Source organism: Ascidiella aspersa, chromosome 5 (genome assembly GCF_963924565.1).
Source record: "Ascidiella aspersa chromosome 5, kaAscAspe10.2, whole genome shotgun sequence".
NCBI lineage: Eukaryota > Metazoa > Chordata > Ascidiacea > Phlebobranchia > Ascidiidae > Ascidiella > Ascidiella aspersa.
The window spans coordinates 31,356,913-31,488,537 of NC_139451.1; the positions used below are offsets into that span (position 1 = coordinate 31,356,913).

Consider the following 131,625-nt stretch of genomic DNA (forward strand, 5'->3'; position numbering starts at 1 on the left):
AAGGACACTTCTTGTTAAGTTTAAAATTACACTCGCAACCTCCATATTTGTTGACTGCCCATTAAGTTGGCTTTCCAATATTATTGCAACGTGGAAATTTTGCCGTCAGCATGCCTTGTTTGTCGGAGAGCAAGATTAGTATAAATCTGTCTGGTAATCAGGTGTTCAACAAGATTTCCCGTAATTTTAAACTCAATACTTTGACGTTGGAATCATTTCTCTACCGTAATTTTGTAAATTTTACTTAAATTCCCCGATAAAGGCATCCTGGATAGGCAGCCTAAACTTCGGTAAACAAACAAATACCAGAATAAATTCTTTTTAGTATTTGTAAAGTATGGACTGCGTTTAATGAACTACTATAGTACTGTATACCTGTTTTTCTTTTTTTTCACATCTGAACTTCTAAACTCTCTCAGTATATCCAAAATTGGCTAGCTCTTCTGAAAATCGATCTTTTTTAGAATAAACTCAGTTGTTTCCGATTAAATGGAACAGCAGGCCAATAGCCAACTTGTCTGTTAAGGAAATCAGTCTCCTCGTCAATTAAGCAGAAATAACGTACTCTTTGCATCCAACGAATCGTTTCAACATCATTTTATATGTAGCTAAAAAGTAATACATGTTAGTAGAAAATCATTAATATATACATTACTTATCTGTGACTTTAAATGCGGATCGTTTTTTTTGTTGACTATTTTCTTGTTTGAACATTTTCTTAAAAAATGAATCATTATAATTTTTTAAATGTATTAAATTGTTTTATACTATTTTAAATACCACTTTCAATACAAATTTGTATTTGCGCCTTCAACTGTACACCTATACATAGACATATGAACAAAAAGGCCTTAAAGTGAAAGTTGTTATGTTTATTCTGGTAATCAAGTCGAACTGTTTAATTACGAATTGTAATAAAATCGTGGTAAGCTTTTGCACTTCCTGATCATCGGTTACCTACAAACATCGTTATGCATATGTGGGGTATGGTCTGATAATGAGTCTTCATTTATATAATTGCCAAGATGAATCGACCACACTCCTACAAGATTTGAGATGGCCTGTCTTCGTGAGGCCATTCAGGTCCAATTCTTTCCTTTATTTCAGATACATGAACAGTCAATTTTGCTGTCTTCAGTCAAAGCTGTAAAAGCCTCTCTGCACTAGGCAGTACTGGGTGATACTGGTTGATACTGGTTGATACTGGTTGATACTGGTTGATACTGGTTGATACTGATTTTTATTCGATTGAGCGACAATACTTATAGGCGAAAAGATTTCTAAAATGCACAGGAAATATTGACGTAGATATTCTTACGATTTTCAATAATAAATCACGTGACAACAAGGCGTGGTCTAAACCTTTTTCTCTCGACTCTTATAGACGGAAATAATATTTTTGCCCAAATATGGCTTGAACAAAAGCGCTTCGATCTACATTGCGACGTAACTGGCGACGATTCTAAAAATAATGGATTGTTGACAATAAGGCGAATTTCAAAACAAAGCGCTCACATTAAACGGATATATGTCACCTCACATACAGCTCTGACGCATAAAAATTGGTGTAACAAGGCATTCGTTGCAAATTCTAGCAAGAGATATCGGCAATGGAATTTAAACAAAAACTTTCATGACGCAACATTAAGGCGATAAAACAAAGAATTAATTTGATGTGCTGACGTGTTGCGACAAATACTCCCTTTGCAAAGGTTTTGCAGTCATTTCGAATATATAGGAATGACATTCTTTTCCAATTGTTTTCGTGTGTTGTGTTTCAGCTGTTGTGAAATGCTTATGGAGCATTGGACGCGAAATTGTCCGATCATTCAACGCATTTGCGCAATTGTTTTTGGTTCGATTCCTGATTCCTCGAGAAAATTTTCGTTTGTGCCTGAACTGGCAAGGAGGATTTTGATATCAGCGTTCGCTGGTTGCTTGAAATGTGTTTCATCGACACGCCAGAGCAGTTTGCTGTGGCTTTTTTTGCTTTTCAGGAAATCTGTGCGGCTTGCAGGAGAAAATCCCTGCACGGTGCGTTGCAATTCTGACGTCACCAGGAAGCCGTTGTTTTTGCGCGTTGCATCTCGATCTATCGCTTTGTCCAACGCTTGTTGTGTTTGTTTTCTGAAATTTCAAAATATTTTTCCGGCAGATGTGTGTTCGAAATTATCTGTAGCAACACTCAGTATTCAAGTTATTTATATTTTGGTTATAGATACACATATTTTCTATACTTATATATATATATATAGGCGCGACAGGTTACACTTAAAGTTTGAGACAATTAATTACTGGAATATGTATTTACTCACGTTACACATCTTTTGCAATTCAATACAATTTTAAATTCTATTGATTTTTAACATTGAGCAACATTTCCTTAAAAATTTGCATTTTTTTTAGTTTGCACAATTCGTTCAATGTAAGTTTTAAAATAACGACGCATCACAAGAAAATACGCTTTGAAGTTGCTGCTTATTCACTATTGCTTTCAACAAAAGGCAGGAAATGGGGTGTTCCTAAAGTTGTGATTTGAAAGCTAATGTTTCGCGTGTGGATAAATCATTATGCTTGATACGAGATGTTTAAACTCGTGTGTAAACGCGGCTGCGTGATGAGAGAAAAACAGACAAAAACCCAAAACGTACCAAATGTTTAAAAGAATTCGGAAATTTAACACGAAATTATTTCGTGCACAACAAAATTAAGTCGTGATTCACAAGTTTAACGCGTTGATTTCAAACTATTGAGCTCCAAGCACAAAAATTAAGCTCTTTTAACATTTGTCAAAAGATCGTGCGATCGACGTTTAAGCTTAGACTTCATAGATATAGACTATACATAATTTGCGAAATGCGATACATAATGGTTTGATAAACAGTCGCATAAAAACAATTTACAGACCTTTCAGTCGATATTTTTACTTATTATATATATATATATATATATTAAAAGTATAATAGATTTTCACCTGATAAACTAGGCAGAATCAGTTATTGTGAAATCCATAATTCCGTTTCGTTTTCCATGATTCCAAACGGTGGTGATGTCTTTATCGGCAACGCTTGTTTGTATTTCGTGTTTCGAATTCCAAGCAAATGCTTTGCTGACGCTATGGAGCGTCTCTTCACGTATCTTTCGATGAGATTAATTTCTTTTAAAGCTGGCTTCTTGCAAGTTCCAAACATGACAGTTTTTAGGCGGCCGTTTGTAGGTGGTCCATACAGATTAAGGCACATATTTTTTTTTTTGAGCTTCGTTTCTTCAGTCTTCTTGGGAAAGTAGTTTGCAGGTGGTTCGTTCCTCACTCGCGGGCATCAATTTGTGGGGGGTGGGTCCGATTAATGAGTAAAATTTATCTAATTGCCAAGATGAATCGACCACACTCCTACAAGATTTGAGATGGCCTGTCTTCGTGAGGCCATTCAGGTCCAATACTTTCCTTTAGTTCTGATACATGAACAGTCAATTTTGCTGTCTTCAGTCAAAGCTGTAAAAGCCTCTCTGCACTAGGCAGTACTGGGTGATACTGGTTGATACTGGTTGATACTGGTTGATACTGGTTGATACTGGTTGATACTGATTTTTATTCGATTGAGCGACAATACTTATAGGCGAAAAGATTTCTAAAATGCACAGGAAATATTGACGTAGATATTCTTACGATTTTCAATAATAAATCACGTGACAACAAGGCGTGGTCTAAACCTTTTTCTCTCGACTCTTATAGACGGAAATAATATTTTTGTCCAAATATGGCTTGAACAAAAGCGCTTCGATCTACATTGCGACGTAACTGGCGACGATTCTAAAAATAATGGATTGTTGACAATAAGGCGAATTTCAAAACAAAGCGCTCACATTAAACGGATATATGTCACCTCACATACAGCTCTGACGCATAAAAATTGGTGTAACAAGGCATTCGTTGCAAATTCTAGCAAGAGATATCGGCAATGGAATTTAAACAAAAACTTTCATGACGCAACATTAAGGCGATAAAACAAAGAATTAATTTGATGTGCTGACGTGTTGCGACACATACATTATTTATATATATCTGTAATTGTAACGGGAAACAATATTCCGGCCATTTTGTGTCACTTAATCCCGCTTTTGGATTACGCCAGTGTTTCTCAACCTATAGGTGGCAATATATATAAATAATGCAAAATTGGATCGTTGTAAAAATTAGTCGAGTGGCCATGCTAATACTTTTTCACCCAAAACCAACTGTATTTTTCTAAACACTTTATTAACAATGTTATGAGATGAGAGATTTTCTATAAGAATCATATTTTTCAAGTTTTATTCTGTCTAATCTCAAGTTAAGATTTAAATCTAATCAACACTTGATACTTGCAGAAGTACACCATAAACTACTCTGAAAAATAAAGGAGATCGTAAAGCTCAGCGCCAAGCCCACCCACAGTTAAACTAATTTAAAATCAACAAACCAAAGCTGTCTGGAGCGGAAGGTTAGCGACGTAGACGCCGCATTTATATTCGCGCATAAAGCATGGAGTGGTGTTTGCTGATGCCGCGTTTATAAGAAAACAGCAATGTGAGCTTAATGTTGCGCTGTGTGGGTTGGTCCGACGCCCTGGTTCAGTAGGCAACATAATAAAACCTATACACAGCTATAATATCTAAACTAGAAGTAGTTTTATATGGTTAGATTTATTAAAATTGGTTCTCAGCAAGATTTTTCCAAAATTTACGAAAATTGCGGAAGCAATAGGAAGACACGTCCCATATTTAGTAAAATTAACCTTATTAATGCTGCAGTCATATTTCTCCTTGGTTCACCTTGAGCTTGCAAAAAGTTCAGTGAAGATAATTGGGCCGGTATACTTACGCCTAGTATTTGGGTCACTACGATAAGGTTGCGAAACACTGGATTAAGCAATCCAATTAGTGGACAACGCGGCAAGAAATTCCTCCCTTAATTGGTGAGCGCGTTTCGCAAGTTTGTTTCGAGCTCGCACTTCAGTCGCGTGGTTGTTTCTCAAGTAACTGTTGCTGGGAAGGTTCACAAGGATAACACGAAACATCGTTCCTAAAAAAAAGTTCTAAGGTACGTGGAGACTGTTGTTAAAACATTAGGTAATATAATAAACAACGTAATTACTTATACTGTACTCTTTATGTAATCTAAGCCGACAGGTTTATTGTCTCAGTGTATATATTTAGTCGAAGAGTGAATGTTTGTTTCCAATTGAGGCTTGGTTTGTCGATGTGTTGTTTGGTCTGATGTGAAAGTGGGGCTAAGGGTTTGGTAGGAACCTCCAAGGGTGGTATTTGGGGCTCGAAATATTTCCGGGTGGCATCCTAGACTGGCCCCACTGTATAAATGGGAAGCGGTGTATTTTGTGTAAATGTACAGTGTAGTTATATAATGTCAGATTGTTATGTAGATATATGTAGATATTTACAGGAGTTGGCTTAACCGACATTCTTCTCTCATTAACACTGTTTTATTTATCTTAGGTTCTGGTTGATTCATCACGCAACATTTATTTTGCTTTTTAGTGCAATAGAGTTACGTCAATGAAATTTTTAAACAGTTCTGCAAAAAGTCAGCACCCGAAAGTGGAGGAAGTGAAATAACAAAATATCTTTGCAGAAGCCTTCTCCCAAGCCTTATGATGCTAATACAATTTCAGGTATGTTTGACCATCTACTTGTAGAATTTTCAGCATCGAATGTAGGCTTGGCAGCTAACCTATGACCGGTCCTCTTTTGTGTGTTTTTTTTGGGCGCTTGGCTGCTAACCTTTGTGGTCGGGTTTATAAAGTTTGCAGGCCATGCTGCTTGAATTGTGATAACAGCTTCTATTAAATTATTAAGAAGTTAATTTTATTTTATTATAATAGAAAAAAAGTTTGAAAAGCTGTTTGTTTAAAAATGAATTTTGGCTCGATTTTGTTAACTTTACATTTTATTCTTATTACGTAGTTTCACGTCCTGAATTATTCTTGTATTACCAATCATTGGAACTTTAATATGTCAAAAAATGCTAGATTTTATTTTATATATGATTGACCTCTGATCATTGTCGAGGATAACAGAATCTGCAACGAAAACTGAAAAATATCGGTATAAAAATTGCTACTTATAACGCTCTTTACTAACGCATTTGTAGAGTGGACCCTGCTACACTAAACATTTTTTTCAAGTTTTAGTTTGATTATAGAATAGAATATTGACTTAAGACCGCCGAACCTATTCCTCCCAGTTATTTAAGTTTCAAACTAGCTATTTAATCCTATGTAGCTCCTTTAGACATTAATTTCCAACCCATTTCTTGTAATAATAATTCTTAACGACGAAAGCGTTCAATTATTTTTTTCAATAACTTAATCTATTTTTTTTAGTAAATCTTGAGATCGAAAGATATTTTTCACTAAAAACTAAACAGTTTAAATGGTGCTATATTGCTCGTGGAACTATCGTAATAACAAAAAATTAAGAGGCCATATCCACTATTTGACCGGTATTTTTACCTAATATTTCAAGGTTTATAATTGTGATATAACTCAACTTTAATGCGCTATATATTCTATTTTACATGATTAAATTACGTTGCCAAACTATTTTACTAAGGGATATTTATTTTTGTATGAAAACGATGCTTGTATAATGCAGATATTCTACATTGAAAGTAACAATGTAAACCAATGGGACTTCAAAACACAATCTAATTTATCTGCATCTGTTTAATTTACATTCATTTTCGGATTTAATTATGGTTTTACAGAATATCTTTCTGTAAACGTTTAAACCGACAAAGACAGGGAATCGCCTCATGAACAAAACCAGCGGAACTCGCCAGCAAAGTTGTTAACAACGGAAGAGGATGTTATGTTGCAGAATGAGGTTTTTAATTTTGCCTATGCTAAATTTTTAACGTTTTAATTGTAAAATTTGATAATGAAAAGCCAAAAAGGTCGAGTAGGTTGACATCACATTGATTAAAACGTTTCGATGCGAACTTGTATCATCTTACGTTTGTGTGACCAAAGTGTGACTTGGGAAGTAAATCAAAAGATGGGACGCAATTTTTACATTTTTTGAGTTTCTATTATCGGAGAATTAATTGGCACCTCCAGGAGTTAAACAGGTACAGGGGTGTGATAAGGTGTGAAGACGTCTTAAGATGTTGTCCATCTACTCTGCCTTGTTTGCTTTGAAATTCATTATTATCAAGCTACATTACAGATCCGTGAATAGTGTAACAAAGTTGTAAACCTTGTATTTTAAATTCGTATCAAGTTCATTTGGATTTAATTCGTACTTGCTTAAACACTTTTTCCAGGGGAGGTCAGCTTTGACCTATGGATAATTTTATGTTTCTCTATTCACTAGAACTTCGCTATGACGTCAAACTTGATCGTTGCTCGATCGGCTGGATCCCCGTTATTGTTGCCCGAAGAACACCGCTTCATCAATATCAAGGTGAGTTAGATTAGCATAATATAACTCTTTACCACTTCAAGTATAAAATAATAAACTCCTTGTGTTAAAATCAATGTTTTTATCGATTTGAAGATTTTTTGTAATCTCCGTTCAGAAATATATTTCAAGTAAGACGTAAAAAGAACATTAAGCCCATACAGAAGTAGGTATCATTTTGAACGTTTGGAATAACTCTTTATTCATTTTTAAATGTTTACATCGATTTGACGATTTTATGTAATTTTCGTTCAGAAATATATTTAACGTTTCGAATAACTCTTTATGCATTTTTAAATGTTTATTTTTTTTGACGATTTTATGTAATTTTTCTTCAGAAATATATTTCAAGCATGACGAAATTCGAATAACACAATGAGGCTACTCGATAAAAGAAGGCAGTCAGCAAAAATGGTAAGGTTACCACCTAAAATTTTCGTGACAAAATTACGCCCGAAAAAATTTGTTAAAAAATGACCTTTACTTGTAATATATTGACCATAGAAGAGTGTACAGATTTACTTGACAGTCCGTAAACTTAGTTTTCATCCTTTATCTTAAAGAACTCAAAGCTGAATTTATCTTCGGCGACATTTCGGGGAACTGCCTAAAGAGAAGAAATCCACGGAAACAACCGGACTCTACTCTTCACACACAAAGCCCTTCATCACATGTAAGGTTGGAATATGTCCTTAAACAGTGTAGAGTTTAACTTGGCAGTCCGGAAACTTAGTTTTTACTCAAAGCTGACTTTGTCTTTAGAATTCTTGGGAACCAGCTGACGAGCGAAGACACCAATGGAAACACTGGTCTCCTACTCTCCACAAAGCCCTTCATCAGTTCATCACAAGCAAGGAACTTCAACAACGATCTCGACAATTCAGGCATCATCTTCTCTTCAACAATCCCAAGATCTTCGCAAGCTTCGATTGTCCATTTCCTCGTCGTGCCAAATCTACACAAGTCCTGCTGCTTGCAAAAGCAATCCAAGTGCTGTATACCATAGAGGCTGTCGCGCGAGTCGATCTACGGCCGTGGGGTTTGTTTATAGGCCTAACACCGCTATAACGTGCCTTGCTTTACAGGTAACCGTCTGCGCAAACCAAGGCTTGGCAGGAAGCCTTGCCTGTGCTGTGTACGGTACAACAAGCTGGTGCCGCGAGAAAGGTGTTATTTAGTTGAGAGGTTGACCCTTAGGCGCGGCACCATTTTAAAAAGTAGGATACTGCCTATAGTTTCCATTAAACTGTTAGCGGGATTCCGGGCATCCGCCAAGCACCAAAACGCTTCGTTTAGTATGGAGTGCGGAGCCCGTAAACATTCTACCGTAAGGTTTGCGGTTTAGTTCAGTTCAGGTTTATTTTGTTTGCTTTAGGGAAAGAATTAACTTGGAATGTTATATTGGGTTCGCGCATTGTTAAATTGAAACTGTGCCTACAATGCTAGATAGGGCCTTGCGCATGAAAGGCACATGTTCATACAACCCCGCGTTAGACACTTTCCCTTCCAAATGTTAGATCTAGGGCATTAATTGACTTTTTTGTGAGCCTTTGACCGATCCCCGTTGACACTGGTTTTTAACTGAGTTTAGCATCAGTCGTGATTTTAGAATGTTGTTTACAGCGTGTCAACTTAGCAATGCTACTACCTCAGTGGCTTATTCAGAACCAGTTCTCTTCTTGGCATTTTCACCCACACACACAATCACACAAGCCCCCTCCATTCCCAGCCCGCCATCTAGCAATTGAAAATGCCGGAAGAGAAACAAAAAGCGTTTAAAACCAGTATAATCTGACCTGATAAATTGCAGCATTTGCTGATAACTGAGTAATTTTTCACCAACTAAACTTACCTCGCGTCCTTCCGACGTGTGACGAGTGTTTCACCTGCCAGTGCACTCGTCCGGTCATGGGCTCGCCCCTTTTTTTTCACCTTGACTGTTTGCGTCAGATTTCTGCAGAAGGTATTTATATTGTATGCTCGTTTACCCCACGGTCGTTGTCGGCGTCGTCCTACAACCCTTAAAACCACTTTTTAACATTAAATTGTTAGTTAACTGAACACTTATGTTAAGCCTTGGCAGCTAAATGATTTGACGAAATCGCGCAACAGTCTCGCCTTCTACATTTTCTGCACCTTATTTGTCGTACGTTTAGCAAGAGTCAGGCGCGTCCTGTGCGGTGAGTCGTTCCCACTTAAGTTTATTGCGTCTTTTGTTGACTCTGCCGCTCAGGATTGCAAGCTAATCGGCAGCAGAGAATTTCGTGTAATTTTTTGTACAACATCCAACGGAAAGGCGGAGTGTTCGAGCTACAGTGACGAGTCGATGATTCGAGTACGAGTGATCTTGACAAGTACGCACTGAACCTCCTTTCGAAGATACTCCAACGAACGACTACCAACTTTTTATTTATTATCACTTAGTCAGAATAGACTTTCCAACTTCTAACTTAACCCTGTTGTATATTTTGTCAGGATAGCTGCACTTTGCTGCTGCCGATATTAGGGAATATTTTGTTGCGTTGCGAGGTATGACAGGAAGTTTAGATGCCAGGATATAACGCGCCGCTTCGTACACTGTGTAAAGCGATATTGGACTTCGTAAAACTTGTGCGTTTGTTATATTAAGCAAAACTCCGCGCTTGAAATGAGAGTTGGTTTCTTTCGTCAATATCTTGCGGCTTACTCCGAGCCGGGATGATTGTTTCCAAACTGCTGTGTGGTTAGATGCTCTTGCCTAAAACGCAGCGGTTTTGGCGTTTTCCAATTGTTTTCCAAACTCGGTTTTGGCGTCTTAAGTTGTTTCCAAACTCTTTTTGGCGTCCTGTTCCTAAAAATTCGAGTTGTACGTATTTCGCAAATAAAACAAAATGTAAATGAGTGTTGATTTATTGTTTTTCCAAAAATAAATACGGAATTGGTGAGTCCGTAAAATGCAGTGCTCTCCACTACTCCAGCAACTCATTGTGTTGCTCTTCTATATTTATCATTTGGGTTTGTTTGATCGAAATAACTTTTTGAAAGGCCGACTTTATCCTGGCAATTTCGCCAATGCCCAAAGCCCTTCCCCTTAAAGCCCGAAGCCCGTTAAACTTGGTGCAATTGCCGGATTGGGAAAACCTTTTAAAATAGAGATTCGATCTTTAGGTTGCAATTCGAATGCTTCAGTCGATCTGGTAACTCACCAAGTGGACGCCGCCTTGCATTTCCATGCAAACAGCCCTAAACCATGACTACCCCCAAAAAAGTTTTTTTTCTTGGATTTGTTGGGCGGGGAATGCTTGGTTTTTCTCGATCGACCGGAAGAGGGTTTAAATTTTCTTTAATTATGGGGCGAAATCTTTTAAACTCTACTTAATTGTAATATATTAACTCGTGTGTTGGAGCTTTTGTTTTTCATATGCGTCCCAACTTTATCGAAGAAGGACTAGAACGATTTCTTGGTCGCTTACTTTGAAACCAGCAAACTTCAGTTGGTAAGACATTCTATATTATAAAAGTTTAGTAAGCCAATCATTGTCTATATATTTTAATAGTTTAATCAATCAGCAATCTGTTTTTTCAACTTTCAAGGTTGCATTCATACAACGTGTTGTACGACAACATTCGTGCAGAAGCTTCTCACTATGAATTCAAGAACTGGCGGAAGGATCAACTCACCTACATGTTCTTTTTTCTATCGTACAAGGTAATACATATTCTAAAATTATAGAAATAACGTAATTTTGTTACGAGTGTCTTTTTGCATTTTGCATAAGTTTCCTAATAGTTTACATTTAAGCTCCAGGTAATTCATACTATCCAAAATGCCAACTTGATTGGCAAGATTTTTCACCTTGACGAATTCCATGCTATAGCTGATTTGTAGCTTTTTGTGATAAATAATCCAGTTTTGCATTTGAGCCAGGTCGCCGCTTGAAAAAGCAGAGAAACAGTGGCCTGGAATTTTTAGGCACACTGAGTAGCTTCATCGGAATTCTATGCTAAAGCTGATTGTTATAGGAGGGGTTGGGTAACCGCGATTTTATGTCTTTTAGGCGCTGTTTTGCTACTGATGGATCCTGTTCACCATTTTGATTTATCAACCTGCACACCAAGTCTACCATTTTTTTCCAGATTTTAATTCGGGGTAACTTTAAAATGTTATATTTTTGTTATCTTTTTAGACCAAATGTTGGAGCCTTCTGGGAAACTCAAACGAAATCGTCGCATTGGAAAAAAAACTTGTAAAAAATCCGCTTACCTTTATAAGGTTAGATTAATAGAAGTTGCAGGCCCTTAATTTTATTTCAAATGTGTTTTGTATTACCAGTCAGATTAAACCCAATATTCTTCGTTCATGTTTATGTTCCAGTAAAATTGTTTTAGGAAATTGGGTAAAACTTCTACAAGGTGCTTTTAATTTACCCACCAACCTACTTTTTCTTTTAGGTCAACCCTTAATGATAAAAATCTAATCCCTAATTACCCCAGCGATAAATGGACAACATCATATTGGATTTTCGTTTAGGCAAAAAGGTGATTTGTTGAATTATAAGAAAATTGTGAAGTTAACGCAAATTCACAAACCGTTTATTTTTGGTCCACAGAACAATATTTACCTGCTCTGCTGTAACTCTCGGGGAAAGACCAATATTTGATGGTTGATTACGGATATCAGTTCATATGCACTCCTACATTCCTTCGTATGTTGCACTCTAGTATGTGTAATATCCTCGTATGTTCTTTTTGTACTATAATGTTAAATATCCTTAATGTAACTTGTTTTTATTGACGCAGATATGAGCTACACTCCAAAACAGAGACAACTGTTTTTTTCTTTCCTCTATAGTTATTATCACCGTTGCATTCGATTAAATTTTTAATTAGTAAATTGAAGCAAACTGGGATATATTTATAACGTTCGTAGGTCTTTGTTGTGCATTTGTCTTGGTTGGTCGATTTGTTGTTGTCTGGTCTGTTGTGTTGAAGTGGGGCCAAGGGTTGGGTAGGAACTCCCAAGGGTGGTTTTTGGGCTCGAGAAACTTCCGGGTGGCATCCTAGACTGGCCCCACTGTATAAATGGGAAGCGGTGTACTTTGTGTGTGGGTTGATGCAACGTCTTACTGAGCGAGATCTTGTCATTTGAGAGTAAAAGTATAGTGTGGTGTTTTAATGTTATAACTTTCATTTCACTCAATGACGATCCTTTTGGAGACGAACCATTGGAAACAAAGCAATAAACAAACTAACAAAATGTTCTTGTGCGACAACAATAAGGAGCTACGAAAAGGTTAACATCGCGAAATGGTATGTTGCAATTTGTATGAATTTACTAACCAGCAAATCCAAGAATATATTTTTTTATAAAGTACACTCTGTCTCTAGTTTGTGGCACTTTCAACAAGTCGTCAGCACCCTGCCGCAAAACCTTACAACAGCACAAATGGCAGATGAGGGATGCATATCCCGCTCCGCATCCATTTTATTTAATAAAGGCAAGTTTATAATTGTTTTCGGCCTTCTTGTTTTAGTCAAATAAAACTTATTTTACTGTAGCGTTTTGAGTTCTGTAGTTACAATAAGAAGGCGCTGACTCTTTATACAAGAGCCGACGGCTGCGTAAGTCTCTTGCGTGTCCGTATCAGACTCCCAAAGGAACAGGCCGGTAAAGAACTCTAGACAAAGTCAATCCACTCAGTAGATAATTGCCCGTTGACGATATTAACAAATCTCAAACACAACGATGTAACGAAGCGGTGACAAGCCGCTATTAGTAAGACGTATAAAATAGAATGAATGCGAAACGCTGAAAACACACAGTTCGGCGTTTAGGTCACGCGTAAGGAAGTGAACAACGGTCACGTGTATAGTGACGTCAAAATAGGCAATATTGAGTTAAGTTGCATGTTCAATGCTACAGAATCCCCCTTCCAATGAACAAGTCAGGCGTATAGGCATTAAAGCAAATTTTGCTGGTTAAGTATCACTGTTGCTAGAATCCAAACGGTTTTTATTACTTCTTTTACGCAGATTTTTACAAGCTTTTTCGACCTTAACCACCAATCAACTTCGGTACGTCCGTGTCCGTTTGTCAACAAGAATTTGCTGCTTTATCCAGTAATATTGTACACGTATTTTACTTTTCGAACCCTGATATTGTACTTTAGTGATATGTCTGTTCGTTAACGAGCAAATTTCCTGTTTTTTCCCAGTTCTTTAGTGGTAAGTCTGTTAACGAGCAAATTTCCTGCTATTTTTTCCCAATGATACTGTACGCGTATTTTATTTCGTACCTTATATTGTATACTTTATACCTGTTTGGTAACAAGTAAATTTTCTGCTATTTTTGTATTGTACACGTATTTTACTTCTATTTTTCCCCAGAAGTATTTTACTTCGAATCCTGATATTGTAAACTAAATTTTTTTCCTAGTTTAATTGTACGAAAATAAAAATCGTACGAATTTAAATTTTGTTTTACTATACGATTAAGATACTAGGCAGTGCTCGCAAAATATTGCGTTTATTGCAACAGTTATTACAGTTTAGCACAGCAACCCTAATAAAGTATAAGCTACGCAAAATTTGGACTTAAGTTTGCAAAATATAGAGTTTATTGCAGCGGTTTGAACACTAAACGGGATTTTTTTTCGTTAGACGCAGTATGGGACCTACCGGGATAACGTATTTGCTTGAATTCGCGCAATTTGAACAATTGCTGCTACGACTTGACGCTTGTTAGTGATTTTCGATCGACATTTGTCACGGGTTTTCGTAGTAGCTCCGTTTAAAAAAACACTAAACGTTGCAATTTGGTTTGTCATGGGCTATATATCATGTGGATTCAGAGAGCTTATATTATGCTCGTAACATGTGAAATAGTGATTAAATCCGGGGCGGGCAACTTCTCCGTCTGCGGGGGCCTGAGATGCTAAAATGAAATACTTGGCGGGCCGGATTCCTGAATCCATTAATCGTGAATTTTTCACCTATACAAGGCCTAAATCGTATTTTTGTTGTTTATTATTGTTAAATTCGCGACCATCTTTGTCAACTTTATTTTTGTCGGCAAAATCCATGGAAAAATATTTATTGTAGATTCTAAATTTAATTTGTAAGGCCTAAACAAAGAATCTAAAAACACAAATAAAGCAAAAAACTAAAGTATTGCTAGCAGTCACTATTAACGTAGTAAGCGAGTAGTGGGGATTGCGGTAGACTGTGGCCCTGGGCCACAATTACACGAAAGACCGGAAGCTGTCTACGGGCCGCTCAAAAAAAACGCCGCGGCCGTATGTTGCCCGCCCCTGGAAGGTTATACAACAATGATAACAACACGTGAGTTATGATTAAATTGGCCATTCGCGCCTTACCTTTAGTGTTCTATCTCGGACACAAAACTGTTTTTAGGTTAAACGTTCATATTTTATTTTTACACTGTTTTAACCATATGCAAAATTTACTGGGAATTTACGGAGACTGACAGTTGAATATTTATACCCACGCAGATAAGTCGCATACGTAAACACGCCATTCCATTACTGCCGCCTTCACACAACCTGTGGAGTGTTACTCTAATTGTAGGGAAGCATTTCGGTACAGATTTTAAACAAACAATATGACATGGTTTAAAACACATCACATGATTTGAAATTTCTATTGAGTGGCACGCAGTGCAAACGTTTAGGCACAAATAAATTTATTATGCCATTTCAAATAAAGTTTGCATTGTTTATGTCTCCTACGAAGATCTTACGCTGTTTGCTGATTACCACAATCCGTAACAGTACTTTTTGGGTATATGCTGATTTAGCATTTATCTTTCATTATCGTGGGCTATAACATATGAGTCTAGCAGTTTAACATGTTACAACGTAATGTTCAATAGTGATAAAGAGCCCACAGTATGGTGGATAGCTTTATTTTGTTTAACCAGACGAATTTCAGGTAGACTTTGTACATTATCGTGGTTATTGTTTTTTTACCAATTAAACTGATAAGTACTATATTTAGCGTAACCTAGGCAACGCCGGGTATTTTTTCTAGTATATAATTTATTTTCTATAAGAAGACGGAAAATTCCCTAAAGTTATTAAAACTACCTTCACCAGTTTTCAGAGCAATTTCCTAATAAGAGCAATTTCCTAACAATTTCCTATTTCCTAATAAAATAAAGGAAATAGGCCATTTCCTTATGAGTCGGCGCTTTTCTCGTTAAACGTAAATAAAAATGAGCGAGAATTTCTTGTAAAAGAACGAACAATATAACGATGCGGAATTTTTGTTTAAGTTAGTGATGTGGCGGTAAACAGGGATGGTTAATGATTTGTTTAGAAATGCTTAGCAAAAAGACTGGCTCAGATGTGCCTTCGCAAGGCACTTTATAACTCAAGTAATCTTAAAAAGAACAAAATGCAGCTATATATATGATAGAGGGACTTAAATAAGAAATGTAACAAACTATTACTTAACCATCTCAATTAACATAGATCACTCAGGTCAAACTTTAAACTTTGCTAATCAAATCATATGTAGAGTGACTTCCACCAAACAAAAGCTGCATACCAATACTTAAATAGAGGCAAACTTGCGAACAGGGATGCCTGGTACTTGTAATTTTAATCCAATGTCCGATATTTCGAACCAAAAGTACCGTGATTGGACCCGATACTAAATGACGTCTTGACTATGCTCTCACTGGCAAAAATATAGATGACATTCAAATATATGATGTGAGGCCATGTTAGAAATTCTCTCCAAATCCTACCGTTGGTGTTGTTACTATTTTAACAAACTGTAGCAAAACCGAGTTGATAGGTAAACTTCAAATTATAAAAAAAGAAGGAAAAACACTAAATTTTGTTTAAAGGAATATGTATTTCATGCGACCGGTAAGTTTCATTTGGTTTGTTAAAACTAGTTCAGGTTTTTTGACTTTTATGCCTTCAATATTGGCGATTTCCGTGTCAAACTAATTTAAAGAAATATCATATCATCGACCCCAGTTTAACTGCGCCAAACCAGCTGCCAATCACTATACAGGAAACTGAATATTTATGGGAAAAAACCCGCTGCCTATCTAGCTGAAAAATTTTCCCGAACGTAAATTAAAATCAACGGGGAATTATTGTTAAAAAAACCCATGAAGATGCATATGTTTGTGTTTAGGCCTACGACGCGGAAAAGCCTATAAATTGGAGGGCATCCAACTTGCAAGTCATATTTCTACAGTTATTGCTTGGCTAATTATCAGCTTCAAAGGTAAGTTGTGTAAGCTTTATATTGTAAGCATGTTTGTATCTAGCTTAAGTTACCAACATGCAACTAAATTTATATATTTTGTCTGCCCAAAATATTTGTATAAAGCTTGATGTCGTATAACAGATAATCTCGCATAAATGCGACTGAAAACCATTCTGATCATGGAAAACGCGAAATTTGCGTTTAGTTAATTGACAACATTTTTTCAACGAAAACGCGACATCATGAAAAATCGCATGATGCTGGATTTCTTGTATTCCAACTTTACAGAAAGGATTCCTAAACTTTGTTCCATGGACCCTTGAGGGTTTGTGGACTAGTTTCAGGGGGTCAATGAAATCTCATTAGAAGCTTAGTCTTTCCACTGAGTTTAGGATTATTCCGACAAGTTTGCATCAGATATTACTGCGCATTCTAATTTATTATGCCGTCGGTCTTAATGCTATGAAATTTTTGATACATATGATTTGGATATTGGTGCTTCATAAGTCCTATTGTATGTTCCTTGATAAATTGTTGAGAACTTGCCTTTTATACCAAAAAAACAGCTAGGCTGAAATTATGTTAGCATTTCTATTGCATTCATTCTTGTAAATTCTCTCATAAAATGTTGGTGCAACCAACGTCGCCAAAATTAGTTATTCAAAATAAAGAATTAAAGAGACACTTCGTTATACCCACACCGCACTAAAAAACAAGAACTTGGCTCTAAAGGCTTTTGCTAGATTGCAAAAACTTGTTTTGAACTGTCATGCATTTGGTACTTTCCAGTCTAGATCAGTGTTTCTCAACCTTTTTAGCTTACGGACCGGAAAAATTTTACAAAAAAAATTGCGGACCGATGGACCTTCAAAAATCCAAATCAACCCAAAATGTAGTTACGACAAAAGTATGCAACTCAAAAGCAAAGAAAGGAAATTTCAATGTAATGAGCAATTTCGTGTTTTTAATATCATACGTGTTATACGTGGTTCTATTGAAGTATTTCACGTACAACTGGTCTTAAAGTTTAACGAGTTGTAGCTTACTTTTAAACAGTTGAGCACAACACTTGCAGCATAAAGTAGACGATCAACTCTATGTTACGTCACAATGCTGCATGCGGAACTGGCTAAGTTCAAATTTTGATGGTCAAGCTTTTAACATCTTACATTTTGCAGTTAAGATAATTGTAATATATTTGGCGGACCGGTTGAGAACCACTGGTCTAGATAATTTGCAGTAATGGCATCGCCATGCAAATTTGATTTATGCACCACAGAATGTAACAATCCTTTTTTAGATGAACAAGGCGGCATTGATTCTTGCATGTGTGATGTTGGCGTGCATCGTCGACGTCAATTCTTGGCTTTTTCTTCACAGAAGACGAAGAGTAACGACGACAACGCAAGCTCCAACAACTACAAAAGCTCCTGCACGAAGACGTCGCAAATCATGGGACAATAAAGGAAACAACCTAAAGGGTAAAATATTTTAATCGTTATAACTGTGTTAAGTGTCATATTCATAAGATTCTTTGTTTGTATGCTGGCAAATTTTAACTTACATTTACATGTTTATATAGAACAAGAAATGAAGGACCTTGAATCACTCATAGATGATAGTGATTTCGCAAACATGGAAAACGACTTGAAATCACAGGATTTCGAACAGCTTGATGAGCTGTTCAACGCTGAACAGCAAGAGTAATCTGCTGACTGTTTGCTGTACAGCTGTTGCAAAATAAAATGCTTCTGCAAAGCGGCAGAAAATTTTACTAGATTTATTTCAGCAGAAGTATTTACTTTATGAAGATACCATTTTTTGGTAAATGATAACGGAATGCTTGTAGGCTTTATTTCTCAAAGCATCGCATCGTTCACCATTATTCTATTAATAGAATCAATGCTGGTAAACTATATAGAAAAAACGGTATGAAAAAATCATGTAAATATCCCGATAATGGATCTAAATTCAAAGATTAACTCTCACTCTCGAACAAAATTACCCCCCAAAAGTCAAATGCGATATAGGTCTGTCGTTGTTGAGGGTAGGGGGTACTGCTATCGGCTGCAACCAACATATGAGAACATAAATGCTTTCCATTTTTACTGTTTAGGTTATATTCGCGTATTAGCACACGCACGTTTTATTGCAGTACTTAATTAGTTTATTTCGATGACTTCTATACCATTCCAGAACGAACTAAAAAACATGATACTGCTCTAGCGAGATAGTGCCATTCAGATCTAGCATTTTTAATACATGTGTTTTGACTAAGTGACACACGACCTCAAAATCCGAATGTTTTTGCAAAGTTTGTTTTGATAGATGAGATATTTAAAAAAGAGCGTCTTTCAGTATTTTCTTTCATTAATTTTAAAGAACCTTAAATTAAGCAAAGAAAAGTATTGCCGGTAAATAATGGTGTATAATTACTTGTATATATATAAACATGTATATTGGTAACAATACAACGTTTACTTTCCACCAAACCACGATTTTTGGGTGTTGTTGTAAAATTGCGATAATCAAAGCCAATGTGAAGCAACTTGTATTCTGACAACGTAAAGTCTTACACCTTGCAGGCTTCTCACGAGCTAAAACGCACCAGGCACAAAAACTTGGTTTCCGTTAGCTTATGCTAAGTTGCTCGCTATTTTCTGGCATTTTAAATTTAACTATTTTAACTTGTTAGGGTTAGATGCGCATCTGTTGATATCAGTTTGTTTGCTGTGGTAACTTAGGTACGCTCAACTTGGTTTGTGTTTTCAACATTAAGCTAAGTAATTTCTAAAGACATTATATAAGACAATTAAACATCATTTAGCATGCCATTTCACAGTGCAACAATTTTTGTAAGCAGATTTTTGTTACGCTCCGCCGCGACCTGTGCACTGGGGCGTGGCCCCTGACCCCATACAGTTGCCCGGCGGGACGCAACCGCGCGAGTTCTTGTTGTTTGCAAAGGTTTCTGGTCAGATATGCTACCTGTCATAACCACAACTAAACTTCCAATCAAAAGTATATTGTTACAACGAATTAAAACGTTATCAAATAGCATTAGTGAACGTTATTTTCAAGTTAATGTGAGACAGACAGCCACCGCCTATTGCAGCGACTGTCGGCTAAGACTTCGCAAAAGACTTCTCGAGAGAAAAGCTCAAAGCCGCTAAGAAACGACATGTATATAGCCAATACGTAGGAAGAAAAAGAACACGAAAGTTACGTCATATTTGGCCAATAAGACTGGCCGGCACTCTGAAAACATGGCTAGGCATTACAGCGGCCATTCTAAGGCCAAATTGCAGCGGGAGTCAGACGCCAACAAAACAAGTGGCTTGTTTTGCAGAACGTGAGAACATTGCCCGCAACTCTGACGGTTATAGATTATGAGATTAAAGGTTACATGTCAAGTTTGAAACGAGGCGAGAGAACGCAATACGGAAAACGTTACATCATGAAATATTATATTATTCAACCAATAATACATTTGATTATGCGAAAGCTAGAACGCGCGAATCTAAAGCCCTATTTAAAAATTCGTAAGATAACTTAATATTAATATGAACTCTAAGATTTGGCTTATGACAATTAACTAATTTGGGTGTTTAAGTATTAATAAACACGTAACATTTGTTTTGTAAATGTTAGATCGGTTGTCACCGGTCCAGGACATCTCAATAAATCTGACAATGTTAACTTGTGCAGTCGACTACCAAACCTTATCAAACAGCAACTCAATTTTAAACATCTAAAGAGTTATGGAACAGTACAATAACATTGTAAAGAGTCCGGCGCTAGCCCAGGGGTCGGGAACCTTTTTAGCTAAGGGAGCCATAAAAGCCAAATATTCTTGGTTGTATTTCCATGAGAGCCATATAACACTTTTTAGCATCTAGGCCTAGTTATAGGTTGCAAAAAATAGTAATTTGAAGAGGGACCTTAATTTATTTTGTTTTCATTTAGAAAACAGCACATCAGCACGAAAAAATAAATTACCTAAGTTTTTATTACGGGTCTCCGTCGGAAGAGCAGTAAAGGCCTTTTGGATATAAAGAGATTCCATCAAACGGGATAACAGTCCCGAAAATACAGATGGAATTCGCGCGAAGCGCTAAAAAAATTACTACTACGTGTGTTGAAAAGGAAAAATAAAGTTAGGAAAGCGGTCGTGGCCGTGCGCAGTTTTGTTCAAATAATGCTGAGAAATGATTTCTTACATTTATCTGCAAGCAAGATTCTTTCATCAAAAGAGCCATAATGGCGTCACAAAAAGATCCATATATGGATCGCGAGCCGTAGGTTCCCGACCCCTGCGCCAGCCTATAACAGTCGAAAATAAATCGTGCAAAAAATATATTTCTAGAAATGGCTATATTTTTCGGTTTATTTAAGTTAAACTGGTGAGCATGTAGAATAGTTTTTTTTTCGATCTGATGTCCATATCCCGGGGCCGTTTTTGGTTGGCTTAAAATCCGTTTTTGTTTTGGAATTACTCTTTAGAATTTGTAATTCGCAAAATCGCTCTTTACTTCCATTTGAAATTCCAGTGGATTCCACTGAAGCCCATGCCTAATACTCCAAAAAAACTTTGCAACGCAAAACTTTTCATGCAAAATGTGGTTTTTAAAGACTAGAGCATAATCAATTCGTCTGTTTAGAATAGTTACACCTGTGCGAACGAACACATTTCATGCTGAATTTTAATTAAAAATAGAAATTTAAACAAAATACATTTCCTTGTTGTTCTGGTTGGTCACGGATGGCTGGTTACAACCGTCACGGTTTAATGCATATGTACCGCCAATATAAACAACAAATGCAAAAAATGCAGCGAAGCTTAAAGAATTTATTTATAAACCATAATTGCAATTTTTCCGCTACATTTTGTCAAAACTGGTCAAAGAGATGCGGTTCAGTTAGTTTATTTTATAAACTATCTATGCCTCTATTGTATTCCCCAGAACGAAACTGCAAACAGGAACTAAACTTTCAAAATGGCCGCATATTTGTTTGTGTTTCGTCACTGCAAAGTTGACTGGCAATACTTTTGTTTCGCCGAGCAAGAAATCCAACAGTTTGTGACATATCCAACAGTGACATATAAGCAAGAAAGCCAACATCATATGATATTTGTGTCATATGATGTTTGGGAGTTGGTCTAGAATCCTAACACATTTCGTCCAAGACCAAGGGTTTATATTACTAACAATGTTCGGGTTTAGTATTCTTATTATTTATGCTTACATATTTATGCCTTTCTTGCAATTTCAACTTTGACAACTCGTTTCGTTGAAATTTGATGAATAGAAAATCTTACAACAAGTTATTGTATTGCAGCCAACACTAGCCCATAATTATAGTACTACTAGTTTTCACACTTCAACATGGCGACAGCAGATGTCTTGACAACATTTCAAGAAGATTTCACAGAAAAGCCTGATATATTGGAACTGCTCAATCAGTAAGTCAGTTAGTTGTTCAAAAGATCATTTTATCCGGCTTGCCTGTTTGCCAAACTTTAGTTTTTGAAGTAATGTCCACGGCTTTTGCAATAAATTCTAGTGTAATCTTGAAGATTGGTGCTTACTAGTGCAAGTTTCAAAATGTATTAGCCGAAAGTTCAAGTTCAACTTCCATTATTGGATTTAATTTTCCAAAAAATAATATTCATTTAAATTTTCCTAGTTTAGCATTTTTCTCACAATAAAAAAAAAAGTTTGCATTAACTAAAAAAATCACAAACAATGTTTATTCTGGGGTATTTTGCAAACATTGAAATGTATAACGACAATAAAAACATGATTCACCCCATATCATACTTCGTTGAATCCTTATTTCACACTTTGCCATGGATTATTTTTTTAGCTGTGGAAATGCACATAAAAATGTAAAATCACTATCCCTGGCATTAAACATAGTGGCACATCACATAGCAATTGATTTTGCCCTAAATGCTGTAACACTTTTTTTGTCCTAAATATTGTAATCAAAAGAACCCCCACTGAACAGTAACATATTCAAGCACCGTAACTGTTGAACAAAAAGGCCAAGCAATTGTACCCACTTGCTATTTAAGCATGTTATAGAAAGCACAGTAACCACCTCCTACTTAAACATGCATTACGACAACAACTCTGTCATTCTTGACTGAAATAAAGGCAGTTTTAGGATTCAAATATATGGCATTTGTTTTTATGATCCAGTATTCCACTTTGAGCAACTCTGTTGATCGCAGTATAATATAATTCAGCTGAAAATATTGGATCAAATGCTCAGTATTTTTTTTTATTTGTTTATGTTTTCTATGCTGCATAACTTATCACTGTAACTGTTGTAAAATAAACCACTAATCACTGTATCTCTTAAGTTGCCCCTGGTGTATATATATAAGTCCAATGTATAGCAAAAATTTTAAAAACTTAACTTTTCAATTTAAGTCAAATGTAAAAATAAACAGAATGGCTTATGTTTTATAAAAACCTATTTCGGTTATTCAAAACATTTTTTGTCTAGAATTCAACATTTTTTTGGCTGTCTGGTCTATCATAAGGGGCTCGCTAAAGTGAAAAAAATGTAGAATCACATAACTAGTTTGGTAGGTGCCTTAAATAAGAATTTCTATATATATATAAACTGTTGCTACCAGGCATAATAATAATAATAACTAGACGGGGATGCGGTTGTTGTATATTTTGTCAGGGGGTATATTTTCAGGGCTTAGTGTTTATTTTTAATTTTTTTTTTTGATGTTTTATTTTTATTTTTTTCGTTATACTTTTTATTTTTTAATATTTCATATTTTGTTTTTTATTTTCCTTAACTTGTTTCTGCAAGCAAAAACAGATATGGGCCGAAAATTTACTCACCTAACTTATGCCTTTGATGCAAAAGAGGTTCAAATATGGCGTAGATTTCGGAAAATGATCGAAACATATATTTGATAAATAGAATTTACGTAGATAATGCGTATGGCCATTTTATTACATTTTGACCAGCTTACGTGTTTGAAAAACAAGTATTATAATTCTCTTAAATACTTAAAATGGTTTAACGCTTATGGTTTGCTATACTTTTGCCAACTTTTACTCGGGAAATTTTTACCATGGCTTGGTCCGAGTCACTGTTAAAACAGGCTTTAAATCTGTAGTTTCAAACAATATGTAAAACACTATTATGTGACTAATACGCAAACTATTAAATCGAAAGTTTTGCTAGTTGTTTAGGCCTGATGTTGGTATGTTGGTTGGAGCAACATGCACCAAAGGTGCTAACAGAGAGACGTACACTACTTCAAGATTTCGCATTTAAATTTGCCGCGATAAATACACCCTATTGACACCTGATTGTTAGGCGAAGCTTATCGCAAATAATTTGTCGCCCGAAAAAACGCTGACACCGCATTTAAAGCAAGCATTATAAATGAGTCGCCGATATTCTGACTTGAAGATTCCTACTCGCAATGCGGACAAAAATCGGTCTGAAACATTTTCGGGCAAAAACAAGATATATCCCGAAAATAAATTTTCGGCCCATATAATTAAAAACAGCTCCTATGGTAATTGTAATTGTAAACTAACGTTTCAGCAACCTTTCAAATCAGTTTCTTGAATTTCTATTTTAAGTGATCGCAAGTTTGAAAAGAAATTTTGTGATGCAAAGCTAAAGGCGGAAACCAAATGTTTTCCAGTTCATAGAGTTGTGCTTGGCCTTACGTCAGAGTTCTTTTGCAAACTTTTTACAACTCCGGTAAGTTATAATTAATAAGGAAGTAATCATCACATTTTTTGAAGCATGTAAATTGTCTGTTATGGGTTTATTAATTCCTACCTTAAGAAGTTAGTTGTAAAAGCTATGTTTTCAGTTCTTACACTTTCAAGATGGACCAATTTGATTCTTATTTGTTACTATAATTATAAATACTTCAACCAGCAAAATCCGATTTATTCTTGTGCTGCCTGCTATGTTTTGTATGTAAATAATTGTCTGTTAAGGGTTTATTAATTCCTACCTTATTTAGTTGTAACAGCTATGTTTTCAGTTCTTGCACTTTCAAGATGGACCAATTTGTAGGGATGTTCAAAGTAGAATCCCAAGGTATTCTAGAATAATAGGTTTCGAATCTAGAATAACGAATCCAGAATAGCGAATCCTAGTATATTTTTATTAAATTATCTAACCTTGGTTTTGTTTGGGGAAGGGATTAATCTTAATCTACCCCACAGGGCCTACAATCACAGCAATAAATCGCCCAAACAATTTGCTAACATGTGCACATTATAATAAAAAAATCTCCCATATGTTTAACATTCTTAACAACTGTCATTTGAAGCAGTTCTGTAAACTGTATTATATAAACTGTCCAGGTTGTTGCCAAAACTTATATTTTTGCCAATAGTGAGTACAATGAAACACTGCACACAGAAGTCTTACACCATTCGGTCCTGTGTTTTAAAGCATTGTTGGGTTTTAGTGCTTCTTTTTTGACTAACATGATCTGTTATGCAGTCAAATAATGTACGGCAAAGAATACAAAGTTACTATTGGCATAACAAGTTCTTGACAATTACGTTGTGCATAACTGCATAACCTCGCTGAATATTTGCCTAAAGTTGACTTTAAATAACCCTATAGCGCATTTTGTAGATGGCCAGCACGTTTTACAACGTAATATTACTTTTGCAACTTAACGCATTTAGGGCAATTGCGAACTCCACACCAGACATTACACGTTAGGCGCTCGCCCAATAATGCTTGATTGACACTTAATTATTAGACGAACATTATCGCGAGACACGGTAATTGGTCACCCGAAAAAACGCTGACACTGCACTACCAGGTTACATTTAAAGCAAGCACTATAAATTGGTCGCCGCAGCGACAGGCAAACTTACCACACGCGTTTGTACAATTAGGCGCAACAATCCGCGGTAAAACATTAAATTATATCGGTTCCAATTACCCGAAATGAACGGCAGAATTGGATTCGAATCCCATCTGGATTCGAATCCAAGGATTGGATATTCTACTTTGAACATCCCTACCAATTTGATTCTTATTTGTTACCATAATTATAATTACTTCAACCAGCAAAATCAGATTTATTCTTGTGCTACCTGCTATGTTTTTTCCATATTTTACTTTTCTATTAATACATAAAAAAAATTATCATTGTTATTTGATATACTAAATCAGGGTGGTCCAACATTGAAAGCATCACGGGCATAATATTTTGTAAATATAGTTTGCGGACCACATACAAAGTGTTCTTTAACCTTTTTTGGTTTGGTGAACCCTTAAACTTGTTGTGACGAACTCATGTACCCTGTTTCCTTAAAAGGTAAAAAGCGATATGAAACATCATTTGCATATTAATACAACCATGTTAATTAAACCGAGCGGAGCTGCCGAAGTTTTACCCACTGTCATTGAGGGTTTGATTATGGTGACAGGCTGCTTGTGAGCACTTATGCACATCATAAAACAGCATTCAAACTTTATGCAAATAACACTAAAAGTTTGTGATACACCTTTGTATACCTTTTCGTCCTGGTGCGCCCTATACATATTTTTGTGCATCCTAGGGTGCACCGTGCGCACAAATTAAAGAGCACTGCACTTGACTCCAGGCATGCATTATATGGATTTTTGTTTGATCGCCAATAAATGTTCAAAGATGACTTCACTAATTTTTTTTCAAAAGGCAGCGTCTTAATACACATAAGCTCAGGAATCCTGATGCTATGCTTTTGTGCAAATGAAATCGAGTTTAGATGACACAGGAAAATTATGCACGATTTTTGTTATGCAAGGCACTGGAGAATTACATAAAGCTGGTTAACACCACTGGTCTAAAACATAACAAAAGGTTGCCTGGCTGTCTTGCCAAACCCCTGGATCCGAATTTGATGAGTGATCGAAAACCGGTTTATTCAATAGTCAAACTCGAAAAAATGTAATCGTAAAGAAACAATTAAAACATGCTTGCTTTTTGTTATCACTTTTTTATTTCATTAAACTCCTGAACGCTACGCATTACAATAATAATGCTCCATGGGTCACCAACATTGATGTTGCATGCAATCTGTGTATTAAATGATAACGTTAGCCAGATAATATGAATTCACATTATGTTATCACATGTTACTGTTCAGATGAAAGAACAATTTGCTGCAGAGATCAAAATTAAAATGACAGATGAACAACTGGAGAGACTTTTGAATTGCATTTACACTAATGATGTGCAGATTACAAAGGAGAATGCATTGGAATTGCATGAGGATGCTGACTACACACAGATCGGATGTATTTATATATTTAGTAATCGTTTTTAAATTATTATTTCTTTACTTAAAAAAACAATTAAATTCACAGGATATTTTTAATTCCAGCATGCAATGCCTGTTTAACAATTCCAACTGCATGATTAATAACAATAGTCTCTGTTTTTAAGTTTTATACCAATATGGGGAATTTCAGTTATTTATTTTAAATTTTTAAATACCTTTTTGTTTTTTATAGTTCTTAAATCCAAATGTGCCAAGTACATCTTGCAAATGGTGGGTGTTGATAATTGCTTGGAAATCCTGGCTCATGCCCAGCGATACAATCTCACCGAAATAGAGGAAAGAGCAAAACAAGTGATACATGGCAACTTTGAAGCTATTGTGCAACAAGATGATTTTAAACAACTGGATTTTGACTCTATGTCTGCAATAATAAATCATCAAAGTACCAAGGTAACTTAAATATCACATCTTATTTTTAAAAACTTACCCTAGTTTTAGTTCAAATTTTTGAAATCTTTATGTGTTTGTAAACGAAATTTTTTTTTCGTAGCATCACTGTAACATCTTATATTTGTGTTAGTGACATAATCAATTATAAAGGTGCCCTTGAGTTAAAAATATCAATTGGCAATAATATACAAAATATTATAACTTTATATTTCATTTCCTTAGTTGATTTCTGTTTTCCAAAAAAAAAGAGATTATTGTTGTTATTTTATTTTCTTATAATTGTATTAGTGATTGAAGTTGATTAATTTTTATCAAGCTACTCCAGTTTTCAATGATCTACAAGTGTGATGCTTTAGTTGTTTGTTGATAAACTTGATTGGAATGAAACCATGTCCTTCTGAGCAATGTTTTATTTGTTTAATTTTTTGTGGGGAATTTTGTGTTTGCCGTTTACTCACAGTGCATCGAATCTAACCCATACATAGTTAATCAATCTTATGCCTAAAAATAAGTTTCAATTTTAAATAGAAATGTTTACTTTGTTGTAGGGTGTTTTATTTGCTTGTATATTGTTTTTATATATAAAGCAACACTTTATACATGCGAATCATGCAGGGTTGGTGCAACCTAGAGAGCAGCACATAGTTAGATTGAACAGACTCGAACGAACTGATAAACATTTACCCACTTAATCCCACAAAGCAAACATAAGCCAACGCTATAACCCGACGGAAGCTTGCGAAACAAGTCTGTTTCCAATAAACTAAGGTTAAGTATTTATAAAGTCGCGTGATTATGAAACAAACATCTCTAAGCATCACACAAACAAAAACTTGGCTCGATATTTTTGCTAAAACGTTTTTGTCCCAGCCTTCTTTGCCATCTATTTGATCAAACAAAAGCATTTTGTGTTTGCAGTTTAGCTAGAATAGGGTTGCTGTATTTTATAACGCATAACCCCAGACAAAATGATTTTCAGGATTTCCAGAGAACAAAAATAAAAAAGCCAAACTTACCTAAAAAAGCTGAAAAATCCAAATCTACTACAAACTCCAACAAGCCTTATTTTGAATAAAAAAAATAGGAAAGTCATTTTGGATTTTTTCAAAAAAAAATTAAATATTGCAATAATCTTTCATAAATTATAGTTTGGGGAGAGTTAGTGAAAAAGTTGTGATGGAAACTTCCCAGGTTGAAGTATTTCAATGTCACATTACTTACATATAGTTCCATTCCAGTTTTGGGACTGAAACTGATAACACCTTTGTACTGAGGTAAATACCAATGCTTTGAAATGGTTTGAGTATCTGTTCAGTTTCAATCAGACATCCCTATTACTTGTTGATGATTATAATAACCCTGCACTCAATTCCAATTTTATACCACTTAAAGCACACAAAGCATTGAATATTATTATACTGTTCTTGAATGTCACAGTTGATGTTTTTTCTAATTATTTAGAAACAAGGAGTGTCTGTTTTCACTGGAATCATTCAATGGGTTCACTTCAAACTTTCCAGTCGTAGGCAACATTTTGTGAACCTCTTCTCTCAACTTGACCTTTCAACTCTTTCTGGTGAATTCTTGCAGACCACTGTTATTGACGAGGTTGGTTTAGTTATTTCAATTGCCTTAACTCACTAGGTTTGCATAAAATTACTGCTGCAGTAACTTTAAAATATCAATTTGTTTTCTACATTTTTAAATTTCAATTTTTTTATTAATATACGATACAGTAGTTTTTTGTGTCTTTTATGTTGTGTATTTATTTTACCTTGCTAAACTAATGGTAAAATAAAAACAAATTAAATATGGCATTTTTTACTCTAAACAAATTCCACATTTGATCATGTTTTATTAATCTGGTTCTGACTACTAATTCACCACCACCAGTTTTTGTCTATAATAAAAGTAATTCATTGATTTTGCCATATCAACTAGCATACATCTTTAAAGCTGAATTATTTTGGTTAAGATAGTTGTTAACTTACAACTATGTTGTTATTTGCTTTTAAGATTCTTGTTCGTGAGAATTTTGCTTGTTGTCATTCTGTGATGGACGCGATGAGAAATTTTCTTCTAAAACCCAAACTTCAAGGTCACCAACCCCAAGCTCAAGGTCACTATTAGTTAATCAGCAGTTATTTTAAGTTTATATCAAAATATATTTAAGTGTATATCTGATGTCTAACAATATATGTTTAGCATATACCAGTATTTGCACATATGTAATTTTCATAGCTCTAGGTTTGTTGATCTGATTCATTAATTTTTCGTTTTTAGTCGCTATTAAAGAAGGTAAATGTGAAAGCTACTCGAATAATTAATCAATTGTGAAATAAAATATTGACACAATTTTAGCGGTAATGTATTTGAAATATAGTCATTTAAAGTAATATATCTAAAATTGTCCATATTTGAATATATATAATTAAAAAGCTGTTTTGTTGCTTATATTGGCTTCATAAAGTAAAAATAATTAATTATATTTTTTTCGAATCTAAAGAAATATATTAAAAATTCTATAAATATTGTTTTTGTTTATTCTTTAATTTAGATGTGTGTAACCTACTGCTACGAATCTCTCTCTGTCTGCTAATTTGTGCTTTTTTCAACTTACGATTTATATTGTGTTACTCTCAAACAGAATCAACAAAGATTCTGATGGTTGGAGGTTTTAATTCAGAGAAACAATGTGTTCTAATTGATGTAGTGACTAAGCAAAAAGAAGTATTGCCGGTAAATAATAGTGTATAATTATTGTGTATGTAAAATATGTAAACATGTATATTATTAAAAAATACAAGTTACTTTCCACTAAAACAACAAACAACCAAAGTCAAGTGAGCAGTCTAAAAATATTTTTAAAAACTTCACTTAATAATTGATTTATTAAATTTTGACCGATACAAAACGATTTGCAGATAACAAAACTTAATGGGAATTTGTTAAACTAGTTGCACATATCGTGAACATATGATTATGATTAGCCGTAAAAATCTATACAACTTTTGCCAAATCGCGTTTTTCGCTCCGATTACGCTGACAGCACAAACAAATGTTAAGTATTTTTCAACTGCGCTTCTATTTTGGTGTCATTTATAGCATAAGGGCGCCACCAAACAGCATACCGTGATGTAGCAATACTTGGGTGTTGTTGTATATTGCGTTAATTGTTGTATATTGCATTAAGCCCCTGTAAAGCAACCTGTATTGTGATAACGTAAAGTCGTATACCTTTCAAACTTCTCACAAGGCTTTCTTAATTCATGGTAGCTTCATAATGTTGCAGGTAACAAAAGTTTGTGGAAATTTCAGAAAAAACAACGTGTTGGGTTAAAAAAATACATAGTCACTTGGGGTAAAAAAAAATTTTAAAGTCATCACACCTAAAGTATATATAATTTCTTTTTAATTTCTTTTTCAGGTAAAAGATACATTCTTGGCCTAACCAATAAGCCCTCAACCATTTTAATTTTTTTCTCTGAGTAAAGTTATGCTAGTTTAAACAACAGTTAAATTTGTATCTTAAAAAGATTTGTAAGGCCAGTAGAAACTTTTGTGTAATTCCTATACAACAAACTTTGTGGCAATGGCCTTTATTCTGTGTTGTGACAAAACATTGATCTATTAAACAAAAAAGACCTTACTTTCCTAGCTGTTTTAGTTTTTTAGATATATTTTTTTTACCCCGATCGGTTCTATGGAAACGGGGTGAAGAAAAACAGTGTTTTCCCCATTTTAATTCTTTTTTACCCCATAATTTTATTTTGTAATTTTTAGTTTTAAAAAGTAGACTAAATATGCCTAGCCAATATGTACCAATACCAAAGCTACATAATGAGGCTTATTTGTAGACCATAAGCTAAAAACACTAAGATAGACAACTAACAAGCATTTACTTTGGGTAAAATAACCAAACTTTTATTCAGAACATTTAAAGCTATACACCAAAATGAATGAATACCAGGTAACATTAGTGCCAAAAGAAAGTGAAAAATTTAAAGAAATTAATCGGAAACGAATAGGGACTTGAAATTTTATTCTGATACCGATACCCAATATTTTCAACAAAGTGCATCGCGATCTAAATCAATACCACATGAAGGTATTATTATGCTCAAACAGGCAAAATAGATTAACTAGAAACTTCTAGGGTTATTTTTTTCAGATTAATTGATCAAAATTTGCTTTAACAGTAGGAAAGTAATTACCCTGAGATGTTAAACCTCTATAAGTTTAACTTAGTAGAAAAAATGATTTACCAGGGATAAATTAGTTGCTAAAAATATTTTAAACAGGTGCAAATTCGGGTCATAAAAAATGTTTTTTTATACTTAAATTCTCTTTCCATTAAAGGTATTCATGAAATTTGTGTGTTGTTGTGGTTTTGAAAGAGCATTTTTAGTCTATTTACTTCAAATAAAGTCAAACCTGCTTCTATAAAATATTATAAATGGTCATAATTTTCACTTGTTTTTTTTTACCCCGGCATTGCTTTTTTTTGCCCTTTCATCAGGGTAAAAAAAAAAACAGATTTTGTAAAATATTTTTTTTATTTTATAATAAAATTAAAAATCCTTTATGTTGTTGGAAAGGTAGACCCATAAGCTTAATAAGAATGAATAATTACACTTCTGTTGCGAAAAACAAAAGTTAGGCAGACAAGTTAGCTAAAATTGTTTTTTTTACCCCGCTTGACTATAAACTTTAGTGTAAATGCAGATAACATTATTTAGGCTGTGATTTCTCTGGAAGAGCGAACATGTTTATTGAACTTTATTAATCTCTAGTTTTGGTTTCAATTGAAACATAGTAAAAGAGCATCCAACGATAAATTGTAGAATCGGAAATTTAAAACTAGTCAGCCTGTTTCCCTGTTGTATTTTTCTATGCGACTCAGTGACGTAAAGCCTGTTTTGACAATGTTTGTGTTATTTGGCTTATTATTCAGTGTTTTACATGCGATTTAGTTCTTAAAATTTGATATACATGATATTTCCTGATTGTGTGTTTGTTTTAATGCATGATCTAACTTTTGGCGTTTTACCCAACTTATGTTCGTATATTTCCAGCAACCGATCTTGCCAGTTTATTGCGCGACCGCGGAGAAGTTTATGAACAAGGTTTTCATCTTTGGAGGAGATGGTGAAAACAATAAAAGTTGCCAAATGTTTGACCTCATCGATCGAACTTGGACAGTTTTGGCCGATATGCCAGAAGGTCGATACAATGCCGCTTGTGCTGTTTTAAATGGTAAGAATCAACTATCCCATATTTAAAATGATAAACATGCCTAAAATATTGCAAATTCCCATAAACGTTTGTGGACTTGTTCGTTCGACTCTTTTGCTCGAAACTGGTCTGACGCGTGTCGTCCGTATTAAAAAGCAACTCAAAGTTTTGAAAATATAAATAATATTTGTTATTTTATTAGCACACGTTTGTAGTCCAAACGAGCAAATAAGACAATGATGGTTCAGATTGCGATTTAAATGATTTGTGCTCAGTAAAAAATATTCAGGTAATAAAATAGGAAAACACCTTTCGGTAACCGAGGCGGGCAATCTCGCAAAATTCTAAACTCGAATACTCGGCACAGTGCATTACTCGGCCGGGTCGAGTACTTATCTTAGAAACGCATTTCCGTATCTTACATTCCTACACTGTGAATGTTGTCGCATATTATTTACTTTCTTTGAAATATGTCAGTTTCATAACATGACAATATTTCAAATTTTCGGTTCTCTCTTTTTTTACTTTATTGAATTAGTTATTATAATTCTATATCATACAAATAAAATTTAATAAAGTTCGCCATATTGTGTTTTTGTTCTCATTTTTGCGCATTTTAAATGTAATCTGTTTCAAAATGTCATCCTTTTGATCGTATTTGACGAAGTATGTCGTATTAACAATTAATCGAGTTCAATATTTGGATAATATAAATAACCCGTTTTTTTTCCCTTTTCGTTGTTAGGTTTATATTTTTCTGTTTGAAGCTTCCTATAATATAACTTTTTACTTTGAACCCAGGTTTGATCTACGTCACCGGTGGTTATAACAACAGGCATCTATCAACTTGTATCATCTACGACCCCGACAACAATTCCTGGAGCAAGGGCCTTGACTTGATGCAACCGAGAAGTCACCACGCAATGGTCGAATTTGAAGGTAAGGATGAAAGTTGACTTTACCTCGCATCGCTATCAGCTGTTTGCCAGTGTTGCCAACTTTCAATCGTATAAGCCAGTTCCAAGATTGACAGCATCGCGGGCCACACTTTTTCGCGTTATGTTTGCGGGCCACCAGGCCTACGGACTAGAGATATTGCACCTGGTTTGCGGCCGCCGGATAAATCGAGACTATATTGTCTGGAGTCCAATTTGTTTAAAACTAAAAATGCATCACACTGTAAATGTGGAGTTCCATCCAATGAGTGGAGTTGCTGTATATCCGCCCAAGTTAGTTTCGTAGTTCGGTGAATACAGGACTATGGGGTCGGAGCCAATCACGGGATTTTCAAACACGACGTTACAAAGTTAATTCAAAACGTAACATTGACCTGCTTTTATCGTCAAACTCGTGCTCAAATGTGCAAATTAACAAAACACTGTAAAGTAGACTGCGGCAACGCGAAAACAATTGCGTATATATTTGGCAAAGTGTTGTGAAATGACACGTGACGCGGTCAGTACACGCGGTTTAAGCGACACAAGATGTTACATAAGTCGATACAAAGATATTTATCAAGATGTGTTTGGCAAACAAATGGTGAAGGCAATTGGACCCATACCTGTTAGGTGTCCACAAAAACAAACAGTGCGTTTATCTTGTAAAAGTTTTGAGTTAGCAGGTATTGCTGACGAAACAATGGCTAAAGTATGCAAATGTTATCGATTTGCGCAAACAACGTTATTCAGTGTTTCTCAACCATTTTTTTCGCTGCGACCTAAATACTAAGCGTATGTATAAAAACAAAGCTTTGGCGACCGAATTGTAGTTACTGAAGATTTTGTGAGCTTGAAGTAGACAAAATTGAATAAGATAAAAGCATAAATGAGTTAGAATTAAAATAATATGAGCCATATCTTTGTGTTACTACTGTATTTTGCTCAAAATAAGAAGAAATGAGAAATCTTCCCTGGACTAATCTCAATCAGTCTAACAATGTGAAGTTCTGCAGTCGGCGACCAAACTAAGTCAAACATCGACCTAATTTTGGGTTGCGGCCACTACATTAACATTGTGAAGAGTCAGGCGCTAGCCTATAATAGTCACAAATAAAATCGTGCAAAAACATATTTCCAGAAATGACGATAACTTAATCGTTTATTTCTAAGTTAAAGTGGCGAGCATTTAGAATAGACCCGCTTTCGATGTTATGTCCATATCTAAAATACGGAAAATATTTGCGCGCATCAGGAAATAAGACGATTATGGCTTCGTATAGGATGATTTAGAACATTTGTCAACGTTATTTTTTAACCATCCCAAATTGCACTTTTTTGCCTGTCGTGGCTACTTAAAATCGATGTGAAGCTGTTTGGTACTTTACGACATTAGAGCATTTTGAACCTTTTTTTATTTGTTGGTTTTTCAGGTTCGCTTTTTGTTATTGGTGGATGGAACGGCTCATCATACCTCAACTCATGTGAGAAGTTCTCGGATAATCGGTGGTCAGCAATTCAACATATGAATGAAGCTAGATATAGTTTATCAGTTGCTGCGTTTCAAGGAAACATTTACGCAACTGGTGGTTCCAATGGTAATTGTATTGTTTACATTCTTGATCAAACATTTAATAGGTTCGTAGAAATTTTACTTAGGCAATAAGCAAGCGCAAAAGTAACTATTTTTCATTGATTTGAGTCCAAAACTTCGATAAAATATTGTAAAACAGAAGAAAAGAAAGTTTTTGTTTAAATTACGGTTTACCTGAAATAGAGATGACTACACGAAGTTATTAGAATGTAATGAAAACGAGATATAAAATTTACCAAGTTAAGCGTGGGCCACCACGTAATGGCGGCTGTTTACTCACGGTAATCCTGAACGTTTCCCAACTAACAAAAAGTGGTAAGGAAGAACTTAATATTGCGTAACAAGTGCCCACCTAGCAACACTGTTTAGTGCAGTGTTTCCCAACCTTTTTTACACTAGTGCCCCCTTGAGCTCCATAATATTTCATATCGCCCCCCTAATCTTGCTGTACAGTAAACTATTATTAATGGTAGCATCATATTGTCTGCACTTTCATTTCGATGAGCTGCAGTCATATTTTAGGTTGTTTAAAATACATTAACTATAGGAATTACATCATCAGCATGTGTATAAATTGAACTTAATTAATGACGTAGGTACCTATTAAAAAACTGAGGCATGTAGGTAACAGAATATATAATTTACATACAACAATAAATGCGTTGAGGTTTAAACACAATTGTGCAAACTACTTTGCGATTCTACAATTAAAATATCTGACGAATAAACATATTGTTTCCTAATGAAATCCAGTTTTGTCGTTAGCTCAACATAAAAGATTAAGAAGCGCTAATATAGGTCAAAGGACAGCATTAAACCGTAAACAAACCGGACGTAGGAGATGAATCGCGCGAAGCGCGAAAATTTTTCTCACGTACGTATATTCCAACAACCAACAACTTTACATGAGAAAGCCAATTGTTACGCCAGAAGTTACCACTTTGCGGAAAACTACTACAATTTCGCAGTACGAAAGTTGCCATCCTACCACATTTTGTCCGTCCGTTTATATTGCTAACTATATTTGGGTTGGGATGAGAGTTAGCGTTCAACTATTAAGCTTAAATGTTACCTACAGTTCTGTTTGTTTTTTATGTAAACTTTTTATAAAATTTTGCGAAAAGTACTTTGATGTAACGCCCCCTTATGTGAGTTCAGCGTCCCCAAAATAAGACAAAGACCCACCCCTCCCCCTTGTAACTCACCAACGCCCACAAGGAGGCGGTACCGCCTATGTTGGGAACCTCTGGTTTAGTCTATACTAATAGCGATGACAATATTAGAATGTTTAACGTCATTACTGTGCTCAAGCATTCAAATAGATGAAGTTTTCCAAGTTTTTTTTGCGATTATTTTACAAAATTCGCCTTAAAGTAAAGAAGTTCAGTTACCTCATGGTGTTGACGTGTATATTATGTTTTATTGTTTAAGGTAGAAATGGCTGCGTTAAATCACAAATTGTTGCTGAAACTACAATATTAGTTTGGTATCGGATCGGCACCGATACCGTTCTATTATCGGACGAGTGCCGATACTATTATTCACATTGGGTATCGGCTCCGATCCTAAATTATCAGACATTCCTACTTTGTATACTTACAATACATGCAGTATGGGGAACGGGAATATAAACTAATTTTTAACTGTCACGGTACCAACACATTTTTTTAAATACCCCAATTGACTAGTCCTCCTATTTATACGTTTAAAAAAATAATAAGCCAAACAAAAACAAATAAAAATTACAAGTCCAAGCCGTCAGGTCAAGAGATAAAAATTGTTTTTTTTTAACAAAAAATACATTCCCTAGTTTAACAACCAAAAAGCGGTTTAAGACCAATGTTGTCAACAGTAGTGTTTTTTAATTTGTGCACGAAGTGTCATCTGTTTAGTCGTTAGTTGCAAGTTATCGCCCGCAAGTGGTAAAATTAAACATAATAAAGTTCGTCTAATACTTCACCAATTGTGCTTTTTAACCAGGAAAATACTTAACTACAGTAGAACGATACGACCCCAGAAGCAACTCGTGGACTCGAGTTCGGCCAACCAACGTTAGACGGGGCTATCATGCAACTTGTGTGTTGCAAGGAAAGCTACATGTTATTTGCGGGTGAGCATTCTGAAGGAAAATAACCCAACCACCATGAATAAAAATTACAAATATTAATAAAATCGGTACACTGTAATGGTTTTTATTGTTGCGTTTCCATCATTTTATATATTTTCTTGATAAGATAACAAAACGATGGCTTCATATTTAGCGAGTAAAGTTGCTTTTCGCCTTAGACGCAGACGTAATTGCATTCGGTGTCATGTGTGCTGCATCTACTTTATTTTAAATTTTTAAGCCATTTTTCGTGCAAAACAGCCTAATAAATGTTGTTGAAATGTGACATTTGTACCATGACTACTTTTTTTTAGGGGGAGAATAATTTTTTTTTTTAATTTTAGAAATTAATTTTCTGAATTTTCAAATTGACGTAGCACGGTCAATACTGAACCAAACGTGCTCAGATTTGGTTTGTGGGGTTTTTAGACGCAACCTAACAATTCCAGGGGGTCCCCACTGAAATTTGACAAAAAGTGTTTTTTTGACGTATTTAACCGATTGTTTCTAACATCAATGCTTATACCATGGGGCTTACCATAGGTTACCAATCTCTAAATAACTACTTTTTGTTTTACAAAATGTTTATATCGTTGTTGTACATCTTGTTGTCACAGTAAAGGCGAGGAATCGGTGGAAATTTGCGACCTGCAAGAAAACAAGTGGACCGTTTGTTTCCACACTGATAAGTGTTATAGCTTCGCTTGTATTGTTGCAGTTTAAATGGCGCAGAGCCTTTTATTTTGTTTATCCAATTCCACAAAGTTCTTTAGCGTCCACTGTCAAGTGCTCATTTGCTTCACAAAACCAAGCTGTTGCCAATATTAATATATTGGTATTTTGGCAGTCGTAAAAAGCCTTACCTGATGGAAGTGAATACCAACACCACTCTTATCTTGCTAGTTTTCTATCTTTTCAGCTTATGATTTATTCACCTAATTTTGGGATGTGTTTGTTTCTGACGATGAAATTAAAAGTTAATTCAGACTATGTTATCGCGGCAAGTAAGCTTGATTTTATGCTTGTCAATATATAAACAGTTATCAAACCGAAGTGAGTTGCTCCTCACTTTTTACTTATCCCGAACCACCAAACGTGAAACAAAGCCGGAAGAACGGTGAAGAACGGCGTTCTGGTCGAAAAAATATTACCGAAACAGCGTACAATATATTCTCTTTCAGAGGTCATGCCCAAAAGTTTATATTTTTGTCTAATTTTTTTATGTTATCGCAAAAAAACCTAGCGTTTTTTTCTTTGCGCGGATCTCATTTTTTGTTTTTTCGTATTTTTCGTTTATTTTTTACGTCCTATGGCACTTTCTGAAGTTGACAGTTTTGTAAATGTGATTTTTGTACTGCGCTATTTACGTGTTTTTTGCTTATGCTAAATTATTTTTTCTGACAATTTAAATATACAGATAGATATGATTTTATTCAGGATATCAAAATGAACTAACCAACGAAATCAAAGAAAATTATTCTATTTTTAACCCAAATAAGTGAATTTACCCTTCTTTATGTGTGAACTAATCGAGTGGATTAACCAGGCTAGGTGTGCCTATATTAACCGCTTCTACAATTTTTTTTACAAAACCGCCGAAAACTTGTTGATGTTTTATTGTTGTTTGTGCTTCTTTAAGTGCACTCGTCCTTATACATTGTTGATGTACTTTTTGATGTATTTTATTTAAAATTTCATTTAGTTTTGTAAAAAAAAAAACAATTTAGCAAAAAGTTTGTTGATGCTTGTCATTTTTACAAGTGCTTATTTACTGAAGTGAGTTCAATCCCACTTCGCTTGTTGCTTTTATATTATTTTAACCATGCACAAATAACCAAAACATTAATAAAAATAAAACAATAAAGTTGTAACAATTAATTTAATTCACATGATAGGTTATTTTCTTATCAGCTGGCTGATTCTGCAAACGGTCCAAGAGAGATGTTAACCGAAATAAAATCGCCTTTTGCTCCTTAAAATGACCTGTATTACGGGAAACACTACTTCATACAACAACGCCCTTAGAGTATGATTAGAGTGTGCGTTTCTTGAAAAGCACTTAACACGATTCTTTAAGTAATATAATATAATTACTTTTAAAAATTAAATTTTAGACAACTTAAACGATTTAAAGGCGTAATACCATCTTTGTAATTTATTGCTTTTGTTTTGAAACTACACCTCACCAATATAAAACAAAATAAACGAACTGTGCGGTCACTAGCGTATTTAAGGGGAGGGGCATCGTGCCATGCCCCCCTCAAGAAATTTTGACCGTTTTTTTTAGTATTGAATGTTGCAATTCCAGACAAAACTGTGAATAGCAATGTGCGCTTTTTGGCATCTTAAATGATATAAAGGCGTGATAGCATCTTTGTAATTTACAGCTTTGTTTCAAAACTAACACCTCACAAACCTGAAACAAAATAAAGGAACTGTTTGGTGTTCTTAGGGCCACTTTTTGTGGTGTCACTTTTTGACTTAACTTTCTGACGTCATCTGTGAAAAAATCATAGTTCTCCAAAAACACAAATCCTGGCTCTGTCGAATTACGCAACAACTCAAATATGACTACCAACTTGAAACACGATTAAAATGCTGTATATTCAGAACGGCCCACCTGCATGCCTCCAAAGAGCTATGAAACGCGGGCCTTTCTCAACATATAATGACGACAGTCTACAAATTCTGTAATGAAGGCAAATGTACACAGTAGGCTAAACCAGCAAGCACCTAACACTGCAAAAAAGTACTTTGCGGTAGCACGGTTTCTAAACAGGAAAGTCAACTGCCAGATAACTAACATAAAAGTAAGCACAAAGTTTATTTCACACTCAACAACCACTACCTTGCGAACTTTTAACTTTTGGTCAGTTTATCACAGTAACTAAATTATCTTAGTTTCGTTAAACTCAAATCCCAACAATTAGCTACTAAGCAAAAAGCAGAACAGCTTACTTAACAACTACAATGAATAAATGAGCGACAAGCATCGCAATTATGAAAACAAAGCTGATTCCTGAACCATTGTTGCGTCATGCTATTGTTACGTTTACTTGTCAATCTTCACGCGAAATGTTGTTTAACAAATTAAGCAAAAAAATTTTATTTTCAATGCGCAAAAAAAATTTAAAAGTACTAACTTGCGCAAACGAACGTATTTTATCAATTTCAGTTAAAAATAGAAATCTAGACTATGTTGCCGTTAGTTACAAATGGCTGGTTACAACCGTCACGGTTTAATGCACATTTACCGCCAACAAAAACAACAAATGCAAAAAATGCATAGAAGTTTAAAAAATTTATTTATCAACCATTTTTGCAATTTTTCAGCAACGTTTTGTCAAAACTGGTGAAAGAGATGCGGTTCAGTTAGTTTATTTTATAAACTTTCTATGCCTCTATTGTATTCCCCAGAACGAAACTGCAAAGAGGAACTAAACTTTCAAAATGGTGGCCGCTGATGAGGGTTACTGCTATGCTTTGAGTCCGACTCCATTTGTTAAAGGTTATTCGAAGGTTGCATGTTCCAACAGCTTAACCACAACAAGGTATTAAACGTATCTTAATTAATTGCATCACATCAGAACGGCAATCAACTTAGAGAAATAGCTGAAGGTCCATACACAGTACTAACACTCCAGTATATTATTTCTGTCGGCGCTCTTGCACTATTGTACGTAAAAATTAATAAAAAAATTTTTTTTCTTCAAATGCCGCATACCACAACACATATTGTTTGGGTTAGGGTGCGGGTTAGCGTTTGATTGAGGGTGGGTCAAGTTATTATTAATAATAAATATAACATAACTTGACCCACCCTCACCCAAACGCTAACCCAAACAATATGCGTCGTGGTATACGGTATTATTATTATTATTTTTTTTGAATAACTTTTAAAGAGCGCCCTTCTGTCTGTTACATTATTTTAGTTAAATGAGTTGAGCCATTGTCCAGTCCACTGTGGAAAGTATGGCAAGTGCACCAGCGAGTTTTTTTCAACCTTTCATAAGTGCACCCGAAAAAATATCTGAACCGCACCCCAAATATGTAAAGCGCTTGTGCGGCATCTTTTACAGTGCAATGTATGCAATAAACAGTGCATCGGAAAAACATAAAGTGCACCTGAGGTGCACTTTTTAGACCTTTGTTGCACCTGGTCACCCCTATTTTTTGCCTGTGTACTCGCGAGATGCCGTCAAAATCTGCCATACTTTCCAGCAGTGTGTCCAGTTGCGTTCAGTTCAGTTCTACATTCAGTTGGTTAGGTTAAGAGCAAGTTCACTAAGTCTTGTTTGGCCTTTGTACACATCGCTTTGCCATATAATTGTTTAGCACAGACGTGTTTACTTAACAGCATGGAAATAACATCTTTGTGTTACTGAATGCGGCCAAATTTATGGTGACAGAACTGCGACAAAATAGAACAAATAATAAGATGACCCCCACATGAGCGCTGGTCTAGAATGCTACCACATTTCGTTCAAGCGTCCATATTGCTAACAATGTTTGGGTTAGGGTACGAGTTAGCGTTATTCTTATTATATTTATTCTTACATATTTATGCCTTCCTTGCAATTTTAACTTTGACAACTCGTTTTATTAGTGTCAAAATAAATGTGGAACAATTCTAGACCAGTGCTGATGTTTGTTCATTTTATGTAGCGCCAAGTTGCTTGTAAGCTGTACCATACTTTCAACGCTTTAAAATTTGATGAATAGAAAATATTACAACATTTTTTTTGTATTGCAGCCAACACTAGCCAATAATTAGAGTACTACTGTCCTGTTAAGTTTTTCACACTTGAACATGGCAACAGCAGATGTCTTGACCACATTTCAAGAAGATTTCACAGAAAAACCTGATATATTGGAACTGCTCAATCAGTAAGTCAGTTAGTTGTTCGAAAGATCAGTTTAGCCGGCTTACCTGTTTGCCAAACTTTAGTTTTTTTAAGTACTGTCCACAACTTTTGCAATAAATTCTAGTGTAATCTTGGAGATTTGTGCTTACTAGTGCAAGTTTCAAAATGTATTAGCGGGTTGAAAATTACTTAAAACAAACAACTCGTTTACTGATTTGAATATTTTTACCAAGTGTTCATAAATTTTAATAAATACAGCACAATATTTTAATTAGTACTGTCCACAACTTTTGCAATAAATTCTAGTGTAATCTTGGAGATTTGTGCTTACTAGTGCAAGTTTCAAAATGTATTAGCGGGTTGAAAATTACTTAAAACAAACAACTCGTTTACTGATTTGAATATTTTTACCAAGTGTTCATAAATTTTAATAAATACAGCACAATATTTTAATTAGATTACAGGTTTGCAATAGCCCGTTCAAAGACATTTAAGTTCAACTTCTATTATTGGATTTAATTTTCCAAGAAATATTATTCATTTAAGTTTTCCAGTTTAGCATTTTTCTCACAATTTAAAAAATAAGTTTGCATTAACTAACAAAATAACAAACAATGTTTGTTCTGGGCCATTTTGCAGACATTGAAATGTATAACGACAATAAAAACATGAATCACCCCATATCATACTTCGTCGAATCCTTATTTCACACTTTGCCGTGGATTGTTTTTAGCTGTAAAAATACACATGATAGTGTAAAATCACTAGGCATTAAACATAGTGGCACATCACATAGTAATTGATTTTGCCCTAATACTGGAACACTTATTTTGTCCTAAATATTGTAATCAAAAGAACCCCCACTGAACATATTGAAGCACCGTAACTGTTTAACAAAAAGCACAGGCAATTGTATTCCACTTGGAGAATCTTGCCAGCCTTCTGGTGACAAGCATTTTTGGCGTAAATTCGTCGGTTTTTTGGTTGTGCCCCAAACTTAAATGATGTGTATGTTAAAGGGATGTATCAGCCTTGCCATGTTTAGGCATTTTAATTTGTGGCACTCACGACACATTTGCGCTGTCCACCATTGAACAACCACGCCAGATATTGTGCACTGAGCTGCGATACGAATATTAAGAAGTAAATATATTAGCAAAAGTTAAATTTTTTTTTTTGACATTTGGGGTATGCAGAAGTACAGCCTGGGTGACTGGGGGTGCAAATGTCTGCTTTTCTTACTCTAACACTGTTACATAAATAAGCTGTTGGGGCGAACTCATGCGAAAACAAGTAGCTCAAAGGGGCGGGCAACTTCTCCAGTCGGCGGGCCTGATATGTGAAATGAAGTACTAGGCGGGCCGGATTCCTGATCGATATATTAATTGTACTGCCATAGCCTATATGTTTTGTCGCATAATGGCGGCTAATGTTGTACTCTTTAAACATGGCAACACTTACATAGCACGGCAACACTTACATAGCACGGCAACACTTACATAGCACGGCAAACCTTGCTTTATTGTGGACTTAAGTGAAAAAGTAGCTATCCTTGTTATATTTACAATTTAATTTTCTTAACAAAATCCAAGGAAAAATATTGATTGTAAATTCTCAATCTAAGAAGCAAATGTAATTAAACACGTTTTTAAGTGCAAAATATACCAAGGCCTGCCTGATTTACAGTTGTTCTAACATTTTAATAACACAATTCTTAGTTATCATTGTGTGCGGCCCGCAGAGACATTTTTAATTTGGTTTTGGCCCGCGACTAGAAAAAGGTTGCCGACCCCTGTTCTAAATCTAAAGCAGAAAATCAATAACACTTTAGTAATAATACCAACGACATAATAAACCAAAATATGCAGTAATACATACGACAGAATAATAACTTATCGTCAAAAAGACATACATCTGTCGGAAATAGTCCTAAATTGTTCGGAATCGGGCCTAAATGGCCAAAATAACACATGAACCTGTAAAAAGAGAGTATCGGACGATCGGGGGCCATGGGTCTGGTATCGAACGTTTTGGTGTCTAATTTGGGGCGCCCTAGTTTAAAGGGCGCCGTTATGGTGCCGCTGTGTTGGCCTCTGATTTCCTGGCCCTGTTTGGGGTTATTGTTGGGTAGTAAGTGGGGTTAGAAAATGGGTTAGGGTTTAAATTATTAGGGGAGTTAATGATGTACTTAGGGGTGGGGTTTGGGGTTAGGTAAAATGTTTTATAGGCCTGATTCTGGTCATTTAGGACTTATTCTGACCGGTTTATAACTTATTCCGATTTAGACGGTATTACGACTATTAGGTACTAGTCCTACGTTGGTCTTATTTCGATGTTGATGTCGTTTTTATTTTGATCTTATAGCTGGAGTCCTCTAATTGTAATAAGCAAGTAGTGGGGGATTACGGCAGACTGTTGCCGCGGGCCACATTATCATGTAACACCGGAAACTGTCTGCGGGCCGTATGTTGCTCACCCTGGCCTAGTACATCCTTAATATGCCTATGCAAATGTCACACCTGTCTATTTAACAAAAATGGCGACTATCATGATTGCTTTTTTAACTTAATAAAGAAGTTCTTGCCAAATCAAGTAAAACTGCAAATACACAACAGTTCTATCGAAATTTAGTACTTCCCAAACTAATAAATAATCTATATGCCAAACACTGGCTTTTCTCTAAACAATGTGCTTCGTACTTATTTTAGAATGACACAGAAAATTTATTTTCAGTCAATTTTAGTGCATAATGTTCCTACACATTCAGCATATTTTTACAAATTCAGCATTTAAAAAATATATTGGATTGAATATGTGTAGAATGCACAAGTTTTTTGGATAATCTTTTGAAAAAAACAAAATGTTATTTTTTTTTGACCAATTTCTTCGGTTTTCTTGCTGATTCGTCGGCCAACATAGTCGCCCGCTTCTGCCATACTGATTGTACCCACTTGCTATTTAAGCATATTATAGAAAGCACAGTAACCACTTCCTACTTAAACATGCATTATGACAACAATTCTGTCATTCTTGACTGAAATAAAGAAAGGTTTAGGGTTCAAATATGTCAACATTTGTTTTTATGTTCCAGTATTCCACTTTGAGCAACCCCAATATTTGCAGTCTAATATAACCCAGCTGAACATATTGAATCAAATGTTCAGTATTAGTTCTTTTTATTAGTTTATGGTTCCTAAGCTGCATAACTTATCACTGTCATTGTTGTGAAATAACCACTAATGAATAAATCTATTTTGAACCCGGTGTATATTCTAAATTTAATGTCCAATCTATCCAAAAACTTCGGAAAACTTAACTTTTCAGCGATTTAACTCAATTCAAATCAAATGTAAAAATAAACAGAACAGCTTATGTTCTGTGAAAAGCTATTCCATTGAATAAAAACATTTTCTGTCTAGAAGTCAACAATTGGCTGTCTTGGCTATCATAAGGGGCTCGCTGAAGGGCAAAAATGTAAAATCATTTCACTTGTTTGCTAGGTGCCTTAAATAAGAATTACTATATATAAACTGTTGCTACCAGACATAATGAAAAATAGCTCCTCTGGTAATTGTAAACGATTCAGCAACCTGTTCAAATCGCCTTCTTGAATTTCTATTTTTAGTGATCGCAAGTTTGAAAAGCAGTTTTGTGATGCAACGCTCAAGGCGGAAACCAAATGTTTTGCGGTTCATAGAGTTGTGCTTGGACTTATGTCAGAGTACTTTTGCAAAATGTTTACAACTCAGGTGAGTTATAATTAATAAATAAAGTAATATTTCACAACAAATGAAGTAATATTCAAGTATGTAAATATTTGTCTGTTAAGGGTTAATTAATTCCTATCTTAGGAAATTAGTTGGAAAAGCTATGTTTTCAGTTACTTCATTCAGCAATATCAGTTTAATTATTTTGCTACCTGCTATTTTTATCTATTTTTTACTTTTTTGTTAATACATAAAAAAATTATCTTTGTTATTTTATATACTAAATCAGGGTGGTCCAAGGTTGACAGCTTCCCAGGCCACAATATTTTTTAAATATAATTTGGGGGCCACATACACAAAGCCACTGCTCTTAAGCCTTTTTCGGTTTTGTGAACCCTTAAAGTTGTTGTGAGGAACTCATGCACCTGTTTACTTAAAAGGTAAATTAAGGAAAAAGCTATATGAAAAATCAAATGCATATCAATATAATCACGTCAATTAAACCGAGCGGATCTGCAGAAGTTTTACACACTGTCGGTGAGGGTTTGATATGGCTGCAGATTACTTGCGAGTAGCAGTACTATTGCATGTCATAAAACAGCATTCAAACTTTACACCAAAAAACGGAATGCAAGAGAAAGTTAGTTTACAACGATTAAAGCACCATTGTCTCATAGGAATCGGTAATTACTGGCAAATGTAACAATAATGGCGCACTAAACTTTTGTGATACACCTTTGTATACCTTTTCGTACTGGTGCGCCCTGTATATATTTTAACAATAGGGTGTGTCTTTATAGAATCGAAAACCATCGGCGGCAGGTTTTAGCCAGTCGATCACTGCTCCGCTGACGCGTATATTAACAAGTAAAACTCATAATTAAAAACATGAGTAAAAACAGGATCAGACGTTTTGTTTAAAGGAAAATATATTTTGCCAAAGTGGAAAATTCATTTGCAACAAGGTGAGGCCATAGAGCAGTATGTAAAACTTTCAAGTACAAAGAAAATAACGACAAAGCAGCGCACTTCTGCGCCACTACGCTGACAAACACATGTCCATGCTGAGGCAGAGGCCTACCATTGCAGAGTGTTTCAGCATAACATTTTTAGAAAAAACACCTTTTAAAAAGTTGGACATATGTGAAGCAAAGTGGCTAAAGGTAGTCAACGCAACCATTAACATCCAAAAAATGGTTCTACCGCGAATAAGATAAACCGCTATCTTATCGCTACCCATTCGAGCCGCATTTTACCGTCTAGCATCTCGCACTGCTCATATGTATTTTTTCCCCTTCCTCCACTTATTTGCGTCGCCTACTCATTTATCCCAGTTGTGTTGCCTGCGAGGCTGTAGTGCTTTTCATTGCGTTTTTAGTCTATTATAATGTTTTAATATTTTATTGTTTACTTTTATTGGTTTGTTGATGGCTGCGCTCTGATATTATTTATTTGTACTCTTACAGGAATGATGCCACTTTGGCGAAATATATTTTCCTTTAAACAAAACATCTGATCCTGTTTTTACTCATGTTTTTAACTATGAGTTTTACCTGTATATATTTTGATGCACCCTAGAGTGCACCATGCACAACAGTTGAAGAGCACTGCACTTTGCTACAGGCATGCCAGGGGCATTATATGGATTTTTGTTGAATCGCCAATAAATGTTTAAAGATGAATTTACTAAATTTTGTTAAAAGGCACCGTCGTAATACAAATAAGCTCAGGAAACCTGATGCTATGCTTTTGTGCAAATGAAATCGAGTTTAGATGACACAGGAATGTGTACGCACGATTTTTGTTATGCAAGGCACTGGACAATTTATAAAGAGGACAAAGTTTAACACCACTGGTCTAAAACATAACAAAAAGTAGCATGGCTGTCTTGCCAAACCCCTCAATCTGAATGTGATGAGTGATTGAAAACTGGTTTATTCAATAGTCCAACTCGAAAAATGTAATCGTAACGAAACAATTAAAACATGCTTGTTTTTTGTAATCACTTATATTCAAATAATTAAACCCTTTAACGTTACGCATTACAATAATTTAACAATGCTCCGTTGGCCACGAACATTGATGTCGCATGCAACCCCTGAACTAAATGATAACGTTAGCCAGATAATATAAATTTACAATATGTGATAACATGTCACTGTTTAGATGAAAGAACAATTTGCTGCAGAGATCAAAATCAAAATGACAGATGAACAACTGGAGAGACTTTTGAATTGCATTTACACTAATGATGTGCAGATTACAAATGAGAATGCATTGGAATTGCATGAAGATGCTGACTACACACAGATCGGATGTATTTATATATATATAATAATCGTTTTTAAATTATTATTTCTTTACTTAAAAAAACAATTAAATTCACAGAATATTTTTAAGTCCAGCATGTAATGTTCAACAATTTCAACTATATAATTATTAACAATAGTCTCTGTTTTTAAGTTTCATACCAATATTGCAATTTTGGTTATTTATTTAAAATTTTTGAATACCTTGTCTGTTTTTTATAGTTCTTAAATCCAAATGTGCCAAGTACATCTTGCAAATGGTGGGTGTTGATAATTGCTTGGAAATCCTTGCTCATGCTCAGCGATACAATCTCACCAAAATAGAGGAAAGAGCAAAACAAGTGATACATGCCAACTTTGAAGCTGTTGTGCAACAAGATGACTTTAAACAATTGGATTTTGACTCTATGTCTGCAATAATCAATCATCAAAATACCAAGGTAACTTAAATATCACATTTTTCTTCCAAAACTTACCCTAGTTTTGGTTCAACTTTTTAAAACCTTTATGTGTTTGTAAAAGGAAATTGTTTTTCATAACATCACTATACCATCTTATATTCGTGTCAGTGACATAATCAATTATGAAGGTGCCCTGGAGTTAAAAATATCAATTGGCAATAAAATACCAGATATTATAAGTTTATATTTTATTTCCTTAGTTGATTTCTGTTTTGCAAAAGAAAAGAGATAATGTTGTTACTTTTCATCTTATAATTGTATTAGTGATTCAAGTTTATCAATGATCAAGCTACTCCAGTGTTCAATGATCTACAAGTGTGATGCTTTAGTTGTTTGTTGGTAAACTTGATTTAAATAAAACAATTTCCTTCTGGGCAATGTTTTATTTGTTTAATTTTTTGTGGGGAATTTTGTGTTTGCCTTTTACTCACAGTGCATCGAATCTAACCCATACATAGTTAATCAAAATTATGCCCAAAATAAGTTTCAATTTTAAATAGAAATGTTTACTTTGTTGTAGGGTGTTTTATTTGCTTGTATATTAATTGTATATATGGAGCAATACTTTATAATATATGCGAATCGTGCAGGGTTGGTGCAACCTAGAGAGCAGCAGCACGTAGTTGGATTAAACAGACTCGAACGAACTGATAAACATTTACCCTCTTAATCTCACAAAGCAAACATAAGCCAACGCTATAACCCGATGGAAGCTTGCGAAACAAGTCTGTTTCCAATAAACTGAGGTTTAAGTATTTATAAAGTCGCGCAAACAAACTTCTCAAAGCACCACACAAACAAAAACTTGGCTCGATATTTTTGTAAAAACGTTTTATCAATTTAATCAAACAAAAGCATTTTGTGTTTGCAGTTTAGCTAGAATAGGGTCGCTGTATTTGATAACGCATAATCCCCGGACAAAATGATTTTCAGGGTTGCCAGATGGCAAAAATAAAAAAAAGCCAAACTTACCTAAAAAAGCTGAAAAATCCAAATCTACTACAAACTCCAACAAGCCTTATGTTTTTTTAAATGCAATTAATTGTCATGCTGGTACATTAATTCCCCTTTTTGTAGCATTTTTTCTCTTTTGTTAGTTTTTTCTTGGCTTTTTTTTATTTTTTTTGTGATTTTGTTTTTGGCAATTTTTCTCTCTATTTGTTAGTTTGAACTCTTCTTAAAGTTTGAACTCTTCTTAAAAATTTTGAATAAAAAAATAGGAAAGTCATTTTGGATTTTTTTTGAAAAAATAAAATTGCAATAATCTTACATAAATTATAGTTTGGGGGGAGTTAGTGATGAAGTTGGGGTGGAAACTTCCCAGGTGGAAGTTTTTTATTTCAATGTGACATTACTTACATATAGTTCCATTCCAGTTTTGGGACTGACACAGATAATACCATTGTATAAGATAAATATCGATGCTTAAAATATATTTGGGGTTTTGAGTATTTGTTCAGTTTCAATCAGACAACCCTATTACTTGTCTAGATTATAACCCTGCACTCAATTCCCATTTTTAATCCACTTCAAGCACACAAATAATTTCATATTATACTGTTCTTGACTGTCATAGTTTGTGTTTTTCTTATCGTTTAAAAACAAGGAGAGTCTGTTTTCACTGGAATCATTCAATGGGTTCACTTCAAACTTTCCAGTCGTAGGGAACATTTTGTTAACCTCTTCTCTCAACTTGACCTTTCAACTCTTTCTGGCGAATTCTTGCAGACCACTGTTATTGACGAGGTTGTTGGAAGTTACTAGACTGACCCAGGCTCGCTAGCCTTAAAATTATACAAGTGCTGTAAATATTTAATCATATATTGATGGAACTAAGTGTTTGCTAGAGGACTATGAGCTTGATATTTAATGAAACTTGTCAAACCATACAACATGTAACACAGTTGTTAGCAAAAATAGTCGTCTGTAATATTTTATTTATGTATCTTGTGTAATAACTTAAAACATTTTGCTGATGTTAAGAGATATAATCAACTTTTAACTCTAGAGCAACTATATATATGCTATGATGAAGCCTAATTTTGCAGTGTTTTAAAAACTGTGAAAGAAAAATTTGTATTATATTTTCAGTAGCTGTGGTAATTACCCAGATTCAGTTAGTAGGGGATTTAATGTAGATGTAAGAAGCCTGTTATTTGTTATTCAGATTCTTGTTAGTGAAAATTTTGCTTGCTGTCGCGCTGTGATGAATGCAATGAGGAAATTTCTCCCAAAACCCCAACCTAAACCTCAAGGTTAATTGATATACTGTATATGTATTTATTTGCAGTATCACTATATTCAAGTACATATTTAGTATCACTATATTTAAGTAGATATTTAGTATCACCATATTTAAGTAAATATTTTTTGCAATAACCCTTCAAAGTCTCACATAAACCATGCCAATATGTGTTCTTTACCAACCTTTAAATATGCTTTTTTGATTAATTTTTGTGTCTAACGTAAGTAAAAACTGCCATCGTAAAAGATTAAAATGAAGTGATTAATATGCCAGTCAACCAAAGCAGGGGTTTTTAAACTATAGGGGCCGCAATTTATTAAAACAATTTCAACAATTTATTAAAACCAAAGAACTACTCTAGTACATAAACCTAAAAATATTAGTATTATTTAAAGCAAATCGTCCTATGTTTATTTATATGTGTTTACTTTTTAATCAATGATGATATTTCAAACAGAATCAACAAAGCTTTTGGTGGTTGGTGGTCGCAATTCAGAGAAACAATGTTTGCTGATTGATGTTACAACTAAGCAAAAAGAAGAATTGCCGGTAAATAATGATTTTATATTTATACATAATTCACAGTAATAGTACTAAGTTTAATAGTGAATGTATAATCACTACTTGAAACTATATACACAAGTACATGTCTATCTGTATTCTGCAACGAGCATCATCCAAATTGGAATTCGCACTGGCTAACGATACCGGCTCCGTATCATTAGTTTCTAAGAATTAACATTTAAGCAAAGCATTAGCAGTCTAAAAATCAAGCTTGCAGTGAGATTCGAACTCACGACCTCGACCGTTTCGCGGCTGTTGCTCTACCAACTGAACTATACTCAGACTCAGATGGAACAAGATCTAAGCTTAAACAAGTTTTTCGTTTTTAACAAATTACACATGATGAACTATTTTAAATAAAGCAGAAACCATGAAATGCTGTGGCTATATATATATATAAGTTTTCAATTAGGATTCCAAACTCCGACATTTCTTTGTATACCTTCTAGCAAAAAGTTATTTTGTACAAAAGCAGCTATTTATTACAAAATAACGTTAGCATTTTAAAATGTTCTTATCCAATAAATTGTGTTTCCATTTACGTATTCTAAAACATGTTGGTGTTTTTCACATCCAACATACGGACATCACAACGTATTTTGCTGATAGAAAACAATAAACAGCACATTACTGAAAAACACAACCCTGCTGATAATTCAGGCTGAAAACATTTCTACGCAGTGTTTGTCTACATATTCAGCCTTTTCCAATATTGTATTGTTGCAAGAAAGTAAGTAAAATACGTTAAAATAGTAAACCTGCTCTGTTCTAATGTTGTTTTATTTTCTTGCGTTCCATCAAAAGTGTAGCACTGTAACGTAACTTTTCGTAGTAGCGTATGTTTTAGAACTCTACTAGCAAGCAGACCAACTACAAACTAATGAAGTTTTGTACGATATTAGATTGCTGATTACGCGTTGGTTGGTTCGTTAAGAATATTCGAACATATTTTAATGCGACAAATGTTTTTATTTTTAAATTTCCAGCAACCGATCTTGCCAGTTTATGACGCGACTGCGGTGAAGTTTATGAACAAGGTTTTCATCTTCGGTGGACAAGGTAAAAACATGAAAAGTTGCCAAATGTTTGACCTCATCGATCAAACTTGGACAACTTTGGCCGATATGCCAGAAGGTCGATGGGATGCCGCTTGTGCAGTTTTAAATGGTGAGAAACAAATTATTTATTCAAAAGAGTAAGTGAACCTTTGTTGAACATACGCACGTTCGCTTTGGCATTGAAAATTGACGGAAACGTTACAGACTAGTTTCACTATTTAGTCGACTCTTGGCTGTCTGCGCAATAAGTCTGTATTAAAATGCACACGGCAAGTTTCGAAAATTATAAAAATCGTTTCGCCGCAGACATTTTATTTGTACAACCTGTTGCGTAAACAAGCTTAATATGAACATTGTTTTCCCCAAGATTTAAATAGCAGCTTTGGGAAGTTACCGGAAACCTTTTTGAAATTCTAACTTTACGTCGTCGTGAGGATTCAAGCTTTGCAAGTAAACCGTGGGTTCGAAGTTGAACCCAGAACCCTGGAGCTCGTGCCTATTTAAACATTTGTAAACCCCTTTTAAATGAACCACTTAAACCAGCGGTTGACAATCTCTTTTTTTATGGGCAGCGACCTTTGAAAACTCATTAAAACTCACTGCGCCGTAATGAATGCAGAATGGTGCCCTACGATGTCCTTTTGACCTCGGATAGTTTCCTAACTAGTTTTTTTTAATTAACTTCTTACTGATACTATCCACACAAAAATCAGCGCAACATTATCTACTTTGCACAATGGTCCTAAAGAGCATATCTGATTTTAATTGTTTTGAACGGCTACGAAGAATAATAGATCGGGGGGGGGGGGGGGAACACGATATTCGTTGTTTCATACTTAACCACGAGCTCACGTTTTCCCAGAATAAACACGTCACAGGACACAAATAAAACAGGTGATATACCATTTCCGTAGCCTTTTTGCAGAAAGTACATTGGGTAGATTCGGTTTTACCAAACCAATAAAGGAAATCATTTGTTACAATTGCGCCCAAGTTACACTTTATCTGGAAGCTTCTTAGTTTGCTTTCGATTGTTGAATGTATACAGGTTACGATAAATGCTTTCCTTAACTTAAGTTCCAGCGCCATTCAAGTGCCCAGCTAACAACTGTTCAGTGTATAAAGTAGATATCACGACACATTAGGTCAACTTGTACTTTGAACTGTGGATGTCCGATACTTGACATTATATTCCGATAGCGATAGACGATATTTTTATATATTCGAATGTTAAACGTCAGTACTAGGCTCAAACTTTCAAAATCGACGAAGTTAAAACTTTAAATTTTTTTCCAGGCTAAAAGAAAAATTGGACAACTGTGCTTTAGTCTTAAGAAGTTTAGTTACACATGAATGTTTATAATGTTTTATTGTTTAATTTTTTTATAGTTTTTTGTCCAATGATAACATCCAAAGAAGTAAAATAAAGTTAAATATCATATAAATAGCATATTTTGCAGATGACGTTGCCATTAGCTGAAAAAATAAACGTTAAAAAACTTTGTCATACGGGGAATGTCGTAGGTTAAGTTAAACTTGTAAAAATATATTTTTCAAGTTAATCTATTCCGAAATTTTTTTTTTTTTTTTTTTTCTGCGTTATATCGCCTCTTTCCCCGATCGCTTTTTGAGAATAAACCGACAAAACAAGTGGTGAAATAAAAGAAGAAGTTTGTTCATACTTTACCAATTGTGCTTTTTAACCAGGTGTGAGGCTAAGCACAGTAGAACGATACGACCCCAGAAGCAACTCGTGGACTCAAGTTCGACCCACCAACGTTAGACGGATATATCATGCAACTTGTGTGTTGCAAGGAAAGCTACATGTTATTTTCGGGTGAGGATTCCAAAGTAAAATAATCTAACCACCGTGAATAAAAAACTACAAATATTAATAAAATCGGTACACTGTAGTGGGATTTATTGTTGCTTTTCGTAATTTTTATACATATTTTCTTAAAAAGCGAACAAAATGATGGCTTTGTTGCTATTCGCCCGAGACACAGATATAATTGCAATTCAACAAACAAAAAACTGCTTTAAGAATTCACTTTTACCATTGTTGTTATAAAAAGCACAAGTAAGGTTAGAGTAATAATTAAATGGCTTCTTAATTGTATTTGGGCTCAGATTGGAGCTTACTTCAATTCTATTTTCCCGATGTGAAACTCATTTTTCTTGGCGTTTATGTTTTCTAGATATATTTAACCTATGGTTTTTGGTATTAATACTTGGCTAAATAATATTCGTCGGTTAAGATTGTAACTGATTGTTTCTAATAATAATGCTTGCTAAAGTTTAACAAATTGTTCATATCGTTGTTGTACATCTTGTCACAGATACAACGAGAAATCGGTGGAAGTTTACGACCCGCAAGAAAACAAGTGGACCGTTTGTTTCCACACTGATGATTTTGCCGACCTTGGTTGTATTGTTGCAGTTTAAATGGCGCAGAGCCTAATATTGCGATTGCCTAACTCCACAAAGTTATTTGCGTCCACTGTCAAGTGCTCATTTGCTTCATAGAGCCAAGCTGTTGCCAACATCAGTATAGTCGTATTTTTCCAATCATCCAATGATGTGAAAAACGTGAATAGCAATTAACAATCAATAATATCTTTTGTGGACGTATAAACCTATATTGTCTATTATCTCGTTTTAAACAAAGTTTTATTTCAAATGTTGTACCAAACTGATTTTTTCTTTACTTAACCTGTACAATTTTATAGCCTATAAAGTGTACACCTTTATTCTGTTATTTTTCTTTTTTTGATGAAATTGATAGGTATTTATGCTAAAGTTCAGAAGCAAGCGTATGTTTTGTTTTATTTCAAGTTGTTATTTCTGTGATGCGAGTTGCGAGCCCCACCCAGTGGCGGATTTTTGTCCTTTATATTTTTCGATAATATTTGTTTTACAAAAATACAATCTTCTGTGAAAAGTATATTTTTTTTACTTTTAGTTACAATCTTCTGTTAATTATATTTTTCTTCTTTTAGATACAATCTTTAGATTTTTTGTTGCTCATCGATGACATTGATACAATAAAGTTTTACCAAAAAACACTTTAACTCTTTTTTAACCGTTGAATCCTTGACTTTATTCGACTTGTTACATCGGGGTTTGCGCTTGACATTGCGGTGCAGGACGCTCGACAAACGCCGCCTTTCCATATCGGCTCCTCGGTCCCTGGACTCATGTATAGGCCTACCCACTAAACCAGGGGTTCCCAACCTGTGGTACGCGTACCACTAGAGGTACGCGAAGGTTTTTCAGGTGGTACGCGAGTAGCTTAGGCTTTTCTCCACAAAACCCTGGATTCACAACTTTATATTTTGTTTATCTGTTTTTTGTTTACATAAAAAAAAATTCCCCGAAGCCCATTTTTATTGTTACGTAACTATTCCTGTTGTTTCGAAACAATGCGATCTTCAAAATACAGGCTGTGTCAATTGTCGACAAGGAGCGCAGCTTTGAAAAGCGTACAACGCTATGGGACAGTGGGCGTTAATTATGTCAAATGATTGCTCTTGATAGATATAAACGTTTCATACTGCTCGACCATTTTTGGCTTTGCAATTTATTATCAAGCTACATTACAGATCCGTGCATACACAGGAAAAGTTTTATTTACAAAATTGTAATGTTAATTCTTTGTTTTATTTAAAAAATAACCGAAACGATACCTAAAAAAGTACCCTGGCTGCATTTACCTTGCTTCAATATCAACCAATAAATTAAATAAAGCACTACTGTTTTGCAGCTTAAGTTACAAATAGCGTTGAATGATGCTAGTTGTAAGCTAAAACTATTATTCGATCAAATTAGTTGTTCTGCAAGAAGTGGTGACACTGTCTGTCGTTGTTACTGCTGTCGGCTGCAACCAACATAAGACAAAATAAATGTTTTCCATTTTTACTTTTTAGGCTATGTTCGCGTAATCGCACACGCAAGTTTTATTGCAGTACTTAATTAGTTTATTTCGATGACTTCTATACCAATCCAGAATGAACTAAAAAAAACATGATGCTGCTCTAGCGAGGTACTGCCATACAGATCTAGCATTTTTAATACATGTGTTTTGACTACGTTACTAACGACCTCAAAATCCGAATGTTTTTGCAAAGTTTTTTTGATAGATGAGATATTTAAAAAGAGCGTCTTTTAATATTTCTTTCATTAATTTAAAAGAACCTTAAACTAAGCAAAGAAAAGTATTGCCGGTAAATAATGGTGTATAATTAGTATATATATATAAACATGTATATTGGTAACAATACAACGTTTACTTTCCACCAAACCACGATTTTCGGTTGTTGTTGTAAAATTGCGATAATCAAAACCAATGTAAAACAACTTGTATTCTGCAACGTAAAGTCTTGCACCTTGCCAGGGCCGGATTAAGGGTACTGTGGGCCTAAGGGGAAGGGAGGTCGCTACTCTTCAACATACCACAGCATTTAACTCAAAATGTAAGAAGAGAAAAGTTGAATATTAAGTGCACCTACTGTCTAATTATTTAACAAATCAGTCGTTTTAAATTGAACTAACTTAGTTAGTCATTGCCAGGCTTGTTTTTGGACTCCGACGAGTTGTTTTTGTATTCGACTAATGTTTTGTCACTACATTCGCCGAGATGATTCCTAGATTTTTATTTTAATAATGCGTTACTATTGTTTGGCAAATACGCTGTGCATAAGCTAGCTCAGGGGCAGCAACCTATTTCTATAGTCGCTGGCCAAATCCAAACTCAGAAAGTCCTCCGCGGGCCGCACAAAATGTTAACTAAGAATTATGTTATCAAAATGTTGGAACAACTGTAAATCAGGCGGGTCTCGGATTTTTTTTGCACTAAATATGTGTTTAATTACATTTACGAAGGAAGTAAAGTGTTGGCGCAAAATAAAATTCGAGTCCAAACCTCGTTATTCATACTACTTATAACTACTTTCAGGAAAGGCAACAACCTTAATGGTTAATCTATTCAGCGTTTGTTAACCTTTTTTAAGTGCTGATCTACTTGAAAAGACAGCATTAAAACGTAAACAAACCGGACGTAGAAAGAACATTCGCGCAAAGCGCGAAAAATTTTCGCACTTGCCTATTTGAAATGGACTGTACCTTACGCGTTTCACGATGGAATGTTCTTTTGCAAACTCTTTAAGGAAATTGGGAAATCTCTGCACCAGGCATTACAAGTTAGTTGCTTGCCCAACAGCATTTGACGGAAACTTAAAGATTAGGCGAAGGTTGTCGTGAAGTAATTGGCTGCCCGAAAAAACAGTAATGGACAGACCTTTATCCCACAATCTTGCCACTCGCAAACGTACGATTAGGCGTAGAACTTCGCGAAAAAATGTAATAAAAGGATACAACATTCTACTTTGAACATCCCTACTTGCGAGTAAATCAAAAAAACGTGTCAGAAAAATAAGTAACAATACGTTACAAGAAAGGTCATAACTAAAATCACAAATTTAAGTTAACAGGCAAATTTTATAAATAAAGACACTTGTGTAGCTGGGTTTTGCAAACTACGACCTAGCTAGAGAGTTATGCCCGTGGCCCCCCAAGGGGACCGAGGGCCACGGTTGAGAAAGCCTGTTCTAGATTCTAGAACAAAATACAAATTCTATTAGATTACATAATTTTACTTTTTTGCCTCAAAAATTGTTTAATTGTCCCAAGTCCTCAAAAACTTTTTTAAATAAAAAGAAGAAAACAGCTCTCGAGTCACTGGTCCCACATCTCCCCTATTACAATGTAGCTTATATGGAAAATTACTTTTTCCTTGCCTTACAGCTAGCAGTATAGGTTGGTTCACACTAAATGCGTTTTGCTTCTAGCGTTAGCGTCTGTCGCAAAACGCTAGCGTTGTCCAGATCACACTTAAACGGTTGCTAGCGTTAAAGTTGAACTGTTTCAACTTCCGCTACCGAAATTAAAAAAAAAAACATTTTTCGCCAGACGCGTCTAGTGTTGACACCCACCTTATGAAGATGTCATCGACATTCAAACCTCTAAGAACATCACTATCTATGCTTAAAAGGGACTCAGCCATTAAGACCGAAATAGAAGTCAAAAACCCGTCAGAATAAGGCCTAAACAACACTTTACCTATCCTCGAACCTCACCCCTAAGTACATCACTAACTCCCCTAATATTTTTTTTCTAACCCCACCCATTACCCACCAATAGCCCCAAACAGGGCCAAAAATCCAATGCAAAAACAGCGGCGCCCTAATGGCGCAGGTCAAACTAGGGCGTCCGAACGTCGACACCAAAACGACCCATGCCAGACCTAACACAGCGCCCGATCGACCCATACCCTCTCCCTACAGTTTCAGGTGTTATTTTGCCCATTTAAGGCAATATTACGATGAATTTAGGACATATTTTGACAGATTTAGGTCTTATTCAGACGATTTTAATCTCATTCTGTACTGGGCAGTAATCTGCGTATTTAAGCTTTATGTCATTGATCTTTATTCTATGGGTTTATAATTTTTTTCTGCTTTAGGTATTGTTGCGTTTTAGGTTTTATTGTGTGTTCCTCTTAAAAGTGATAGCACAGAACGTAAATAGTTCTTAACTCGTTAGCAGCATAAATAAGACGATTATTTTACCTTCTCACACACAGGGCACATTGACTCGACTCAGTTATTAGCTTTTAAGCAAAAACTGCATTGTACTGATACTGGTTCTGTATCACTATCAGCTTTACAAAAATTTAACCTTAAAAAATTGAGGGCCGAATTTTTCCAAGGCCTAAGGCTATAGCCTTATTAGCCTATTGGTTAATCCGGCCCTGCACCTTGCAGGCTTCTCACGAGCTAAAACGCACCAGGCACAAAAACTTGGTTTCCGTTAGCTTATGCTAAGTTGCACGCTATTTGCTGGCATTTTAAATTTAACTATTTTAACTTGTTAGGGTTAGATGCGCATCTGTTGATATCAGTTTGTTTGCTGTGGTAACTTAGGTACGCTCAACTTGCTGTGTTTTCAACATTAAGCTAAGTAATTTCTAAAGACATTATTTAAGACAATTAAACATCATTTAGCATGCAATTTCGCAGTGCAACAATTTTTGTATGCAGATTTGTTTTGTAAATGTTAGATCGCTTTGCACCGGTCCAGGACATCTCAATAAATCTAACAATGTCAACTTGTGCAGTCGGCTACCAAACCTTATCAAACAGCAACTTAATTTTAAACTTCTAAAGGGTTAAGGAATACTAAAATGACATTGTGAAGAGTCAGGCGCTAGCCCAGGGGTCGGGAAACTTTTAAGCTAAGGGAGTCATAAAAGCCAAATATTCTTGGTTGTATTTCTGTGGTAGCCATATAACACTTTTTAGCATCTAGGCCTAGTTATGGGTTGCAAAAAATAGTAATTTGAAGAAGGACCTTTATTTTGTTCTCGCTTAGAAAACAGCACATCAGCACGAAAAAATAAATTACCTCAGTTTTCATTACGGATCTCCGTCGGAAGAGCAGAAAAGGCCTTTTGGGTATAAAGAGATTTCATCAAACGGGATAACAGTCCCGAAAATACAGGTAGAATTCGCGCGAAGCGCTAAAATAATTACTACTACGTGTGTTGAAAAGGAAAAATAAAGTTAGGAAAGCGGCAGTGGCTGTGTGCAGTTTTATTTTTCCTGCGCTAGCCTATAACAGTCGAAAATAAATCGTGCAAAAAATATATTTCTAGAAATGGCAAAAACTGGTGAGCATGTAGAATAGGTTTTCTTTCTATGTTGTGTCCACGGAAAACGCGCAGCGGAAAAACACATGTTCGCAAAACACTTATTTTTAAAAGTGCCATTGCAGCACTGTGCCTATTTTAGAAACGTGCTGCATAGTATCACTTGCCACCTCTTCAAACCAGACAAGCGGTAGTAAAGAGTTAATTTAATAGTAAAAAAAAAGTTTTAAACATTATTTTAAAAAGGGCCATTGCAGCACTGCACCTTTTTTCTGGCTTGTTTGTGGCCTGGGGCAGTTTTTGGTTGGCTTGAAGTCCGTTTTTGTTTTGGAATTACTCTTTTAAAATTTTTGATTCGCAAAATCGCTCTTTACTTCCATTTGAATTTCCAGTGGATTCCACTGAAGCCTTAACTAATGCTTAATAAATAAACAACATTCACTTAAAAACGCAGTCTTGTAAATTCTATATTCTTCGCCAAACACTTAACATAAAACTAAAATCTTTCTCAGACGTTAATGAAATAAATCGACACATTAAAATCAGTCTAAACAATCGGTTTTTCTGTTTTTGACTTAGGGGGAATCCCTGATAGAATTTGGTTTAATTGGAGGATAATCAATCAATCTGTTTACAATAGTTACACCTGTGCAAACGAACACATTTTATTTTGAATTTCAATTAAAAATGAAACTTAAACAAAATACATTTCCTTGTTGTTATTGTTGGTCACGCATGGATGGTTACAACCGTCACGGTTAATGCATATTTACCGCCAATATAAACAACAATTTCAAAAAATGCACCGAAGTTTAAATAATTTATTTATAAACCACATTTGCAATTTTTAACATTTTGTCTAAACTGGTAAAACTAGATGCGGTTCAGTTAGTTATATTTATAAACTTTCTATGTCGCAATTGTATTCCCCAGAACGAAACTGCAAAGAGGAACTAAACTTTCAAATGGCCGCACCTTTGTTTGCGTTTCGTCACTGCAAAGTTAATGAGTGACTGACAATACTTTTGTTTCGCCGAGCAAGAAAGCCAACATTTTGTGTCATAACATGTTTGCAGGGTTTTTAAATAGCTTGTAAGTTGTGCTAGTAACGTTTTGGTATGTGATGAATTAAAAATATTACAGGAAGAGGCTATTTGCCCAGCTCACCCTTTTTTCGAAATTGGCACTACTGTAACGGAATCTGCAAAATTACAATACGATTTATTGTTAAAGCGGTTTACAGTAGTGCAGATTTTGAAGTTTGGGAACCGGATACTTTTCAAAGTACGGTAATCGGCTTGGGCAATAAATCATATTGTCATTTTTCAGCGCTGGTCTACAATCCCACCACATTTTTTCACCCAGGGTTTATATTGGTAACAATTTTGGGTTTGGGTGCTGGTTAGCATTTAGGTGGGTTAAGGAATATTATTTAATAATAAATATAATAATACTCGACTCTCCCAAACACTAACCGACACCGTAACCCAAATTGCTAAGCGTAAATAAAAAATAAAGGCCCATTGCACTACAGCTGCACTGAGCTGAGCAATGCGTCAATTTGCATTTAACTTGTATTGCAGCGAGAGTTTCACGCTTTGCTAAACTCAAGGCCTGTGCAGCAATAGAAAAAAACGTTATGTTTTGGAGCTATTTTTACGCCCAGCGCAGCTCATTGCAGTTGTAGTGAAAACAATTTCACACTTTACTCAGCTTAGTGCAGCTGTAGTGTAAACGGGCCTTTATTCCATAGCTTTTACATAAATTTTACACTGCATGGACCAGCTAATTCTTCCATATATGGAAAATGGATTGACTGCCATACTTCGAGTGCAGGAATGGGTTGCCGAGCAAATAGCCTCTTCCAATATTACAATATTTTAATTTGTAGTGCAGCCAACGTTGGTCCCATAGTTAAAGTACTGCTGTCCTGTTAAGTTTTCCACACTGCGACATGGCAACAGCAGATGTTTTGACCACATTTCGAGAAGATTTCACAGAAAAACCTGATATATTGGAACTGCTTAACCGGTAATTGAAATAATCATGATAGCGATTGTGCCTTCTAGAAAGACTATTCTATACGACAAGATGTTTTTTAACTTAAACGTGTGGTGAGCAATAAACATTAAACCAAAAAATCACATTTACTGATAAAACAGCGCTCAGATCATAAAAGTAGAGCAAAACATAGTAACACAAGCTGTGTCACTAAGGACTTTAATGCATTTAGCTGGGTTTCTGGGTATTTAAATGGAACACTACATTAGTTGGTAATAACCAAAAACAGTATTCAATTTTGATATTCTATCAGATTTAAAATCAAATAATCTAAAGTTTTATTTTTTGTTTTATAATATAAACATGTATTTCTCGACAAATTTGTCACCGTTAATTAATATGCATATTTTTTACAAATAAGTTGTCTTACAAAAATATCCTGTAGATCCATTAAATGCTTGTGATGTGATGGTATATTTAACAGTACCATAGCAGTTTAAAGATGTTTAAAGTTAAATACATTGGTATTCTAGAATAGTCGATTTTGCTCTATAATCACAACTTCAAAGTATTAAATACAAGTGTTTATTATTTTTCATTTACTTATTTTTCATAATATTTATTTTTTGTTAGTTGGCTATAAGTATATTATATTAGTTAAAAAATAACTATTGGTTGTGCAAAATTCAAAAAACAATATCTGTTCTGGGCCATTTTGCAGACATTGAAATGTATAACGACAATAAAAACATGAATCACCCCATATCACACTTTGTTGAATCCTTATTTCACACTTTGTCATGGATTGTTTTTTAGCTGTGAAAATGCACATGATAGTGTAAAATCACTATCCCTGGAATTAAACATAGTGGCCAGTTTTCCCGCTAACTTTTTACAACAAAATTTTGCGCACAAGCCGAAAATAAGTGCGCCCAGAGACCTTTTTTTTAGTCAATATTGCCAATTTACCGAACTTGCAAGTCCTTAATAATAATTACTTTGGAACTTCCGTTTATTATAATCGGTAATTATTTTTTGCTTGCTTTGTCCGACGGATGCTTTCGTTGCAATGGAGTGGAGCAATATGCGCGGGAGAGCACAAGAGGCGTCGCAATAACCTTAATTAATAAGCAAGTACTTTCCTATAACACAAAACATACAGTGCAAAACACCGATACCTTGAGCTAGAAGTATCTCAAAATTAGGAATAAAATAAAGTTGTAAAACGAAAGATTCGCGTGTATCGCAAAACAATTCCAGTTACTGTGAACCATGGCCTGGTGTCTAACCTCTATGCAAAACTTAGATTCCAGTCAACTGCACTACCTTGTTTAGAAAAGATTTAAATATGAGTTAATTGAGCCTATTAGAGACACAGAGAACTAATCAAAATTAGTAGTTCAAAAACTTGCCAATCACAAAACAACGAACCAAGTTTTACAGTTACTAAACTACCACCCGATCCGTCAGGAATTACAGGTATACGGCAATTAGTGCATCCAAAGGATGGAAAAGTCTGACTTTTAGACTTTGAAGTCTTGGGAGAATGTACTAATTTGCCTTAACAAATCTGCTTAAGAAGATTAAATTTAACAATACCTGCCAGCCGAGCCTAAACGCTAACGAGCACCCTAACCCAAATAATGTGCATTGATTTAGTAATAATATAAACACTTTCGGTCCGAATACATCAATGTGTGACGTAACAATCCTATATAACCTGGACTAGAAATTATCTTATCCCACTCGAGTTTGGTCTTTTTACCAGCGTTTAAATAATTATTAAATTAACGCACATCATTTGAGTTAGGCAACTGGTTATCGTTTGGGTTCGGGTGGGTCAAATATTTTTAATTCTATCTCATAGTTTTTGTGAGTTTTCAGCCAATATTTTTTATTTACATCTGCCGGAAGTTTACCTAAATATCCAATTAGTGTAAATTGCCGCTAGCTTAAAGTCTAAACGTCAGACTCTCCTGCCTTTGGATGCCCTAATTGTCGTACACCTTTTTGCATCAAACTGCACTAATTTCTGACAGATCAGCTGAAACTACACATGCATGTAATTTCAAAGTAAAACATAAGACACCGAATATAGGCAAAAGTCACACCAAGCGCAACATGTAACCCTAAAAGTTACTTACAGCAGAACTCGCGACGCCCTGAGAATTTGCCGGCGCTCTATTTGGGTGTGAGCGCCTTCCCTAGTTAAAAAACCCTTTTTTCGCACATATATCTGAAAGCAAACTAATTAGGGCACTTTTTTGGTCGTGCGTAACTCAAATAAAACTAATTAGGGCACTTTTTTGGTCGTGCGTAACTCAAATAAAACTAATTTGGTCACTTTTTTGTCGTGTGTAGCTTAATTTGGTCACTTTTTTCGTTGTACGTAGCTCGAGTAAAACTAATTTCTGTACTTTTTGTTGCGTACGTAGCTCAAATAAAACTAATTTGGGCACTTTTTTGTTCCGTACGTAGCTCGAGTAAAATTAATTTAGGCTCTTTTTTGGTTGTACGTCGCTCAAATAAAACTAATTTAGGCACTTTTTTGGTCGTATGTAGCTCCAATAAAACTAATTTGGGCACTTTTTTGTTCGGTACGTAGCTCGAGTAAAATTAATTTAAGCACTTTTTTGGTCGTACGTAGTTCAAATAAAACTAATTTGGGCACTTTTTTGTTCCGTACGTAGCTCGAGTAAAACTAATTTAGGCACTTTTTTGGTCGTACGTAGTTCAAATAAAACTAATTTAAGCACTTGTTTGGTTGTACGTAGTTCAAATAAAACTAATTTAGGCATTTTTTTGGTTGTACGTAGCTCAAATAAAACTAATTTGGGCACTTTTTTGTTCCGTACGTAGCTCGAGTAAAACTAATTTAGGCACTTTTTTGGTCGTACGTAGTTCAAATAAAACTAATTTGAGCACTTTTTTGTTCTGTACGTAGCTCGAGTAAAACTAATTTAGGCACTTTTTTGGTCGTACATAGCTCGAATAAAACTAATTTAGGCACTTTTTTGGTCGTACGTAGCTCAAATAAAACTAATTTAGGCATTTTTTTGGTCGTAAGTAGCTCAAATAAAATAAATTTGGGCACTTTGTTGTCTGTCCGTGCATAGCTCGGATAAAACTAATTTGGGCACTTTTTTGTGCCGTACGTAGCTTAAATAAAACTAATTTGGGCACTTTGTTGTCTGTCCGTGCATAGCTCGGATAAAACTAATTTGGGCACTTTTTTGTCATACGTAGCTCAAATAAAATAAATTTGGGCACTTTTTTGTCCGTACGTAGCTCGGATAAAACTAATTTGGGCACTTTTTCGAAACTTTTGAGAAGCAAACATGGGGTACATAAGGTATTATGATAATGTGGGCTTCAGGAGACGACTGGAGGTCAAATTTAAGTAAAAAAACAACTTTAAATTTTTTTTTGCTTTTGCACTTCCGTGAAAAAAAGTGCACAAGTGCCCAAAATTTTGCGCAAATGTGCAAAAAATGTGCTTATCGGGAACACTGATAGTGGCACATCACGTAGTAATTGATTTTGCCCTAAATACTGTAACACTTTTTTTGTCCTAAATATTGTAATCAAAAGAACCCCGACTGAACATATTTAAGCACCGTAACTGTTTAACAAAAGGCAATCAATTGTACCCACTTGCTATTTAAACATCTAGAAAGCGCAGTAACCACCTCCTACTTAAACATGCATTATGACAATAACTCCATCTTTCTTGACTGATATAAAGGCAGGTTTAGGATTGAAATATATTGGCATTTGTTTTTATGATCCAGTATTCCACTTTGAGCAACCCTAATGATCGCAGTATAATATAATTCAGCTGAAAATATTGGATCAAATGCTCAGAATTTTTTTTTTTTCATGTTTTCTATGCTGCATAACTTATCACTGTATCTCTTAAGTTGCCCCTGGTGTATATATATAAGTCCAATGTATAGCAAAAACTTTAAAAACTTAACTTTTCAATTTAAGTCAAATGTAAAAATAAACAGAACGGCATATGTTTTATAAAAACCTATTTCGGTTATTCAAAACTTTTTCTGTCTAGAATTCAACATGTTTTGGCTGTCTGGGCTTTCATAAGGGGCTCGCTAAATGGACAAACACTTTGAATCACTTCACTTGTTTAGTAGTTGCATTAAATAAAAATTTCTATATATATATAAACTGTTGCTACTAGGCATAATAACAATAATTAAAAACAGCTCCTCTGTTAATTGTAATTGGTAACTATGTTTCCGCAACCTTTCAAATCGCCTTCTTGAATTTTTATTTTTAGTGATCGCAAGTTTGAAAAGCAGTTTTGTGATGTAACACTCAAGGCGGAAACCAAATGTTTTTCGGTTCATAGAGTTGTGCTGGGCCTTATGTCAAAGTTCTTTTGCAAACTTTTCACAACTCAGGTGAGTTATAATAAAGGAAGTAATATACACATTTTTTGAACTATGTGAATAGTTGTCTGAAGGGTTTATTAATTTTTACCTTGAGAAGAAAGTTGGAAAAAAGTAAAATTGTGCACAGGCTAAAAAAATTTGTGATTTGCAAAATTTTTAAATTACAAAGTCATAAACCATGTAAAAAAGTGTTTGAGTTGTTGTTTATCATTAAATTACAATGTTGTTATCGATTCGAACAAAAGTGTATCAACCAATTTAATTTGGCTGAATATTTTGGAAAGAGTCAGGTCACTAACCTATAATCACACAGTAAACAAGAAAAAATGTTTCAAAATGGTAATATTATATTTTATCACTATTTAGTTGAAAGTAGCAATATTATTTTCAATTTTATTGTTCATATTCAAAGACCAAAAACATTTGGACTAGGTTTATTCGATACAATACGGCACAGTTGATCTAAAGTGTGCACAGGGGTCGGCCACCAAGCCATGTCTTCAGTCAAATTATATTTTTACCAACTTTAATAATGTTACAGCAAAATTTTCTTGCGCTTTGCGCCAAATTATTTTTTCTAGTTTTTTTGTTGTTTTGTAGACATTGCAAGCTTGAAGTCTCTGTGTATATGTTCAATATTACAATTTTTTCTAACATAAATAAAAGTTTTATAATCCAGAACCCCAGAAATGCATATATCTCCTACATCTTTCTTATAGCAACAGGCTGGGTCGGGTGACTCAGATTCCTTTATCATTTGCGCGAATCCATAATGTTTTGGCAATATGGCCGTTGCATTTTGTGTAACATATATTTTTTGTGCTTCGTGTGAACTTTCTACTCGATTTTTGTTATGCAAGGCACTGGACAATTACATAAAGTCGACTAAGGTTAAAAAACGCTGTTCTAAAACATAACAAAAAGCAGCATGGCTGTCTTGCCAAACCCCTAAATCCGAATTTGATGAGTGATTGAAAACTGGTTTGTTCAATAGTCTAACTCAAAAATGTAATCGTAAAGAAACAATTAAAACATGCTTGCTTAATCACTTATATTTATTTAATTAAACCCCTGAACGCTACGCATTACAATAACAATGCTCCACAGGCCACGAACATTGATGTCGCTGGCCACCAGTGTACTAAATGATAATGTTAGCCAGATAATATGAATTCACATTATGTGATCATATGTTACTGTTCAGATGAAAGAACAATTTGCTGCTGAGATCAACATTAAAATGACAGATGAACAACTGGAGAGACTTTTAAATTGCATTTACACTAATGATGTGCAGATTACAAATGAGAATGCATTGGAATTGCATGAGGATGCTGACTACACACAGATTGAATGTAGGCCTATTCGTATATATAATAATCTATTTTAATTTCAAATCCACAGAATATTTTTAATTCCAGCATGTAAAGGCCGGTTTAACAATTTCAACTGTATAACTCAGCGCTTTTTCTCGGTGCACCATGGAAGGCTGCCAGGTGCGCCGTGAGCAAAAGGAAAAAAATATTGAACATATTGTATATATGTTTTTTAGTTTTCCGTTAAGCCTGGCTCATTGATTTCACAGTACTTTCTGTAGAAAACATAACACCTACAAAGCAGCAATATTTAAATTAAATAATCCATAATACAATAGTATTAAGACCACCGACCTAATAACGCCAAATTCGCAGTAACATTCACAACAAAATAAGATCTAAAATAGTCTAGATAAGACCTAAACATGTCGAAATAAGTCCAAAAATAATTTACTGAATTAGACTTAAATGGAGAAAATAACGCCTACGACTGTATGGAAAGGGTATGGGATGATTGGGGGCCACATATCTGGCATTGGCCGTTTGCTGTCGACATTTGGGCGCCGCTATTTTGTCCCGGATTTTTCGCCCCTGTTTTGGCTTAGGCGGATAGTTGGAGGTGTTAGCAATTGGGTTAGGGTTGAAAATATTTGGGAGGTTAGTGATAGTTATGGGTGGGGTTTGGGGTTAGATAAAATGTTGTATTGGCCTTATTTAGGCCATTTAGGCGTGATTCCGATTTTGTCATTATTACCACTATTAGCAGGGGCGTAGCGTGCGGGGTATCTAGGAGTCTTGAAACCCCCCTTTGGAATCTCAGTAAACAATTATCACAAAACCAAAACCGTGATTCCTGCAATGTTACATCGCAAACATTGCACCTGGCGTTGAAAACACGTCGGTGCTTATCGCCGCCAACGCCTAATCACCGCTCGTTATCGTTGTTTCATTTAGCATTTCGTCTGTCAATAACTCAAGTACTGTAGTTTAACGAAAATATATTTTATTGTTGGGACAAACATTTTCAACAACGTAGAAAACAAGCTTGTAAGGTACATACAGCAAACGTCCTTCACCGCCATTGAATGTTTTTCATTAGCCTCAATCTCGAAAAAGAGCGATTGGCCGTCGCATTTTGAAACACAGATTAAAACGTCGGCGAACTATAGCTTTAAAACTGATAATAAATGGCCGTCTTACCGTAACTTCAGTAATAAGCCATGTTTTTGTGGTTTTCTTGCTCAGTTTCAGCTGAATAATTTACTAATTATACAGAGTTCTAAAAGGGCGATTTTGAAGCCACGCTTCATACCATCGGCGAAATTAAACTACAAAATATCACTAAACTTGTTTGATAAACATCGTTAAGTTTGCTGACAACGAAGTGCAACAGTTTGTGATTGTTACGTCACAGAGGCTGTTCTGACACCGCAATTCCATAGCGTTTCGCGCGCAATTGAAAACACTTGACAATCGGACGTGAATAAGTCAACGAGGTGTTGCAATTTTTCTAACGTCAAATAGACGACTTTAAACAGCCGTAAGCTCCTAATAATCTCCGTTTTTAGCGTCTAGAAACCACGAAACGTAAATTTTTTTGGCTTCGCCCGTACTCGCTGGAGTTTGTTCACACCATACCCCAGACTCCCTAGTTGGTTAGGGTTACTGATCATGTGACACAGTGGGGTATCCAGGGGGCTGGGGTTTAAAAAAACTACTGCAACCAAAATCTAACGCAAAACTTCGTTTTTGTCTTTTTTGGTCGACCGTAAACGCAATATATATTTTATCTCTTTCGATAATTGTTGAGATTGACTGATTAATTATCAAGTGTGAATTCGACAATTAACAGTTCGCTAAGTCAACCCGTCTTTCTTTTTTTACGCTAAAGAGTCGAAGTTAGGCGCAGCTAGTGCTCCTTGCTGTTCGCTGTCTGCTCTAATATTAGATTAAGGTTAACAACGGATTTTTTTGAACTGAATTAGATTCTTAAAAGGTGGTATAATGATGACTATCGTGCGAGTTTTAAAGTCGCTATTTTTATGTAATGATAGTTAACGCAAAATTGTTCTTTATAAGCATATTCTAAGACAACGTGTTTAGTGTGCAGTGGACACAACATATTTTCCCTCAACCGAAACTTGTATTTTAGCTGACTTGGCACCCAGCTAGCACAGATGTTGCGCTAATCGTCGCATAATAACACCAGGCAAAAACGATCTTCGTTTAGTATTGGCATAAAGCAGGTGGCCAAAAGCGTGCCGGTAATTTAACGCTAGTCCCGTACATGGAACTTAAGAATCTGCGCTGCTAAAAGTAAAAAATTCGACTATCACACGTATTTTACGATCTTGGTTTAGTTTTTCGCCTGGCAGGAGTGTCGACGACGCACTTGTTCGCATTTGCTGGACATTAGCTGTTTCTGATTAGAGTGTTTTATGACGTCACATCTTGCAACTATAAAGCTTATATAACGAAAAATTGCAAGCAATTTTAAGCAAATACCGGTACACCTCAAAAATTTTGCGCTAGCTTCGCTCGCAAGGTGCGCCGTCAAATTTTCATATATCTTTAGGTGCGCCCCCTACTAAAAAAGGTTAAGAAACACTGGTATAACTTGTAACAATAGTCTCTGTTTTTAAGTTTCATACCAATATTCAATTTATGGTTGTTTATTTATTTACAATTTTCCAACACCTTTTCTGTTGCTTATAGTTCTTAAATCCAACTGTGCCAAGTACATCTTGCAAATGGTGGGTGTTGATAATTGCTTGGAAATCCTGGCTCATGCCCAGCGATACAATCTCCCTAAAATCGAGAAAAGGGCAAAACAAGTGATACATAACAACTTTGAAGCTGTTGTGCAACAAGATGACTTTAAGCAACTGGATTTTGACTCTATGTCTGCAATAATAAATCATGAAAATACCAAGGTAACTTTAGTTTGATGTTTTGTTTTAAAAATTTATGCTGGAAATAATAAAGATGGGATTTAAAAAACGGGTATCGCTGACTTAGGATTGTGGTGCATTTTAACATCAGATTGTCTATTTATTCTAAATTCCAGTTTGTGTTTAACAGATATGTATACCTAGACAACCTTGCATAAGCATTTTTAACTTTTTCAACGTTTGCGTTTTTTTTTTTTTTTTTTTTATCATTTCATTTAGAAACAAGGAGAGTCTGTTTTCACTGGAATTATTCAATGGTGTCACTTCAAACTTTCCAGTCGTAGGCAACATTTTGTGAACCTCTTCTCTCAACTTGACCTTTCAACTCTTTCTGGTGATTTCTTGCAGACCTCTGTTTTTGGCGAGGTTGGTCACAGTTACAGGTTTACACAAATATGAATGTATACAAGTCTTTGAAAGAGCTTTTATTTATTTTTGCATGAAAAGGTCATGATCCCTGATTGCCACTTGTTAATTTGTGTTTTAGATTCTTGTACGTGAGAATGTTACTTGTTGTCATGCTGCGATGGATGCCATGATAAAAGTTCTTCCAAAACCTCAACCTAAAATTCAAGGTTAGTTGATTCATTGTTTCTATACACGTAACTATATCTTTTAATACAAATCTTTGACAGTAAATTGCAAGATGCCATGATATTACAGTATCTAGCTTTCTCCAGCCTAAGGATTTTTTATGTATTGAAATATAATGTTTTAAGTCCCTTCATTTTGATTTTTAAGTCCCTTGTTAGGTGTTAACATTATTAGTATTAAATATTGCTTTTTATATTTGCTAAATGCAGATTTGAATTTATTTTTTATTAGTTATTTGAAATCCAGACCCTAAATTATTCTCATAGAGAAACTTAAAACAATCCGTGCTTTTTAATGGTGTTTCTGAAATACATAAATACTTTATAGTCCTTATTATTCTCTTTATCTTTGTGTAAATTTGGCATTTTTTTTTATTAAAATGGGGTTGCTCACAAGCAGAATCAACAAAGCTTTTGGTGGCTGGTGGTCGCAATTCAGAGAAACAATGTTTGCTGATTGATGTCACAACTAAGCAAAAAGAAGAATTGCGGGTAAATAATGATTGGATATTACTTTTTATAATATTTCTACATATTTTGTTATCATAATGCAAAGTTTGTTTTGCATCAAAACAATAAAAGTTGCAAGCAGTTAGGCAAATGTGTTGCGTTAAAAAAATCTCTTAAATGAACTTGCGTAAATACAGATACCAAATTTTAGGAAGTGAATTCTCTGCAAGAGCAAACAAGTTTTGATAAACGTTTTAGGTCGTTTAGTTCTGGTGTCAATTGAAGCATATTAGTAGAGCATCCCACAGAAAATTTTGTACCACAAATTCATTGCTCAGACGTTTAAAGATTCCAGAATTAAACAAAATAACTATTGTAGGCGGACTTACATAAACGTCCTGTGCTAACCAATCTCAAACAATAGCATTAGAGAAACAAAAAGCTAGTCAGCCTGTTTCCCTGTTGTACTTTTGCATGCGACTCAGTGACGTAAATCTCAGGACTTTTGGTTGCCGCTAATAGTTTCGTATCCAAATATTCAAGCCTGTTTTCATAGAGTTTGTGTTATTCGGCTTATTATTCAGTGCTTTCGTTATATCCCTTGAAATTTGATATACATGATAACTCCTTGTAAACTTGCGATTGAGCCCTTGAAATGTGATGTACGTGATTTTCCCTGATTGTGTGTTTGTTTTAATGCACGTCTAACTGTGGCGTTTTAGTCAACTTATGTTCGTATATTTCCAGCAACCGATCTTGCCAGTTTGTAATGCGACCGCGGTGAAGTTTATGAACAAGGTTTTCATCTTTGGAGGAGATGGTAAAAACAATAAAAGTTGCCAAATGTTTGACCTCAACGATCAAACTTGGACAGTTTTGGCCGATATGCCAGAAGGTCGATATCTTGCCGCTTGTGCTGTTTTAAATGGTGAGAAACAAATTATTTATTCAAAAGAATAAGTGAACCTGTGTTGAACATACGCACGTTCGCTTTGGCATTAAAAATTGACGGAAACGTTACGAACTTGTTTCACTATTTTGTCGAATCTTGGCTGTCTGCAATACGTCCGTATTAAAATGCACACGGCAAGTTTCGAAAATTATAAAAATCGTTTCGCCGCAGACATTTTGTTTGTACAACCTGTTGCGTAAACGAGCTTAATATGAACATTGTTTTCCCCAAGATTTAAATAGCAGCTTTGGGAAGTTACCGGAAACCTTTTTGAAATTCTAACTTTACGTCGTCGTGAGGATTCAAACATTGCAAGTAAACCGTGGGTTCGAAGTTGAACTCAGAACCTGGACCTCGTGCCTATTTAAACATTTTTAAACCCCTTATAAATGAACCACTTAAACCAGCGGTTGCCAATCGTTTTTTTTGTTGGCGGCGCCACTTAAAAACTTATCTACACTCACGGCGCCACAATGAATGCAAAATGGTGCCTACCCTGTCCTTTTGACCTTGGATAGTTTGACTAACTAGTTTTTTTATTTAGCTTCTTACTGATACTATCCACAAAAATATCTGCGCAAAATTATCCACTTTTCTGCGAAAACTTATTGGCTTTGCACAATGGGCCTAAATAGAGCATCTGATTTTAAGTAAACCTACCATTGTGACATTGACAATACCATTATATTGAGGTTCTATTACCTAATAGCCAATAAAAAAAGAAAAATATAGATGTTTGTTGTTTCAAACGCATGAATCGTGCGTTAACTTACAAATACACTAGTAGGTGTGTTCGTGTTGGTAGTTTGTCAGTTAATGCCCTAGTACCAAAGTTATGCTCTTCAAAACAAACCCAAATACCACAATAAAATAGGTTAGAAAGCATAAAAACTGTGATTGCTTGTAATTATGAGGCTGTGCCGTAACGTAACTTCAATATCGTTACATTTATTTTTGGTGTTCCACAAGTTTATTTATTTGGAAATGTGTTTAAAAAGTTGAAAATCATTGCAATAGAACAACTTTCACCTGATTTTAAGGCGCCCCTGGCAAAGTCTCGCGGCGCCCAGTTTGGGAACCTCTGACTTAAAATGTAATTTATGTTTTTATAGATTGTGGGAAGTCGCGTAAAGTATAACTTCATATTTTTATTGATAACCAGCAATGTCACCCTCCCACAAATCAAAGTGGCTGGGTTCATTTATTTACTGGACATGCATTAATTGTTGGGATTCATATTTAATTTACTTGCACGAAAAAAATTCCTCAAATAAAATACGAACATAAGCTCTGCGCAGGGGCAAACAAAATATGTCGGTCACCGAGTTAAGTGGTTTCACAAAGTTCCAAACTCGAATACTCGGCACAGTGCATTACTCGGCCGGGTCGAGTACTGATCCTAGAAACGCATTTCCGTATCTAACATTCCTACCCTGTGATTTTGTTGCATATTAATTTTTTTGTAAATATGTCACTTTCATAAATTGACCATGTTTATTATAAACTGAGGAGTCTGCTGATAAAGTGGAAATTTTAGGTTCTCGCGTTTTAATTGAACTAATAATTACAACTCGATATCTTATGAATGAACACTATTCTATCACGTCCGCCATTTTGGCAAATGTGTAGTTTTTGGTGCTCATTTTCGCGTATAAAAAAATGTATTCTGTTCAAAAACGTCAACATTTCGATCGGAATATGACGAAATATGAACAATTGCCCGAGTATAATATATGAGCTTGTTTTTGTTGTTGTTGCGTATATTTTGTGTTTTAGAGCTCCGTTTAATATAAATATTTTGCTTTGAACCCAGGTTTGATCTACGTCACCGGTGGTTATAACAACAGCAGTGAGCTTCTACCAACTTGTATCATCTACGACCCCGACAACAATTCCTGGAGCAAGGGCCTTGACTTGATGGAACCGAGAAGTGACCACTCAATGGTCGAGTTTGAAGGTAAGGATGAAAGTTGACTTTATCTCGCATCGCTATCAGCTGTTTGCGAATGTTGCCAACTTTCTATCGTAGAAGCATTGTAACGTAAACATAAAAGTATGTGTTTGTTGCGGTCACGTATAGGAGCTCAATTATATTTTTGTCGAATCGGGTTTAACAGATTAATACTCTCGATATTATGATTATGAGGTTGAAATATTTGGTGAACTATTCAACTTAACCATTTGACGAATTAAGGGCATTTTTAAGGCAACTGCGCTTGTTATGACGTCACTAATTAACGAAATGTTTCCCTTAAACTGCTAAGCGGACCCTACTTAAGATGGATTGTTATCTGATATAGATTACTAGGGGAGTTTATTTACGTGACATATAACAGTGTAAAATAAGATTACTGTCTTCGTAGGATGATTTAAAACCTTTGTCAATGTCATTTATAACCATCCCTAATTTTATTTTTGTGCTATGCAAACCTACAATATGACTTGTCTGGTATACGGGCTTCACTTTTTGCCCGTCCTGGCTACTCTAATCTATTTGAGGCCGTTACGTATTTTTCGAAACTGGAACATTTTGCTATGTTTTCTCAAGGGCCATTTGATAAAAATGCCAAAATTTGCCCATAACAAATAAAGCTTTATTAATATTAAGCTTTTTGTTGAGTTTTTATTTGTTGTTTTGCCAGGTTCACTTTTTGTTATTGGTGGATGGAACGGCTCATCACGCCTCAACTCATGTGAGAAGTTCTCGGATAATCGGTGGTCAGCAATTCAACACATGAATGAAGCTAGAGCAGGTGTATCAGTTGCTGCGTTTCAAGGAAACATTTACGCAACTTGCGGTTCCGATGGTAATTGTATTGTTTACATTCTTTACATTCAATAGGCTCGTAAATATTTATCTAGGCATAACAAGGGCAAAACTAACTGCTTTTAATCATTTGTGTCTAAAATTTACTAAGAAAATTTGTAAAACAGAAGAAAAGTTTTTGTTTAACTTACAGTTTACTCAAAATAGAGACGACGACACGACGTTATCTTGAACAGAACTTAATTAATATACTTAGAATGTTTTGAAACGAATGTCGCTAAAATCATTTGGTTAGTCTAAACTTACGCAAATTCTTCATAAACCACAATTAAAAGTATCCCAATATAAATATGGAGGGCCCTGGAGTGGAGCTTTTAACATTGCTGGTCCACTTGCAAAATAACTACACACTAAGTATTTGCAAAGTTATGCGTGGGCCACTAGGTAATGGCGGTTGTTTACCCCCTCTCGGTAATCCTGAACGTTTCCCAATTAACAAAACGCACAAGAGGTAAAGATAAACTTAATGTTGCGCTACAAGTGTCCAGATATTTTTATTTTTTTTATTATTAATAAATAAAATGACGAAAAAAGCACAAGGAAAACAAATTATTATTGGAGAGCTTTCATGCATCTTACGACCATTTGCTTTTGTGTATCGCCATATTTCCTCTTTTTTAGAAGGTAACATCGCGAAAAAGCGTAAAAGCGTAACATATAGTCGGGGCACTTTCGGCATATTTACACTGTTAAATGGCGAATGGCGTTGCACATAAAAGGACACAATTCACATTTGAATAATTGATCGGGGGGGGGGGGGGACAGGTGATATATATACCGTTTCCGTAGCCTTTTTGCAGAAACTACATTGGTTAGATATTCGGTTTTACCAAACCAATAAAGGGAATCATTTGTTACAATTGCGCCCTTTATCTGGAAACTTCTTAGTTTGCTTTCGATTGTTGAATGTATACAGGTTACGATAAATGCTTTCCGTAACTTAAGTTCCAGCGCCATTCAAGTACCCAGCTAACAACTGTTCAGTGTATAAAGTAGATATCACGACACATTAGGTCAACTTGTACTTTGAACTGGGGATGTCCGATACTTGACATTATATTCCGATAGCGATAGACGATCAAATTTTTTCCAGGTTAAAAAGAAAAAAAAAATTTCCAGGCTGCAAGAAAAATTGACAAATGTGCTTTAGTCTTAAGAAGTTTAGCTACCCATGTTGTTAACGTTTATAATGTTTTATTGTTTAATTTTTTTATAGTTTCTTTGTCCAATGACATCCAAAGAAGTAAAATAAAGTTAAATATCATATAAATAGCATATTTTGCCGATGACGTTGCCATTAGCTGAAAAAATAAGCGTTAAATAACTTTGTCATAAGGGAACATCATAGGTTAAGTTAAACTTGTAAAAATATGTTTTTCAAGTTGATCAATTCCGAAGGTTTTTTTTAATTTTTGAGCGTTATATCGCCTCTTTCCCCGATTGCTTTTTGAGAATAAACCGACAAAACAAGTGGTGAAATAAAAGAAGAAGTTTGTCCATGCTTTACCAATTGTGCTTTTTTTACCAGGTGGGAAGCTAAGCACAGTAGAACGATACGACCCCAGAAGCAACTCGTGGACTCAAGTTCGACCCACCAACGTTGGACGGTTCTGCCATGCAACTTGTGTGTTGCAAGGAAAGCTTCATGTTATTTGCGGGTGAGGATTCCGAAATTAAAATAATCTAACCACCGTGAATAAAAAATACGACTATCAATAAAATCGCTGCACTGTAGTGGAATTTATTGTCGCGTTTCCATCATTTTATATGTTTTCTTGATAAGATTACTAAACGATGGCTTTATATTTAGAGAGTAAAGTTGCTATTCGCCCGAGACGCAGATATAATTGCAATTAAAAAAACAAAAAGAACTGAAGCTTCACGAATTTACTAGTTGCTAATATTAATATTAAAATACGGGGGTAAAGTTGGTAATGATTAAATGGTTTCTTATTTGTATTTGGTCGCAATCGCGATTGGACATATGTTTCTTCCAATTTTTCGTTTTCTATATATATTTAAACAATTGTTGTGATTTATTGTTGCTTATTTATATATATTTTCTTCAAAAGCGAACAAAATGATGGCTTTGTTGCTATTCGCCCGAGACACAGATATAATTGCAATTAAAACAAACAAAAAACTGCTTTAAGAATTCGCTTTTACCATTGTTGTCATAAAAAGCACAAGTAAGGTTAGAGTAATAATTAAATGGCTTCTTAATTGTATTTGGGCTCAGATTGGAGCTTACTTCAATTCTATTTTCCCGATGTGAAACTCATTTTTCTTGGCGTTTATGTTTTCTATATATATTTAACCTATGGTTTTTGGCATTAATACTTGGCTAAACAATATTCGTCGGTTAAGAATGTAACTGATTGTTTCTAATAATAATGCTTGCTAAAGTTTAACAAATTGTTTATATCGTTGTTGTACATCTTGTCACAGACTCTACGAGAAATCGGTGGAAGTTTACGACCCGCAAGAAAACAAGTGGACCGTTTGTTTCCACACTGATGATTTTGCCAACCTTGGTTGTATTGTTGCAGTTTAACTGACGCAGAGCCTAATATCGCGTTTATCCAATTCCACAAAGTTCTTAGCGTCCATTGTCCAATGCTCATTTGCTTCACAAAACCAAGCTGTTGCTAATATCATTTTGGACGTTTTGAATAACTCTATGGGCTTTGATATTCTTATTACGTCTTACTACAACCTCCAACCATTATGCTCCAAAACTATTTAGACTTCATTTTCACTTTTCACATTTTTAGCCTACCGTGGACCACACAAGGCAAAAAAAAATTTAAGGGTCCGCGGTAAATATGATTTGTTTTTTTTGATGAATGCTGAAGTTCAAAAGCAAGCTTGTTTTTTTTTTCAAGTTGTTATTTTTATGATTCAAGTTGCGAGCCCCACCCAGTGGTGGATTTTTTTTTGTATTTTTTGATATCATTTGTTTTGCAAAAATGCAATCTTCTGTAAATATTTACATTTTCTTCTTTTAGACGTTTAGATTTTTTGTTACTCATCGATGACGTTTATAATAAAGTTTTACCAAAAAACACTTCAACTCTTTTTTAAACCGTTGCATGCTTCCTTCACTTTATTCGACTTGTTACATCGGGGTTTGCGCTTGACATTGCGGTGCAAGACGCTCGACAAACGCCGCCCTTCCATATCGGCTCCTCGGTCCCTGGACTCATGTATAAGCCTACCCACTCAACCAACGCTATACTGGCATCATTTAAAGAATTGTAACTTGCGAGTTATGCTTCAGTTGAAGAAATGGAATATTCGTGATTATCCTATTTATGCGAATTATAATATTCCAACTATTGTTATTTCCCTTGTTTTTTAGAGCGGTCTACGGTTGCATTGTTGCAGTTTAAATAGCGCAGAGCCTAATATTTCGTTTGTCCAATTCCACAAAGTTCTTTAGCGTCCACTGTCCAGTGCTCATTTACTTCACATATTCAAGTCGTATGTTAACATTTAGGCTGTCTTAAAGCTCTCATTAAAGGTGTCTTATTTTTCCAATTTTCTTATGACGTTAATCATGTGAATAACAACCAGTACCGGTACTATCCTTTGTGGACGACATTGCCTATTTATCTCGTTTTTAACAAAGTTTTTTCAAAAGTTGCTACAAAACTGGGTATTTCTACTTAACCTGTACAATTTTCAATGTGAACTGTACACTTTAGTTTGGTATTTTATTTTTATTTTTTGATGAAGTTATTTATTATTTATGCGAAAGTTCAGAAGCAAGCTTGTTTTTTATATTTTTCTCCATGTTGTTATCTGTATGATGCGAGTTGCGAGCCCCACCCAGTGGCGGATTTTTTGTACTTTATATTTTTCGATAATATTTGTTTTACAAAAATACAGTTTTACAAAAAAAATATATAGGCCATTTTGTGTCACAACGCCCCGGGTTTAGGATTAAGCAATCCAATTAGTGGATAACGCGGCAAGAAATTCCTCCCTTGATTGGTGAGCGCGTTTCGCAAGTTTGTTTTGAGCTCGCACTTCAGGCGCGTGGTTGTTTCTCAGGTAACTGTTGCTGGGAAGGTTCACAAGGATGACACACAAAAACGTGAAGCGTTCCTTAAAATAAAGTGAAAACGAATAAAAGTTCTAAGGTACGTGGAGACTGTTGTTAAAACATTGGGTAATATAATAAACAACGTAATTACATATACTGTACTCTTTATGTAAACGAAGCCGACATGTTTATTGTCTCAGTGTATATATTTAGTCGAAGAGGGAATGTTTGTTTCCAATTGAGGCTTGGTTTGTCGATGTGTTGTTTGGTCTGATGTGAAAGTGGGGCTAAGGGTTGGGTAGGAACCTCCAAGGGTGGTATTTGGGGCTCGAGATATTTCCGGGTGGCATCCTAGACTGGCCCCACTGTATAAATGGGAAGCGGTGTATTTTGTGTAAATGTACAGTGTAGTTATATCTTTATATATGTAGATATTTACAGGAGTTGGCTTAACCGACATTCTTTCTCTCATTAACACTGTTTTATTTATCTTAGGTTCTGGTTGATTCATCACGCAACATTTATTTTGCTTTTTAGTGCAATAGAATTACGTCAATGAAATTATTAAACAGTTGCAAAAAGACAGCACCCGAAAGTGGAGGAAGTGAAATAACGAAATATCTTTGCAGAAGCCTTCTCCAAGACTTCTGATGCTAATACTCTTTCAGGTATGTTTGACCATCTACTTGTAAAATTTTCAGCATCGAATGTAGGCTTGGCAGCTAACCCATGACTGGTCCTCTTTTGTGTGTTTTTACGAGGTCTTGGCTGCTAACCTTGGTCGGGTTTATAAAGCTTGCAGGCCATGCTGCTTGAATTGTGATAACAGCTTCTATTAAATTGGTGAGAAGTTGATTTTATTTTATTATAACAGAAAAAAGTTTGAAAAGCTCTTGGCTTAAAAATGTTAAATTTACATTTTGGCACTAATTATTTTTATCGATTATTCTTATTACGTTGTTTTCACGTCTTATATTACCAATCATTGGAACTTTTAATATGTTCAAAAATGCTAGATTTTATTTTATAGATGATTGACCTCTGATCGTTGTCGAGGATAACAGAATTTCCAACAAAAACTAAAAAATATCGGTATAAAATTGCTACTTATAACGCTCTTTACTAACGCATGTCGATGTAGAGTGGACCTATGCTACACTAAACATTTTTTTCAAGTTTTAGTTTGATTATAGAATAGAATATTGACTTAAGACCGCCGAACCTATTCCTCCCAGTTATTTAAGTTTCAAACTAGCATGTAGCTCCTTTAGACATTAATTTCCAACCCATTTCTTGTAGAATAATAATTCTGAACGACGAAAGCGTTCAATTATTTTTTTCAATAACTTAATCTATATTTTTTAGTAAATCTTGAGATCGAAAGATATTTTTCACTAAAAACTAAACAGTTTAAATGGTGCTATATTGCTCGTGGAACTATCGTAATAACAAAAAATTAAGAGGCCATATCCACTATTGGCCGGTATTTTTACCTAATATTTCAAAGTTTATAGTTGTGATATAACTCAACTTTAATGCGCTATATATTCTATTTTACATGATTAAATTACGTTGCCAAACTATTTTACTAAGGGATATTTATTTTTGTATGAAAACGCTGCTTGTATAATGCAGATATTCTACATTGAAAGTAACAGTGTAAACCAATGGGACTTCAAAACACAATCTAATTTACCTGCATCTGTTTAATTTACATTCATTTTCGGATTTAATTATGGTTTTATAGAATATCTTTCTGTAGACGTTTAAACCGACAAAGACAGGGAATCGCCTCATGAACAAAACCAGCGGAACTCGCCAGCAAAGTTGTTAACAATGGAAGAGGATGTTGTGTTGCAGAACGAGGTTTTTAATTTTGCCTATGCTAAATTTTTAACGTTTTAATTGACAAATTTAATAATGAAAAGCCAAAAAGGTCGAGTAGGTTGACATCACATTGATTAAAACGTTTCGATGCGAACTTGTATCATCTTACGTTTGTGTGACTAAAGTGTGACTTGGGAAGTAAATTAAAAGTTGGGACGCAATTTATACAATTTTGAGTTTCTATTATCGGAGAATTAATTGGCACCTCCAGCCGTTAAACAGGTACAGGGTTGTGATAAGGTGGTGAAGACGTCTTAAGATGTTGTCCATCTACTCGGCCTTTTTTGCTTTGAAATTCATTATTATCAAGCTACATTACAGATCCGTGAATAGTGTAACAAAGTTGTAAACCTTGTATTTTAAATTCGTATCAAGTTCATTTGGATTTAATTCGTACTTGCTTAAACATTTTTTCCAGGGGAGGTCAGATTTGACCTGTGGATAATTTTATGTTTCTCTATTCACTAGAACTTCGCTATGACGTCAAACTTGATCGTTTCTCGAATCGGCTGGATCCCCGTTATTGTTGCCCGAAGAACAGCGCTTCATCAATATCAAGGTGAGTTAGATTAGCAGAATATAACTCTTTACCACTTCAAGTATAAAATAATAAACTCCTTTTGTTAAAATCAATGTTTTTGTCGATTTGAAGATTTTTTGTAATCTCCGTTCAGAAATATATTTAACGTTTCGAATAACTTTTTATTCATTTTTAAATGTTTGCATCGATTTGACGATTTTATGTAATTTTCCTTCAGAAATATATTTCAAGCATGACGAAATTCGAACAACACAATGAGGCTACTCGATAAAAGAAGGCAATCAGCACAAATGGTAAGGTTAGCACCTAAAATTTTCGTGACAAAATTACCCCCGAAAAGATTTGTTAAAAAATGACCTTTACTTGTAATATGTTTACCATAGAAGAGTGTACAGATTCACTTGGCATTCCAGAAACTTAGTTTTCATCCTTTATCTTAAAGAACTCCAAGCTGAATTTGTCTTCGGCGACATTTCGGGGAACTGGCCCGACGAGTGAAGAAATCAACGGAAACAACCGGACTCTACTCTTCACACACAAAGCCCTTCATCACATGTAAGGTTGGAATATGTCCTTAACAAGAGGCAGTCCGGAAACTTAGTTTTTACTCAAAGCTGACTCATCTTTGGCGAATTCTTGGGAACCAGCTGACGAGCGAAGACACCAATGGAAACACGGGACTCCTACTCTCCACAAAGCCCTTAATCAATTCATCACAAGCAAGGAACTACAACAACGATCTCGACAATTCAAGCATCATCTTATCTTCAACAATCCCAAGATCTTCGCAAGCTTCGATTGTCCATTTCCTCGTCGAGCCAATTCTACACAAGTCCTGCTGCTTGGCAAAAGCAATCCAAGTGCTGTATACCATAGAGGCTGTCGCGCGAGTCGATCTACGGCCGTGGGGTTCATTTATAGGCCTAACACCGCTATAACGTGCCTTGCTTTACAGGTAACCTTCTGCGCAAACCAAGGCTTGGCAGGGAGCCTTGCCTGTGCTGTGTACGGTACAACAAGCTGGTGCCGCGAGAAAGGTGTTATTTAGTTGAGAGGTTGATCCTTTTAGGCGCGGCACCATTTTAAAAAGTAGGATACTGCCTATTAGTTGATTCCATTAAACTATTAGCGGGATTCCGGGCACCCGCCAAGCACCAAATAGGCTTCGTTTAGTATGGAGTGCGGAGCCCGTAAACATTCTCCCGTAAGGTTTGCGGTTTAGTTCAGTTCAGGTTTATTTTGTTTGCTTTAGTAGGGAAAGAATTAACTTATTGTTAAACTGGGTTCGCGCATTGTAAAATTGCAACTGTGCCTACGATGCTAGATAGGGCCTTGCGCATGAAAGGCACATGTTTGTTCATACAATCCCGTGTTAGACACTTTTCCATCCAAATATTAGATCTAGGGCATTGTTTGATTTTTTTGTGAGCCTTTGACCGACCCCCGTTGACACTGGTTTTTAACTGAGTTTAGCATCAGTCGTGATTTTAGAATGTTGTTTACAGCGTGTCAGCTTAGCAATGCTACTACCTCAGTGGCTTATTCAGAATCCAGTTCTCTTCTTGGCATTTTCACCCACACACACTCACACAAGCCCCCTCCATTCCCAGCCCGCCATCTAGCAATTGAAAATGCCGGAAGAGAAGCAAAGCGCTGAAAACCAGTATAATCTGACATGATAAATTGCAGCATTTGCTGATAACTGAGTAATTTTTCACCAACTAAACTTACCTCGCGTCCTTCCGACGTGTGACGAGTGTTTCACCCCTGCCAGTGCACTCGTCCGGTCATGGGCTCGCCCCTTTTTTTCACCTTGACTGTTTGCGTCAGATTTCTGCAGAAATTATTTATATTATATGCTCGTTCACCCCACGGTCGTTGTCGGCGTCGTCCTATAACGCTTAAAACCATTTTTTTAACGTTTTAAATGTTGGTTATTTAATATCTGTTAAGCCTTGGCAGCTAAATTATTTGACGAAATCGCGCAACAGTCTCGCCTTCTACATTTTTTCTGCACCTTGTTTGTCGTACGTTTAGCAAGAGTCAGGCGCGTCCTGTGCGGTGAGTCGTTCCCACTTAAGTTTATTGCGTCTTTTGTTGACTCTGTCGCTCAGGATTGCGAGCAAATCAGCAGCAGCAAATTTCGTGTAATTTTTTGTACAACATCCAACGGAAAGGCGGAGTGTTCGAGCTACAGTGACGAGTCGATGATTCAAGTACGAGTACACGAGTACACACTGAACCTCCTTTCGAAGATACTCCAACGAACGACTACCAACTTTTTCTTTATTATCACTTAGTCAGAATAGGCTTTCCAACTTTTAACTTAACCCTGTTGTATAGTTTGTCAGGATAGCTGCACTCTGCTGCTGCTGATATTAGGGCATATTTTGTTGCGTTGCGAGATATGACAGGAAGTTTAGATGCCAGGATATAACGCGACGCTTCGTACACTGTGTAAAGCGATATTGGACTTCGTAAAACTTGTGCGTTTGTTATATTAAGCAAAATTCTGCGCTTGAAATGAGAGTTGGTTTCTTTCGTCAATATCTTGCGGCTTATTCCGAGCCGGGATAATTGTTTCCAAACTGCTGCGTGGTTAGAGGTTCTTGCCTAAAACGCAGCGGTTTTGGCGTTTTCCAATTGTATCCAAACTCTGTTTTGGCGTCCTAAAATTGTTTTCCAAACTCAGTTTGGCGTCTTGTTCCTAAAAATAAAAGTTGTACATATTTCGCAAATAAAACAAAATGTAAATGAGTGTTGATTTATTGTTTTTCAACAAAAATAAATACGGAATTGGTGAGTCCGTAAAATGCAGTGCTTTCCACTACTCCAGCAACTCGTTGTGTTGCTGTTCTATATTTATAATTTGTGTTTGTTAGATTGAAATAACTTTTTGAAAGGCCGACTCAATCCTGGCAATTTCACCAATGCCCAAAGCCCTTCCCTTTAAAGCCCGAAGCCCGTTAAACTCGGTGCAATTGCCGGATTGGGAAAACCTTTTAAAATAAAGATTCGATCTTTAGGTTGCAATTCGAATGCTTCAGTCGATCTAGTAACTCACCAAGTGGACGCCGCCTTGCATTTCCATGCAAACAGCCCTAAACCATGACTTGCCCAAAAAAAGTTTTTTTTTCTTGGAATTGTTGGGCGGGGAATGCTTGGTTTTTCTCGCTCGACCGGAAGAGGGTTTACATTTAATTATGGGGCGAAATCTTAGCTTTTGTTTTTCATATGCGTCCCAACTTTATCGAAGAAAAAGACGATTTCTTGGTCGCTTGCTTTGAAACCAGCAAACTTCACAGTTTGACTGAACAGTTTGGTAAGATATACTATTTTATACCAGTTGGGCAAGCCGAATTTTGTCTAGTTTTATTCGTAGTCTAATCAGCAACCGGTTTCAACTTTCAAGGTTGCATTCATACAACGTATTGTACGACAACATTTCCCACAGAAGCTTCTCCCTATGAATTCAAGAACTGGCAGAAGAACGATCAAGTCGTCTTCATTGTTTGTTTTTTTCTATCGTACAAGGTAATATATGTTTGAAGCAGGGGTGTTTGAATTACAAGTCTCATTAAACTAATTTGCCTCGGCAATCAACCTCGCTATTGCTTCAATAAGTATTGCTGTTGTCTGATTACAATTCCACACAGTTTGTGTTGGCTATTATGGGCAAACCGGCTGATGCCGGCAAGCTGATCCTGAGAACTGGACTGGTTCAACAGCAGAACAACTTGTAAATTGATCCTGATAACTGGACTGGTTCAACAGCAGAACAACTTGTAAATTGATCCTGATAACTGGACATTTTATTTTTGTAACCAATCCTTTTTATACACAAAACTTAGAAGAGAAATTTTCTGTGCGAGAAAAAGATTATGACGCAGCAATGACACGGCAAATTGTTACATTATCTAATATTAATTTCGTCACACGGGTGTTGGCTTATCGCCTTTCTCTCTCAACTTATCTCCTACAAGGAAGTTAGAATCTGACCATATTAGTACACGAAAAGCGGCTTCTAACTGTAAACACAATTTCAATCATTGTTTTGAGATGCGGCTTATGTGCCAATTCTCAACGCGGGATTTTTAAGGTCATACTTTTTAGTACAATATAAGGAAGGATATGCGTCACGATATAACATTATTCATGTGTGAAACAGCCGAATGCTTTGTTCTCATAATGACAGCGAGTGTTTGGAAAAAGGCGTAAAAAAAATGACAAATCTTAAAATATTTGATAAATATACAACAGGATGTTTTTGCTAAGGATGCGTTATGACAATTTTGATAATTAGACAAGAAATAATAAAGGGCGCATGTTTTTGTTGTTCGTTAATTACTTAAATCGATTAATTAAACACGTAAAAATGGCCACTGCCACCACAGATACTCGGCCGCTAAATTTTTGGCCAGGGTGCATATAAAGCCCTGGCTGTTTGTTTCCTTGTTTGTGTTGTTATGTTTTTTTGTTTGTGGAATGCTCGTGGAGCGTTGGTCGCGAATTGTCCGATCATTGAACGCGTTTGCGCGATTGTTTTTTATGCTTCAATTCATGCTTCTTCGACATTTGTTTCATTGTTCTTGTGTGCCAGGTGGCACGCTTCTTTTGTGTTGCAACGATGATCTTGACGTCAGCATTTGCTGATTGCTTGAAACATCGTTTGCTTGCTGTTCGAACTCAATGTTCGCATCTTGACTTCAGCATTCGCTGATTGTTTGAAACATCGTTTGCTTGCTGTTCGAACTCAATGTTCGCCATGACAGAGCAGTGCTGTTTCGCTTTTGCCGTCGAAATTTGTGAAGCATCTGGGGAAAACCCCGTTCGGTGTTCTTTTGAAAACCGATCCGCGCCTTGCGTTTGATCTCTGCAGCGCCCAACGCTTGTTTGTGTTTGTTTCTGAAAATTAAAATAATTTTCGGCAGATATGTTGTCCAAATATTGGGGAGTACACTGTGGCAATTTAGGCCATTCAAACACACACTTACACTTTGATTGCGAATATATTCTTTAGTCTTTATATATATCAATTTTTCTTTTTGGTTTTTTCATTATTGAATTTTTTTTTATATATATATAGGCGCTTTAGGTTACATTTCAAATTCACACAAATTGCAATTCATTACAATACATAATTACTCACATTACACATCTCTTTGCGATTCAATACAAAATTAAATTCTATTGATTTTTAACATTGAGCAACATTTCCTTAAAAATTTGCATATTTTAGTTTGCACAATTCGTTCAATGTAAGTTTTAAAATAACGACGCATCACAAGAAAATACGCTTTAAAGTTGCTGCTTATTCACTATTGCTTTCAACAAAAGGCAGGAAATGGGGTGTTCATAAAGTTGTGATTTGAAAGCTAATGTTTCACGTGTGGATAAATCATTATGCTTTTTGATACGAGGTATTTAAACTCGTGTGTAAACGCGGCTGGGTGATGAGAGAAAAACAGACAAAAACCCAAAACGTACCAATTGTTTAAAAGAATTCGGAAATTTAACACAAAATTATTTCGTGCGCAACAAAATTAAGTCGTGATTCACAAGTTTAACGCTTTGATTTCAAACTATTGAGCTCCAAGCACATAAATTAAGCTCTTTTAAAATTTATCAAAAGATCGTGCAATCGACGTTTAAGCTTAGATTTCATAGATATAGACTATACATAATTTGCAAAATGCGATACATAATGGTTTGATAAACAGTCGCATAAAAACAATTTACAGACCTTTCGGTCGGTATTTTAATAATTATACATATATATTAAAAGTATAATAGATTTTTCACCTGATAAACTAGGCAGAATCAGTTATTGTGAAATCCATAATTCGGTTTCGTTTTCCATGATTCCAAACGGTGGTGATGTCTTTCATCGGCAACGCTTGTTTGTATTTAGTGTTCCGTAATCCAAGCAAATGCTTTGCTGACGATATGGAGCGTCTTTTCACGTATCTTTCGATGAGATTAATTTCTTCTAAAGCTGGCTTCTTGCAAGTTCCAAACATGACAGTTTTTAGGCGGCCGTTTGTAGGTGGTCCATACAGATTTAGGCACATATTTTTTTTTTGAGCTTCGTTTCTTCAGTCTTCTTGGGAAAGTAGTTTGCAGGTGGTTCGTTCCTCACTCGCGGGCATCAATTTGAAGCAGGGGTGTTTGAATTGCAAGTCTCATTAAACTAATTTGCCTCGGCAATCAACCTCGCTATTGCTTCAATAAGTATTGCTGTTGTCTGATTACAATTCCACACAGTTTGTGTTGGCTATTATGGGCAAACCGGCTGATGCCGGCAAGCTGATCCTGAGAACTGGACTGGTTCAACAGCAGAACAACTTGTAAATTGATCCTGATAACTGGACTGGTTCAACAGCAGAACAACTTGTAAATTGATCCTGATAACTGGACATTTTATTTTTGTAACCAATCCTTTTTATACACAAAACTTAGAAGAGAAATTTTCTGTGCGAGAAAAAGATTATGACGCAGCAATGACACGGCAAATTGTTACATTATCTAATATTAATTTCGTCACACGGGTGTTGGCTTATCGCCTTTCTCTCTCAACTTATCTCCTACAAGGAAGTTAGAATCTGACCATATTAGTACACGAAAAGCGGCTTCTAACTGTAAACACAATTTCAATCATTGTTTTGAGATGCGGCTTATGTGCCAATTCTCAACGCGGGATTTTTAAGGTCATACTTTTTAGTACAATATAAGGAAGGATATGCGTCACGATATAACATTATTCATGTGTGAAACAGCCGAATGCTTTGTTCTCATAATGACAGCGAGTGTTTGGAAAAAGGCGTAAAAAAAATGACAAATCTTAAAATATTTGATAAATATACAACAGGATGTTTTTGCTAAGGATGCGTTATGACAATTTTGATAATTAGACAAGAAATAATAAAGGGCGCATGTTTTTGTTGTTCGTTAATTACTTAAATCGATTAATTAAACACGTAAAAATGGCCACTGCCACCACATGTTCTAGTATTATAAAAATAACGTAATTTTGTTACGAGTGTCCTTTTTGCATTTTGTAAAAGTTTCCTAATAGTTTACATTTAGACTCCGAGAATTTCACACTATCCAAAATGCCAACTTGATAACATGTATAATACACTAACACGGTAATTGGCAAGATTTTTCACCTTGTCGAATTCTATGCTATAGCTGATTTGTAGCTTTTTGTGATAAATAATCCAGTTTTGCATTTGAGCCAGGTCGCCGCTTGAAAAAGGAGGGAAACAATGGCCTGGAATTTTTAGGCACACTTACTAGCTTCATCAGAATTCTATGCTAAAGCTGATTGTTATATAGGAGGGGTTGGGTAACCGCGATTTTTTGTCTTTTAGGCGCTGTTTTGCTACTGATGGATCCTGTAGCATTTTGATTTTTCAACCTGCACCCCAAGTCTAGCATTTTTTTTTCCAGATTTTAATTCGGGGTAACTTTAAAATGTTATATTTTTGTTATCTTTTTAGACCAAATGTTGGTCCCTTCTGGGAAACTCAAACGGAATCGTCCCATTGGAAAAAAACTTGTAAAAAATGATTGTGAGTGACGTAAACAATATAGCATGCCTGTTTGTTTATACTTTTTCACTTCTGTGCTTTTTTAAGTTTGAACCTCGCACAAGTTTTTCAAGTTGTTTATGGTTTTTATAACATTTAAAAAAAAAAAGTTAAATCACCAAAACTTGTAATTGTGATTCCTGACCTTCAAGCGATAATTCTCCCCTAACTTCCGGGTATTCCCCAGGGGTGAGCTGAATAAGGTTAGGTTATAAAATTGTTAGGAAATTGGGTAAAACTTCTACAAGGTGCTTTTAATATACCCACCAACCTACTTTTTCTTTTAGGTCAACCGTTAATGATAAAAATCCAAGCCCTAATTACCCCAGCGATAAATGGACGACATCCTATTGGATTTTCGTTTAGGCCAAAAGGTGATTTGTTGAGTTATAAGAAAATTGTGAGAGTTAACGCAAATTCAAACCCGTTTATTTTGGTTCAAAGAACACTATTTACCTGTTCTACTGCAACTCTCGAGAAAAGACCAATATTTGATGGTTGATTACGGATAACAGTTCAAATCCTACATTCCTTCGTATGTTGCACTCTAGTATGTGTAATACCCTCGTATGTTCTTGATGCAATATTATATGCCAAGTATCCTTAATGTAACTTGTTTTATTGACGCAGATTTAGAGTTGTTTTATTGACGCAGATTTAGAGTCATACAAAACAGAAGAGCAATTTCAGAGGCTGTTACCAAGACACGGCTGTTACTTTCTTCCCTCTATAGTTATTAGAAGCATTTCATTCGAAAAGTTTTAGATAACATCCGTTGTTGAAGGTTTTTGTTGTGCATTTGTCTTGGTTGGTCGATTTGTTGTTGTGTGGTCTGTTGTGTTGAAGTGGGGCCAAGGGTTGGGTAAGAACTTCCAAGGGTGGTATTTGGGGCTCGAGATATTTCCGGGTGGCATCCTAGACTGGCCCCACTGTATAAATTGGAAGCGGTGTAGTTTGTGTGTGTGTGTGAATTGATGCAACGTCTTACTGAGCGAGATTTTAACATTTAAGAGTAAAAGTAGTATAGTGTGGTGTTTTAATGTTATAACTTATATTCCAATCAATGACGATCCTTTTGCGAGACGAACCATTGGAAACAAGCAATAAACAAACTAACAAAATGTCCTTGTGCGATAACAATAAGGAGCTACGAAAAGGTTAACATCGCGAAATGGTATGTTGCAATTTGTATGAATTTACTAACCAGCAAATCTAAGAATATTTTTTTATAAAGTACACTATGTCTCTAGTTTGTGGCCCGTTCAACAAGTCCTCAACACCCTGCCGCAAAACCTTACAACAGCACAAATGGCAGATGAGGGGTGCATATCCCGCTCCGCATCCCTTTTATTTCATCAAGGCAAGTTTGTATTTGTTTTCGGCCTTTTTGTTTTAGTCAAATAAAACTTATTTTACTGTAGCGCAATAAGAATGCGCTGACCCTTTATTCAAGAGCCGACAGCTGCCGAAGTGTTTTGCGCGTCCTTGTATCAGACTCCAAAGGAGCAGGCCGCTAGAATACCTGTCCTTAAACTTCTTGAAAATCTAGACAAAGTCACTTCACTCAGTAGATAATTGTCCGTTGAGTATATTCACAAATTTTAGAAACACAACGATGTAACGAAGCAGTGATTCGAGCCGCTAATCAGTGAGACGTATTAAAAAGCAAAAAATCGAATAAATGCGAAACGTTGAAAGCGGAAAATTTGGCGTTAGCCACGCGTCAGTGAACAACGGTCACGTGTATAGTGACGTCAAATTAGGCAATATTGAGTAAAACTGCATGTTAAATGCTACAGAATCCCCCTTCCAATGAACAAGTCAAACGTATAGGCATTAAAGCAAATTGTGCTGGTTAATATCACTATTGCTGGAATCCAGACTGATTTTTATTACTTCTTTTACGCAGATTTCTACAAGATTTTCCGACCTTAACCACCATTCAACTTCGGTACTTCCATGTCTGTTGGTTAACAAGCAAATTTCCTGCTTTTTTCCCCAGTAATATTGTACACGTATTTTACTTTTCGAACCCTGATATTGTACTTTAGTGATAAGTCTGTTCGTTAACGAGCAAATTTCCTGTTTTTTTCGCAGTGATATTGTTTGAACCCTGATATTATACTGTAATAATAAAGCTAATTTCCTGTTTTTTTTCACAGTAAAATTGCTGACTTATTTTACTTTTCTAATCCTAATATTGTACTGAAATAAGTGGTAAGTTTGTTAACGAGCAAATTTCCTGTTTTTTCCCAGTGAAACTGTACACGTATTTTAATTTTCGAATACTGATAAAGTAATATTGTACACGTATTTTACTTTCAACTGCATTTTACAACCTTAATGCAAAATTGCAGCGATAGCTTACAGCCCCTGCCTTCGACCCTAGGAATCTTTTATGGAGTTTACTTATGTGAAGAGCACCAGGCCATTTCCCCACAAACTAATTTTTTTGCCTAGTTTAACTATACGAAGATAAAAATAGGACGAATTTAAATTTTGTTTTTACTATGCGATTTAGATGCTAGGCAGTGTTCGTAAAATATTGGGTTTATTGCAGCTGTTTCCTTTACGTCAAGGTTGTGCGTTGAGCAGCTCCATTTAAAAACGCACAACGTTACAATTTGGTTTGTCATGTGCTATATATCATGTGGATTCAGCAAGCTTATATTATGCTGGTAACATGTGAAATAGTGATTAAATTGAGGGCGGGCAACTTCTCCAGTCCGCGGGCCTGAGATGCTAAAATGAAGAACTTGGTGGCCGGATTCCCGAATCCAACCTTAATCGTGTAGTTTTCACCTGTACAAGAAATAAATCGTATTTTTGTTGTTTATTATTGTTAAATTCGCGACCATCTTTGTCAACTTTATTTTTGTCGGCAAAATCCATGGAAAAATATTTTTTTAGATTCTAAATTTAATTTGTAAGGCCTAAACAAAGAATCTAAAAACACAAATAAAGCAAAAAACTACTAGCAGTCACTATTAACGTAGTAAGCAAGTAGTGGGGATTGCGGTAGACTGTGGCCCTGGGCCGCAATTACACGTAAGACCGGAAACTTTCTACGGGCCGCTCAAAAAAAACGCCGCGGCCGTATGTTGCCCGCCCCTGGAAGGTTATACAACAATGCTGACAACTCGTGAGTAGTGATTAAATTGGTCATTCGCGCCTTGCCTTTAGTGATCTATTTCAGACACAAAACTGTTTTTAGGTTAAACGTTCATATTTTATTTTTACACTGTTTTAAACATATGCAAAGTTTACTGGGAATTTACAGAGACAAACAGTTGAATTTTTAGACCCACGCAGATAAGTCGCATACGTAAACACGCCATTCCATTACTGCCGCCTTCACACAACCTGTGGAGTGTTACTCTAATTGTAGGGAAGCATTTCGGTACAGATTTTAGACACACAATATGACATGGTTTAAAACACATCACATGATTTGCAATTTCTATTTAGTGGCGCGCAGTGCAAACGTTTAGGCACAAGTAAATTTGTTATGACATTTCAAATAAAGTTTGCATTGTTTACGTTTCCTACGAAGATCTTACGCTGTATGCTGATTACCACATTTCGTAACAGTACTTTTTGGGTATATGCTGATTTAGCATTTATCTTTCATTATCGTGGGCTATAACATGAGGCTAGCAGTTTAACATGTTACAACGTAATGTTCAATAGTGATAAAGAGCCCACACCATGGTGGATAGCTTTATTTTGTTTAACCTGAAAAAAATTCAGGTAGACTTCGTAGATAATCGTGGTTATTGTTGTTTACCAATTAAACTGATAAGTACTATATTTAGCCTAACCTAGGCAACGCCGGGTATTTTTTCTAGTATATAATTTATTTTCTATACGAAGACGGAAAATTCCCAAAATTTATTAAAACTACCTTCACCAGTTTTCCGAGCAAAACAAAAAATAAAGGAAATAGGAGTCGGCGCTTTTCTCGTTAAACGTAAATAAAAATGAGCGAGAATTTCTTGTAAAAGAACGAACAATATAACGATGCGGAATTTTTGTTTGAGTTAGTGATATAGCGGTAAACAGGGATGGTTAATGATTCGTTTAGAAATGCTGAACAAAAAAGACTGGCTCAGATGTGCCTTCGCAAGGCACTTTATAACTCAAGTAATCTTAAAAAGAACAAAATGCAGCTATATATATGATAGAGGTTTAGGCGATCTCGCCATGCAATAAAAATGTCTTTATTCGTTTAAAACTGGTTAAACCAGGTTGGAACAGACCTAGCAAAGCGGCCCGCAAAGCAATTTAATTCAACCTTCGTGTTTTTTCCAGCTTGTCAAAACTAAAATATTAATAACTACCTTTACAAATGAATCACAATTCAAATTATGTGTATTTTAAATCCGCTTTTTAATCCGGCCCGCCAAAGCTTTTTAGCGTCACCCCTCGTTCACAATAATTACCTATCGCTGCCTTAGAAGTATAATTCCAGAAGCCTTCTCGGAAGCAGCCAGTGAACGAATAAATTAGTAATAAATGTGTTTTTGATACTGAAAATTGGTTATTCTGGTATTGTTCTGGCAATGTTTGGTCTTAGTTCGGCGTATTTCCGCCTAAGAGAAACAACGTCTGATCTATATATACCTTTGCAATCAATTATATGCTGTTGCTACCCTGCTAAATGGTCCCAAGCCACATAAAAAGTTTGCAAGAAGCGCAAAAAGACATACATTGACGTTATCCTGTTCGCAAACTCACATAGGCGTTAATTGTTATATAATTGCCATATTGCAAAGACGTTTAAGATTTGCACAAACGACAAAGAAGTATTAGTAGATACTGTGAAAAGGCGCACCTATATGAAATCCAAAATCATTAGCAGCAGGTTTCTGCTCGTCGATCACTGTTCCGCTGACGCGTATATAAATAATTAAACTCACCCGAGTTAGCATCAGACCTTACCTATTCATCACGATGCCAGTATAAGCGGAATATAAAAAAATGCTTCCTTTAAAAAATGTCTGATCCTGGTTTTACTCAGGTTTTCAAACTTTAAGTTTTATTGCTAGTTAAATACTTTTAAACAAATTTGATGTTGTAAAAGAGTTTATAGTTACATGGTTCTTGGCTATATGGTCACAAAGAAAAAGTTAAAACGCTACACGGCGCCTTGAGGCTGGCACGATTGTACTGTAATGATAACTGTACGTTCCTTAAATTAAAAAGCGCAAGCGTATTTGGCTTTAGGATTAAGACCAGTGGTGTGGTTCGCAATTTTTTTGGCTCGTGGCACACTAAAAACTAAAAACTCGTAAATATTTCGCGGCACACTTGACTGAACAACAATAGAGTAATTTTACAATCGCCCTTAACACACGACAAACTAAATCTAAATGTCTCAATATTATTTATTAGTAATGGATAGTGCTTACGTGTATGCCTATTGGTAATGCAAGTACTCTACAATCCGAAATTACAAAAAGTTTCTCAGCACACTTTGCAATCTCTCGAGGCACTGAATAAAACCATTGCCCCTGCGAAAATCTTGGTAAAAATCTTGCTAGTTCAGATTTTCGTGTATTTGTATCACGGGCTTGCATTTGCAAAGTGCTGCGGTTATAATGCAACGTACTTAGAAGTTGCATTTCATACAGTTGAAATAGCTAGAACGAAATTTGGTAAAAAAAATAATCCCACAAAAGTGAAACAGATTCGGCCAACGAGCACTTATTAGGCCATGTTAGATTCTCAATCAATTTAATTCAATTATAAAGAGGGTTCTTCCGACAATAATTTATTCTGTACCGACGTTTCGATAACCTATCCAGGTAATCTTCATCAGGGCATATAAACTTGTAACCTTGCAGAGGTATATATACAGTGAAGAAAAACGACGAAAAAACAAGGTGGCAAAACGAGGCGAAAGAGAAAAAAGAAAAAGAAAACAAGGCGCGAATAACGTGAAAACGTGAAAACCGGCTGCAGCCTTCTAATGGCCGCTACTGCGCAAAAATTGATAGGAAGGTGCAAGAAATGTATCTTGCTTAACGTTCGTGGTGTTAGAATGAGTGTGTATCGCCCAGGATTCCAAGAAGACACGGCGGTGGTAATCTCCTTCTCTAGTTACAATCGAAGCACCTCCAAAGTCGATGTCATGACGTTGCTTTGTCGCGTGACTGGACAAAGCAGATTTGGACGCATCATGTTGCCGGACATCTCGTTGATGTTCTTTCCTTCTCGTATTAAATGCTCGTCCCGTTTCCCCAATGTACACTGCGGAACATTCTGCACAGGGAATACAATAAACCACCCCCTTTGTGTCAAATATATCCACGGGGTCTTTGGGTCGGGAAATCATCCTGCCCAGGGTCTGATATGGTGTTACCGCCACTGTTAAACCAAAATCGCGTAACATGCGCTGGACGACCTCTGTTACATTTGGAATATACGGTAAAACTACTAATCCATCCGTTTGGCGTCGAGTCTCTGATTTACGACGAGATTATTTTAGTATCCACTTGGGGTACCCATTACGGCGTAGAGCTGCGCGTACGTACGATAACTCGTGGACCAGGTCCGTCGGATCGCTTGTGAGGCGTCTGGCTCGATTATCAAGGTATGCACGACCGCACGAGATGTGAAGTGCAAGACCCTGTCCGTGTTCGTCGGTTTACGGTACACCTGTGTTTTCACCTGCCCATTCGCCAAACGTCCCACCAATACGTCGAGAAACGGTATGCAACCGCTAACTGACAACGGATTACTTGTAGGCTTTATTCCTAAACCATTGCAAGTACATCGTTCACCATTATTCTATCAATAGAATCAATGCTGTTAAACTATAAATAAAAAAGGTATGTAAAAAATCATGTAAATATCCCGATAATGGATCTAAATTCAAAGATTAACTCTCACTCTCGAAAAAAATTGACCCCCAAAAAGTCAACTGCGATATAGGTGTCGTTGTTGAGGGAAAGGGGTACTGCTATCGGCTGCAACCAACATAAGATAAAATAAATGTTTTCCATTTTTACTTTTTAGGCTATGTTCGCGTAATCGCACACGCAAGTTTTATTGCAGTACTTAATTAGTTTATTTCGATGACTTCTATACAAATCCAGAACTACTTTTAAAAAACATGCTGCTGCTCTAGCGAGATACTGCCATACAGATCTAGTATTTTTAATACATGTGTTTTGACTAAGTGACACACGACCTCTAAATCCGAATGCATTTGCAAAATTTTTTTGATAGATGAGATATTTGAAAAAGATCGTCTTTTAATATTTTTTTATTAATTTTTAAAAACCTTAAACTAAGCAAAGAAAAGTATTGGCGGTAAATAATGGTGTATAATTACTTGTATATATATAAACATGTATATTGGTAACAATACAACGTTTACTTTCCACCAAACCACGATTTTCGGTTGTTGTTGTAAAATTGCAATAATAAAAACCAATGTAAAACAACCTGTATTATGACAACGTAAAGTCTAACATAGGGTTCCTATCCGGGAATGTTTCGACGGGAAATTCCCGGGATTTCCTGCAAATTAGCAATCACGACTCCCGGGAATTTTTTCTATAGTTCCGGTTATTCGGCAACATAGCAAAACTTAAAAAAATGGTCGATTTTGACTGATATTTGGAAAAAAATCTATAAACCTATTAAAGTCGTTGCCTGAGTTGCTTTATTCGCGCTTACCAGCGGAAAACTTAATTAAATTATACTACCGATAAAATGCGCTTTTCAACGCACCACGCACAAAAACCTGGTTTCCGTTAGCTGCTGTAAAGTTGTACGCTATTTGCTGGCATTTTAAAGTTAACTTTTATAACTGTTTGGGATTTAGGTGCGCATCTGTTGCTATCAGTTTGTTTGCTGTAAGTTGAGCCTTCTGTGTCTGAATCAGGCTGTACAAAAAAACAACACATTACCTAATCAGATTTAACATGATTCAACAACAGGAAGCAATTAGTGGTCGCAAAGAATCTAAATCACATACTGCACAAGGAAGTATACACTAAAAAATTTAAGGCATATATACTAAGGAGGACAAATAACAAAAAGCAAAAAATTTAATATAAAAAAAATGTTGGTTTCCAAATGAAAAAATGTTGGGGGTTCTGGGCTTCATGCCACTAAGGTTCGCTCAACGTGCTCGGTTTGTGCTTTCAACATATAATATAGGTTAACTAATTTCTAAAGAAATTATTTAAGACATTATTAAAGATTCAGCATGCCATTTCGCAGTGGAACAATTTTTGTATGCAGACTTTTGTTGTAAAAGTTAGAGGCCGTTGTTAGATTTGTTGTCGCCGGTCCAGGACATCTCAATAAACCTAACAATGTCAACTTCTGCAGTCGCCAACAAAACCTTATCAAACAGCGACTCAATTTTGAACTTCTGGGGTTAAGGAATACTACAATAACATTGTGAAAAGTCGGGCGCTAGCCCAGGGGTCGGGAACCTTTGTAGCTAAGGGAGTCATAAAATCCAATTATTCTTGGTTGTATTTCTGTGAGAGACAGATAACACTTTTTAACATCTAGGCCTAGTTATAGGTTGGAAAAATAGTAATTTGAAGAGGGACCTTTATTTAGTTCTCGTTTAGAAAACAGCACATCAGCACGAACAAATAAATTACGGAGCTCCGTCGGAAGAGCAGTAAAGGCCTTTTGGATATAAAGAGATTCCATCAAACGGGATAACAGACCCGAAAATACAGACAGAATTCGCGCAAAAAATTTACTACTGCTTGTGTTGAAAAGGAAAAATAAAGTTAGGAAAGCGGTCGTGGCCGTGTGCAGTTTTATTTAAATCATGCTGAGAAATGATTTCTTACATTTATCTGCAAGCAAGATTCGTTCATCAAAAGAGCCATATGGCGTCACAAAAAGAGCCATATATGGATCGCGAGCCATAGGTTCCCGGCCCTGCGCCAGCCTATAACAGTCGAAAATAAATCGTGCAAAAAATATATTTCTAGAAATGGCAAAAACTGGTGAGCATGTAGAATAGGTTTTCTTTCTATGTTGTGTCCACGGAAAACATTTGCGCGCAGCGGAAAAACGCATGTTCGCAAAACACTTATTTTTATGTGCCAATGCAGCACTCTGCCTTTTTTCTGGCTTGTTTGTGGCCTGGGGCAGTTTTTGGTTGGTTTAAATCCGTTTTTGTTTTTGAATTACTTTTTAAAATTTTTGATTCGCAAAATCTCTTTTTACTTCCATTTGAATTTCCAGCGGATTCCACTGAAGCCCATGCCTAATACAACATTCACTTAAAAATGCAGTCTTGTAAATTCTATATTGTTCACCAAAACACTTACCATAAAACTAAAAGCTTTCTCAGACGTAAATGAAATAAATCGACTCAGCAAAACCAGTTCAAGCATTTGGTTTTTCTGTTCTTAACTCAGGGGAAATCCCATGAAAAACTTTGCGACGCAAAACTTTTCATGCAAAATGTTGTTTTTAAAGACTAGAGCATAATCAATTCATCTGTTTAGAATAGTTACACCTGTGCAAACGAACACATTTTATGCTGAATTCCAAATAAAAATAGAAATCTAAGCAAAAACATTTCCTTGTTGTTATTGTTGGTCACGGATGGCTGGTTACAACCGCCACGGTTAAATGCATATGTACCGCCAATATAAACAACAAATGCAAAAAATGCACCGAAGCTAAAAGAATTTATTTATAAACCATAATTGCAATTTTTCTGCAACATTTTGTCAAAACTGGTAAAAGAGATGCGGTTAAGTTAGTTTTTTTCATAAACTTTCTATGCCTCTATTGTATTCCCCAGAACGAAACTGCAAAGAGGAACTAAACTTTCAAAATGGCCGCATCTTTGTTTGTGTTTCGTCACTGCAAAGTTAATGAGTGACTGACAATACTTTTGTTTCACCGAGCAAGAAAGCCAACAGTTTGTGTGATATGATGTTTGGGCGTTGGCCTAGAATCCTAACACATTTCGTCCAAGGGTTTATATTACTAACAATGTTCGGGTTTAGTATTCTTATTATTTATTCTTACATATTCATGCCTTCTTTGCAATTTCAAATTTGACAACTCGTTTCGTTAGTGTTAAAATAAATGTGGTTTTAGACCAGCCGATGTTTGTTCATTTTACATAGCGTTAAGTTGCTTGTAAGCTGTACCATACTTTTAACGTTAAATAAAATTTGATGAATAGAAAATCTTACAACAATTTATTGTATTGCAGCCAACACTAGCCCATAATTAAAGTACTACTAGTTTTCACACTTCAACATGGCGACAGCAGATGTCTTGACAACATTTCAAGAAGATTTCACAGAAAAGCCTGATATATTGGAACTGCTCAATCAGTAAGTCAGTTAGTTGTTCAAAAGATCAGTTTACCCAGCTTGCCTTTTTGCCAAACGTTAGTTTTTCAACTACAGTTCACAGCTTTTGCAATAAATTCTAGTGTAATCTTAAAGATTTGTGCTTACTAGTGCAAGTTTCAAAATGTATTACCGGGTTGAAAATAACTTAAAACAAACAACTCGTTTACTGATTTGAATATTTTTACCAAGTGTTTATAAATTTTAATAAATACAGAACGATATTTTAATTAGATTGCAGGTTTGCAATACCCGTTCAAAGACATTTAAGTTCAACTTCTATTATTGGATTTAATTTTCCAAGAAATAATATTCATTTAAATTTTCCCAGTTTAGCATTTTTGTTACAATTTAAAAAAAAAAACAAGTTTCAATTAACTAAAAAAATAGCAAACAATATTTGTTCTGTACAATTTTGCAGACATTGAAATGTATAACGACAATAAAAACATGATTCACCCCATATCATACTTCGTTGAATCCTTATTTCACACTTTGCCTTGGATTAGTTTTTTAGCTGTGGAAATGCACATGATAATGTAAAATCACTATCCCTGGCATTAAACATAGTGGCACATCACGTAGTAATTGATTTTGCCCTAAATACTGCAACACCTAAATATAGTAATCAGAAGAACCCCCACTGAACGGTAACATATTCAAGCACCGTAACTAGGATGTTCAAATTTAACTTTTTTTTTAATTTATGTTTCCTGCTTGCCTCACCATGATGTGTCACATAGAAATCAGTTTCATAATTTTTAGAACAATCGGACCACATTTAGGAAATCAGGATTTGCTTGGCCCAGATCCCTGGTTTATTTTTTTCCGCTTCTCAATCAGGAATGTGATTTCCTTAGGCATTCTCCCGATTCATGGTTCTCATATTGTGGCTACAACGAATTCATTTGTACGTAGCCTATAATCATTTGTACGTAGCCTTTAGTTATAGTTGTGAATGATGACGCAGAAAGAGGGGTAAAATTAAACACTGACTATGCTGCAATATTAACCGACAATCCTCAGCACTGTGCAAGCTTGCTGCAGGCTGTTAAAGATCACCGGCGAACATATCCAGAAAAAAAACTTGGCATGTTTCCTTGCTACATTTATTCAACTGTGGCATTGTTATACTTTTGTTATATTGCTTCTTTATCCACAGTTAATTAAAATACTTCGCTTTTCACAATAAGCCATTCGTTAAAATATATTTTATTGTATATATATGAATCTGATAAATTAAATGACAGCTCTAAAGCTGGGGTAGAGTAGGGCTTTAAGAACAGTTACATAAAATTTTTGAGTTACATAAAATAAAAAATAAATTAGTAATGCTTTATTGTCATTGTTTAACATAAAAATGAAAAGGTTTCTGCGTTTTTAAAGAAATACATACAGTATCGTGTTGTGGAAAGTCCCAGATTTTAGCAATTTTAGTAAACTTTGGGGTGTCTGCGGGACCCCTAAATGTGGTCCAATTGTTCTAAAAATGTATGAAACTGATTTTTATGTGACACATAATGGGAAATCAAGCAGGAAACTTAATTTTTCAAAAAAAAGTTAAATCTGAACATCCCTAACCGTAACTGTTGAACAAAAAGGCCAAGCAATTGCACCCACTTGCCATTTAAGCATATTATAGAAAGCACAGTAACCACCTCCTACTTAAACATGCATTACGACAACAACTCTGTCATTCTTGCCTGAAATAAAGAAAGGTTTAGGGTTCAAATATGTCGACCTTTGTTTTTTTGTTCCAGTATTCCACTTTGAGCAACCCCAATATTCACAGTCTAATATAACCCAGCTGAACATATTGGATCAAATGTTCAGTATTAGTTTTTTTTTAGTTTATGGTTTCTAAGCTGCATAACTTATCACTGTGACTGTTATGAAATAACCAGTAATGAATAAATCTATTTTGAACCTGATGTATATTCTAAATTTAATATCCAATCTATCCAAAAACTTCGGAAAACTTAACTTTTCAGCGATTTGACTTAATTTAAGTCAAATGTAAAAATAAACAGAACGGCTTATGTTCTGTGAAAAGCTATTCCATTGAATAAAAACATTTTCTGTCTAGAAGTCAACAACTGGCTTTCTTGGCTATTATAAGGGGCTCGCTAAAGTGCAAAAATGTAGAATCATTTCACTTGTTTGCTAGGTGCCTTAAATAAGAATTCCTATATATAAACTGTTGCTACCAGGCATAATGAAAAATAGCTCCTCTGGTAATTGTAAATGTTTCAGCAACCTATTCAAATCGCCTTCTTGAATTTCTATTTTAAGTGATCGCAAGTTTGAAAAGAAATTTTGTGATGCAACGCTCAAGGCGGAAACCAAATGTTTTCCAGTTCATAGAGTTGTGCTTGGCCTTACGTCAGAGTTCTTTTGTAAACTGTTTTTAACTCCGGTAAGTTATAACTAATAAGGAAGTAATATTCACATATTTTGAAGTATGTAAATAGTTTTCTGTTAAAGGTTTATTAATTCCTACCTTAAGAAGTTTGTTGTAAAAGCTATGTTTTCAGTTCTTGCACTTTCAAGATGGACCAATTTGATTCTTATTTGTTACCATAATTATAATTACTTCAACCAGCAAAATCAGATTTATTCTTGTGCTACCTGCTATGTTTTTTTCATATTTTACTTTTCTATTAATACATAAAAAAAATTATCATTGTTATTTTATATACTAAATCAGGGTGCTTGAAGATTGAAATATATTTTGTAAATATAGTTTGCGGGCCACATACACAAAGCCAGTGCTCTTTAACCTTTTTTGGTTTGGTGAACCCTTAGATTTGCTGTGACGAACTCGTGTACCCTGTTTCCTTAAAAGGTAAAAAGCGATATGAAACATCATTTGCATATTAATACAATCATGGTAATTAAACCGAGTGGAGCTGCCAAAGTTTTACACATTGTCGGTGAGGGTCGATTATGGCGACAGGCTGCTTGCGAGTACTGTTGCACATCATAAAACAGCATTCAAACTTTACACAAAAAAACTAAATACAAGAGAAAGTTAGTTCACAACGATTACAGTACCATTGTCTCATAGAAACCGGTAACTACTGGCAAATGTAACATTAATGGCTCACTAAAAGTTTGTGATACACCTTTGGATAACTTTTCGTACTGGTGCACTCTGTCCATATTTTTGTGCACCCTAGGGTGTACCGTGCACATCGGTTGAAGAGCAATGCACCTACAGGCATGCATTATATAGATTTTTTTTGATCGCCAATAAATATTTAAAGTTGACTTCACTAAATTTTGTCAAAAGGCAACGTTATAATACGCATAAGCCCAGGAAACCTGCTGCTATGCTTTTGCGCTTTTCTGCAAATGAAATCGAGTTAATGACACAGGAATTTGTGCACGAATAGGCTGAAAAAATCACGTTTTTTTGCAAATTTTAATTGTAAGGTCATTATAAAGGGTTTTATCGTCAAAATTACAATGACGTTATCGATTTGGACAAAAATGTATTAACCACATTATATTAGCTGAAATTTTTGGAAAGAGTCAGGTCACTAACTTTTAGTCACACAGTAAACTAGAAAAAAAGCTCCAGAATGGTAATATTATATTTTATCGCTATTTAGTTGAAAGTAGCAATATTATTTTCAATTTTATTGTTCATATTCAAAGACCAAAAACATTTGGACTAGGTTTTTCGGTACAATACGGTACAGTTAATCTAAAGTGTGCACAGGGGTCGACACCAAGCCATGCCTTCTCGCAAATTATATTTTTTACCAACTTAAATAAGGTTACTTCAAATTTTTCTTGCTCTTCACGCCAAATTATTTTTTTTAGTTTTTTGTTTTGCTTGTTTTGTAGACATTTCAAGCTTGAAGTCTCTGTGTATATGTTCAATATTACAATTTTTTCTAACATAAATAAAAGTTTTATAATCCAGAACCCCAGAAATGCATATATCTCCTACATCTTTCTTATAGCAACAGACTGGGTCAGGTGACTCAGATTCCTTTATCAGTTGCGCGAATCCATAATGTTTTGGCAATATGGCCGTTGCATTGTGTGTAACTTATATTTTTTGTGCTTCGTGTGAACTTTCTACTCGATTTTTGTTATGCAAGGCACTGGACAATTACATAAAGTCGACTAAGGTTAAAAACCGCTGTTCTAAAACATAACAAAAAGCAGCATGGCTGTCTTGCCAAACCCCTAAATCCGAATTTGATGAGTGATCGAAAACTGGTTTGTTCAATAGTCTAACTCGAAAAATGTAATCTGAAAGAAACAATTAAAACATGTTTGCTTAATCACTTATATTTATTTAATTAAACCCCTGAACGCTACGCATTACAATAATAATGCTCTGCAGGCCACGAACATTGATATCGCTGGCCACCAGTGTACTAAATGATAACGTTAGCCAGATAATATGAATTCACATTATGTGATCATATGTTACTGTTCAGATGAAAGAACAATTTGCTGCCGAGATCAACATTAAAATGACAGATGAACAACTGGAGAGACTTTTGAATTGCATTTACACTAATGATGTGCAGATTACAAATGAGAATGCATTGGAATTGCATGAGGATGCTGACTACACACAGATTGAATGTAGACCTATTTTGTATATATATGTATACACAACAAAATAAGATCTAAAATAGTCTAGATAAGACCAAGGGTATGGGATGATTGGGGGCCACATATCTGGCATTGGCCGTTTGCTGTCGACATTTGGGCGCCGCTATTTTGTCTTGGATTTTTCGCCCATGTTTTGGCTTAGGCGGGTAGTTGGAGGTGTTAGGAATTGGGTTAGGGTTGAAAATATTTGGGAGGTTAGTGATAGTTATGGGTGGGGTTTGGGGTTAGATAAAATGTGGTATAGGCCTTATTTAGGCCATTTAGGCGTGATTCCGATTTTGTCATTATTACGACTATTTGGTATTAGTCCTATTTACGCCCTATTCCTAACTGTCTTTTATTCCGAAGTTGATGTTGTTCCAATTTTGGTCTCAAAACTGGACAACCTTCAAAGATTTGCAACTATAAAGCTTTTTTTTCAGCAATTTTAAGCAAATACCGTTACAACTCAAAAATTTTGCGCTAGCTTTGCTCGCAAGGTGCGCCGCCAAATTTTCATATATCTTTAGGTGCGCCCCCTAGTAAAAAAGGTTAAGAAACACTGGTACAACTTGTAACAATAGTCTCTGTTTTTAAGTTTCATACCAATATTCAATTTATGGTTATTTATTTATTTACAATTTTCCAATACTATTTCTATTATTTGTTGCTTATAGTTCTTAAATCCAACTGTGCCAAGTACATCTTGCAAATGGTGGGTGTCGATAATTGCTTGGAAATCCTGGCTCATGCTCAGCGATACCACCTCACCGAAATAGAGGAAAGAGCAAAACAAGTGATACATAACAACTTTGAAGCTGTTGTGCAACAAGACGACTTTAAACAACTGAATTTTGACTCTATGTCTGCAATAATCAATCATGAAAATACCAAGGTAACTTTAGTATGACATTTTTTTTTAATTTATGCTGGAAATAGTAAAAATGGGATTTAAAAACGGGTATTGCTGACTTAGGATTGTTGTGCATTTTAACATCAGCTTGTCTATATATTCTAAATGCCAGTTTGTGTTTAACAGATATGTATACTTAAACAACCTTGCACAAGCATTTTTAATTTTTTCACAGTTGTGTTTTTTTCTTATCATTTAGAAACAAGGAGAGTTTGTTTTCACTGGAATTATTCAATGGGTTCACTTCAAACTTTCCAGTCGTAGGGAACATTTTGTGAACCTTTTCTCTAAACTTGACCTTTCAACTCTTTCTGGTGAATTCTTGCAGACCACTGTTATTGACGAGGTTGGTTTAGTTATTCCAATTGCCTTAACTCATTAGGTTTGCATAAAATTACTGCTGCAGTAACTTTAAAAAATCAATTTGTTTTCTACATTTTTAAATTTCAATTTGTTTATAAATATACAACACAGTAGTTTTTTGTGTCTTTTATGTTGTGTATTTCTTTTACCTTGCTAAACTAATGGTAAAATAAAAACAAATTGGCATTTTTTTCTCTAAACAAATTTCACATTCGATCATGTTTTATTAATCGGGTTCTGACTACTAATTCACCAGTACTAAGTTTTTGCCTATAATCAAATTAATTCATTGATTTTGTCATATAAATTAGCGTACATCTTTAAAGCTGAATTATTTTAGTATAAATAATTGTTAACTTGCAACTATGTTGTTATTTGCTTTTAAGTTTCTTGTCCGTGAGAATTTTGCTTGTTGTCGTTCTGTGATGGATGCGATGAGAAATTTTCTTCTAAAACCCAAACTTCAAGGTCGCCAATCCAAAGCTCAAGGTTACTATTAGTTTATCAGCAGTTATTTTAAGTGTATATCAAAATATATTTAAGTGTATATCTGATGCCTAACAATATATGTTTAGCATATACCAGTATTTGCACATATGTTTTTTTTATAGCTCTAGGTTTGTTAATCTGATTCATTAATTTTGTTTTTTTTTAGTCGCTCTTAAAGAAGGTAAATGTGAAAGCTACTCGAATAATTAATTAATTGTGAAACAAAATATTGACACAATTTTAGCGGTAATGCATTTGAAATGTAGTCATTTAAAGAAATATATCTAAAATTGTCCATGTTTGAATATATAGAATTGAAAAGGTAATTTGTTGCTTATATTGACTTCATAAAGTAAACATAATTAATTCTATATTTTTCTAATCTAAAGAAATATATTTAAAATTCTATAAATATTGATTTTGTTTATTCTCTAATTTAGATGTGCACTGCTACCCATCTCTCTCTGTCTCTTAATTTGTGCTTTTTTTTCAATTTATAATTTGAATTGTGTTACTCTCAAGCAGAATCAACAAAAATTCTGATGGTTGGAGGTTTTAATTCAAAGAAACAATGTGTTCTAATTGATGTAGTGACTAAGCAAAAAGAAGTATTGCCGGTAAATAATGGTGTATAATTACTGTGTATATATAAACATGTATATTATTAAAAATACAAAGTTCACTTTCCACTAAAACACCAAACAACCAAAGTGAACTAAGCAGTATAAAACTATTTTTAAAAACTTCACTTAATTGATTTATTAAATTTTGACCGAAACAAAACGATTTGCAGATAACAAAACTTAATGGGAATTTGTTAAACAAGTTGCACATATTGTGTACATATGATTAGCCGTAAAATTCTATGCCACTTTTTCCCTATCGCGTTTTTTGCTCGGCTTACGCTGACAGCACAAACAAATGTTGAGTATTTTTCAACCGCTTCTATTTTAGGTGTCATTTATAGCATAAGGGCGCCAGCAAACAGCATATCGAGATGTAGCAATATTTGGGTGTTGTTGTAAAATTGCGTTAAACAAAGCCCCTGTAAAGCAACCTGTATCATGACAACATAAAGTCGTATACCTTCCAGACTTCTCACGAGGCTTATTTAATTTATAGTAGCTTTATAATGTTGCAGGTAACGAAAGTTTGTGAGAATTAAAAAAAAAATCAAATGTGTTGGGTTAAGCATCTACAACACGAAAAAATCTATAACATCAATCTCAGTACTAAGCTTTTGGTCGCCGCTAGTAGTTTGTTATCCAAAAACATTTAAGCCTGTTTTAACAAAGTTTGTGTTATTCGGCTTATTGAGTGCTTTCGTTATAGCCCTTGAAATTTGATATACATGATATTTCCTGATTGTGTGTTTGTTTTAATGCGCGTCTGTGGCGTTTCACCCAGCTTATGTTCGTATATTTCCAGCAACCGATCTTGCCAGTTTGTGGCGCGACTGCTGTGAAGTTTATGAACAAGGTTTTCATCTTTGGAGGAGATGGTGAAAGCATAAAAAGTTGCCAAATGTTCGACCTCACCGAACAAACTTGGACAGTTTTGGCCGATATGCCAGAAGGTCGATGTGATGCCGCTTGTGCTGTTTTAAATGGTGAGAAACAAATTATTTATTTAAAAGAATAAGTGAACCTGTGTTGAACATACGCACGTTCGCTTCGGCATTGAAAATTGACGGAAACGTTACAGACTGGTTTCACTATTTAGTCGACTCGTGGCTGTCCGCAATACGTCCGTATTAAAATGCACACTCCAAGTTTTGTAAATTATAAAAATCGTTTCGCCGCAGACATTTTACTAGTACAACCTGTTGCGTAAACGAGCTTAATATGAACATTGTTTTCCCCAAGATTTAAATAGCATTTCTAGAAAATTACCGGAAACCTTTTTGAAAGTTTAACTTCACGTCGTCGTGAGGATTCAAACATTGCAAGTAAACCGTGGGTTCGAAGTTAAACCCAGAACCCCAGAGCTAGTGTATATTTAAATATATTTCAACCCCTTTTAAATGAACCACTTAAACCAGCGGTTGCCAATCTTTTTTTTATTGGCGGTGCCCTTTAAAAACTTATCAAAACTTGCGGCGCCGTAATGAATGCAGAATGTGCCCTACTATGTCCCTTTGACCTTGGATAGTTTGCCTAACTAGTTTTTTTTAATTAACTCCATACTGATACTATCCACAAAAATCCGCGCAAAATTATTTGTTGTTTTACAAAAACTTATTGGCTTTGCACAATGGGCCTAAATAGAGCATTTGATTTTAATTGAGTAAGCCTACAATTGTGACATTGACAATACGATTATATTGAGGTTATATTACCTAATAGACAATAAAAAAAATGTATATATATATAATATAGATGTTTGTTGTTTAAAACACACGAATCGTGCGTTAACTTACAAATACAGTAGAAGGTGTTTTCGTGTTGGTCGTTGTCAGTTTATGCCAAATTGACAAATACCAAAATTATGCTCTACAAAACAAACCTAAATATCACAATAAAATAAGTTAAAAAGAGCAAATACTGTGACTGCCTATAATTATTAACCTATGCCGTAACTTTTGGTGTTGCACAACTTTTTAATTACAAAAGTGTTTAAACGTTAAAAAATATTGCAATAGAAAAACTTTCACCTGCTTTCACGGCGCATTTGGCAAAGTCTCGCGTCGCCCAGTTTGGAAACCTCTGACTTAAAATGTAATTTATGTTTTTATATATTGTGAGAAGTCGCACAAAGTATAACTTCACTTATTGATAGAATAACAATACTTCGTAAAGGCTAATCAGCATAGCCACCCTCTCTTAACTCAGTATTTGGGTTTATTAATTTGGTAGATACAAGAAGAACCTCGGCGTTGTCCACGTTAAATGGAGTATTCACCATTTACCAGTTCAATTCTAACTGGTTAAAAAATAATTACACCTGCAATATCCACGATAATGTACGAAGTCTACCTGCATTTTGTCTGCTTAAACCAGTGGTTCCCAAAATTTTTTATTTTGTGACTTTTTTTTAATTCTTTTGTTTTTGTGGAACTAATTGAATTATTAATTATAATTCGATATCCTATTGATAAACACTAATCTATAAGGTTCGCCATTTTGTGACAAACGTTTATTTTTTGTTCTTATCTTCGCCTATTCACAAAATGTATTCAGTTCAAAAACGTCAACCTTTCCATCGGAATATGACGAAATATGAACAATTGCCCAAGTATAATATATGAGCTTGTTTCTGCGAATGTTTTGCGAATGTTTTGCGTATGTTTTGTGTTTTAGAGTTCCGTTTAATATAAACATTTTTGCTTTGAACCCAGGTTTGATCTACGTCACCGGTGGTTTTAACGGCAGGCCTCTATCAACTTGTATCATCTACGACCCCGACAACAATTCCTGGAGCAAGGGGCTTGACTTGATGCAACCGAGAAGTGGCCACGCAATGGTCGAATTTGAAGGTAAGGATGAAAGTTGACTTTACCTCGCATCGCTATCAGCTGTTTGCGAGTGTTGCCAACTTTCTATCGTATAAGCATTGTAACGTAAACATAAAAACATGTGTTTGTTGCGGTCACGTATAGGAGCTGAATTATGTCTTTGTCAACTCGGGTTTAACAGATTAATACTCTCGATTTTATGTTTACGGGGTTGCAATATTTGGTGAGTTACTCAACTTAACCGTTCAACGAATTAAGAGCATTTTTAAGGCAACTGCGCTTGTTTCCCTCAAACTGCTGAGTGGACCCTACTTAAGAAGTATTGTAAATCTAATATAGATTACTAGGGAAGTTCATTTGCTTGACATCTTTAAGTTTAAAAAAATATCTTTGGCTTTCTAGGATGATTTAAAACCTTTGTCAACGTTATATTTTAAACCATCCCAATTTATTTGTGTGTTATGTAAACCTACAACATGTAATAAGACTTGGTTGGTTCACGAGTTGCACTGTTTTGTCAGTCCTGGCTACTCAATCATCTTAAGTTGTCTATTACTTAACTTATAGCATTTTGCCCTGTTTGTTTTCTTAAGTTGCTTTTAATAACTTGTGCAGTAAAATATCTGTCAAAACTTGCCGATAACAGTGAATCTTTATCAATAATAAACTTTTGTGTTGAGTTTTTGTTTGTTGTTTTTCCAGGTTCACTTTATGTTATTGGTGGATGGAACGGCTCAAACCTCAACTCATGTGAGAAGTTCTCGGATAATCGGTGGTCAGCAATTCAACACATGAATGAAGCTAGATATAGTTTATCAGTTGCTGCGTTTCAAGGAAACATTTACGCAACTTGCGGTTCCAATGGTAATTGTATTGTTTACCTTCTTGATCAAACATTTAATAGGCTCATAAATATTTTATCGAGACATCCAACAAGCGCAAAACTAACTACTTTCATTGATTTGTGTCCAAAATTTACGAAAAAAACATGTAAAACAGCAGAAAAGGTTTTTTTTATTAAAGTTTACCCGAAATAGAGACGACGACACGACGTTATCTTGAACAGAGTCTGAAATATAATTATTATAATTTAATAATACGAATGTTGCTAAAAATCAGTTGGTTACATTTGCGCAATTCTGATCATAAACCACAATTAAAAGCATCCCAATATGAATATGGAAAGGCCCTGGAGCTTTTAACATTGTTGTCCCACTTGCAAAATAACGACACACTAAGTATTAACGAAGTTATGCGTGGGCCACTGGGTTATGGCGGATGTTTACCCCCTCTCGGTAATCCTGAACGTTTCCCAATTAACAAAACGCACAAGAGGTAATGGGGAACTTAATATTGCGCACCAGTGCCCAGCTAACAACTGTTAAGTGAATAAAGTAGATATCACGACACATCAGGTCAATTTGTACTTTGAACTGTGGATGTCCGATACTTGACATTTTACTCCGATAGCGATAGACGATGTTTTTATATATTAGAATACTAAACGTCATTACTATGCTCAAACTTTCAAAATCGATGAAGTTAAAACTTTCAAGTCTGTGCTATAGGCTCAAACATTCAAATCGATTAAATCGAAACTTTCGGTAATTTTCTTCAGCGTTTAGAAGTTTAGTTACCTCATGTTGTTAACATATATTATGTTTTATTGTTTAAGGTTAGGTTTTTTTGCCCATCGATTTCAATTAAAGGCGTAAAATGCAATTAAATATCATACAAACAACATATTTTTCCGATGACGTCGCCATTAGCTGAAAGAATAAACAATTTTATTTCCATAAACTTTGTAAAAAAATCTCTTTAGCGCGAAACTTCACTGGGATAATTTTTGCAATACATTTTTAACATTTTTGTCATATGATGAGTTTGAAAAGCGCCATTTTAAATTTCTACCTGTGGTTGACAGGCATCTAAACATTTCGAACTGTGCAGTAGTTGTTTCAAACCGACAAAAAAGTGATATAACTCAAACATAAAATACTCTGACAAACAGGGAACACCCGCAATTGAGGTTTGTAAAAATATGATTTTCAAGTTGAGCGATTCAGAATTTTTTTTCTAATTTTTTAGCGTTATATCGCCTCTTTCCCCGATTGTTTTTTGAAAACAACCGACAAAACAAGTGGTGAAATAAAAAAAAGTTTGTCCATACTTTACCAATTGTGCTTTTTAACCAGGTCGGAATAAGCTAAGAACAGTAGAACGATACGACCCCAGAAGCAACTCGTGGACTCAAGTTCGGCCCACCAACGTTAGGCGGTGCTATCATGCAACTTGTGTGTTGCAAGGAAAGCTACATGTTATTTGCGGGTGAGGATTACGAATGGAAAGTAATCCAACAACCATGAATAAAAATTACAAATATTAATAAAATCGGTACACTGTAATGGTTTTTATTGTTGCGTTTCCATCATTTTATATATTTTCTTAATAAGATAACAAAACTAAAAAAAAAAGTTGCTTTTCGCCTTAGACGCAGACATAATTGCATTCGGTGTCATGTGTGCTGCATCTACTTTATTTTAAATTTTTAAGCCATTTTTCATACAAAACAGCCTAACAAATGTTGTTGAAATGTGACATTTGTACCATGACTAGTTTTTTTTAGGGGGAGAATAATTTTTTTTTTTTAATTTTAGAAATTAATTTTCTGAATTTTCAAATTGACGTAGCACGGTCAATACTGAACCAAACGTGCTCAGATTTGGTTTGTGGGGGTTTTAGACGCAACCTAACAATTCCAGGGGGTCCCCACTGAAATTTGACAAAAAGTGTTTTTTTTTACGTATTTAACCGATTGTTTCTGACATCAATGCTTATACCATGGGGCTTACCATAGGTTACCAATCGCTAAATAACTACTTTTTGTTTTACAAAATGTTTATATCGTTGTTGTACATCTTGTTGTCACAGTAAAGGCGAGGAATCGGTGGAAGTTTACGACCTGCAAGAAAACAAGTGGACCGTTTGTTTCCACACTGATAAGTGTTATAGCTTCGCTTGTATTGTTGCAGTTTAAATGGCGCAGAGCCTTTTATTTTGTTTATCCAATTCCACAAAGTTCAGCGTCCACTGTCCAGTGCTCATTTGCTTCACAAAACCAAGCTGTTGCCAATATTAATATATTGGTATTTAGCCAGTCATAAAAAGCCTTACCTGAAATAAGTAGATGTCAACACCACTGTTATGTTGCCTAATCGCTGATTGTGCCTTATATTGATCTATATTAGGTTTTAAACAAAGTTTTTGTTTTATATCGTTGTAAACTTGCTAGTTTTCTATCTTTTCAGCTTATGATTTATTCACCTAATTTTGAGCTGCGTTTGTTTTGTTTCTGACGATGAAATTTAAAGTTAATTCAGACTATGTTATTGCAGCAAGTAAGCTTGTTTTCATGCTTGTCAATATATAAACAGTTATCAAACCGAAGTAATTTGCTCCTCACTTTTTAATCATCCCGAACCACCAAACGTGAAACAAAGCCGGAACAACGGTGAAGAACGGCGTTCTGGTCGAAAAAATATTACCGAAACAGCGTAAAATATATTCTCTTTTCACAGGTCATGCCCAAAAGTTAATATTTTTTGTCAATTTTTTTCATGTAATTACAAAAAACCTAGCGTTTTTTTTTTGCGCGAATCTCGTTTTAGTATTTTTCGTTTTTTTTGCGTCTAATAGCACTTTGTGAAGTTAACAGGTTTGTAAATGTGATTTTTGTACTGCGCTATTTACGTGTTTTTTGCTTATGCTAAATTATTTTTTCTGACAATTTAAATATACAGATAGATGTGATTTTATTCAGGATATCGAAATGAACTAACCAACGAAATCAAAACGTTTGTACAATACTTTTAAATTTCCTCGAAAATGTCACCTAATCGTAGCGCATAGTCCTTAATCATTTGTTGCAGTGAATTAAACATTTTTGAGGCACACATTCAACACATCAAAGACCCGAATACAGACAGCAGTGTCGGTTAAGTTGGCCTGCAATATACGAATGTTCGCTTTGCGCAAATGCTTCGCCGTCGCCTTTTTCCATGTGTTTAGCTTAAATTTTATATTTGCGCAATCAATGGATCGACCGAGAACAGCAGGTTTTTGAGGCTTCGTTAAGACGTTAGTATGTGACATAATTTTTGAAAATTTTTGTACTTTTGCCTCAGAAAAATATTCTATTTTTAACCCAAATAAGTGAATTTACCCTTCTTTATGTGTGAACTAATCGGGTGGATTCACCAGGTGCGCTTATGTTAACCGCTTTTACAATTTTTTTTACAAAACCGCCGAAAACTTGTTGATGTTTTATTGTTGTTTGTGCATCTTTAAGTGCACTCGTCCGCACACCTTGTTGGTGTACTTTTTGATGTATTTTATTTAAAAATTGATTTAGTTTTGTAAAAAGACACAAAACCAATATATCAAACACGCTGGTTTAGTGCTTGTCATTTTACAAGTGCTTATTTACTGAAGTGAGTTGACTCCCACTTTGCTTGTCGCTTTTATATGATTTTCAACAATGGACCGACCCTGGGATGATTGACGTGAATTGCCGGAAGACAGCACAGCCCCACCCAGTGGCCGATTTCGGGTTCTCGTTCATGGCCTTTAACATTTATCTTCGAATAAGCCGTCACGAAATTGCCTTCTCAGAGTCAATAATAATAATGTTAATTTTTTAGACGGTATTGGTGAAATGGTTATTTTATTCTGCACTATTTTAGAGAACCTAGTTGTTCGGGTTAAGGGTCACCCAGAGCCGCAAACATCCAAAACTGCAGTACATTAAAAACAAAACTTAAAATTACTCAAAACAGAAGTATTTAAAAACAAAACTTAAAATTACTCAAAACAGAAGTATTCAAAAACAAAACAAAAAAGTGTAACAATGTTACCAACTTTGTTAGAATGATTATCCCAACGGTCCACCAGAGATGTTAACGGTTAACATTAACAGTTAACCGAAACTAAAATCGCGTTTAACGCCTTTAAGTGGACTGTATTGCGGACGACACTACCACATATACCAACGCCCTTCGAGAATGATTTGATTTGGTGCAAAATGTTAACACGTACGTTGCTTTAACAATACAAAATCAGTTTTGTATCCAACACCTATAAGCTACGACACTCTGTCCCCAAGTGCTTGCTATTTAAACACTTGTTCGCTTACCGGCGCCAGTACGATATAGCAGTCAATTTCCTGAAACCAGTTGGGTTAAAAATAAGCGAAGGATGGGCTGCACCTGCCATTCCCTTTAAAAATGTATTTTTCGCCTACTTTAGCTACTATACGAAAATAAAAATATATGACGCTCGCGAATTTGTTTCACTTTGCGATGTAGATAAAGTTGTTTTAGCAAAACGCCAGGTGCTTCATATTGAACTTTCGAAAATAAAATTTTGGCAACTTAAACGATATAAAGATGTATGTTGAAATTGTAGCAACCAGCGTCTGTATTTGTTATTTGCAGTACTGTGTTTGTTGTGCGTGTGCTAAAGTCTTTCTGGCGTATTTCCTGTTCCCTGCATCCTGCTCGTTAACTGGCTAGTTTTAATCCCCAACGCTTTCCCTTTTACTGCAACGTTAGTTGTATCCGAATTGTACAAAACAATCAGTCAACGATGCGCTCCTTACTGGCAACACGTGTTTTTCCTGCGCTGTAAGCCATTTTATTAAAAGCGAGCTATACTGAATTATGTGAATGTACAATAAATCTATAAGCGACCTGACAGTATGCTCCTTAAATTACAATGACAGCTTGTTTTAGTGTCGATTTAGTGGAGTTCAGATAGCACGGTGGTCATGTCTCACCTGTTGAAATATACAAAATTTTTGTAATTAACAGCTTTTGTATTAAAACTGACACCTCACAACCTTAAAAATCTCAATAACCAAAAAGTAAATAAACAAACTTTGTGGTGTTCTACGGATTACTTTTTTGTGGCGTCACGTTTTGACTTAATTTTCTGACGTCATCTCTTAAAAAAACACCTTTCTCTACATAACACAAATCCTAGCTCTGTCAAATTGCGCAACAACTTTGATATGACTACCAACTTATCACGTAATACAAATGCTGTATACTCGGAGCGGTCGACCTGCATGCCTTCAAAGGAGCTATGTTGTTAGGCTAAACCAGCAAGCAAATAACACTGCAACAAAGTACTTTTCCCTAGCACGGTTTCTAAACAGAAAAGACCAGAAAGTCAACTGCCAGATAGTTAACATAAAGTAAGCACAAAGTTTATTTCATACTTAACAACCACTACCTTGCGAATTCTAACTTTTGGTCAGTTTATCACAGGAACTAAATTATCTTAGTTTCGTTAAACTCAATTCCCAACAATTAGCTACTAAGCAAAAAGTAATACAGCTTACTTAACAACTACATTGAATAAATGAGCTGCAAGCATCGCAATTATGAAAACAAAGCTGAATCCTTAACCATTGTTGCGTCATGCTATTGTTACGTTTGCTTGACCACATCAACTTCGGGGTGACGTAAAAACTTTGCAACGTAAAACCTTTTACTCAAAATGTTGTTTAAATAAATTTTTATCAAGCGAAAAAATTTTAAGAAGAACTAACTTCCGCAAAAGTACGTATTTTATAGATTTCAACTGAAAATAGAAATCTAAACTATGTTATTCTTAGTTACGAATGGTTGGTTCCAACCGTCACGGTTAATTGCATATTTACCGCCAACATAAACAACAAATGCAAACGATAAGAAATTGTTAAAACGTTAAACTGCAATTTTCGATAAACGTTGTTAAAAAAACACATACGGTTAAAGTATTTTGCTTTCTAAACTTTTCTATCCCAGAACGAAACTGCAAAGAGGAACTTTCAAAATGGCCGCATCTTTGTTTGTGTTTCGTCACTGCAAAGTTAATGAGTGACTGGCAATACTTTTGTTTCGCCGAGCAAGAAAGCCAACAGTTTGTGTCATATGATGTTTGGGCGCTGGTCTAGAATCCTACTACATTTCGTTCAAGGGTTTATATTGCTAACAATGTTTGGGTTAGGGTGCGAGTTATAGTTTGGGTGGGTCAAGTATTCTTGTTATATTTCGTTAGTGTCAAAATAAATGTGGTAGGATTCTAGACCAGTGCCGATAGAAAATCTTACAACATTTATTTCCATTTTACAGCCAATACTAGTCCTATAATTAAATTACTACTGCCCTGTTAAGTTTTCCCACTTGAACATGGCAACAACAGATGTCTTGACCACATTACAATGATGTTTGTAGTGTATGGATAACATTCCTTTGATTTTAAGCTATATAACGTTTTGATATTTAATGAATGGAAAAAAGAAAAAAAACATTTTTTTATATTGCAGACAACGCTAGTCCCAACAAAATACTGTTAAGTTTTCCACACTTCAACATGGCAACAGCAGATGTCTTGACCACGTTTCAAGAAGATTTCACAGAAAAGCCTGATATATTGGAACTGCTCAATCAGTAAGTCAGTTAGTTGTTCAAAAGATTATTTTACCCAGCTTTAGTTTTTGAAGTACTGTCCATGGCTTTCGCAATAAATTCTAGTGTAATCTTGAAGATTTGTGCTTACTAGTGCAATTTTCAAAATGTATTACCGGGTTGAAAATTACTTAAAACAAACAACTCGTTTACTGATTTGAATATTTTTACCGAGTGTTTATAAATTTTAATAAATACAGAACAATATTTTAATTAGATTACAGGTTTGCAATAGCCCGTTCAAAGACATTTAAGTTCAACTTCTATTATTGAATTTAATTTTCCAAGAAACAATATTCATTTAAATTTTCCCAGTTTAGCATTTTTCTCTCAATTTAAAAAAATATGTAAATATTAACCAAAAAAATAACAAAGATTGTTTGTTCTGGGCCATTTTGCACACATTGAAATGTATAACGACAATAAAAACATGAATTACCCCATATCATACTTCGTTGAATCCTTATTTTACACTTTGCCATGGATTATTTTTTTAGCTGTGGAAATGCACATGAAAATGTAAAATCACTATCCCTGGCATTAAACATAGTGGCACATCACATAGTAATTGATTTTGCCCTAAATACTGCAACACCTAAATATAGTAATCAGAAGAACCCCCACTGAACGGTAACATATTCAAGCACCGTAACTAGGATGTTCAGATTTAACTTTTTTTTAAATTTATGTTTCCTGCTTGCTTTGCCATGATGTGTCACATAAAAATCAGTTTCATAATTTTTCAGAACAATCGGACCACATTTAGGAAATCAGGATTTGCTTGGCCCAGATTCCTGGTTTATTTTTTTCCGCTTCTCAATCAGGAATGTGATTGCCTTAGGCATTCTCCCGATTCATGGTTCTCATATTGTGGCTGCAACGAATTTAAGTCGTTTGTACGTAGCCTATAGTTATAGTTGTGAATGATGACGCAGAAAGAGGAGTAAAATTAAACACTGATTATGCTGCAATATTAACCGACAATCCTCAGCACTGTGCAAGCTTGCTGCAGGCTGTTAAAGATCACCAGCGAACATATCCAGAAAAAAAACTTGGCATGTTTCCTTGCTACATTTATTCAACTGTGGCATTGTTATACTTTTGTTATATTGCTTCTTTATCCACAGTTAATTAAAATACTTCGCTTTTCACAATAAGCCATTCGTTAAAATATATTTTATTTTATATATATGATTCTGATAAATTAAATGACAGCTCTAAAGCTGGGGTAGAGTAGGGCTTTAGGAACACATTTTGAGTTACATAAAATTAAAAAATAAATTAGTAATGCTTTATTGTCATTGTTTAACATAAAAATGAAAAGGTTTATGTGTTTTTAAAGAAATACATACAGTATCGTGTTGTGGAAAGTCCCAGATTTTAGCAATTTTAGTAAACTTTGGGGTGTCTGCGGGACCCCTAAATGTGGTCCAATTGTTCTAAAAATGTATGAAACTGATTTTTATGTGACACATAATGGGAAATCAAGCAGGAAACTTAATTTAAAAAAAAAAAGGTAAATCTGAACATCCCTAACCGTAACTGTTGAACAAAAAGGCAAAGCATTTGTACCCACTTGCTATTTAAGCATATTATAGAAAGCACAGTAACCACCTCCTACTTAAACATGCATTACGACAACAACTCTGTCATTCTTGCCTGAAATAAAGAAAGGTTTAGGGTTCAAATATGTCGACCTTTGTTTTTTTGTTCCAGTATTCCACTTTGAGCAACCCCAATATTCACAGTCTAATATAACCCAGCTGAACATATTGGATCAAATGTTCAGTATTAGTTTTTTTTTAGTTTATGGTTTCTAAGCTGCATAACTTATCACTGTGACTGTTATGAAATAACCACTAATGAATAAATCTATTTTGAACCTGATGTATATTCTAAATTTAATATCCAATCTATCCAAAAACTTCGGAAAACTTAACTTTTCAGCGATTTGACTTAATTTAAGTCAAATGTAAAAATAAACAGAACGGCTTATGTTCTGTGAAAAGCTATTCCATTGAATAAAAACATTTTCTGTCTAGAAGTCAACAACTGGCTTTCTTGGCTATTATAAGGGGCTAAAGTGCAAAAATGTAGAATCATTTCACTTGTTTGCTAGGTGCCTTAAATAAGAATTTCTATATATAAACTGTTGCTACCAGGCATAATGAAAAATAGCTCCTCTGGTAATTGTAAATGTTTCAGCAACCTATTCAAATCGCCTTCTTGAATTTGTATTTTAAGTGATCGCAAGTTTGAAAAGAAATTTTGTGATGCAACGCTCAAGGCGGAAACCAAATGTTTTCCAGTTCATAGAGTTGTGCTTGGCCTTACGTCAGAGTTCTTTTGTAAAATGTTTTTAACTCCGGTAAGTTATAACTAATAAGGAAGTAATATTCACATATTTTGAAGTATGTAAATAGTTTTCTGTTAAAGGTTTATTAATTCCTACCTTAAGAAGTTTGTTGTAAAAGCTATGTTTTCAGTTCTTGCACTTTCAAGATGGACCAATTTGATTCTTATTTGTTACCATAATTATAATTACTTCAACCAGCAAAATCAGATTTATTCTTGTGCTACCTGCTATGTTTTTTCCATATTTTACTTTTCTATTAATACATAAAAAAAATTATCATTATTATTTTATATACTAAATCAGGGTGCTTGAAGATTGAAATATATTTTGTAAATATAGTTTGCGGGCCACATACACAAAGCCAGTGCTCTTTAACCTTTTTTGGTTTGGTGAACCCTTAGATTTGCTGTGACGAACTCATGTACCCTGTTTCCTTAAAAGGTAAAAAGCGATATAAAACATCATTTGCATATTACTACAATCATGGTAATTAAACCGAGTGGAGCTGCCAAAGTTTTACACACTGTCGGTGAGGGTTCGATTATGGCGACAGGCTGCTTGCGAGTACTGTTGCACATCATAAAACAGCATTCAAACTTTACACAAAAAAACTAAATACAAGAGAAAGTTAGTTCACAACGATTACAGTACTATTGTCTCATAGAAACCGGTAACTACTGGCAAATGTAACATTAATGGCTCACTAAAAGTTTGTGATACACCTTTGGATACCTTTTCGTACTGGTGCACTCTGTCCATATTTTTGTGCACCCTAGGGTGTACCGTGCACATCGGTTGAAGAGCAATGCACCTACAGGCATGCATTATATAGATTTTTTTTGATCGCCAATAAATATTTAAAGTTGACTTCACTAAATTTTGTCGAAAGGCAACGTTATAATACGCATAAGCCCAGGAAACCTGCTGCTATGCTTTTGCGATTTTCTGCAAATGAAATCGAGTTAATGACACAGGAATTTGTGCACGAATAGGCTGAAAAAATCACGTTTTTTGCAAATTTTAATTGTAAGGTCATTATAAAGGGTTTTATCGTCAAAATTACAATGACGTTATCGATTTGGACAAAAATGTATTAACCACATTATATTAGCTGAAATTTTTGGAAAGAGTCAGGTCACTAACTTTTAGTCACACAGTAAACTAGAAAAAAAGCTTCAGAATGGTGATGTTATATTTTATCGCTATTTAGTTGAAAGTAGCAATATTATTTTCAATTTTATTGTTCATATTCAAAGACCAAAAACATTTGGACTAGGTTTTTTCGGTACAATACGGTACAGTTAATCTAAAGTGTGCACAGGGGTCGACACCAAGCCATGCCTTCTCGCAAATTATATTTTTTACCAACTTAAATAATGTTACTTCAAATTTTTCTTGCTCTTCGCGCCAAATTATTTTTTCTAGTTTTTTGTTTTGGTTGTTTTGTAGACATTTCAAGCTTGAAGTCTCTGTGTATATGTTCAATATTACAATTTTTTCTAACATAAATAAAAGTTTTATAATCCAGAACCCCAGAAATGCATATATCTCCTACATCTTTCTTATAGCAACAGACTGGGTCAGGTGACTCAGATTCCTTTATCATTTGCGCGAATCCATAATGTTTTGGCAATATGGCCGTTGCATTGTGTGTAACTTATATTTTTTGTGCTTCGTGTGAACTTTCTACTCGATTTTTGTTATGCAAGGCACTGGACAATTACATAAAGTCGACTAAGGTTAAAAACCGCTGTTCTAAAACATAACAAAAAGCAGCATGGCTGGCTTGCCAAACCCCTAAATCCGAATTTGATGAGTGATCGAAAACTGGTTTGTTCAATAGTCTAACTCGAAAAATGTAATCTGAAAGAAACAATTAAAACATGCTTGCTTAATCACTTATATTTATTTAATTAAACCCCTGAACGCTACGCATTACAATAATAATGCTCCGCAGGCCACGAACATTGATGTCGCTGGCCACCAGTGTACTAAATGATAACGTTAGCCAGATAATATGAATTCACATTATGTGATCATATGTTACTGTTCAGATGAAAGAACAATTTGCTGCCGAGATCAACATTAAAATGACAGATGAACAACTGGAGAGACTTTTGAATTGCATTTACACTAATGATGTGCAGATTACAAATGAGAATGCATTGGAATTGCATGAGGATGCTGACTACACACAGATTGAATGTAGGCCTATTTGTATATATAATAATCTATTTTAATTTCAAATCCACAGAATATTTTTAATTTCAGCATGTAATGCCCGGTTAAACAATTTCAACCATGGAAGGCTGCCAGGTGCGCCGTGAGCAAAAGGAATAAAATATTGAACATATTATGTATATGTTCTTATTTTTCCTTTAAACTTAGCTCATTGATTTCACAGTACTTCCTGTAGAAAACATAATAACACCTACAAAGCAGCAATATCTAAATTAAATAATTAATCTATAATACCATTGTATTAAGACCACCGACATAATAACTCCAAATTTACAGTAACAATCACAACAAAATAAGATCTAAAATAGTCTAGATAAGACCTAAACATGTCGAAATAAGTCCAAAATTAATTTACTGAATAAGACTTAAATGGAGAAAATAACGCCTACGACTGTATGGAAAGGGTATGGGATGATTGGGGGCCACATATCTGGCATTGGCCGTTTGCTGTCGACATTTGGGCGCCGCTATTTTGTCTTGGATTTTTCGCCCATGTTTTGGCTTAGGCGGGTAGTTGGAGGTGTTAGGAATTGGGTTAGGGTTGAAAATATTTGGGAGGTTAGTGATAGTTATGGGTGGGGTTTGGGGTTAGATAAAATGTGGTATAGGCCTTATTTAGGCCATTTAGGCGTGATTCCGATTTTGTCATTATTACGACTATTTGGTATTAGTCCTATTTACGCCCTATTCCTAACTGTCTTTTATTCCGAAGTTGATGTTGTTCCAATTTTGGTCTCAAAACTGGACAACCTTCAAAGATTTGCAACTATAAAGCTTTTTTTTCAGCAATTTTAAGCAAATACCGTTACACCTCAAAAATTTTGCGCTAGCTTTGCTCGCAAGGTGCGCCGCCAAATTTTCATATATCTTTAGGTGCGCCCCCTAGTAAAAAAGGTTAAGAAACACTGGTACAACTTGTAACAATAGTCTCTGTTTTTAAGTTTCATACCAATATTCAATTTATGGTTATTTATTTATTTACAATTTTCCAATACTATTCCTATTATTTGTTGCTTATAGTTCTTAAATCCAACTGTGCCAAGTACATCTTGCAAATGGTGGGTGTCGATAATTGCTTGGAAATCCTGGCTCATGCCCAGAGATACCACCTCACCGAAATAGAGGAAAGAGCAAAACAAGTGATACATGAAAACTTTGAAGCTGTTGTGCAACAAGACGACTTTAAACAACTGAATTTTGACTCTATGTCTGCAATAATCAATCATGAAAATACCAAGGTAACTTTAGTATGACATTTTTTTTTAATTTATGCTGGAAATAGTAAAAATGGGATTTAAAAACGGGTATTGCTGACTTAGGATTGTTGTGCATTTTAACATCAGCTTGTCTATATATTCTAAATGCCAGTTTGTGTTTTACAGATATGTATACTTAGACAACCTTGCACAAGCATTTTTAATTTTTTCACAGTTGTGTTTTTTTCTTATCATTTAGAAACAAGGAGAGTTTGTTTTCACTGGAATTATTCAATGGGTTCACTTCAAACTTTCCAGTCGTAGGGAACATTTTGTGAACCTTTTCTCTAAACTTGACCTTTCAACTCTTTCTGGTGAATTCTTGCAGACCATTGTTATTGACGAGGTTGGTTTAGTTATTTCAATTGCCTTAACTCACTAGGTTTGCATAAAATTACTGCTGCAGTAACTTTAAAAAATCAATTTGTTTTCTACATTTTTAAATTTCGATTTGTTTATAAATATACAACACAGTAGTTTTTTGTGTCTTTTATGTTGTGTATTTCTTTTACCTTGCTAAACTAATGGTAAAATAAAAACAAATTGGCATTTTTTTCTCTAAACAAATTTCACATTCGATCATGTTTTATTAATCGGGTTCTGACTACTTATTCACCAGTACTAAGTTTTTGCCTCAAATTAATGCATTGATTTTGTCATATAAATTAGCATACATCTTTAAAGCTGAATAAGTTATGGTTTGTATATAAATAATTGTTAACTTGTAACTATGTTGTTATTTGCTTTTAAGATTCTTGTCCGAGAGAATTTTGCTTGTTGTCGTTCTGTGATGGATGCGATGAGAAATTTTCTTCTAAAACCCAAACCCCAAGGTCACCATCCCCAAGTTCAAGGTCACTATTAGTTTATCAGCAGTTATTTTAAGTGTATATCAAAATATATTTAAATGTATATCTGATATCGAACAATATATGTGTAGCATATACCAGTATTTTTGCACATATGCATTTTTTTTGTTAATTTGATCCATTAATTTTTCGTTTTTTAGTCGCTATTAAAGAAGGTAAATGTGAAAGCTACTCGAATAATTAATCAATTGTGAAATAAAATATTGACACAATTTTAGCGGTAATGTATTTGAAATGTAGTCATTTAAAAAAATATATCTAAAATTGTACATATTTGAATATATAGAATTAAAAAGATGTTTTGTTGCTTATAATGACTTCATAAAGTAAAAATAATTAAAAATATATTTTACAAATCTAAAGAAATATATTAAAAATTCTATAAATATTGTTTTTGTTTATTCTCTAATTTAGATGTGTACTGCTACACATCTCTCTCTTTCTCTTAATTTGTGCTTTTTTTAACTTTGTAATTTGTATTGTGTTACTCTCAAGCAGAATCAACAAAGATTTTGATGGTTGGAGGTTTAAATTCAGAGAAACAATGTGTTCTAATTGATGTAGTGACTAAGCAAAAAGAAGTATTGCTGGTAAATAATGGTGTATAATTACTGTGTATATGTAAACATGTATATTATTAAAAATACAAAGTTCACTTTCCACTAAAACAACAAACAACCAAAGTGAAGTGAGCAGTCTAAAACTATTTTTAAAAACTTCACATAATAATAGATTTATTAAATTTTGACCGAAACAAAACGATTTGCAGACAACAAAACTTAATGGGAATTTGTTAAACAAGTTGCGCATATTGTGTACATACGATTAACCGTAAAATTCTATGCCACTTTTGCCCAATCGCGTTTTTTGCTCCGCTTACGCTGACAGCACAAACAAATGTTGAGTAATTTTCAACCGCTTCTATTTTAGGTGTCATTTATACCATAAGGGCGCCACCAAAGAGCATATCGTGGTGTAGCAATATTTGGGTGTTGTTGTAAAATTACGTTAAACAAAGCCCCTGTAAAGCAACCTGTATTGTGGTAAAGTAAAGTCGTATACCTTCCAGACTTCTCACGAGGCTTCTTTAATTTATAGTAGCTTTATAATGTGACAGGCGACGAAAGTTTGTGGGAATTAAAAAAAAAATCAAACGTGTTGGGTTAAACATCTACAACACGAAAAAATCTATAACATAAATCTCAGTACTAAGCTTTTGGTCGCCGCTAGTAGTTTGTTATCCAAAAATATTTAAGTCTGTTTTAACAAAGTTTGTGTTATTCGGCTTATTGAGTGCTTTCGTTATAGCCCTTGAAATTTGATATACATGATATTTCCTGATTGTGTGTTTGTTTTAATGCACGTCTAACTGTGGCGTTTTACCCAACTTATGTTCGTATATTTCCAGCAACCGATCTTTCCAGTTGATTGCGCGACCGCGGTGAAGTTTATGAACAAGGTTTTCATCTTTGGAGGATTTGGTGAAAACATGAAAAGTTGCCAAATGTTTGACCTCATCGATCGAACTTGGACAACTTTGGCCGATATGCCAGAAGGTCGATATTATGCCGCTTGTGGTGTTTTAAATGGTGAGAAACAAATTATTTATTCAAAAGAATAAGTGAACCTATGTTGAACATACGCACGTTCGCTTCGGCATTGAAAATTGACGGAAACGTTACAGACTTGTTTCACTATTTAGTCGACTCTTGGCTGGCCGCAATAAGTCCGTCGTCTGTATTAAAATGCACACTGCAAGTTTTAAAAATTATAAAAATCGTTTCGCCGCAGACATTTTATTTTTACAACCTGTTGCGTAAACGAGCTTAATATGAACATTGTTTTCCCCAAGATTTAAATAGCAGCTTTGGGAAGTTACCGGAAACCTTTTTGAAATTCTAACTTTACGTCGTCGTAAGGATTCAAGCATTGCAAGTAAACCGTGGGTTCGAAGTTGAATCCAGAACCCCGGACTTGCTGCTCGTGCCTATACTTAAATCATGGGTTCCCGAACTTTTTATTGGCAGCGACCTTTGAAAACTTATCTAAACTCGCGACGCCGTTATGAATGCAGAATGGTGCCCTACTATGTCCTTTTGACCTTGGATAGTTTGGCTAACTAGTATTTTAATTAACTTCCTACTGATACTATCCACACAAAAATCCGCTCAAAATATCTGCTGTTCTGCAAAAACTTATTGGCTTTGCACAATGGGCCTAAATAGAGCATCTGATTTTAATTGAGTAAGCCTACAATTGTGACATTGACAGTACCATTATATTGAGGTTATATTACCCAATAGCAAAAAAGAAATTAAAAAAATATATATATAATACACATGTTTGTTATTTGAAACACAAGAATCGTGCGTCAACTTACAAATACAGTAGTAGGAGTGTTCGTGTTGGTCGTTTGTCAGTTTATGCCCAAATACCAAGTTATGCTCCTCAAAACAAACCTGAATACCACACTAAAATAAGTTAGAAAGCAGAAAAACTGTGATTGCTTGTAATTATTAGGCTGTTCCGTAACGTAACTTCAATACCGTTGCATTTCTTTTGGTGTTCCACAAGTTTATTTATTAGAAAAGTGTTTAAAAAGTTAAAAATTATTGCAATAGAACAACTTTCACCTGATTTTAAGGCGCCCCTGGCAAAGTCTCGCGGCGCCCAGTTTGGGAACCTCCGACTTAAAATGTAATTTATGTGTTTTATATTGTTGGAAGTCGCGCAAAGTATAACTTCATTTTTTTTAAGATAACCAGCAATGTCACCCTCCCACAAATCAAAGTGTTTGGGTTCATTTATTTACTGGACATGCATTAATTGTTGGGATTCATATTTAATTTACTTGCACGAAAAAAATTCCTCAAATAAAATACGAACATAAGCTCTGCGCAGGGGCAAACAAAAATATGTCGGTCACCGTGCTAAGTGGTTTCACAAAGTTCCAAACTCGAATACTCGGCACAGTGCATTACTCGGCCGGGTCGAGTACTTTTCTTAGAAACGCATTTCCGTATCTAACATTCCTACCCTGTGATTTTGTTGCATATTAATTTTTTTGTAAATATGTCAGTTTCATAAATTGACCATGTTTTATTATAAACTGAGGAGACTGCTGATAAAGTGGAAATTTTAGGTTTTCCCGTTTTAATTGAACTAACAATTACAACCCGATATCTTATGAATGAACACTATTCTCTAACGTTCGCCATTTTGGCAAATGCGTAGTTTTTGGTGCTCATTTTCGCGTAGTAAAAATGTATTCTGTTCAAAAACGTCAACATTTCGATCGGAATATGACGAAATATGAACAATTGCCCGAGTATAATATATGAGCTTGTTTTTGTTGTTGTTGCGTATGTTTTGTGTTTTAGAGCTTCGTTTAATAAATATTTTTGCTTTCAACCCAGGTTTGATCTACGTCACCGGTGGTTATAACGACGGGCGTCTATCAACTTGTATCATCTACGACCCCGACAACAATTCCTGGAGCAAGGGGCTTGACTTGATGCAACCGAGAAGTGGCCACGCAATGGTCGAATTTGAAGGTAAGGATGAAAGTTGACTTTACCTCGCATCGCTATAAGCTGTTTGCGAGTGTTGCCAACTTTCTATCGTATAAGCATTGTAACGTAAACATTAAAAGTATGTGTTTGTTGCGGTCACGTATAGGAGCTAAATTATGTTTTTGTCAAATCGGGTTTAACAGATTAATACTCTCGATATTATGATTATGAGGTTTGAATATTTGGTGAACTATTCAACTTAACCGTTTGATAACTTTTGAGCAATTTTAAGGCAACTGCGCTTGTTATGACGTCACTAATTAATTAAATGTTTCCCTTAAACTGCTAAGCGGACCCTACTTAAGAAGGATTGTTAATCGGTTATAGATTGCCTTGGTAGTTTATTTACGTGACATCTGTCAGTGTAAAATAAGGTTATTGGCTCCTTAGGATGATTTAAAACCTTTTTCAATGTCATTTATAACCATCCCTAATTTTATTTTTGTGTTATTGCAAACCTACAATAGGACTTGTCTGGTATACGGGCTTCACTTTTTGCCCGTCCTGGCTACTCTAATCTATTTGAGGCCGTTACGTATATTTCGAAACTGGAACATTTTACTATGTTTTCTCAAGGGTCATTTGATAAAAATGCCAAATTTGCCCATAACAAGTAAAGCTTTATTAATATTAAACTTTTGTGTTGAGTTTTTGTTTGTTGTTTTGCCAGGTTCACTTTTTGTTATTGGTGGATATTGCGGCTCATCAAGCCTCAACTTATGTGAGAAGTTCTCGGATAATCGGTGGTCAGCAATTCAACACATGAATGAAGCTAGAGATGGTTTATCAGTTGCTGCGTTTCAAGGAAACATTTACGCAACTTGCGGTAACAATGGTAATTATATTGTTTACATTCTTTACATTCAATAGGCTCGTAAATATTTATTTAGGCAAAACAAGCGCAAAACTAACTGCTTTTAATGATTTGTGTCCAAAATTTACTAAGGAAATTTGTAAAACAGAAGAAAAGTTTTTGTTTAACTTACAGTTTACTCGAAATAGAGACGACGACACGACGTTATCTTGAACAGAACTTAATTAATATACTTAGAATGTTTTGAAACGAATGTCGCTAAAATCATTTGGTTAGTCTAAACTTACGCAAATTCTGCTCATAAACCACAATTAAAAGTATCCCAATATAAATATGGAAGGCCCTGGAGCTTTTAACACTTTTGGTCCACTCGCAAAATAACTACACACTCAGTATTTACGAAGTTATGCGTGGGCCACTAGGTAATGGCTGTTGTTTACCCCTCTCGGTAATCCTTAACGTTTCCCAATTAACAAAACGCACAAGAGGTAAAGATAAACTTAATGTTGCGTAACAAGTGTCCAGATATTTTTATGTTTTTCATTATTAATAAATAAAATGGCGAAAAAAGCACAAGGAAAACAAATTATTATTGGAAAGCTTTCATGCATCTAACGACCATCTACTTTTGTGTATCGCCATATCTCCTCTTTTTTAGAAGGAAACATCGCGAAAAAGCGTAACATATAGTCCGGGCACTTTCGGCATATTTACACTGATAAACGGCGTTGCACAGAAAAGGACACAATTCACAAATGTTTTGCACGGCTACGAAGAATAATTGATCGGGAGAAAAAAACACGATATTCGTTGTTTCATACTTATCCACGAGCTCACGTTTTCCCAGAATAAACACGTCACAGGACACAAATAAAACAGGTGGTATACCGTTTCCGTAGCCTTTTTGCAGAAAGTAAATTGGTTAGATTCGGTTTTACCATACCAATAAAGGGAATCATTTGTTACAATTGCGCCCAAGTTAAACTTTATCTGGAAGCTTCTTAGTTTGCTTTGGATTGTTGAATGTATACAGGTTACGATAAATGCTTTCCGTAACTTAAGTTCCAGCGCCATTCAAGTGCCCACCTAACAACTGTTCAGTGTATAAAGTAGATATCACGACACATCCGGTCAACTTGTACTTTGAACTGGGGATGTCCGATACTTGACATTATATTCCGATAACGATAGACGATATTTTATATATTAGAATATTAAACGTCAGTGCTATGCTCAAACATTCAAATCGATGAAAAGGTAATTTTCAGGTTAAAAACATTTGGTTCAATTTGCTTTACCGTTAGGAAGTTTAGTTAATTCATGTTGATAACATATATTATGTTTTATTATTTAAGGTTATAGTTTGTTTGTCCAACGATCATAATTATAGGAGTAAAATGCAATTAAATATCATATAAACAACATATTTTTTCCGATGACGTTGCCATTAGCTGAAAAAATAAACATTTTCATGACCATAAGCTTTTGTAAAAACTTTGAAATTTCAACAGAATAATTTTTGGCAATACGTTTTAACTTTTTTGTCGTATGAGTATTTTGAAAAGCGTCATTTCAAATTTATTCCCGTTAGCGACACGTATAGTCATCTATACATTTCGAGCCCTGCAATAGTTTCGAACCGACGAAATAAGTAATAAACCAAACATAACAATACTCTGCCAAACAGAGACCATCGTAGGTTGAGCTATACATTGTAAAAATATATTTTTCAAGTTGAGCGATCCAGAAAGTTTTTTATTTCATTTTTTTTGTTTTATATCGTTTCCACGATCGCTTTTTGAGAATAAACCGACAAAACAAGTGTTGAAATAAAAGAAGAAGTTTGTCCATACTTTTCCAATTGTGCTTTTTAACCAGGTGGGAACCTAAGCACAGTAGAACGATACGACCCCAGAAGCGACTCGTGGACTCAAGTTCGACCCACCAACATTAAACGGTGGTGTCATGCAACTTGTGTGTTGCAAGGAAAGCTCCATGTTATTTGCGGGTGAGGATTCCGAAATAAATATAATTTAACCACCGTGAAAAAAATATATATTAATTTCATAAAAATGGTGAACTGTAGTGGGATTTATTGTTGCTTTTCCATCGTTTTATATATTTTCTTAGTAAGATAACAAAACGACGGCTTTATATTTAGCGAGTAAAGTTGCTTTTCACCCGAGACGCAGACATAATTGCAACTAAAAAACAACAAAAAATCTAAAGCTCCGACAATTTGCTAGTTGCTAATATTAATATTAAATACGGGGATAAGGTTTGTAATAATTAAATGGTTTCGTATTTGTATTTGGTCGCAATCGCGAATGGACACATGTTTCTTCCTATTTTATGTTTTCTATATATATTTAAGCAATTGTTCCTGCCATTAATACTTTTTTAATATTTGTACACCGAAAAGCCATTGCAGACTCACCGAATCTGTCGATCAATGATGCAAGCAGAGCAGACTAGAAAAACAACTAGCCTGCAGTGAGGTTCGAACTCACGACCTCCGGTCAAGCCGGGACCGTCGCTCTACCAACTGAGCTATGCAGGCTCAGAAGGGAACGAGTCGAGAAACAACCATACGCCAATGCTTGCTCAATCTGTTAGTACAAGCAACTTCATAATGAAGGGGATCGCCAGTATCATATCATAATACAATGAAACATATGTACACACATATATGTGTGCTTACAACTGAGATCTAGCCCTTCTGAAGCTGCTTTTTGACCAACGATAACGGCTTACGTATTATTAGTACACCGAAAAGCCATTGCAGACTCACCGAATCTGTCGATCAATGATGCAAGCAGAGCAGACTAGAAAAACAACTAGCCTGCAGTGAGGTTCGAACTCACGACCTCCGGTCAAGCCGGGACCGTCGCTCTACCAACTGAGCTATGCAGGCTCAGAAGGGAACGAGTCGAGAAACAACCATACGCCAATGCTTGCTCAATCTGTTAGTACAAGCAACTTCATAATGAAGGGGATCGCCAGTATCATATCATAATACAATGAAACATATGTAC

The 131,625-nt window shown here is 35.2% G+C and overlaps 3 protein-coding genes and 2 non-coding genes across 5 annotated transcripts; 3 read left to right on the forward strand and 2 right to left on the reverse strand.

Moving 5' to 3' along the window:
• Positions 1–26,065: 26,065 nt before the first annotated feature.
• Positions 26,066–35,596, forward strand: LOC146146339 (kelch-like protein 7). Its single transcript, XM_083390724.1, has 10 exons — positions 26,066–26,128; positions 26,838–26,988; positions 27,205–27,422; positions 28,884–29,030; positions 29,439–29,541; positions 30,070–30,161; positions 32,498–32,678; positions 33,459–33,596; positions 35,026–35,190; positions 35,586–35,596. Exons 1-10 carry the CDS (start codon positions 26,066–26,068, stop codon positions 35,594–35,596), a joined length of 1,269 nt encoding a protein of 422 aa, XP_083246850.1.
• A 26,168-nt stretch (positions 35,597–61,764) lies between these two features.
• On the forward strand, positions 61,765–106,528 carry LOC146146340 (kelch-like protein 3). Its single transcript, XM_083390725.1, has 6 exons — positions 61,765–62,238; positions 66,506–66,629; positions 104,593–104,743; positions 105,430–105,647; positions 105,865–106,011; positions 106,415–106,528. The coding sequence occupies exons 1-6, from the start codon at positions 62,162–62,164 to the stop codon at positions 106,526–106,528; spliced, it is 831 nt and encodes a 276-aa protein (XP_083246851.1). The 5' UTR covers positions 61,765–62,161.
• A 20,591-nt stretch (positions 106,529–127,119) lies between these two features.
• Positions 127,120–128,646, forward strand: LOC146146341 (kelch-like ECH-associated protein 1A). Its single transcript, XM_083390726.1, has 3 exons — positions 127,120–127,198; positions 127,621–127,758; positions 128,447–128,646. Exons 1-3 carry the CDS (start codon positions 127,120–127,122, stop codon positions 128,644–128,646), a joined length of 417 nt encoding a protein of 138 aa, XP_083246852.1.
• A 2,429-nt stretch (positions 128,647–131,075) lies between these two features.
• On the reverse strand, positions 131,076–131,150 carry Trnaa-ggc (transfer RNA alanine (anticodon GGC)). The gene has a single exon. It is a non-coding gene; the product is annotated as a tRNA-Ala (tRNA).
• A 279-nt stretch (positions 131,151–131,429) lies between these two features.
• Positions 131,430–131,504, reverse strand: Trnaa-ggc (transfer RNA alanine (anticodon GGC)). Its single transcript has one exon. It is a non-coding gene; the product is annotated as a tRNA-Ala (tRNA).
• Between the last annotated feature and the right edge of the window lie 121 nt (positions 131,505–131,625).

Coding starts and splice junctions, on each gene's coding strand:
- LOC146146339 (XM_083390724.1), top strand. CDS start 26,066: ATGTTAATTAAACCGAGCGGAGCTGCCGAAGTTTTACCCACTGTCATT. Junction 29,031..29,438: donor AGACCACTGTTATTGACGAG/GTTGGTTTAGTT, acceptor TTTGCTTTTAAG/ATTCTTGTTCGTGAGAATTT. Junction 29,542..30,069: donor TCACCAACCCCAAGCTCAAG/GTCACTATTAGT, acceptor ACTCTCAAACAG/AATCAACAAAGATTCTGATG.
- LOC146146340 (XM_083390725.1), top strand. CDS start 62,162: ATGGCAACAGCAGATGTTTTGACCACATTTCGAGAAGATTTCACAGAA. Junction 104,744..105,429: donor TGACTACACACAGATTGAAT/GTAGACCTATTT, acceptor TGTTGCTTATAG/TTCTTAAATCCAACTGTGCC. Junction 106,012..106,414: donor AGACCACTGTTATTGACGAG/GTTGGTTTAGTT, acceptor TTTGCTTTTAAG/TTTCTTGTCCGTGAGAATTT.
- LOC146146341 (XM_083390726.1), top strand. CDS start 127,120: ATGTCGGTCACCGTGCTAAGTGGTTTCACAAAGTTCCAAACTCGAATA. Junction 127,199..127,620: donor GCATTACTCGGCCGGGTCGA/GTACTTTTCTTA, acceptor CTTTCAACCCAG/GTTTGATCTACGTCACCGGT. Junction 127,759..128,446: donor CGCAATGGTCGAATTTGAAG/GTAAGGATGAAA, acceptor TTGTTTTGCCAG/GTTCACTTTTTGTTATTGGT.